The sequence below is a fragment of the Melanerpes formicivorus genome, unplaced genomic scaffold (genome assembly GCF_026170545.1).
Source record: "Melanerpes formicivorus ecotype bairdi unplaced genomic scaffold, bMelFor1.0.p_v2 SCAF_32, whole genome shotgun sequence".
NCBI classification, from domain to species: domain Eukaryota; kingdom Metazoa; phylum Chordata; class Aves; order Piciformes; family Picidae; genus Melanerpes; species Melanerpes formicivorus.
The window spans coordinates 3,868,136-4,012,314 of record NW_027142384.1 but is presented as its reverse complement, the minus strand read 5'-3'; the positions used below and the strand labels follow the sequence as shown (position 1 = coordinate 4,012,314).

At 38.0% G+C, this 144,179-nt stretch overlaps 1 protein-coding gene across 5 annotated transcripts; it reads left to right on the top strand.

Annotated features, from left to right (window-relative positions):
* Positions 1 to 41,776: 41,776 nt before the first annotated feature.
* KHDRBS3 (KH RNA binding domain containing, signal transduction associated 3) lies at positions 41,777 to 130,601 on the top strand. 5 transcript variants are annotated; one of them, XR_010989466.1, is made up of 12 exons: positions 41,777 to 42,268; positions 68,484 to 68,602; positions 77,880 to 77,996; positions 82,750 to 82,896; positions 86,700 to 86,839; positions 95,156 to 95,263; positions 96,613 to 96,805; positions 107,359 to 107,441; positions 122,207 to 122,265; positions 126,152 to 127,256; positions 127,660 to 127,716; positions 129,865 to 130,601. XR_010989466.1 is itself a non-coding variant. In XM_068155483.1 (10 exons), the coding sequence occupies exons 1-10, from the start codon at positions 42,181 to 42,183 to the stop codon at positions 126,241 to 126,243; spliced, it is 1,149 nt and encodes a 382-aa protein (XP_068011584.1). In that variant the 5' UTR covers positions 41,777 to 42,180; the 3' UTR covers positions 126,244 to 127,527. The 5 variants fall into 5 exon arrangements, 1 of the variants encoding a protein (XP_068011584.1); XR_010989465.1 differs by having other exon boundaries at positions 95,153 to 95,263; positions 126,152 to 126,301; XR_010989464.1 differs by having other exon boundaries at positions 95,153 to 95,263.
* Positions 130,602 to 144,179: the final 13,578 nt, after the last annotated feature.

Below are 144,179 nucleotides of genomic sequence, written 5' to 3'. Positions count from 1 at the left end.
TTTGTTCATGGATGAACATCATGTGTTGGATAAAAGTTAGAGTTTGTCTCAGAGGTAATCCTGGTACTGCTGTCACAGTTTTATGGGCATTTAGGAGGCATGTGGCTAAAGGAGATGCAGGCTACGTTATACCTATGAATTTTTAAAAAGGCTTTTGATAAGATTCCTTAGCATTGTTAGAGAAATCAACTTGCCAAGATACTGGTAATTCAAATTTTGGGGCTAAAGTTGGTCAAATTATAGGAAGTCAGAGATTTCAGGAGTCAGGCAGTAATTCTTTAAAACAGCAGAATATTTTAGGGGAAAATAGGACAGAACAACACAGTAAGTATACCCTCTAAACGTGGGAATGAATATAATATTCATACTCCAGCAATTTAGAAGATACTTTCCTGCTTCATTCCCAGGTATTGACATGACCCTTACAGCTGTGAAGAGCTTATGAGTTAACTGTCCACTGCTCCCTCTCATCTGCCTTCTCACAGCTGAGTGTTCAGGCTTGGAGACTGCATTTTGAACATACCTCTAAGTTTCTTTTCAGGAAATTGCAGTTCAAGTGCTCTCCTGTGTCTCTCATCTCTGGTCATAAACGGCCCCTACACTGGACTCCTTCAATTAGGCTGCTAGTGTTAACGTTCAAATAATCCAAGGTCCTTACTGCTGTACCAGCTAATATCATCCTCACTATCTCACCTTCCCAGAGAAAATCAATATTATAAAGAATCATATTGATGTTTTGGCCATAAATGAGTCCTTTGAGCAGAAAAATGCTTGTTTCTCACTATTGCAGAGAAGAGTCACTTATTCCAGCAGAACAAGCTGCCATGCAAGGTTACTCACCTCCTCTCTAGATCTGATGTGATTCTTTTACCATTTCTTTACTAGGCTGCAATAACAGCTTCTTTATTATTAAACACAAATATCTCAAAAATTGACACTTGTAACATGCAAACAGTGTCAAACTCGGTAAGTTCCTCTTGCCCCACAAATATTTCTTCCTACCTGGGTGATTGGTCTATCTGGATTTCTCATAAGCTTTTCTCATCATCTACCAATTATTCTTTCATTCTCTGAAGTTGTCCTCACACCTTCAAGTAAATTCTGAGGGAGAATACAGTAATAATAGCACAGCCAGAATGTGTAACTATTGTACACAAATATGAAATAGTCATACTTAAGTCAACAGAATATAAAACTCAAATGAAACTGTATTATGACAATCAGTAACACATTGAGATGAGAATTCACATGAAGTGCAATATCAAATATGGGTAACATAATAGCAGAAATATCTTTAGGTGTCACTCAGTTTGACAAGCAATAACATGTTATTCAGAGACCCAGATCCACAGCCTTCATCCATCCATCCCAACAGTGCAAGCACAGATTTCTTTTTAGTTCAGTGTCTCACTATACTTCATTTGCTGGTTGAATTTAGTCCTATAAGTTTTCTGTGATAGCTCTTTACTCTTCAAAGTGACTGTGCAGCTCCATAAACATTACATATCAGTGATTTTCATATTAAATATATGTTTGGTTTAAAATCTGAGGGTTTGTTTGTTTGTTTGTTTTCATTTCACTGCTTCCAGCTCTACGAAGTTCAGCCTTGTGCTCGCAGAGTGATGGTCAGATATGGGGTTTTGCACAGCAAGTGCCACATGGACATACTAAATAATGGCCTGGAACTTGTGTTTCAGAACCATATTTGCACTGGTGTGCACTTACATGCCAAGAGTTTCTGACTCCTGGAGTCATCTCCCCAAGAGACAGCTCTGGTACCTAGACACACTGTATACACATGACTCCGATGATTTGTTCCTTCTTCTGTATTGTTACTGACAATAAAGATGGCATCACATTTTTATCCATACTGTCTTCATGGTATGTTCCACTGTCTGCTCGTGATGCTAATTTCCATTCCTACAAGGACATTTTCTGCAGGGAAGTTTTCTCTTGGTGCAACTTCAGAGACAAGCAAATGGCAATAGGGTTATGGAGGTGTTATTGAATTGTTACTGCTGGCAGTAAAGTGCTAGCAGAGAAAAGCACAGTTTGACTGCTATATCCCAAACTGAGTTACCAGCTCTGACAGCTAAGGAAAAGAAAAGAGTACATATCTTTTTGCTGGTAAAGTGATCACATTTGACTCAAAGCCCCTGAAAACTGCATGTTTGGAATGATATGTTCCGGCTTTTATAGCCACTAATCAGAGGAGAACCGTGATTTGTTGTAACTTCTTTAATGCAGGCATTTGGATGATATAAGCTAACTGCATCCAGAATATCTTATAAAAACTGAAATTCCGATCTAAAGTTCTGCAATAACCATATATACCTACAATAATAGCTTGAGCTACCTAATCTTCATTGCACATGTAGTGCACCACTGTGGTACATTACAGTCATTTGTTTCTCAGCACAGCAAATTTAAATAATGCTAATATCTCTTTAGGTTTGACGTAAATTTAACTTGCTTATACCGAAAACTCCAATCTTTCCCTAGATAAATTCTATATTCCTCTTCTGTCTTGACCTTTGAAAATCTTCCCCATGACTACCAATCAAAATACTGTATACATCAGAAATTCTTTCAGATCTTGGTGGAAGATTAATCATTCTGTATTCCAAAATATTCAGTGGAGAGTCTTTTAGCTAGTTAATTTCCTCAAATCACATTTGAATACTGTTTAAGTAATAAAAACTGGCAGAAATTATTAGTGGCAGTATCCTACATTTGCCACTGAAAAGGACATGAATACTTCCACACCAAAGTTATTCATTCCCCGAAGTGTACTTTTTGCTTCCTAAGCTCTATCCAGTAAGAGACTCCTATGCCTGTAAGCTAATATGTGACATTTAGAGGTCTGATTTCCCTTAGGCAGAATCCAGAATTCTTTGCTTAGTGTCTGGACTCTGGGCATGAGACATAGAGAATAACCTACCACAAAACTAGTCTTGGGGCAGCTACTGTGCTGAGCAGAAAGCTGACAAAAGTATTTATGCTCAGAGTGCAGCCATCTAGGTGTTGTCAGTGAAAAAAAACATTGTTGGAATAACTCTGAACACAGCTTTAAAACAGTTTAAAACCACTTCTGCTGTGGCTCCTTACAAAGTGTAGTTTCTTTTTAGAAACACCAAATCCAAAGATAATCCAAATATAAAAGCAGACAGGTTTAAGAAAGGGCTGTCAAGCGGTATCTACTAACTCTCTCAAAACATGATGGCAATTATTAGTGCAGACACACTCTAAACAACTTCTCAATTCAAGCCTTAACATGACCAAGAATATGGGATAAAGGAGCATGTGTGTGTTTGCAGAGTGCACTCATGCTGATCTCAAGACCTTGTTCCTTCATCTGTTGTACAAAGGTAATTGCATGAGAAATAATCAAAAAGGAGCCTCTGGAACTTGTTGCTCTCATGTGACATATCTACTCACAGCACAGGTCACATGGTTCACATGGTTGCTGCTCCCACAAGTTTAGTTTCACCCTTCAATTGCGCTGGAAACATGTGTCCAAGGCTCTGAATTTAAGCCAACATGTCTGCAAAAGCAAGGTTGTGTAGGTGTTCATCCCTTAATCTCTGTACCTTCTCCCAGAAAATTCTTTTATTTTTAGTTTCCCTATAGATCAAAGGTTCAGCAAAATAATCATGTCTATAATAATTCCCCCTTGGTAAATACCATAGGATTGTTCAAGATTTACAGACATTTCAGAACAAAAATATTAACGAATCAGTTATCATTGTATAGTGGGATTTATCATTTGCAAACTGTATGAATAACAGCCTTAGTAGCTTTTCCTTACTTTATGTCTGTGCTCCCACTAATTTGTATCTCTCTTGAGATTCTTCACCACCAGCTGGGTGACCATATGGGTGACACTTGTTTGTAAACCCTGTTAATTATGCACATACAAGACTACCTGAGAAAAAATAAATTTCCCTTAGATTTTATTAGGGAGACAGATATCGAGGTATTATCATTCCATGGTGTTAGAAATTACATTTTTCTCATCCCTTTTAAATAGAAGCTTGGGAGAAAAAAAAAAAAAATAAAAAAAGCCGTTTGTTTTCATTTGTTCCAATAACTTCTTAAAGAAAGGGATTTAAAGCAATAGTAAAGTAAAAAGCTATTAACTGTGCAACTGTATCACTTTTTATTCTCCAAAGAAAGAGCACAGAACAGTAAAAGGGAAAACCCAAAATGTCTTGCAACAAGGCTCACTCAAATAAAGAAGTGTTTGACTTCTGTGGAGTGTACCAGAAATACCATCTGGAAAAACAGCAAATGAAACCTTCATTTTAAGTCCCATCAAGAAGGACAAGGAATCCAAATGATCATCTCTTACATTAGCAAACATTCAGAAAAAGTTTAGTAGCTCGAAGTCAACAGTTACCTGCATTCAGTGTAATTGAGATCAGACTGTGCTGGAAACTGTAATAAAACTAGTCATATTAGAATAACACTTTAGGCTAATGATAATTCACATTACTTAATTTGGCATTTACCTAAAACCATTTAATCCACCAGAAACATTAATTTGTTATTAAAAGACCTTTGATGTCCCATTGAATTCAATGGACATTGGATAAAACTTTGTGATTTCACAGCAATTTTCAAAAGGAAATGAAGATACACATTAGCTAATTTTAATATTGTTCAGTTGCAACAGTACGAGTAAGGAATACTATGAAACAATTATATAAAATATTTTTTTCATAATTCCTGTAAGAAGTTTTTCTAATATGAAGTTAATAATTGCATCACTAACATACACAACAAAATGTCATTGTGCAGAGCTTTACATCAAGAAGAAATGCAACCATTTTGCATGGTATGTGTGATATCAGTTCTGTACTGATACACAAGATGAGTAAAACCTACAAAACCAGCAACCTCTGCAAGAAAACATCTATTATTTTTCCTGTAAGTATTAATACTAGTCTTATGCCATTGTTGGACTGAAGGACTGGAAGATGTTCAAGCAATCTAAGCAGTGAAAGAAACATCTATGTGTTCCTAGCAGGGCTGTTGCATTCATCCTTAGGCATCACTGTCCAACGTCCATGTTTCTCCTAGCCCCTGATATTCCAGGCTAAGAATCTTCCTGGGCCCTAACGAGGACCTGTTCACCTTCCAAGTTAATGGACAAAGGGAAGAAAGAGAGGGTGTCTGGGTCTTCTGAAGTCAGATGTAAGCAGGACCTGAAAGCAAATACAGAAGCTGGAAAAACTACTCCTGTTAGACTTTTATTTGGTTGTATTTGGAGTTTTGGGGTTTTTTTGTGTTCAGATGTAACTCAAGATATGGCTTGGTTTGTGTTTAGCCTCTGCAGCCACATAAATGACAGGTTATAACAAAGCATAGCTTACTTTTTGGAACTGTTTGCTTCAGCAGCATAGCACTGCAGGGAGTTTTCACAAAGCAGCTCACCTTCAAAGCCCAGTGTGCAAGAATGTCGTATTTCCCTTTTGAAGCCCTGGAAGGGAAATAAAAAGATTTCATTAAATGGGAGAAGTATTCCTCTGCACTGCAATTCTCCACTTACTTTGTCTGAAACTCTGCCTTACTTTGATATCAATCGATGTAATTCAGCTGTGAGGTTAAATTTAGGTAGGTGTACACTGGCACTTCTCTCCCTTCTCTATAATCCCCCAGTGATACTCATAGCAAATGTAGCAGCAGGCTGGCTACCCCTGTACTGATTTCTCACATCCACCTAAAGGATACATACTTCAAGTGACAGAGTAGCAAAGAAAGAGATTCCTAAGGTCAAAGGTTTTGTTCTGTTTGCCCAATATCCACATGAACGTGGGTTTCACAACGAATTTATGGCTATGTCTATGCAGGGAATCAAACAGTGCCAAGCAACATTCCCAGGCACACGTGTTCAGTTCACTGTATGCACTGCTCAATCCCTGGTGCTGTTTTTTTTTTTTTTGTGGGTGTTTTTGATTGTTTGTTTGTGTTTTTTGTTTGTTTGTTTTGGGGCTTGTTTGTTTGGTTGTTATTTTCTTTTCTTTCAGAATCACAGAACATATCTGGTTAGAAATTACCTCCAAGGTCATTCAGTCCTTCGCTGCAGCACTGAAGGGTCAACATTAAACTATGTCCCTAAGCACTAGGTCCACGCACCACCTGAACACCTCCAGGGATAGTGACTCCACCACTGGCCTGGGCAGACAATTCCAATATTTGCTGACCCTTTCACTGAAGAAATATTTCAGAATAGAATAGAATAGAATAGAATAGAATAGAATAGAATAGAATAGAATAGAATAGAATAGAATAGAATAGAATAGACCAGGTTGGAAGAGACCTTCAAGATCATCACGTCCAACCTATCATCCAACACCACCTAATCAACTAACCCATGCAACCAAGCACCCTGTCAAGTCTCCTCCTGAACACCTCCAGCGATGGCTACTCCACCACCTCCCTGGGCAGCCCATTCCAATGGGCAATCACTCTCTCTGTGTAAAACTTCCTCCTGACCTCCAGCCTGAACCTCCCCTGGTGCAGCCTGAGACTGTGTCCTCTTGTTCTAGTGCTGGCTGCCTGGGAGAAGAGACCAACCTCTGCCTGTCTACAACCCCCCTTCAGGTAGTTGTAGAGAGCAATAAGGTCACCCCTGAGACTCCTCTTCTCCAGGCTAAGCAGGCCCAGCTCCCTCAGCCTCTCCTCATAGGGCTTGTGTTCTAAGCCCCTCACCAATTTCGTTGCCCTTCTCTGGACACGTTCCAGCAAGTCAACATCCTTCCTAAACTGAGGGGCCCAGAACTGGACACAGTACTCAAGGTGTGGCCTAACCAGTGCAGTGTACAGGGGCAGAATGACCTTCCTGCTCCTGCTGGCCACACTGTTCTTGATGCAGGCCAGGATGCCATTGGCCCTCCTGGCTGCCTGGGTACACTGCAGGCTCATGTTCAGCCTACCATCAACCAGTATCCCCAGGTCCCTCTCTGCCTGGCTGCTCTCCAGCCACTCTGACCCCAGCCTGTAGCACTGCATGGGGTTGTTGTGGCCGATGTGCAGAACCTGGCACTTGGATGTGTTAAATCTCATGCCCTTGGATTCTGCCTATCTGTCCAGCCTGTTGAGGTCTCTCTGCAGAGCCTCTCTACCCTCCAGCAGATCAATATTCATCCTGGTGCAGCTTGTAACCATTTCCGCTAGTCCTGTTGCAAGGGGAAGAGGCTGGCCCCCTCCTTGCTCCAACCTCCCTCTCTCCTGGAGCGTTCTGTAACAGAATTGACTGCCTTATTGTGACTGCTTTATTGTGACTGCATAAGGCTTAGGCAGCAAAGTGCTTGACCCATGAAAATACTTTGCTCTTGGATATGCCCCTATACAGGAAAGAGTGGAAGAAAGTGGTGAACAGGTGAGCCAAGAAAGTTGAATAAAGAAGAACAAACATCTTTGCCACCTTTCCTTTGTAGTGATAAAAGATCAAACCTTGGTACTGACTAACTGAAGCTGGAATGAATCTTAAAGCAAAATGTATTTCTCACAAGAGGTGATGCATTGTTCAGCCTCTGCATAGAAGAGGAAAAGCACAGGGAATGAAAAAAACATGTTGTTGTTATGAACTGACAAGTGTGTTACTATTTATTCTGCAAATATGCCCCCAGAAGAAGTAAGCTCTCATTCTGTCATCTCAAAGGACTGCAGAGGCCAAAAAGTCAGGTGGACATCTGACCACTAGAGACAGGGCTGAGATCACTGCACTCACTTTTGACCACAGGTTGAAGGATAAAAGGTTCCATACCCTACAGTTCGTCAGGCTTATCAAGTCACAAACATGGCTTTATTTGCTAAATATCCCTGAACACCAAAAAATAAAATTTTAGGTAAAATCTGCAAAGAAAAATTTTCAGATGTCTTTAATAGTTCACAGCTTGAAAAAGGTTATTGCCGCCTTGCATCTCACTTCTCAGAGGATTGAGAGTTTGAAAGGCACGTCTATATCACCTCCTTCTTGTATCAACTGCACCACATGTTACTTTCTAGGCAATTTACATTCTGATTTAGATTCACCAAACGTCTACTGATAATTAAATAAAAATATTTTGACCCTCTTAGTAAAATATATATTTCAGAATTTTAAAGAAATCTATATCCCTGCCCTTTTTAATAAAAGTGCCCTTGGACACTGGAGCAATTGATAGCACTAGGGAGAGCAACAGCTCTTACCACTGGAAATAAGGCATGGCTTCACAGAGTTCACTGCTGGTTAAATGACTGGTTAAGACAAAGCAGAGACAGACTGGGTGGGAGAGGGGAGAAAAGAGTTGCCAAGTAAACCAGAAGTGGAAGGAGTAAATGTGATGTGAGGTGAGTCTCAGCTTATACCTACCACTGAAACACCTCACACAAAGCAAGTTTCTCCTTCTGACCTTGAATTCACTGTACATGCTCAGAATTGCCTTCATTAATCAGATAGGTCTCTACCTCTTGCTTTCTACCTAGGCTGAGAAAGGGCAAAAAGAGTAAGCAAAGTAGGTCTGCAGTGCTTTGATGAGCTCATCTGTTCTGGTCAGGATCAAGTAATCTGCACACCAACAACTGTCTGGAAGCTTCAGGTTATATGTATATTTTAATCAATACCTGATGGCACTACCAACATTTTCTGTGCATCATATCACTTAGTACTTTCTTTCCAGGCAGAAGACTACACTAGTTAGAGAAGAGGATTTCTGTCCCTGTTGGTAGCTAGGATTATGTTTAAACAGATAGTTGTAGCATTTTTTGAAACCACCATGGCTGAGAAAAGTCTTGGACCAGGGTTTTTGTGGGTAAGAGCTTCTAACCATTTGTCTTGAAGGTAGAGCAGTAACACTGGCACTGCTTCTCCTTCCTCTTTAAAAAGACAAAAGTAAATCATCATCACATGACCTCTGTAAAAGAACAGTTGTAGGGGCTAATCTTAAAGACAACACTTTAAGCTCCAGCTTCTTAATAGCTAGGTAAATCTCTCTGTTGTGGCTTCTCATCTCTGGAAGATAGTCAAGATTGAACATGCATTCTCATGCTTAGCAGATTCAGCAGACTACATGGAGTCATCAAAGTGATCACAATAATCATAGAGCAGCCTAGTTATTGCATCTTACATCCACGAGAGAGCTTATTTAGTTAGTTGTTTGGTTTTGTGGTGTTGGGTGTGGGGTTTATGGTTGTTGTTTTTGTTTGTTTGTTGGTTGGTTTGTTGTGGGTTTTTTTATTGTTTTGTTTTGGATTGTTGTTTTTTTTTCCCTAGTGCAGGTTTCTTCTAGCATAAAGGAGAATGAAAACTACACCTCTGTCTAAGTTTAACCTTTTTGTATGAAACCTCACTCTTGGAACTTGCTCTTTCTGCTTAATTCTTCCTGTACATCAGACATAAAGTCAGACCTCTGAGATCTGCATGCAACTCTAAGCACCACTGAACTCTACTTGTAGGTATCTATATTGAATTAATTCAACAAGAGTCAATGGGCTACTGCTAAAAAAATCTTAAGGCCCAGTAACCATGGGTCAGACCACAGTCACCAGATCTGAGCTCTTTGGCACTTTTCTAATGACCCTCTGGATGAGTTAAATTCTCTTCTTCTTCACTGTTTTAACACAGTGAGCAATATGGCATACTCAAGAAATAGATAATTTGTTGTGTAAGTGAAAACTATTCACACCATAATTTTAAAAATAGGCCCTTGTGTAAATCTTCAATAAACAAATTGCTGTCTGACATATGGACATGTATTACAATAGATAGTTTAATACTTTAGTAACTCAGTTATTTACTGCTTTTATTATTATTAATAATATTTGCACCATTATTAATCCAGGATCTTATCTATTTCAGTGTTGTTAAGTCAGACTGGATTTCCATTTCATTTAATATATATTAAATGGTAGCTGTTGCTCTTGTGAAGGGAATTCCTAATGGATGAGCCAGAGGAGGTGAGTGTTTGGTCTGCGTCCTCACAAGTACACTGACCAGTATAAAAGAACGGAGACCTGAATGAGATAAATAAGCAGTAAAAAAGAGATTGGGAAGACAACATCTTATTTCAGAATTAGTCTTCAATATGCACAATTTAGAGTAAATCAATAGTGGCAATTAAAATTCCTTACTGACCTAACCATTATCAGATGGCAATATTACATAAATGTTCGTGTTACTGGAATGGATTACCATTATTATTAACACTATATTAATTTTTTGCAGTGACATAATGGTCAAAATCCTTTTCATCCATGGGTGGCATATTACGATTTCCATTTTGGTAGAAAGAAATCTGCTCTATCCACTCTAGCACAGTTCAGCTGATGATGAATTTTCTGTTTACTTAAACCTGAAAAAATATTCCTGCTATACTGCTGTTCTCACTCCTCTCATCACAATCTACATTTCAGAATAACAGGACACTGGGAGGTGTCAAGCATTTATAATTTGACTTCAGTGAAGGTTACAGATGCTCGATACTTTTCAAGTCATGAAACAACATCTGCTTCTCTAGCTCTTGAAACATTGATGCTGTCCACTGTAACTTGCATTCACTTTTAAATCATGGATGTGGTTGTCAGTTGTTGGAGTTAATGTAGTCTTGCCATTCATCCCACATGAGCCAAGAGAGCTACATGCAAAGATAACAGAGAATTATTTCTCATTATTGCATTGAATATTCTGGGAAGGAACAAAGTAAGAATAAAGCTATATTTATAGAACAGGTTTTATATACAAGTCATAAAAGTACTTTACAGGCCTATGCTTCATGTCCAACTTTCCTGGCAACTGAGATAAACTCTTGTGGTAAGTTTTGGTTTGCCTTTGCTCCAAGTCATAGGCTCCAGACAAAAAATGAAGCATTTGTTTATCAACAAAACAAAAGAAAACACTTCTGGAAATAATTATTTAGTTTATTTATCCAGTAAAATGAGCTATAAAAATAACCAGTTTCTTTTTTATGTAAGTTATTGAATTTCAGTAAGTACTGGTATACAAATGAGATGAAAATCTGAAAAAAGTTTTGTACATAAAGCAATTATTCCAGTGTTCACATATGCCCATATATTTCTGTACCTAGAGATTAGATGGTGTTACAGAGAGGACCACACACACTTCAAATGCTCACCTCTGAGGTCTGTAGTGTTTCAAATAAGTATTTCCTAGATAGAAGTGTAGAGCTGTACTGATATTTCAGCAAGGGTAAGACATGCTGCAGAGATGGTGTCCAGGTTATCTGTTTGCACAACAATTCTGAAATTTCCTGAATCATAGAATCAGTCAGGGTTGGAAGGGACCACAAGGATCATCTAGTTCCAATCCCCCTGCCATGGGCAAGGACACCCCACACTGGATCAGGCTGGCCAGAGCCTCATCCAGCCTGGTCTTAAATACCTCCAGGGATGGGGCCTCAACCACCTCCCTAGACAACCCATTCCAAGGCTTCAGCACTCTCACAGTGAAGAACTTCTTCCTCGCATCCAGCCTGAATCTCCCCACCTCCAGCTTCATTCCATTCCCCCTAGTCCTATCACTACCTGAGATCCTGAGAAGTCCCTCCCCAGCCTTCTTGTAGGCCCCCTTCAGATACTGGAAGGCCACAATAAAGGCACCTCAGAGCCTTCTTTTCTCCAGACTGAACAGCCCCAACTCTTTCAGTCTGTTCTCATAGGAGAGGTGCTTCAGCCCTCTGATCATCCTTGTGGCCCTAAGTACAAAGCACACTGGGCTGGCTATCCAAAGAGTGGAGACTGTGAGTCCTCCTAGAATCATAGAATCAACAAGATTGGAAAAAAAACTCAGAGATCATCAAGTCCAACCTATCACCCAACAACTCATGACTGACTAAACCATGGCTCCAAGTGCCACATCCAATCCTTTTTTGAACACCTCCAGGGACAGTGACTCCACCACCTTCCTAGGCAGCCCATTCCAATGGCCAGTCTCTCTTTCTCTGAAGAATTTCTTCTTAACATCCAGCCTAAACTTCCCCTGGTGCAGCTTGAGATGGTGTCCTCTTGTTCTGGTGCTGGTTGCCAGCCCCTCCTGGCTACAACCTTCTTTGAGGTAGTTGTAGACAGCAATAAGGTCTCTCCTGAGCCTCCTCTTCTCCAGGCTAAATAACCCCAGCTCCCTCAGCCTCTCCTCATAGGGCTTGTGCTTGAGACCTCTCAACAGCCTCGCTGCCCTTCTCTGAACACATTTAAGTGTCTCAATATCCTTCTTTAATTGAGGGGCCCAGAACTGGACACAGTACTCAAGATGTGGCCTAACCAGTGCTGGATACAGGGGCAGAATGACTTCCCTGCTCCTACTGGCCATACTATTTCTGATGCGGGCCAGGATGCCATTGGCTCCTGTGTCTGAAGGGACACTGAACACATTGCAGGTGCACAGAATTGTGCAAACTTTTCTTATTCAACAAAGTTTCAGGCATTAAAAAAATATGTGACTGAGAAAATCATTACATATGGTAGCCACAAAACCCACTGGGCTTTGCAAAGCAGAAATGAGAAGGAAGGTAAATTCAATGTGTTGTAAGATGTTGCAAATGAAAAATAATTCCATTAAAAGTTGAGCATGACAGGTGACAATGACAGTGCACCACTGCCAAGTTCTCCAAAAGTTCACAGCTCTCTATTTGTTGTATTTTTGAAGGACTTTGATCTTGAGAGATCTTCATCACTTATAAATGAACCAGTCATTAGCAGTCTTTTATGTATCTCCAGAGAGCTATCACAGCCCTCATTAACCACTATATCTAAACAACTGAAATCTCCTGTTCCAGCAGCATGTATTTTCAAGTCTGAATCCTTACCCATTACCATGTTCCATCTTACAGAAGTAGAATAAAGCCTGAAAAAACTAGGATAAAACACAAGTCTTTCAGCATTGCCTCAGTTAGCTTGGGATATATAGAAGAAATATTGAACTGCAATAGTTCAGTCTCAAAGAGTTCTTCAAGAAAATTAAGAGAAAGGGCAGTGACAAAATATTGCTTTTGAACTGATATAGAAGTAATTATTTTCCCCACCAATCGTTGGTGATCTAATTTATATAATTCATTTGCTAGTTACGATAATGATCATTTATGTCGGAAAAGGAACCTGGAATAAGGAGGTTTTTATGCAATACCAATATGGAAAATTATTGAAGCATACCAAGAAAAGCAGCTATATATTTGTTTGCTTGCTTGCTTTTGTTTTGTTTTGCTTTGTTTTGTTTTCAGAGAGGAAAAATAAATCCAGAAATGTATTGTCACCTAATTCACATCTTTCTACCTGTCCTTTGTACAGTTCTTTGCCTAAGACTGTTCAAAAACACTGTTATGTATTTAATGAAGTAATTTTGCTTCTCTGCCTTACTACTATCTCTCATTTTAGCTAGAAATGTAAAACATATCCATACCAGATTACAGAAAAGGTCCATCTTGCTGAGTCCTGTCTATGACAGTGGCCAGTAGCTGCTTTTGATAGAAAAGTATAAAATCAGACTGAGGATTCAGATGCTTTCTCTCATCCACCCTACCAGCTTCCAGCAAAAACATAATGGGTTGCTTTGTACTTATCTTTTCACCCAATTTTTTCCCTTCCTGGTAACTTGAAGGATTTTATGAAGCACTATAACTACACAATCACTGTCCTCTTTTATGGGCACAGACAACATTTCCCCCCACTCCCCTCTTTTATTACATTTATGGTCTTTGCCTGCCAAGATACTTTTATGGCAGTGGGAATGATTGCCTCACTCTTGATAAAGTCTGGAGTATCCCTTGGTGCTTCATATAACTTGTCACAATATTCTTAACAACAGCTCGTTGTGTATTCTTGAGCGACTGACGCTTGCTACCAACTCCCCTGATGTGCTTTCTGACACTGTTAAAAAATATTCTTCTTTGCAGTATCTCCCACACAAAGCAGTGCACCAGCTCTTTCCAAAGTCTCCTTTTGGTTTCTTCACTTTTAACTCCTAGGCTTTTTTTGGGAGAGTTGGGAGATTGGGGAGACAATGAAAATTTATACATTTGCTTTACACAATAACTACAGAAACAATTTGAAGGAAAACATTTCCTTTGCTGCATTTCTGCAGAGAGTGTTGTGTGTGTTCTTGCAAGGGGTGTGTCTTCCACACATTTGGGTTTTTTCTTTGTTTTTTTAAATGTAACTGGAAAGCAGGCATGCTTACTTGTAAGTATCATGTAGATAATAGCTGGCATTGTTATACATTCTTGGCTTTCCATTCAGCTCAGCCTTGCTGACTTGTTCATCTGCATTTCCAGCTCAAAGAAGATTACATATGTACTTTCTGTACTGAAATGTGTGACCTAAAGGGAATAAAAGTCCAAGCAATATTATGGATTTGGTTCTTCTTCAGAGATCTAAACAGGAAAGAATTATTGAAGATACTGTTAGGGCCCCTTGCTGAATCATCAAACTATTTTGCAGTGGTAATTGAGACAGCACACAAATACTACATAGATATCTCTTCAGGCCCTCTTCAAAGAGCAGTTATATTCCATTAAAGTGCTTTTCTTGTACAGGTTAATCTCTCGGTATAAAAGTGGAAAATACAACAACAAACCAAGATGATATTTTCACTGCTCAATAAACCTCTCTTCCCTTGCCTGTAAATAAATGATTCCTAGAGGCATCCCCTCCAGGGCTTCTAAAAATGCAAAAAGGTAAGCAAAGGAATTAAAAAAAGATCACATCCTGCTCCAACACACTCGTAGTATTTATTAAAAACAAACAAACAAACATACAAACCAAAGGCTGTCCTGCTTTATGCTGCATGGAGCCTCACATGCTATGCAAGTTAAATCAGATTTGGACTCAATCTGACTCTAGGAATACAATCCTTGTAGTCCTATTGATTGAGATAAAGGTGAAAACGACCTCACAGCTGATATGAAGCAGAAAAGCTTGAGGTTTTTTTAAAACGAGAACTGTAAATCGGGCTTGATGGTCAAGACAAATCCAAACCGTGAAAGAAGGAGTACTACAAGCTGCAATATCACCTCTTGTAATTTTTCATACATCATTCACCTTCCTTCTTGTCCTCTGATTTCTTTTCAATATCAGAAGCATATCTACAGCAACTAAACAGCACCCAATATATCTTGGATACTATGGCAGTGCGAAAACTACTGGTGACAAAAATACATTCTCACTGCAGCTGCACAGAGAAGAATATTTCAACACTTAGTGTTGGACTGATTTCACATTACAGGTTAAAAAAATACAAGTGTCTCCCCTAAGGGAAGTAAAGTCCTGTAGTCTAGTGGCTAGATTCCAGTACCAGTGGAACTTAGATAAAATGTATTAATTCATATTTTATTTGATTATGTACTATCTGCCATTCTGAACTGGCACTTTTGTTCTTGTCTTCATATACCAAAATGTTCTATTATGGTATCACATATTTTGCCAGACAGTTGCTTCTTGCACAAGCACTGGTCACATTTTCTTCCTTGGCCTTTTATCTCCTCTAAAAAAGCATGTTTAAAAGAGTTCATAAAATGCTTTGGGATCTTTGGGGGATGGAAGGCACTATATAAAACTGAGTTATTACTATTAAAAGAACACTAAGTGAGTTGTCTAGAGGCAACTCCAGTATATGGTTTGGCTCTTTATTGATAAATCATAGAAGCCTGCATTACAGGTCTGCTTTACTGTATATGAAACAAGTGTTGGATGACACTTTGTATTTCACCAGCTGCTTTCCTGCAATTTATCAAAGAAAGTAACACAATGTATGGCCTACCTGCTGTGAGACCATATGAAAAACCACAGACACTAAAAAGCCTTTGAGTAAAGTTCTTCTAGAGAGTCTTTTGTTGATATGCTCTTTAGCCTTTACTCAGTTTTTGGAAAGTACCTCTAGTCTTCCATGGAAAAGAACTTTGCTTATATCACTGCACATTTTTTTATGTGCTTGGTAATTCAATGAGAATATATTTTATTAAAATGTTCTCTTTTTTTTTTTTTTTTGCTTTTGTTTTAGGCATCTGTTTTGTTTTTTTTAAAATATTAATTGAGGTCTGCACAAAGGATCAGTCAGCTCATTATTACCTCATTGCTAGCAAGTACAAATTTAGCTCCTGCAAGAGTCTTAACAAAGGACTAATCTTGTATCCTTCACTTGTGTAAGTAAATTGTCAGATGTTTGCGGAACTAATTACGAGAGCATTGCTTTCTGCTTTCATCAGGACTTCAAGGCCTGATTGAAGCATGGTCAATATCCACTTCTGTCTTCCAATTACGTCTTTATTCCAGATGTTGATTTAAAAAGTAGTGTGGTCTTTGAAGAGTGTGAAAGAACTTTATAAGCATTAATTCCTGCAGTGACGTGGAAGGGAGCTACAGCCATCCTACAGGCATGTCAACCGAGTCACAGCAAGGTGAGGTGTTTCATTTGACATCAGCAGCAGTGATCAAGCCACGTTTTCCACAATCCACACAGTTCTCATTGTGAAATGTGATGAGTAAAAGGCTGAGGTACTTAATAACTTCTTTACCTCAGTCTTCACTGCAAGGGCCTCTAGCCACACTCCTGATGTTATGGAAGTCAAAGCCAGGGACGGGGAGGAAGAACTGCCCATTGTAAGTGCAGATCAGGTTCGTGATCATCTGAAGAACCTGAAAGTGTTCAAGTCCATGGGACCCGACGGGATACACCCACGGGTACTGAGAGAACTGGCAGATGAAGTTGCTAAACCCCTCTCTATTATATTTCAAAAGTCCTGGCAGTCTGGTGAAGTCCCCACGGACTGGAAAAGGGGAAACATTGCCCCCATCTTCAAAAAGGGCAAGAAGGAGGAACCAGGGAACTACAGGCCAGTCAGTCTCACCTCTGTGCCTGGAAAGATCATGGAACAGATCCTCCTGGAGTCACTACTCGCTCAAAAGAATAGTGAAGAGGTGATTGGGAACAGTCAGCATGGCTTTGCCAAGGGCAAATCCTGCCTGACCAACCTGGTGGCCTTCTATGAGCAGGTGACAAAATTAATAGACGAGGGGCGAGCAACTGATGTCGTTTACCTGGACCTGAGCAAAGCCTTCGACACTGTCCCACACCACATCCTGGTCTCCAAACTGGTGACACATGGGTTTGATTGGTGGACCACTAGATGGATAAGGAACTGGCTTGATGGCCGCACCCAAAGAGTGGCTGTCAATGGCTCCATGTCCCAGTGGAGGCCAGTGACAAGTGGAGTCCCTCAGGGATCAGTCCTGGGACCTGTCTTATTCAACATCTTTGTGGGGGACATGGACAGTGGCATTGAGTGCACCCTCAGCAAGTTTGCTGATGACACCAAGCTGTGTGGTGCAGCAGACACGCTGGAGGGAAGGGAGGCCATCCAGAGGGACCTTGACAGGCTGGAGAGGTGGGCACAGGCCAACCTCATGAAGTTCAATAAGAGCAAGTGCAGGGTCCTGCATCTGGGTCGAGGCAATCCCAGGCACAAATACAGGCTGAGCAGTGACTGGCTGGAGGGTAGCCCTGAGGAGAGAGACTTGGGGGTGCTGGTGGACAAAAAGCTCAACATGAGCTCTCAGTGTGCACTTGCAGCCCGCAAAGCCAATCAGATCCTGGGCTGCATCAGGAGAAGTGTGGCTAGCAGGTCGAGGGAGGTGATCCTCCCCCTCTACTCAGCCCTGGTGAGACCCCACCTGGAGTACTGTGTCCAGTTCTGGAGCCCCTATTACAAGAGGGATGTGGAGGTGCTGGAACGTGTCCAGAGAAGGGCCACGAGGATGATCAGAGGGCTGGAGCACCTCTCCTATGAGGACAGACTGAGGGAGTTGGGGCTGTTCAGTCTGCAGAAGAGAAGGCTCCGAGGAGACCTAATTGTCGCCTTCCAGTATCTGAAGGGGGCCTACAGGAAGGCTGGGGAAGGACTTCTCAGGATATCAGGTAGTGATAGGACTAGGGGGAATGGAATGAAGCTGGAGGTGGGGAGATTCAGGCTAGATGTGAGGAGGAGGTTCTTCACCATGAGAGTGGTGAAACCCTGGAATGGGTTGTCCAGGGAGGTGGTCGAGGCCCCGTCCCTGGGGGTGTTTAAGAGCAGGCTGGATGAGGCTCTGTCCAGCCTGATCTAGTGTGGGGTGTCCCTGCCCATGGCAGGGGGGTTGGAACTAGATGATCCTTGTGGTCCCTTCCAACCCTGAATGAAACTATGAAACTATGAAACTATGAAATTCTGCTCAATTCACTACAAGCACTCTGTGCCTTTGATTTATACCAAATTCCTTCAGACCTACAACGCAGCCACTAATTGTACTCTACATACACAGTGGGATGGGATCTTAAGGAAAAGCTTTTTAGTAACTCTGATGACACCTTTCTAGTTAGAGCAGTGTAGCAATATCCTATTTAAGATTGCTTTGTTTAATTATTTAAGAGCCATTATGGTAACTGGATATACTCCAACTGTAATTTATTAACTCATACACTTGAATTATCCAAGTCTCTACAAGCACTTCACAGAATTATAGAGGAACTAGAATAAGGTAATTGTATCAAAATGCTACAGAATATTCCCTCTGCTGAGAACTACAGAACTCTTTTATCTCTCATAGAAAAGGGGTTCATAACATTTTCCAAACTACGCACTAAGACCATGAGAACAGTTTTAAACAAGCAGCATTTCATATAGACAGTGTTAAGAATGCACATGTTTATGTGCATTTTATATCCAGATATATGTATAAATATTTACACACATATATGCATCCATAGATACATCTTCATTGTAACCATACAAATAATTTCCCTCTGTATGTAAAAAAATATTCTGTATCACTCTTTCTCTGCTCCTCTGAATATGCTGCTTCACACCCTGATTTTAGTCTTTTCCTGCTCTTGTACTCTCTTGTTCTCTACTTATCTTGTCTAAGCAAGGTTGCCATCTTAAATGATTCCTTTCTTACAGGAAATATTGCCCATTCCCCTGAATTCCTCTGACTATCATCCTTTGCACACATTGCCCATCTGCCTCCTGACAATATGCATGAGACATTCCTTCTTCTGGAAAATGACAGCTCTGGGAGCAGCACCTTGAGAGCAGTTCTTCCTTGCTCTGACATAGTGTCTGTTCTTGCCATCAGCAGCCAGATTCTCTTCTTGCCTTTCAGGCACTTTTACACATCTCAGAGCTGTCATTCAAAAAAAGAATAGAGAAACATGGAACAGAGATGAAGGAAAAAAGTCCAGACTAAATCATGTGAGCAACCAGCTTCCTGAAAGCCATAGCAAGCACTCAGACCCTTTCAGTGCCATATATTAATTTGGAACTGCTTGGAAAGGAAAACTTGTAGCACTCAAGATTCTTACTTACAGCAGTTTTTGGAACAGAATATTGCTCTAGTTACAGCATGTATCTTTCTTAACCTAAGATGCTCACCAGAATTCTGCTGCACTCCAGACAATATGCCATAAACATCTTGAACATCCAGAGGCATTATAAGTCCTGTATTCTGGCTGCAGCGTCCCTGCTGTTCAAATATACTAGCTAAGGACAGAAAAATGATAACAGTAATTCTACCAAGCTTTTGAGCCAGGAGGGGAAGAAGATTTTAACCAAATCCTGCCTTGGAGGCTTAGATGTTCTAAAGCCAAAAGGAAAACTAATAATTTACCTGAGTTGATCACTCTTTAAAAAAAAAAAAAAAAGAAAAAAGGCAGAATCAGAAATATTTCCTGCACAAATAGAATTGTGTAATCAGTGATGCACAACAGTCCTCTCACACTTAACCTTTATATGATATCAAAGTAGAGTCAAGATTGTCCTTTCAGCATATGTGTGTAACTGAAAGCTTTCAACATCCTCCTCCCATCTGCCCCAAAGCCATGTTATCAGGAACACAGGAAGATCTAACCACTTACTAAACAGCACTGTCTTGTCAGGCAATATGTTCTTTTCTGTGGGGCACTAACAGATTGAATGTGCAAGACAGACAAAATGTCTAACAAAGTTATTGCATGACAAGAATTTCTTCTTTCCCAAGAAACTCGACTAGCTAGCATGGAGTACAAAACAAAACAATCCTGTGGCAGCAACCATGGCAATAGGAAATCACACAAATGCAGATGTAGGAAGAGACCTGAGGACATGCAATTTGTAACTTCTTTTTTTGGGTAAATATTGTCCCTATATTAAACAAAAACTTGGCATCTAATTGCTTTGATTACCTGGCTCTTGATGAACCTGTCTCTTCCTTCCTCTTCCAGTGCAAGTGGAGTTGGAAAAAAAAAACCTCTTGCTGTCTTGTTTTACGCCACCATGGTGGTGGACAGAGATAGTAACTGACAATCAGGTCTTGTGGCAGGCACATATGAAATAAATACCATTATATAACTATGGGTATTTAACAGTGCAGGAAACTGTCATTGGTGATGACTTCAGTAAAAGAAAATGCACAAGGAGTTCTCCTCTGGCAATATTAGGACATCTTTATTGCACAGTGTAGGAGCATGCCTACATACTGACACAGAGAGCTCAGAATGAATGCGCATCCACCTTTACTACCTTATAGCTTCAGCATAGTGACACCTGCCCTGTTCATGTAGACAAAACAGTGCCAACAGTTCAGGGCACCTATATTTCTGTGCTGGTAGCCCTTATCTTCCACTGAGACTGCTGATGATTTAGATTCACACTAGCTCACATTCCATTTCTGCCTCTAATATGTAAATCCATGATTACCAGTCGATATGTAGTCATGAATCATATACGAAAAAGTCAGCAACCCTACTGGGCTATTCTATTTCTGAAACCCAACATGAGATACACTGACCAGCAGATTTAGGGAGGTTCTTCTCCCTGCTCTGCCCTTTTGAGACAACACCTGGAATACTGTGTCCAGTTTTGGGCTCCCTAGTTCAAGAGAGACAGGGACCTGTTGGAAAGAGTCCCACAAAGAGCCACCAGGATGATTAGGGGACTTGAGCACCTCCCCTGTGAAGAGAAACCGAGAAAACTGGGGCTGTTTAGTCTTGGGAAGAGAAGACTGAGAGGGGATCTGATCCATGTGTATAAATATCTGAGGGGTGGGTGTCAAGTGGAGGGGGGCAATAGATTTTCAGTGGTGTGCACTGATAAGTCACAGAACAACAGGTACACGTTTGAACATAGAAGATATCACTTCAGCATAAGGAGAAGCCCCTTTACAGTGAGGGTGACCCAGCGCTGGAACAGGCTGCCCAGAGAGGTTGTGGAGTCTCCTTCCCTGGACACATTCAAAACCCATCTGGAGGCATTCCTGTACGGACTACCCTACGTGATCCTGCTTTGCCAGGGGGACTGGACACAATGATCTCTGGAGGTCCCTTCCAACCTCGAAAGTAATATGATCGTTATACTGTGCTATTCAATCATTTAAGCTTCTTTCCTCTTCCTTTCTACATTTAGCATGAAGGGAAATGGCTAGCAGAGACTTCTGTATGACCCTTTGTATGTCGTTATGTTTCTCAACCAGTGTGTGCCAGGTAAAACTGACAACCTCTGAGACAAGCTTCTGGAAATTTTCTGAAATACCAGTTTTGGTTTTAAAGTTCAAGATTTTACTATCCACAAGTTACAAATACAATTCCCCTACATACTAACTATATCCTGTGCATATTCTTAGCTACATGTCATCCCATACACAGACGTATGGTACAATTTGACCACATTTTAAGATTTTCAGCTACTTACTAAGTAGCTGAGTGTTAAAAAAAGAAGGCATCTATAAATGTGACAGTGGAAGCTGCTGGCATGAGTGCCCAAAACTTTAGAAAAGATGACCCTTCTTTTAACAGCTTTTGAATAGCTAGTCATCACTCTGAGGTCTGAGTGATTCTGTAGTCTTTGTGAAGACAGGTCAAGTGGACCTGGGTGTTCTTGGAAGGTCACATCAGCACAAAAAAAGCTAATGCATGTAATTGAGTTGAAGGATACAGACTCATAATTTCTGCAAAATGCTGAGAAGTTGGTACCAATTAGATTGCTCAGTATGCTGAAAAAGAAATTGCTCTGGACACAAATCTAACTTAAGGAATATAATGTTTGGGTATATTCCTAAATAACCTTGCCAAGCCAGAGTAAGAAGAAAACAGTGAGAGCATGTTGGGGTTTTCAGTCTGAGTCTCAGTTACTGCAGCTGTAGCAGAATCATCATATGAAAAAGTGAGAAAAAACATCCTGCAAACACGCATGTGGATGAAGCTGCCCTATTGTATACAAAATAATGTACTTACTTGTGTGCCTTTAGCATTCAAAATACAAAAGAAACATCATGATTTATTTCAGAAAAAAAAAAATAATAAAAAAATACAGGTTTAAAGGCATCGAGAGTGAGTGAAGGAGGGAGCCACCGGGAGGCAGCATCGTCACTCAGCAAGTACCTCATCAAAGTCTGCCCTGCTGCCTCAAATCCTGGACCAGATCTCGGAAGCACAGCCTAACAGCGTCATGTGCAGGTCAACTCCAGGCAAGAGCTCCAACGTACAGCAAATACAGCACCTATAGATATTTAGAAGCTGATGTGTTTGTACCAACCTTGAATAGTATTGAAACTAATTGCAAGAAAGGTGACGTGCAAGTATTGCTAGTTATTTAAGACTAAAGTGATTTGGGTTTGGGGTTTTTAGGGTATATCATCATCTATCCTTGCCTGAACTACAGTGGTAGAATGAAAAAGAAGGCTATAATGGGCAGACCAAAAGTTTATGTGCTTACGAAAGAGCTTCTTTGTAAATTAGAAATTAAGGAATGTCTATAGAGCGAATATTCATCTTTCAAAACTGATTTGCTGTGCAAAAGAAGAAATTGGAAGTGGTGATTTAATGAGAGTCTCCTCACAGTTGATAAAAATCTTTAAATTTGTGTTTTCTTAACTTTCCACTGTATCATCTCCTTGATTATAATGTCCAAAGCAGAAACAAAAGGTATTTGTAGCACAGATTATTTCCCTCTGAATCCCCTCAAACAATGTATTTTTTTCATATGTTTAGATGTAACTGCTAGTGTTCTGGCTTGTGCCCATTGCCACTTGTCCTATCACTGTGCACCAGTGAAAAGAGTCTGGCCCCATCCCCTTGACACCCACCTTTTAGATATTTATAAGCACTGATAAGGTCCCAAACCAGATTCCAAGACTCTATAAAAAATTTTGACTATCATTTGTATCACAGTCAGAGGATTTACTTAATATTCTTGTGTTATGCATTTCTTATATATTTTTTTAAGCCCTATAAATCTGGAAAAACATGGCATTATTCAGAATTTTTGTTATTTTGTTATGAAAATAGCATATGAAAGATGCTATTTCAAATAATTTTCTCCATTGGCCCAATTTAATTCCTGAAGTTGATCATGCACATAACATTTTCCCTTTCTGCTGTTCCCCACAATATTTCATATGCAGGATGTTTGCCCTTTTTCACCTGAAGACAGAAGGACAGATACCTCTAATTCTTGATAAATGTGATATCATCTCCCTTGACTGCCCAAAGACAATTAATCCAGAAAAATCACAGAATCACCAAATTATCAGGGTTGGAAAGGACCTCAAAGATCATCCAGTTCAAATTCCCCCTGCCATGGGCAGGGAGACCTCACACCAGACCAGGTTGCTCAGAACCTTACCCAGCCTGGCTTAAAAAACTTCCATGGATGGGGCTTCCACCACCTCCCTGAGCAACCTGTTCCAGGGTCTCACCATCCTCACGGTGAAGAACTTTTTCCTAACATTTGAATCTACCCACTTCTAGTTTTGCTCCATTCCCCCTAGTCCTATCATTACCTGACATCCTATAAAGTCCCTCACCAGCTTTCTTGTAGGCCCCCTTAAGATGCTGGAAGGCCACAATAAGATCTCCTTGGAGCCTTCTCCAGACTGAATAACCTAAATTCTCTGTCTCCATAGGATAGGTGCTCCAGCCCTCTGACCATCCTTGTGGCCCTTCTCTGTTAGTAGCATGATGTGAAGAAACACTTAAAATATGAAGAATCCAAAGTAAACAATTTTAAGGCACACTATGCTTTGAATTATTTAGCTCACTACACAGAATACATCAATTGAAAACCCTCTTTTATGCAGGGGTTTTAATGTTCAAGTGACTCAAGCAGGTTAATCTGTGGGAATATCAGGTGTCACCTGGCATTTCTGTCTGCGCCAAGAGTGTGTGCTCAGGCAGATGGAAACACGTGGCTTAAATTTGTTTTCACTCAAAGCTAGCAAAATGCAAATCAGCTCCAGGTTTGATAGTTCTGCTCCTTGGAGAGGGTGTCACCTGAGATGACAGATACGAGCAGAAACCTGAGCCAATGACATTAAATAGTTCTGCTTTTACACCTGGCTTGCACTCTGCTGTGCTGCAGTGTAGTCAGACTTTGCCAGGTCAGATCATACAGACCAGGGCACCAGAAGAAGACAGTTTGGGGTATGGGGTGCTAGCTGAAATCTAATCCACTGCTCTATCTTAGCTTGCCTTTGGATAATTCTCTGTGCTTTGGATCTTCATCTATAAAAGATTAGCTCTGGAATTATCACAGTATTGTAGACATAAATCAATTTATGACTGTCATGCCCTTTGATACTGTTGTAATGAGGCTCACAAAATACTTCAGAGAGGTTCTTTGAGCTATCTTCTACAAAAATGCAGCAAGCTGGACAGGTGAAGTTTATATGCCTCAAGCATGTGACACCCAGCAGCTTCACAGCAATGACAAAAATCCGTTCATGTGATGTATTTATTTATCGTTTATTGCTGGACAAGGGGAACAAAGGGCAGTTATTCAGTTCTACTACAGAGAGAGAAAGAAAAAATGAAAAATTCAACTAATATTCTGGGTGCTTGCTTCTACTTTTGTCAAAAATAACTTGTGAAATTATGAAGTCAAGTTAAATGTGGGATTCAGACTGACTTGTGATTCACACAGTCAGTGGTTAAAGAGCAGCTCTTTCCCCCCCCACTGCTTACCGTCTAGAAGAGAAAAGCTGAGTCCCCAAGAGTCCACTCAGGAGCTTAGGATGACATGGGTGTGTGCTTTAATTCCTATTAATGACAGCTAATACTATTAGAGAAAGTTCATTTTTAAAGGTTGCCATTTCCAACCTTGATGTCAGATGTAATCTGTAGGTAAGAAACGGTTTCATTTATGTTATTAAACAACTTAGATGTTCACTTAGCCTCAGACTTCTGGGGTAATGGGCAATCAGAACAGGTTTCTTGAATCATTTGCAACCAGCAGCTCATCAGAGAACATACAGCAGATTATATTTCCAGTGTTGTTCCTACAAACTAAGCCATTTAGGGAAGAGATTTTCAGAGAAATCTGGAATTTGACCAGATGAAACTCTCCTGTCTTTATTACTAGGAACATAATTTTGTGCAGGGCTGCGAATTTTTAGTGGTTTGTTTTGTTTTTCTCCTTTTCTTTTTTTTCTTTATTTTTTTTCTTTTCTCTTTCTTTTCTTTTCTTTTCTTTTCTTTTCTTTTCTTTTCTTTTCTTTTCTTTTCTTTTCTTTTCTTTTCTTTTCTTTTCTTTTCTTTTCTTTTCTTTTCTTTTCTTTTCTTTGCTTTGCTTTTCTTTGCTTTTCTTTTCTTTTCTTTTCTTTGCTTTGCTTTTCTTTTCTTTTCCTTCTCTTAAAGAACAATATTGTTTCTGGAAGTTGCTGGGAGTGGAAGCATATAAACAATAGTTGGTTGAGAATTAAAATCCTTTTGCAGCTGCACAGAATAATAATAATCATCATCATAATTAATAACTTAGTAATATTGCATATGATGTCATGACCTGGTAGAAGGTCATTAATTAATAATTAATTATAATTCTCATTTCGGATGTATATATTTCTAGAAATAGTAATGACAGCATTTGTCCTGATCTGTTTAAGTGCTAACATTAGTCTAATTTCACTTACACAAAATCAGATGCATAATTCATAAAAATTAGCTTAAATCTCACTAAAGCTTTGCTTGATTTTCTACAAGGTACAGTAGAATTTTTTCCATATAAAAATAGGATGAGAAAATATGCACTTATCTTTACTGTCTGAAAGTTGCTGTCCATTTCTTCCATTCTGCAGTAGCTGTAGAGCTAGAAGGTAGGCCAGGAAGATATTTGTTTCAAAATGTGCTCTTTGGAGAGTTATTAGATTTATATGTTTTTTTATAGAAAAGGACAAAACAGAAACGATGGTGAAAACCCGAATGCATAAACAAACCATGTACCTAGTTATGTGCTATAAATCATGTAGATGAACATTTTTAACTGGAGAAAGGCAACACAACAAAGAAATGTAGCTGTTTCTAAACTCTGATGATATTCTGTTGTTCTAGAGACACTAGAAATGTACATATTCATAGATGCTTGCATAACTTTGCTTACTTCTCAAAGGGAATTGATAAATGGGTGAAGGCATCCCAAGGGGTTCCCTTCATTTATCAAAACCAGAGATACTTTTCAGCACACTGCTTTTTCCTGATGTCTTCCCTCAAATACAATGAATTATGCACACACAGATTGTTCATTGTCAGTTTGCTTGCTGTGGAATTTCTATTGTAATAAACTGTGCTCTGAGGATTTCTCTGTAAATACTTTTCCTGTTTGTTGATGTGGTTTTTATCAATACAAACACTTATCTCAACCCCAACATTTTATTCTGCCCCACTTCCTGAAAGAAAAAGGAAACATTATTAATTTGGAGATATTGAGATATGTTGTAAGTTGCTGTCTCTCTACGTCTTTCTATCTGCAGAACAAATGGAATAGGAAAGTTTACACTCCTGCAAGTTCAATTGTGAGATTTCTGGCATTCTTTATATTATTAAAAGATAGGCTTGCTAGGTGTTAAAGTTAATGTCAAAACTAAATTAGTCATGCACAATTAAAAAGTGTATACAAAAACCAACCTAAGGATATTTTAATATTATCTCCATTCTGTATACAAATATGTGGATGGTTTCTTGGTTTTGTTTTGTTACTGTAGTTTTGGGTTTTGTTCAAGCAGGTGCACTTCTGCCTTCTTTCCCTAAAAGATCAAAGCATGAGTTCTGTCAGCATCCATAAAACACACAAAGCAATGCCTAAGAGTCACTGCACTCAGTTTGGAAGATGTCTTCTGAGAGCACTGTGGGGACATACTTAAAAGGACAAATGCTGCCAGAATGCACTTGTAGCTTCTTTATCAAAACCCAGCTGCAGCAACATCTATCATTATAATAGCCCAGTAGTTGCAATACTGACCCAGAAACTGCTGAGAACTAATTTTCATGTCTTGGGAAGATTCTCTCATCTCAGAAAGCTTCTCTAGAATGTTAGGAGTTGATTCTTTCACATCCTTTCTCCTCCCTCTCTATGATTCTTTCCTCTTTTTTCCATGGAGGAGAACATTTCAAATGTACCTGCAGGCTACTGTGTTTTGCATTCAACCATCAATGGATTTTAAAAAGAAATAATCTTGTGGGCAAGTTGAGACTCTGGGACATCATACTCTTAAATAAAGGCATTAGGCACTTGTGTAAAAGCACTTTTAATTAAGTGTTAAAACCAGCAAGTTATTTTGTACAAGGAAAGCATCACAATATTTTTAACACAGGAGTTTTTCCATTCTTTCAGAGTGGGAGTCTACCCTCATGAATCAGTTCTGAGTCTGGACTCTGAGGAGTCCAGTGTAGTACTCCCTTTGCAGAACTGACTGTGGTGCCTAAATTGCAGAGGACAAAAACAATGGACTTCTCCCACGCTCAGAAATTTCCACTGGTAACTGCTGAGGTACTAGCAGTGAATCTGAGCGTCTTTAGCAGTTCTTTAGCCATCTGCCTTTAGTACTGGTGTGTCTAGTACTGAAGGAGTCCTACTTCATTCAAGTACTGCCATGGAAAATGGCTAAGCAGAGAAGCTATTCTTGTAGGATGTCGTTGCTCACAGAAGTGATTACTGAACTCTGCAGACTTACACAATCATGAAAAAGTGAGAAGCAGCAGAAGGTTCATTTTGGATACCATTTCTGTGGCTCCCTGTCCCCATTATAAATGGGCTCATTAGAGGCCATCATAAGAGGTCTGCACATATGCTTGAAGTTAAACACCTGCACAACCTTTGACACATGGGGTCATAGCTATTACCAGTTATGTTGGTACTCATTTTCATCTGCTCTCATGTTACCTTGTTTTCTATATTTTCAAGAGGTTACCAAAGCACCATAATGTCATGAAACATTGTCAGGACATAAAAAGCTTTGTGAAGAACTTCAATCCTTACAAAAAAAACCTCGAAACATGAACTAATAAAGACACAGAGGAGCAAGCATTTACAGTCTTAAAACATTTTTTACAATCATTAGCCTTACAGAGCAGACTTGGTCTGTGAAAACAAATCACCTCATGACAGATTTCAATGGGGTTAACATCAGTCAAACAAAATGTGGCCATTGGATACATCTCAGTCATTTACAAGAGAATAAACATGGTGTGAAGTCAATATTATTTTTTTTTTAACTGGGATGAGCAATCCCAAGCATTCCAACTATTTTTGTCTGTCAAAGAAGTGACTTTCTGTAAGCAAGATTATAATAAAAAAGTTCTAGAATGGGAAGGGCTCAAATCAGTTGCCTAAGCAAAAGTATCTAGTGCTACTTGAGATTCCCCAAGGAGCCATTTATATAGGGAGAGGTGGAACAGCACCAGGTCTGTAGGTTTACAACATGCACCTACAATTGCAGATGGAGTTCATGGAAAATCAAGTTTGGAAATCACCGTTTTTGTTTAAACATCCATTGGTAGTTCAGATTGATAGCAAAAATAATTCACTAAAAATTTTTTCAAATGTCACATAGTTCTGGTGACCCCGTTTCTAAAATGTAAGAGATAGGCATTTTTCACAAACTAAATAGTAAGTCTATTTTTTTTTTTACAAAATTATATGTCATTCAGATTTGAGGGACTAAATTCTCCAGCAGTACCATAACACCTACCTGCAGGATCATTACAACATCAGTTTGCAGGAAACTCTTGACTTCTACAGTGTATTAAAAAGATAACAGAGGGGTATAAGCAAAAGCTGTATCACCCCTTTGAATATTGAAGTAATGTAATAAAACTCAGGATCTCAACTACTACTAAAAAAAAACCCACCAAAATAACAAACCTATCTTAACAGATTTCAGCAGATGATTTATTGTATGTTGCTCACAGACTCTATTATGAAGCAAATAATGAAACCCAAACCAAACTGCCCTATGTTATGTTCATTAAAAAATCTGTTTTCTTTACAGAAAAAAACCAAAGCACAGGCTCTAAAATCACTAGATAACCTAGACTAAATGTAATACAAACAAGGTTATGGACCCTTATTATACCCTAACATTCTCTTGCTAGTGCCGTGTTGCCTTTAATGGTATGATAAGGTCTTATCAAACACCAACAGTTTTTCATCCCCTTTCCCCAGTGTGTTAATAAGGTTTAATTACCTAAATAACCACTTGCTGTAGAACTACATTTCCCAGATTATTTCACATAGCAGTTATTTTTCAATAGCTCTCAAGGCCTACACAACAGCAAACTTTCTTCTTGAATCTTTCCCAGGGACTGGATTTTAACATCCATCCTATATTCAAGCATGTGGCAATTTAACTAAAATCACTAAGCATTAACACTTAAATTGTGAAGATTTTATCAGAATTTATTCTTCAAAAGGCCATGCCTTTTATGTTAACCTTTCATAAGTGCCTTCCCCTGGCCTTTACATTTAGTAAGACATAGAGGATCATTAGTCTGCAGTAATTTTGTTGCAATAGATTTTAAATAAAAAATAGACTAGTCATTAACCTTTTCAGCTAAAAAGGGGTTAATTGGAAGACAGCATTGCTACTGCTATTTTCATAACTGTTGAAAATTGAAACATGTTGGAAGAATGGTGTAGAAAACATGTGAATTCTTTACCATGAGATCTTCTCATTCCACATGTAGATATGGTGATGTCAATTCAACATCTTCTAATATCTCTGAATTAATTTGTAAAGGAATTCATACCACAGAAAACAGTAAAGTGAGGGGTAAAGTTAGTTTTATATTATATATCTGATATAAGAAAGGGAAACTTGTATAACAAGTATAACAAGGGAAACTTGTAATACACTTGTATAAAGACTTAGATTCTAAAAGCATAACATCATCATGCACATTCTTTGGGGTGGATGAGTATTAACAAACAAGACGCAATATGCATTTAGAGCAACCCGTATAACCTGAACAAGTGGGATAAATGTTACATTGTCTTGCAGTTTCAGGGCAAAATCTCAAGGCCTACAGTAAGCCCTGTCCTGGTGCACTTGCATCTCAGTAATGCTTTACATCAAAGAAGATGTCTGTAGGTACAAGAAAAGGTCATTGTCAGGGGCATTGCATCCAATTTTCTGGCAGGGCAGTTCAGCAGATATTAGTGTCCCCTGGACTTTTTTTGTTGTTATTGTTGTTGGCAAACTGTTGGATTAGATGACCTTGTGGGGTCTGTTTCACTCTGTTTTTCTTCAGTTCTGTATCATGCAGCTCACTACAAGACTGTGTTATTGATTAAAGAAAAAATAAAATCATGAATCATGTTGATTTTTCCCCTGCATGTAGAGGATAGCAGCATCTGCCAAAACAATCTCTTCTGCAGCTTGTCTCAGTCTGGAGAGGGAAAAAGACTCAGTTCTTTTGAATGTTCCCGTGTTGTGAAGTCAGAAGCACAAACATAATATCAACAGGTAGACTATTTATTACATAAATAAAGTGCATGGATCAGAAGGGGAGAGAGAGAAAATAGAGAGGGAGAGAGAGAAGAGAGAAGAGGAAAGGAATTCTATTACCACACCCCTCACCCCCCAAGACAGTTTGAGTCTGTGGACGAAAGGTGCTGCAGGAGATGGTGGGTCTGTAGAGAAAGGGTGCTGAGGCTTTGGCTGTAGAAGAGAGGTGGTCCTCTGGGCAGCCTCTTCAGCTCCATGAGTTGCAGCAGGTGGAACTTAGGACACGGAGACAGGGCTCTGCTTCTTCCAGGCTCCATGATGATGTCTCTGTCATTTTTCCTCTCCTGGTATTCTCCCTGTTTTCCTCCTCAGCAGCATTGTCCTTCTCCTGTGTTTTTCTTCATCTGTGTTTTTGGTTCTGTTTTTTTCTTCTCTGTGTCTTGGTTGTCCTGAGCCAGTAGTTGCTCAAGTCCTTTATGCAGTTTTTAGTCCTTAGCTATGTGTCCAAGTGTTGTCCCTATGGAAATCATGGGCCAGATGGTGAATCCTTTGTCTCACCATCCTCTCTTTGATGGGCAGAGATTATCTTGTTTTATGCATATTCCCTAAGGTGGCCTCGGTAGTTCCAGTGGCTGTGCCCAACACCCATCAGCTAGTGTCCGGGCAAGCAGAAAAGGTGATTTTGTCTTTGTTAAGTCACATCAGGAGAGACAAGCTTCAGTCTCTCACATAGCTGTAGCTGACCACTGGGCTCATTGTCTTAAAGAAATCTGAATGTTTTCATTTCCTTCCCTATGAAAAAAACCAGGAAGGCTTTAACACTACTGTAGCTGAATACCATAAATCATGACATGACATATGTTTCTTTCACACATTCCTACTTTTATGCTTTAATTTGTCCCAGTCTACCTGAAGTGTTTTTACTCAAATTAGATCTGTTACTAGTACAAAATTATAGCTGTTCTATTTATGTGATATAAAAAAAATAAAATAGAAATGTATCTGGGTATACTTAGGATTGTATATTTTTAGAATTGTTTCCTAATCTTGCTGTGGCAATCTAATGCAATACAGAACATAAGAGAGCATGTTATTATCCTTAGAGCCATAATGTATGCTATCATGAATGAAAATAAAAAGGATACAAAAATGAATATTAAAAATCTAATTATTCGTGTCATTTGGAACACTGTATTTGTTTTACAATACAATCAAGGATATGGCGTATTTGTGCAGCACATTCTGTTTACTGAGAAACAAATACAAAATGAGATAATTTTAACTGCACACTGTTTCATGGGAGCAAAAGATCTGTGGTAAAACACCATAAAAAACAAAAATCACAGTAATGAATGAAAAAATCAGTAGCTGGAAAACTTACAGCTAGGGACCCATTTGTTCTTTAGGACTGTTACATTAATTTTCAGACTTGCTGCAGCAGCAAAGTTGCGATGTAGGATGAATGCATCAATTACTAACTACTAATGCTAGAAAGATATCCTTAGCTTCTCAAGGTAATTTAAAAGACCCATTCATATCGTATTTTTCAAGCACTGCACTTTTACTTGAACTGTATAAGAGGTTAAGTCTTCAGAAGTCAATAAAACTCAACAGTTTCCTTCAGAAAACAGAAGATTCCTTGGGAAGTATTATGTTGTAATTCTCCACTAATTAAAGAAAAAATATATGAACTCTATACAGAGGCCTATGAATAAGATCTAGAATTGAGGTATTAGCCCATTGATGTATTATTTTAAAGGAAATGTGTTTGGATACATTTTAAGCCTCACTAAGCATTTCTTACCCAAGCTTACACTCATGCCTGCTCACTGCCAAAATAAGACACTGCATCAATAAAATTCAAACTATTGATTTTTAGTAATTTGTTGTTGACAAAAAATATATTCCTCAATTTAAGTCACACAACTGCATTAAGTCAATATCACAAGTTATTGAGGAAAGTGATTGGATGAAAGAGGGAGACTACATTTAATTAAAATCTTTTAGCAGGAAAGCAAAGGCATATTTTTTGTCTTAACATTTCACTATATTAACTGATCTATAATGAAATAGTCCTGCTCTTTCCTACTTTTAAACACTTCTAAAACTGCATACAGTAAAGGAGGCTGCAAGACAGCTTACAAAATACCACATATAACTGTAAAACTAGTATGAGGGTTTGTGACAACTCTTGTAATAACTCTTCCCTTATCTCCATGTAATGCTACCTGATGCTATGACCACTCAGCATTTAAACAATGATATAAATATTGGTTTCTTCCTACAGTGTGATAATTAATTGGAGAATGAATCTTGATAAGAAATTTTAATGGATACTTCCATCCAGACTACTTTATCTCAAACACAGAAATAAATATATGGTTCTATATTTCATATAGTTATTATAGAACATATAATTATTACAAAGAACTCAAGACTGTTGTTCTGATGCAGTACCATCCTGCAGAGCAGGCACTTTAAATTTCAATTCATGCTTGACATAAAAGAAAACCTAAAACTGAAGTCAGACTGTTACTAAATGGAAATTGCCTAGTCTGTTTACTGTCTAAAGCAAGAAATGTTAAAGATCTAATACTTACTTTGTTTATCGCAAAGAAAAATAGACAAAGTTAAGTATGGAAACATTTTATTTCAAAACATAAGACCAAACCACAGAGATCTGAAATTCCATTAGAACTAAATTTAAACTTATGAAGTGATGGATTAAAAGAAATATTTTCTTGTGAGGCAAGATTCATAAATTCAGACACGGAACAACTCTGCCTTGCCATCACAGGCATCTCTTTTTCTATTACTAATAATTATTAATATGCACACAGCCTTAGAAGACAGAACTACTTTGTGCTGTAAATGCGAACGACATTATTTGGAACTACACATAAAAACACACTAGCCTTTTCAGCAGTTGCAAGTGAGCTGAGAAAATCTCTGATGGCAACTGTTTGATGATTCTGTTTCTGTCCCTTAACTCTCTGTGCCACAAAAGATACCAAGAGCATAGAATACTGAAAACATTTAGCACTGCTTGATCCTTCTGTTGCAGGACATACGCCTGGCAGAATGGGAGCACTTATAAAATCAATGTTTCACATACTGTAAACTTTGAGCAGGAGCTGAGTCTTTCTGTCTTTCATGGTGAGCTCATCCTCTTTCATCTGCTGCCTGTAGAAGGTGCAGCAGGAGCACGCTCCCATTCCTAAACAGAAGATGAATGAGTTAGAGTCCTTTAAGCTTTTTTTTATTTATTTTATTTTATTTTCCCCAGCAGTTCCTTTGGGGCTCTCCTACAGCTGCTGCTTTGCCTCATATTCTCAATTCAGATATGCAGACTCTTGAGCACTGACCTAAAAGCGTCATTATGTTTGTGTGTACTTTGGTCTTATCATAGTCTGAAAGGTTTTCATGAAGTACGTTCTGGCTCATTCTTACAGAAGTAGCTGGCCCAGGTGAGCCTCAGGACTAAAAAGCCCCATCTTTCAGCATTTTAAACAAGATATTTTTTTCCAAAAGAAAGATGGACATTTTACTGTTAACCCTTTTCCCCTTAAGATGAGCTTTAAAAATTCATTTTATAAGACTGCTTCATGATTACTGTCTGAGTTAACTCTGTTTAAAGGCAAATTCAATAAAACACCACTTTGGTTATTATCATTTACCTGAGGATCTGAGTAGTCTGAACATTTTCTGATATATTATCAGAACAAAAGAAACTATTTACAGTCTTTGTGCAGAATAATGAAAGAAACGGACCATGGCTAGATCAGAAAAGAAGTATTGCAGAAAGAGTTTTACATAGAAGATATTAATGCAGCAGATTTCTTTCAGGGTTGGAGTATATAATATTCTTTACTTTGAAGAGCTACTCATTTTACTAGGTAACAAAGAAAAAAGACGGGTATTTTCAAAGCATTACACTCATAGAAGCAGAAAAAAAACCACAGATTATCACTCTGAGTTGGGCTGTGTTTCTTTTTAAAGAAAATATCACAATCCAAAGATAAATGTGAGACACACTGAGGACTTACTGTGACAACTGGTAAATTATGGCTGATGAGGCCTTGGTAATTAAGAAAAACAGTCTGTGAAAGACAGGCTTTTAATGGGAATGATATCAGAGGAAAAAAAAACAGTAACAAACAATTTCATACTGGAAAAAAGCTGTCCTAACAACAAAAGAGAACATTCACTAGCACACAGCATAATGTGTTAAAAAGAGATGCAACCAGGAAGAAGACAGGTATAGCAAACCTAAGGGTGGACTGGATTTGGAAATCACCCACATCCAGAACAACAAAACAGGTATGTGGGAGGACCAGATGCATCAAAATTTGTAACACATGTTGAATGCTCAGCACTAGACAGTCAGGAAGTGCACAAAGCAAACAACATCTACAGGCAAATTACACAGGAAAATAGGAAAGTAAAGAACATACAATTTTGCAAAAGCAGAGGAATTCTAGCAAAGGAATTTAGCATGAGTGCAACATTCCTTTACAGCTACAGTACAGGATCAAGAAAGGAGTAGTAAAGAAGCTATCATATCCAAATCTGACATAAGAGAAAAGGAATATACCAAAAATGTCTTTTCACTATAATAATATCAATAACTTTTGCTTCATTAGAATTATATGGAGTATTAGCAAGCACATAAAGGAAAATGTTAAAATCTGGATTTTTAATAAATACAAAGCCAATGCTGGGGCAGAGAACTGAAAAACCATTACATATTATTTAAAATAAAATTAGAAAAGGCTCTTTAAATATCACAAAATACTTCAGAGCAGAGAAGATTTGTCACACTGTCTACAGGTAGCTCATATTATCAAGGTATATGCATGCAGCTTCAGGACTATGTCCATGCTAAAACTGCCAACAGCAAAATACCTAAAGGGAAAAAAAAAGCCCCTTGGATCACAGCATACACAAATATAATGAAAAAAGGTGGTGAACTTACTGCCATTTATTGCCTCAATTACCACACTAGAAACTGGAGAGGCTGTTTTGATACAGTGTGTTAGCTTTTAAGACCTTAAAAGAACGATATGGTGGCATGTTAAAATTTACCTGCTACAGATGATGCAGTATTTTTGCTCTGCAGATGTCATAGATTCCATCTACTATGTGTTCTACCAGTAGTTCTGGCTGGGCCAAGTATAGCCACCTACTTTTCACCTCTCTGGAAGATGACAGTTAAAGAAAATACTTTTTGTCATCTTGCACATGAGATATTTAAGGAATGTGCAATGGTATACTGGAAGGACTGCCTGAAATTAGCCATTATTGGCACTATACTAAAACAACACCAAAAGATTACAGCAAAATCCTAATGTTACAGGCAAAAGATACAAGGAAATGCAATAAGAAATTCAACCATACCTGATGGAAAGTTGGTGTTAATAGTTTTGGAAAAGAGATGTATTTAACTTTCCAAAGTTAGTGCTTACAGCAAGCAAAAATATTTTCTTCTCACAAGAGCTGGAAAACATAATGAATATGACTAAGACTGGCAGAAATCTAGAGCAACTGAGGGAAGGAAGGATAAAGATCGTATTGGGATCACAGTCTGAATGATTTCACAGATGATGTTTTCCTTAACATGAAAGATTTAGTCATCTACTTGTTCTACTGTGGTATGTTGGCTCATTCAAGGATACTATCCTGTTGGGTTTTTTTTTTTTCCCCAATCACATATATGGCTACACAGGAAAAATAAAAACAAAACAGTTCAGATTCAACAAAAGTCTTGATTAATCTTTGGCTCTTTCAGTGCAGATGCTGCAACACAATATATAAAAAAACCAAACAACCCAAAAGTACAAGTTATTAATACAGAATCTTCAAGATAGAGCAGGACTTCTGGAGGTCATCTGGTCCAACTCCTCTGCTCATGCAGGGCCACTTACAGCCAGCTGTCCAATGTCCAGATGGCTTTTGAGTATCTCCAGGAACTGGTGACTCCATACCTTCTTGGGCAATGTGTTAAAACCAGAAGAGCAACCTGTGCTGGCATTCAGCCACTCTTTCAGTGTAAAACTGTTTCCTGATCCTCAGAGGAATCCTCCTGCTTCAGTTTGTGTCCCATTGTCTCCTCTCCTGTCACTGAGCACCACCAAAACCAAGCTTGGCTCCATCTTCTTTACACCCTCCCTTAGTACCATAGTATCATAGTATCAGTCAGGGTTGGAAGGGACCACAAGGATCATCTAGTTCCAACCCCCCTGCCATGGGCAGGGACACCCCACACTATGTATTTATATACATTAATAAGCCTTCTCTTGTCCTGGCTGAACATTCCCAGCTCTCTCAGCCTTTCCTCATAGGACAGATGCATCAGATCCTTCATCATCTTCCTGACCCTTTGTTGAACTCCATCCATTAGGTCCATACCTGTCTTGCACTGGGGAATCCAGAACTGGGTCTCCTACTGCAGTCCAGGATATACTAGACACCTTGCTGCAAGGGTGTGTTGCAGACATGCTCAGCCTGGTGTCCATCAACACCATCAAGCCCTTTTTTGACAACCTGGGTGGCCCCCAGCATGCACCACAAACTGGGCTTATTCGTACCCAGGTATAGAACTTTCCACTTCCATTTACTGAATTTCATGAGGATCCTACCAGCCCATTTCTAATATTTAATACTACATAGCAAAGTATAAAACAGAATAATTGGGTGAACAGATGTATGTCACATTATGACATCTTCTGGTAACTACAAATATGGTGGCAAAGAACCTACACACCCAAAAGCCTTTTTTAGCCCAACACAAGATACTTTCACCCTGCAAGCCTTGTTTCTTTCAGAAAGGATATGAAAACAATATAACAAATCTTTCAAAAAACCCAAACCAAACCAAACCCCCAAAAACCCCCAAATCCCCACAACTTAATATAGCTGATAATGAAAAAAAAAAAAAATCAAATCATTAGGGATGAAAATAGACTGACCTTTGAACTATGGGGCAAAAGGTATAAAAGAGTGTCTCGGTCCAGAGAGGGAAAGAGACTCAGTTCTTTGAATATTCCCGTGTTGTGAAATCAGAGGCACAAATGAGGCCAAAATGTCAACAGCTAGACTATTTATTACATAAATAAAGTGCATGGATCAGACGGGGAGAGAGAGAAAATAGAGAGGGAGAGAGAGAAGAAGAAAGCAATTATATTACCCCTCACCCCCCCAAGACAGTTTGAGTCTATGGAGGAAAGGTGCTGCAGGAGTTGTTGAGTCTGTAGAGAAAGGGTGCTGAGGCTTTGGCTGTAGAAGAGAGGAGGTCCTCTGGGCAGCCTCTTCAGCTCCATGAGTTGCAGCAGGTGGAACTTAGGACACGGAGACAGGGCTCTGCTTCTTCCAGGCTCCACGATGATGTCTCTGTCATTTTTTCCTCTCCTGGTATTCTCCCTGTTTTCCTTCTCAGCAGCATTGTCCTTCTCCTGTGTTTTTCTTCATCTGTGTTTTTGGTTCCATGTTTTTCTTCTGCTGAGCCAGCAGTTGCTCAAGTCTTTTATACAGATTTTAGTCCTTAGCTATGTGTCCAAGTATTGTCCCTCAGGAAATCAGGGACCAGGTGGTGAATCCACTGTCTCACCATCCTCCCTTTCTGGGGTACTTGATGGGTGAAGATTATCTTGTCTTATGTATATTCCCGAAGGTAGCCTCGGTTGTTGATTTTATCTTTTTTGAGTCATATCAGGAGAGAGAAGCTTTTAGTCTCTCACAAAGAGAGAGGCATGAACTCTTAGAAGAAAGCATCCAAAGATTTTGAAAATGCTTCATGATGGATGTCTTGATATGACAGTATACTCTTATCTATTTTTTCATACTTTAACCCCTGTGCAACTTTAAAAAACAAGCAAAATAACTAAACAAAACAAAACCATCCACAGGAATTCTGGAGAAAAAAGTTCAATGGCAGTTTTTATGTGCTTAAGAGAAATTGGCAAGTGATATATTGGTATACTAAGGAAGCCAGCACCTACTTAGCAACATGCTAATCAGAAATGTGGTGAGTCACATCAAGGACATCTCTGCTAGATGTGGTATTTCTGACAATGTATTTCCCAAAATAGACCCTGCTTCTATATGTCTTCAGCTGTGCATGTTAATGAGCAAAGACTCAAATAAATAATGATTCCTTAACAGCATGTTGTGGTCTGAGCTTTCAATTAGGAATGCAGAGGTACAACAGAGGCAAATCTTTACACTATAGCTGTGTAAAGTCTACTATGGTCAGTGGTAGCTTAATGTTACCATTGAGTAAATGGAATATCACTAGTTATATAAAGAAGAACCAGTGGGCGGTGATATGGGTAAAATTACAAATGTTTAAGTTTACTTACAGTATCATGAACAAAGATTTAATGGTGAAAACACTGCTTGCTGTGTTGATCCAGCAAATAAGGAAAATGTAATTGCAGTAAGTTGTACAGAACCTACACACCACAAAGAGGAAGCATCTCAGTTTTAGCCTCTTCACACATAGACCCCAAACATGCCATTGGCAGCATCAAAAGGTACAAGTAAGAAAGTGAATCTTACTCCTGAGAGTGAAGGTACTAAGCTTGTCCTCATGTTACATGTGATTATTAATTTGGGTATGTACAATTTTTGTTAATAAACAGGCAGGAAAACAGTCAGGTCAGTCAGCTGGTGTTTTAAAAGTAATGGATGTTGGTCTGACATTGTTTCCTGCTTGATGTACACCTACCAAATCAATTTCCTCGGACTACCACCTGTATACTGACAGCAGAGCAGACATATGTAAAATCCCATTTAGTTCACTGTTCGAGAGTAGTGATAAACACATTTAAATTGTGGATTTAGAAGTTTGGACTAATAATATTTGTGAACACTAAAGCTAATAGTGGGCAGTTCCTTGATCAAGCTGCTTTTCAAGCAGTATAGATTTCAGACACAAGAAGGCAATCAATCCTTAAGGACTTGGTGTTTCCTGCCATTCCTGGACAGTTAAGAACTATGCTCAGCAGGCTTTTCCCAGTTAGACTGATTTCTACGGCCCAAGGCTAGTTACTTCCCATCTTTTCTGTCCTCCTCCTGAATTTTAACAGAGAAAACAATATACTGCACTTGTTCTGTGCAGGTTTGAGTTTGAACAATAAGGTAAAATATGGATAATTTTATAATTCATTAGTTTCTTGAAACAACAAATGTTTATTAAATCAGTTATCCAGGAGAATATGACTCCTTCCAAGCAAGGTATGTTATGATTTGTATAATTTGTAAAACTATTGCTACCTTTCTTTCTGAGATCTTGTATGCTGTATAGGGACTTAAATACATTTTTGGCAAAGCTGGGGATTATTTTGCTGCAGGTCACTGAATAAAGATTACACTCCTACATATTGTTCTGTGTCAGAATTGTATGTGTCTGCCTGTTTCACAACAGATGGCTGCATTTCAGTAGTTTTATATAAAAGATGTATATGGAAGATTGAAATAAAATATTCATTGTAAACCAGCTTCTTATACTTGTGTTTATATTTCAGTTATACCTGTCAAGCTTGGTGTCATGCAGGAGACTTTTTAAAATACAACTTTGCAAATTTGTTTCTGTTCATCCTGGGTCAAGATTTATTTGGAAGGGTTATAGAGAGAATGTAAATCAAGTTTATTTCATATTGTAATATATCAGACATTGTTTTATGAGGTAGTCCAGTCTGTAAAATGCAACAAGAAATGAGATATCTTAATGTACCTTCTGTTTTAAGGGTGAAAGAGTAAATGTAATTCTGAAAACACAGCCTTAACCCCTGCTTCCAAGCTCTGAGTGATTTCTTATGGTAGCTCTTTTGCTAGCTTTTTTTTCCTCCCCATCTGTATGAACACGACTGAGATACATTGCAGACCCTTTTCCTGAATACAAAAGTAACCATGTAATTATTTTATTCCCATAGATAGAATATTTCCAGTGCACTTTTAACTGTAGTTTAACACCTAAAAGTTTCTTATCAGCTTTTCCTGTAAATATTACTTTAAAATGTTGCTTTTGCAATTTTTTTTTTCTCCAGTAATTTAGTAATTTTCCTGTGTTTTGCCCTGGTACTCTGTAACAGGGAAAACTTGGTCTTGGTGCCTTCAGGCTTTTGTTACCAAAGACTCATTGATAAAAAACCTAAGGTCCAATAATGCAACTATGTAACGCCTCACAGCTACAGATCCAAGTGAATAATGATCTAATATACCAAATGTATTCACTGAAAAAAAGTAAGATAATAGGGTTGAGCAAGGTCTTTTAAACTTTGCTTCTCTTTTCTGAAGACTAGGCTGCTACTGAATCACAAACGCACTTACACTGGTCCAGTGGTGCAATTCCTCGCAAACAAGATTTCCTGGCGGGTATGTGCAAGTGCCTTGCATTACTAGAGACACAAGTACAAAAGGTGGGACAAATCGAGTACCTTGGCCCTTTAGAAACAAATTTTGCCTTTCCTAGTTCCCCCTGCCCCTGTGGTTTGACAAGGCGGGTCAGGACGGTGCCCCGGCTCCCCTGAGCCCCTCTCACACCTGCTGTGGCAGCATGTCTCTGCCCTCGTCTGGCACAGGTGCTGTTCAGGGAGCTCCCACAAGTCGAGCGCCCGGAGAACGGCCGGTGCGGCGATCGTGTCTGCGAGCTTCCAGAGAACAGTTTTCCTCCCAATAGAGGGCTTTAAAAGGGAGACGCTGCTTCTGGTAGCCACTCAACTGCGAAACGACTCCGAATTCACCGCCTACTCACCCGTCCCGTGCCAGCGCCACCTTGCACAGCGGCACCAGAGGACAGAGGAGCGGGGCAGGGCAAACAGAAAGCCAATCAGAGGCTGCAGCAGACCCCTGACTGACAAGCTACACCACCCAATAGAAGTCGTCACCCCAGTAGGCGGAACGACAGGGCCGAGGGCCGCTCTATCACCGCCCTTTGGGAGGAGCTGGGAGTGCGGCACCGCCCTGGGCGTGGCTCGGCGGGCCGGGGCGTGGCTTGGGGCTCTTGTGGGCACGGCCACAGCAGCGCTATTTAAACCTGGCGCGGAGGGTGTCCTGTTCAGTCTGTGCGGCGCTGCTGGAGGCGCGGGTTTGCGTCTGCCCCAGCCGCCTCGTTGTTCCCTTTTCTTTTACGCGCGTGTGCGCGGGAGGCCGAGGTGGTCCGTCCCGTCTGGGTCAGCGCCTCTCGGGGCGCATCTTTTTGTCTTTCTCGCCCCCACCCCCGCTCCGAGCGCTTCCACAGAGGGATTTTTCAGCGTTTCCCCGGTCCGCGCCCCTTCTCTCCCCCTTCCCGGCCGGGGGCTTGCGGCGCTTCCCTCTGGATGCGTCCCCGCAGCCCCGGGCGGGAGGCGGCCAGGGGGAAGCGCTGCCTCTGGGGATTTACCGCTGTCTGGTACTCGGACTCGTGCCACCGCCCCCTTCCCCAAGAGGCCACCCGGCACTCCGGCTCCGCTGCCGCTTCGGGCCGCGGCCATGGACGACAAGTACCTGCCCGAGCTGATGGCGGAGAAGGACTCGTTGGACCCGTCCTTCACCCACGCCCTGCGGCTGGTCAACCAAGGTGAGGGCCAGTGGGGCACGGCCGAGGCGGAGCGGGACCGCTTCGTCTTGCCGCAGGGGCGAGCGGTGGGATCGAGTCAGAGTTAGTGGCGGCCGCCGAGGATGCTCAGTCAGGGGCTTTCTCTTTATTGTGCTGCGGTCGGTGGGCTTTTGTTGTGTTTAGGCTACTGATGTCTACCGGCTCCTGCCCTCTTCCCTTTGTGCGGAGGGGTCCAGGGCTCAGCCCCAGCACCAGCGGGTGCTGAAGAGACAAGTCTCAGCTTGCGCCCCCGGCGATGCCCGAGGTCAGCGAGTCTTCCAGGGTGCCCCTCCAGCAGGCAGAGCATCTCCCCAGATAAACAGAAGCAAATGCTGGGCTGCCTCCCCTCATTCCTCCTCTTTCTTAAGTGTTGTTTACAATAGCGTGGACATGATCGCTCGCTGCTTGAATTCTGCATTATTCCAAGTTAAATTACTGTGTAGAACATCTTGGGTCTTCTGCGCTCGCCTTGGGCTTCAAGTTCGTTTAAAAAAAAAAAAATAAACAAAACACCCCCCAAAAAAAACCTCGAAAGATTTTCCTTTTCTACTCCTCTACTGTGTTTTTGAGGAAGAAATAGGTTATTGTCATGTGTGGTGTGAGCCTCTTAAAAAGGAGCCTACAGCCGGTGTCCTTGGAACTTTTGGCTCTGTAACTAAAAAAATTAAAGAGTCAACAGTACATTTAGTGAATCTGTTGGAGAAACAAAAGCATGTTTTCTTCTGCAATTATGTAACTCCAAGTAATAAGTGATTCCTACCTCTTCTACATCTGACTTGTCAGATATGCTTTGAAGTGCTACCTCTTTGTTTCAATGATACGATACTGAAGAGAGAACGGATTCTGTGTTACTTACAATGTTTTGATGTAATTTGGAAAGATTATGTAATTGGCAGGTGACTTTCAAGTGTAGCTCTGTAGAGGCAAACAGTGCTTGGGATGGCCAAACGAAATCAGCTATGATATTCTAATATAACTTAATGGCAGATGGAATGATTTTGGCTTTAGTTGAAGTGATTACAAAACTATGCTAGTGTAATTTCTATAACAGGAATAGATCTAAATCTATATGGCTTCTATTAATGCATTGTTGTGGTTTTTTGTGTGTAATGGAGGACAAATGCCCATCTTGAAATCAGAAGAATCGTTAATTATTACCTGTAGTATTCTGGAGTTAGGAGAAGCTGTCACTGTTTTAGCTGTGGAATGCATATGCCATGTGATTTGTAGCTTCATGTCCTTGGGTGGTTGGTATTTTTCATGTGTTTCCAAACTTTGATTTTGGAAAAAATGCCATTGTTGATAGTGGAAGAAGGAATAAATATGTTAATAAAGAGGTATTTGTATTGTTTGGTGTAAATAAAACCAGAAAACTTCATGAAATTTAGCTTGAGGACTGAGAATTTAAGACTGTAAATTAGTGGCACTCCAAACAGTGAAGGAAGAATCTTATCTGTGTATGTTGACTATTTTAGGAAGTTACAGAAATATGTGCTTTATTTTACAAATAGTGTTTATGGAAGTAAGTATGGCTGCGTGTCTGGTACTGTGATATTTTTTCAAGGTTCTGGCTGGAATGAAAAATTAGAGGACAGACAAACTCCTGCCTCCTTTTATCATGTGAGGCTTTGTATCTGCATGTGCATGTTTGACTCCAAAAATCAAGTTAGTAAAAAATGAATGCAGATGGGCATTGATTTCAGCATCTTTGTTCTAGTATATCTATAGATATTTTTTGCTTTCACTGAAAATGAAGCCTTGCAATAAATCTGAAGTATTTCACTTGTTAGAGACAAGTAAAAAAAATTAAGCAAGGTGACTTCAAACTGATTAACTGTAGTTTAAAATGCAAATGTGTATAATATCTATGTAAAATACACATTTTTTGGCAGCTGTTAAGTTTCCAAAGGAACAAATAAGGTGAAGTGACTATAATCTAAGTGGGAAATGTAAGAGATGTTCTGCAGACCTATGGTGTCATGACACTAACTTTATCAGAGACTGTTCTTTTCCTTCTCAATTTTAACCATTCTGTGCAGTTCAATGAGCACAAATATTCGTGGAAATGTACTGGGTTGTACCTCATATGTGAGGTCCACTGAGGTCTTTTGATGGCATTTGGTGAGCAATGAGCTTGTCCAATATTTTAAAACTGGGTTTGTTTAGCTTTTCATCTCAGAATGAAGCATGTTTCTAAGTTTGGCTGCTTTTAGGTATGTATGAGAATGTCTTAGAGAAGGTTTTAAGTGCTTAAAATAACCAGCTTAATTATGTAATAGCATTTTGATGTCTTAATATTATTACAGTTGCTATCTGTATTTATTTAAATTGAAATACTGTAGATCAGCCAACTTCAGAAACTCAAGATTGCTTTAAGAATTGTATGGTTAAATTAGTAAATCCTTCTGAGGTGCTGAAGGAAATGAAATGTGTCAAAAGAGCCAAATCTTGAAGAAATTTCTAACAGTGTTGAAATCTGGTTTCTATGGAAGTCCTGTGTCTAGACTTTGAAAATCTGTTAATTATAGTTCTCGAATGGAAGTGGGCACATTTGCATATTATACTTACAATTACTAATTATGATTTGGATGCACAAATGACATAATTTTAAATTATATATGGGGGTGGGGGGGGGAGAGAAGCATGGCTTGAGATGCTTTTAGAGTTCCAGGGCAGCCTTTTGATTGAAAAAAGAATCATGTGGAGATAACTAGGGTGCTACAAGAATTATTATACAGTATTAGTAATCTGTATTACAGACCTAAGAGACAGAATCTTCTTTTTCCCTAGTAAAACCTTGGTTTAAGCATTTTAAAAGCACTAAAATTAGAGCAATATCCATAATTGTTCCTACATAGCACCTGAAGTGCTGACTTTTCTTGTTGAAAACTCTGCTCAAGTATTTGACCCGTGTCTTTCAGACAAATGTAAGACAAATTGCAAATTTTGCTTTAAATCTTCACTGAAACATTCAGCTGCTGCTTAAAATTTAGAACAGCAAGAAACTTCTGTGGGAGACAGGACTATCATTTCCTCTAATTAAGATGATTTACTTGTAAGCTGTCCTAAGAGTAAAGCATATTCTTACCTGTAAACGTCTAAAAGTTACAGAGTGGAAGTGGATATACTTTGTATGTGAAGTAAGGTGATGATGCCAATAGGGTTAATTTGCAGCTGGTATCAGACAATGGGAACATTGTGTCCAATTACTATTATAAATTCTGTCAGTGAAGTACCTTGGAAAAGATGAGATTCTGTGAAGAAGCAAGAATTCAGTACATGTATTTTTCCTATTTCTGGCAAAATTTGAAAAATACTTTTATATATGAAAGTGATATTTGTTCTGAAATGAGGTTAGTTTTTTGTCTATCATTGCAAGACACTGAGCAGCTCAACTTTTTAATGCTTTTTGAGGCCTTTATTTTGAAGACTGACTTCACACTTGGGGTTGTATGCAAATGTTGGTAAATATGCAAGTGTAATGTTCATGGTTGTGACATAGTTCAGGAGGAGTGATGCTGTAAAAGACACTGAAAGATCTGTAAGAGAAGAATTAATCTTCATTGTCTTCACATCCATCCCTAGTCCTGATTCATGATAAGTATTTTGTGATTTTGAGTAAAGTATGTGAAATTGCAGATTGAAGGTAACTGTAAATAAAACATGTTCATGCCAGACATATTTTGTTACAGTGGAGACATTAATGAAGATGCCTGTACCTTGTTTGATTTGTGTAGTGTTAAATGTGTAGGTGGGGAAGACTGCAGTCAATTAGGGCAGCTGAAATCCTTATGTGTCCCACTGCCACTGCTGGACAACTACGTCTGCGGACAGTCAAATGCTCCCTTACAAGCTCATTTTAGCTACTTTGAGATTTGAGGTGGTATCTTAAATTGGTGAAGCTTTGTTTAAATTGTCAAGATGTACAGGAATAACAAGCCTTCCTATCAGTAGATGGCTGTATGTGCTAGCCTTTATATCAAATGACTTTACTGAGCCATGTGTCTAGTAGTGATCAGCAGAGATGCTTGCTGTTTCTTAGTTTTTGAGTAGAAATTCAATAACCAAATATGCTAGTAATAGTAGCTCCCTAAATACCAGAAAGGATGGAGTATGTTTCTGCATTGTACAAGATACTAACCATCTGGTTTTGTAGTTTGTTTTTTTTTGTTTTTTTTTAACAGGTAACCATTGTAAAAATAGTAGAGTAGGAACTTAATTTATTAAGGTTCCATTGGTGTTATTGATTTTGAATAAATCTTTCATGGAATGCAAGGGCTCCTGGGTGCTTAGCAAGGACTTTCTTTCATTATCCAAGAATAAAATTCTCATTTTTCACAGTTCTAAAAGATGTTCTTGATTATGTTGTAAAGTTACATGCAGATGTGATATAAATGTTTGCTACTGTGTCATCCATTTCCTCTGAGCACAGATGTTTCATGGCATGGAACAGACGTGATGCTGCTTGTTCCTGTCCCTAATGGTGTTACAAATACTCTTGCTGTGGAACTGCAAACTCTCATACAGTAGTCCCAGTTATGTGAACATTGCTTTCAAGCATCCTGTTCTTGGAGTCTGCTTTTTATGAACCTTTATGAAGGTTGAAGGTGTTATGTAAAGCACATACAATAAGATTATTCAGAGCATTTTTTTAAATTGAATAAAATAGTTTTGTAATTTACCCTTCAGAAAAAAATTTGATCAGCAAGTCACTAAGCTCTTTTCTTAGAGGTTAACTAGAAATAATAAACTCTTCTGTTGTATTCTAGTAAGCAGGCTCAAAGCAGTCTATAAAAATGTGCAGGGAGAATTGTTTGACAGGCTCAGTGTGATGAGAAATTTAGTGACAGTAAAAGGAATGGATATGGTGTGATGGTGGCACTGTAAAACCAGGGAAGGCTGACCTAGGTTCTTTACTGTATTCTTAAAACAGCATGAAAAATAGTAAGATTTAGAGTGAAGAAAGGATGTTTCAGACCTTGACCTCTCAGCCTTCCCTTTTCAGTAACACTTCAGAAGTTCATGTTCTTGTGGTTGCTCTTTGCTTTTACTGTGGTAAAATTGTATTGGGAAAGTCATAGAACTTATTAACGGTTGTATTCCAGTCTTTATTTCTTAAAAGGCTGGGGAACTGATTTATCAGGTATTCCAGTCATGTTAACAGGGCTGCTGTGAAATGCAGCAGAAGATAATCATACATACTTCACCTGAGGCTCATCTGCTCCGAAGCGTGACTCCAGTCTGTAGCCACTCACCGATGATCACATGTAGTCTAAAGCAGACTTCTAATTCACTTGCACACTTACTTTGGCAGGCAATGAGAGAGATCGAATTTAAAGGTTTCAAATTTAGACTGACATGGTTTGTCACTTTCAATCCTTTTCGACACCAGCCATGCAAATTAAAACTTTAACCTTCTGAGTACTTACTGGAGAATTCCTAACGAAGGTCATAGCACTGAATAGCTGCTCTTCTGGCCCGTGGCTTGTTTGACTTAACTTGCATGTTTTTAAAATCTATGTATGTGGCCTTTCTGCCCTCTGAGTTTTGTTCCACCTCTACTTTCAAGTATAATTAAGAAAAAAATGAATCTAAATTTGGGTTGAAATAATTTGGTATCAAAGTTCAGATTTGAGTAGCCTCTATAAAGTATTCAGTCTAGTACTCATGACTTTTTAATTAGTATTTAGCACTTTCAGTAAAAAAAACTGTTTAAATGGATTAACTGGTAATTGACACACCTAATATTTTATAGTGAATTAACTGACTCTTCTTAGCTGAGCTATGCAGGAATCTTGCAAGCTCAGTGTTTACATTATTAATACAGTTTCTCAAATGGAAAATGATAAAGGATAGGATGACTGTATTGGGCAAATGGAGTATCTTGAGAAAAATGTGATTATCTACCCCAGAGACCTGGGGAGGCATGTCTCAGCTGTGCAATGGAAGCTGCAAGGTAGGTGTGGTGGTAGTTCTGGGCGTTACTTTAGAGCTACATACTGAGTGTGCCTTCCAAGTGCAACCCTTTCTGTGGCTTTAAGTTAAAGCCATAAGGGCATATGGACTAGGCAATTTGACTTTCTTCTGACATTCTACCTACAGAAGTCCACATCTTATGTTTTGAGAAGATGATGGAAAAACAGTGCTTTGTAAGCTTGAGAAGGTCTGTGGGCCTCCTGATAGTCTGGTTTGTGAAAATTATCATAAACCTGTGGTTTGAGTGCCATATTACCTTCACAGGGGTAAATAAAGGTGCTAAGAGGCCCTTTAAAGCGATGAAATGTCTGGCTAGAAAACTGCAAATGAAAAAAATAAAGCTCGGTGCTTTGGCAGTGGGTGATTAACTCAAATATAAGAACTGGGTAGATTTTTCCATCTCTTGATACCTCTGATTAAAAAATAAGAAGCAATTCTGGACATATAATCTCAAGTAAAGTATGCTCTTTGCTGAACTGTCAATAGCTTGGAATATACAGTATATATGGGCTGTCTGTTTATGACAAAGCAAACAAAAGTATCAACTGGAGAGGTCAAATGCTGAACCATTTTTAAGCTGAGAAAGCTATATTTTTGAGTGTCTCAGCTGAGTAGTGGATGTGTTATTCTTTGTGTTTATCCTATCTTAAAATATTCCTTTGCTTGAATTCAGTGTCATATTTATCACTTGTTCTTTTGTGTTGTCATTTTCCATCATTTTACCTTATTGTCAAGGTAAAATTAATATGAAACCGGAAAGTTAAATGAATTTCGTTCCTATTCTCCATTCCCAGTTTCTGTTTTGCTGGCTGCCTTCCATTTCTTATTTTGATGTGTTTATCAGATTTTTGGCTTCAGCTACCAGCTCAACAGGAACAAAGTTGCAAGGCAGCAAACAAATGTCAGTTTAATTCTTGTAGTTGGTAAATCTTGGCCTATATAGGTGGTTTTTATAGGCCTCTATTTTCTAGGAAGAATTTCTTGACAAAATAATTGGAAACCTAAAAGATTAGAAATCATTTCAGTAAAACCTATTGTTTTTGCACTTAATCCAAAAGAAAATTTGTTGTAACAACTGCTGCTGTAGTGATCGTGGTATAATGTAATGACAGTGAAAATCTAAAGTTGGAAATCCTTTGAGGATTTACTGATTTTCTTGAACTTTATTAATCTGTTTGTACAAAATGAATACAGCAGTGGAAGATGCTTTTCTGTGGACAGCACAAAATTTAGGAAGAAGTGAAAATTGCTACTGATGCTCAGATATTGAATGCTGCTGCATTTGCTGAGTGCTTGGAGTGTAAATGCATCTGTGGTCTCTTACCGCCTCTGATCATCTAGTGCCAGTATTCTGGAAAGCAGACGTTTGAAAGTGAAAGGTTTTAGATATTTACAGGCAGGATATTTTCCTGCTGCTTTGGGATAATGATGTTTCTGAAAGATGTAGAAATGGAAGGACAGCTTTTAATGCAGTCATCTTTCCTTTCATGTGTCTCCTTTTGTGTTAACTGATAATGGACTAAAGTTTTTGTTACTGATTCCTTTTAATCTGTGTCCTAATTAACGAGAAGTGGAAGTGAAGCTCCATTCCTCTTATGTATCTGGTCAGCAGGCCATATTCTGCTTCCTGACCTCCTTAACCCTCTGATACTGAGGATCTGATCTTTTTCACGTTGTCTTTTCCTGCTAATAAGCAGAAATGGTGAGCTATATTGTATGTAGTCTTGATTGATAATCTATGGGATAAACCAGTCAAGTAAAATCACCTTTTCCTCTTCTGCCCACCTTCAAACTAATGTTACATGATACAATTAAAGTAGTAAGATCTACCATGTCTGATTCATTTGTGCTTGACTACACCCCATACCTCTCCCTGAATTTGAATGAAACTGATTTTAGTATTCTAGACTTGCCTTCAGACAGTTTCAGTGCAATGTTCTTTGTCCATCTGTACAGCCAGGGGGTTTCAGAACCTGGAGTGTTTTTTCACTTCAGCTGTTTCATGACCACTTCTAGTCTGTGTTTTGTAGGAACAAGGAGTCCTAATTTCAAAGAATAGAGGTGTGTAGCAAATGAGCTTTCTCCCTTCCTTAGAGGTGTTCCCCAAAACGTTTGTGAAGGTGGAGGTGTTTCTCGAAGTGAAACAGTTTCATGTTAATTTGGCTTGGGTTTTCCTGCTTGAATCATCATGCGTGTGGAGGAACTAATCCACTTCATGTTCAGTTTCACAGCAGATAAGAAACAATGACACCTTTAGCTTTAGTTAACACTTGCTGCTTTTCTAGGAATATCCTAATGATATCCTAGGTTGTCTAGTCTGCAAGGTGAAATGTGGCACCTTAGTACTAGACCTTAAGACTGTAAGGGCTACTGTGGTCCAATTTGTCTTGTGTAACAAATTGGTCTTAAAGATTCCTTTCACTTATCATATACCCTTGACCTTTTTATTACACCATGCATCCATGGTCTGGAAAAATGATTAGGTTTTTATTGGCCTACTGTATAAAAGCATACAACAGAAGATTTATCATGTCTTTAAAGCTTACTGTATCTGTTCTTCAGCCATTTTTTCTGCAGACACTTGAAGCTTTCTCTGAAGCCTGTTAATACCATGTGAAGTGCATCAGGAGTGACCTAAGTGTAGCTGTATAAAATGCTTGTGAGGGAATGAATGACTAGGATTTCTTTAAGCTATATTTTTTTTTTTTAAATGCAAATGTTGATATCTTAATGCATTATGAAGTATTAATACGACCACACTTTGGAAAGAGCAGAAGTGTGGCATGATGAGTTTCTTGTGGAATACCTACATAGCATTGTAGATACAGTGATGGTAAAGTTTTGAAGATACAGCATATCTGGGAAGGTTTTTGAATGTTGTCTCTGTGTTAGAAAACCATTGGTTTAGCAGTAGCTTGCTAATTAGAGATCATTGCACAGTTTTTAATTTTTGTGCAGTTTTTTTGAGGGGCTTTGTAGACCAATTTTTAAATTGTTTAAAATGCAATGCAACCCCCCACATTCAGCCTCATAGCGCTGTCATGGTGTCTTCTGGGGCTCTTGGAAAGGGGTGTCAGCTCTGGAAGGACAGCCACTGTTGGGTGCCACTGATGTTCACTTGTAACAGTAGCTCTTGCAGCTGAATGTTCTGTTTGCATCTTAAAACATAGGCCTCTTCTAAAGCCAATATTTGGTTAACTGAGACTCCAGAAAAAGTTGATGCTCAAGAAACAAAAGGTTTAATTGATAAATGGCCTATTTAAAATTCACATTTGTTGTATCTTTCAGCTTGTCCATCTCATTGGTGTGCTTTTCCTGCTCATACCTGGAATATGAGGCCTGGAATATTGTATCCAGTTTTGGGCTCCCCAGTTCAAGGGACAGGGATCTACTTGAGAAAGTCCAACAGAGAGCTACCAGGATGATTGAGGGACTGGAGTATGTGCCCCATGAGGAAAGGCTGAGAGCCCTAGGGCTTTTTAGTCTGGAGAAGAGAAGACTGAGAGGGGATTTAATAAGTGTTTGAGTATGAGGGCTGGGTGGAGAGGGGAGGGGATGGCTCTTCTTCTGTAATAGGACAAGGGATATAAACTACAGCACAGGAGATTTCATCTCAACATGAGGAGGAACTTCTTCACTGTGAGGGTCACAGAGCACTGGAACAGGCTCCCCAGAGAGGTTGTGGAGTTTCCGTCTCTGGAGACTTTGAAGACCCATCTGGATGTGTTCCTGTGTGACCTGTGCTAGATGCTATGGTCCTGCACTGGCAGCGGGGTTGGACTCTATCTCTGGCAATCCCTTCCAATGCCTAATATCCTGTGACCTCAGTCACAAGCTTAAGCTCAAATACAAACTGAATGATGTAGCTGTAATGGAACTGCCTTATCTTCAGACACAGGGTTCCCAAATACAATTTAAATACGGATGGGACCTGACATAGCTTTGGCTTGTGCTATCCTTTTGATGTGTACTTTTAACTTGCAAGACTGCTGTCAATCACTCCAAGTTGTGCTGAATGAAGCTTTACTGAAATACCTTTCCAGACTTTTCAACATTTAAACTTTCAGATGATCACATCATTATCAGCTGATTAAATAGGGAGTGCAGGTAAGCTACCGTAATGCAATTTATAAATAACCTGTTCATAGATGCACTTACAGAATTTAGACCAGACCTTGTTTAGAACACTAAGAAATAGTTCAGAGTTCAATACAAGGTTAATTAAAAATGCTGATGTATATTTCATTATCACATAAGTGGCAAGTAGCGGCCTGTGAGATCAGCTTTATGAAGAACTCTAGGCAAATTATCCCTTTTAAATTAATGCCCCAGTAGAGAAAAATAAATGTGATTTGGGTTTTTAACTGGCAGATCATGTTTTTTTTTTAAACTTCAACAGTATGCTGAGCATTATGCTAGCATAATGTATTTTCTGCCTCTGAGTAGCTTGTAGGTCCTAAAGGTACTAATCCCTTATTTTTGTTAATGAGCTTGGAACGATGACCAAGGCTTTCAGTTACTGGTTGTCTAGGCTAGAAGGCTACCTGCTGTGGTGGCTTGCATGAAGATGATGCTGAAAAGTTAGTTGTGCTGGTTTAACCCAAGTTGCTTTCACAAGCCCTCTTCCTCCCACACAGATGGAAGGGAAATTGATAAAAAAAACCCTCTGGGTTGAGATGAAGAGTTTACTGGAAATGACATGCTATTTGCAGAAAAAGCACAGCAAAAAGCAGAAGTCAGTGATTTCCCTCCCTCTGCACCCCTCCCCCCCAACCTGCAGCCTGTCTAGTGCAAAAGACCGAGCCCCAGAGACTGGAAGTAGCAACCAGAACAAGAAGCCTTTCATGTTACAATCCAAACTTCAAGCCCCATGATACTTTGCTTCAGCCAGCGCTTTCATTTTGGAGGTGGCATAAAGGTCAGCATGGTATTTAGTATCATAAGCAGATTCAACTCAACTCATGATATTCTCCACCCCTTATTCTTTACCAGCTGCATATCAAGCCCAGCAGCAGTTACCATCAAGCAACACACATCATTTCACTCCCTGTTCTCACTCAAAATGAGATCACTGTGCAGTACACAGAAGTATTCTCCCTGCAGATGCTCTGGAGCTCCACCCTGTTCCAGGATGACCTTCCAGGACAGTTCCTTCACAACTGGAACACAGGCCTGTACAGAGGAAGAGACTTCTCTTGCATGGCTAGAGCCTGCTAGTTGTTTCATTTACTGTTTCTCCTTGTCTTTCTTCCAAAGGTAAAGACCAAGTGACCACCCCTGGGTCTTCCTCTTACTCTTTTGATGACCTTGATTCATCCTCTTCTTTATGCCAGAGGAGCTTCTTTCCTTGTATGTTTCTTTTTCTGTAGAGGGACAGCAGATGCTGACACAGGCTGGTTCTCTGGTGCAGCTGCTATGCCTGGTGACCTGTATGTAGGCCTGAGACCTTCTCTTGTCCCTAAGCACTCCCAACAGTGATGAGAAGGGCTCGACACACAGGGCAGGCCCCAGCATATTGCCATGACTTCTGTCTTGGGAGCTTCTGGGCTGACAAACTTTTCCCAAATATTTCACCAGCTTGTCAGCATTGTGCACTTTCTAGGGGTGAAATTCCAAAACAGTGGAGGTGACCACTGACTTAGGCACTTGCCCATACTTTCCCACACACCCTGCCATTCATAATTATCTAGCCTTGGGCCACATCTCCAGGTGATTTTTTGGAGAGACCTGTGTTGGGGTGGACAAAACCTGGCCCATTAATTATGTAGAATTACATCTAAGCCAAGTGGCTAGTAGAATGACCATATCATAATATGCCAGTAACCAGCACAACAGGGTAGCTTTAAGCCATTTGAGATCATGAGCACCACAACACAGAGGATGTCAATTACAAGTTCACATTGGCTGCAGCCACCCCTGAAAAGCAAACACATCCACATAGTGATTACACCACAGGAAAAAAAAAAAAAGAAAGTATATAAAACTCTCTTAACAAGCCTCAAGCCTTGATTGAATCTTTTAATTATCTCACCTATTCTTATCTCAACTATTTTGTGTCCTGCCAAAAATGACTCTTGGTTAAGGCAGCTGCTTTTGAGCCCTGCATTGGGTGCCAAATATGGACTGTACTGGTTTAACACAGCTGGCTTTCATAAGTCTCCTCCCTCCCCTCACACAGGCGCAAGACAAAGTAATGCAAAAATACTCTGGGTTGAGAGAGATTTTACTGCAAGTGGTAAACTCTGCAGTTACCTTCCCTTATTTGCAGAAAAATGTGGCAAAAAAAGCAAAAGCGGCAGAAACCAGCAATAAAGCTGTTCTTCCCCCTTTTCCCCCAAGCATGAAGCAGCCAGCCCCGTGGAAAAGATAACACCCCAAATGCTGGAGACCAGAAGCAGCAACCAGAACAGGAAGCCTCTTATATTGCAACCTAAACTTACAGCCCCATGGTACTTTGTTCCAGCCAGCACTTTGATTTTGAAGCAGGCAGGATGGCAATGTGGTATTGAGTATCAGCAGCAGATTGAACTCAAGCCATGACGCTAGTCTATCCACTGGCTGCAGTACTCTGCTTGGTCTTTTTGTGGGGGAAAACTGTGAAATGCATAGAAAAAGGAAGTAAGTGCCTTTTCATTTTTTCTCACTTAGATGAAATAGGATGTAAAACCATAGATTTCATTCTGTACAGTCTTTTCAGAATCCTTTTCTTCATGTTATTATATTGGTGTAATACCTGGCTAGAGCTCAAACAAGTAGCTTATAGTGAGTATTTTTTTTTTCCCTTTGGAAGTAATTGCTCATTATTTGTAAGTCGGTGCAAGTTATGCTAATCGTGTAGGTATGTCTTGACAGAAATTGTATGGATTTTTGGGTACCTCATTTTGGAAGGTTTTGGTGCTGTTATCAAAGCTGAGCTTTGAAGCTTTTCTGCGGAGTCGGCTGAAGATATGAGTGCACAGCATACAAAAAGCAAACATAGTCCTTATGTTCAGATGTGGTGCCTTTGCATGGCTGTGCATACTTGTCAGTAATGGATGTCAAGCTGTGTTATAATAAAGCAAATGTTAAAGCATTATTTCTCCTTCCTTTATTGATGACTAATTAGCTCATCAAGCTATATCAATTATAGTCAATCAGATTTTGGTAGTAAACACTTTTTCCACTTCACCTTACTGTATTTCATCCTCAAGACACCTATTTTGACATGGGAGGAATTTGTACATATAACTAATTGAATGCAGTTTCACACTAGGACATAAAATGAAGAAATAAGAGCAGATGGCCCCTTCAGAAAAATACATTAAAGAGAATAGATGATCCTGGCTGGCAACATAGTTAATCCCTTACTTCTTGCCAAGAGGTATTGATAATAGATATTATGCAGGGGTAAAATAAAAGCTGTATGAGTTTAGTGGAGGAAAAGCTTTCCTTCATTCCAATTTTCTGATAGTCTAGTCTGATGCTTGTATTTCTGAGGCACAGCTATAGTGCTCTAAAATCAGTGAAGCAAGAGGGGAAAGTGAGATTTGACACTAATATACACATGAACCATTCTTTATTCATGGGATCATGAGTACTCATAATGTCTGTTTGGTGCTTTGTTCTTCCAAAATATGCTTTGTTGGTTTGCTTCTCTCAAATAGCAAGATGTGATGGAACAATCTACCATATTAAGTGGTTACTGCCATTATAGCTGTCCTTTATCCACTGAGCACCTAGATTCTGAATTTCTTAGGCACCTGCATATTTTTTTTTTCTTCAATGCATTCCCTTTGTCCTCTGTCACATCTTGTAACTTGTCCCTGTACCTTCCAAAAGTGGAGTATCAAAATTTCCATTTGTGTACAGAAGCAATTCAAACATCACTGAATGAAAAAATAATGGTATCTCTGGTTCTTGGGTTTGGCACTTACTCTTTCTTAATAGACATGATGAAGGAGCAGAAACTTGAGTATAGGGAATTCATAGAATCAATAAGGTTAGAAAAGACCTCAGACATCATCAAGTCCGATCTGTCACGCAAGACCTCATGGCTACTAGACCATGACACCAAGTGCCACGTCCAGTCCCCTCTTGAACACCTCCAGGGATGATGACTCCACCATCTCCCTGGGCAGCACATTCCAACGGCTAACAACTCTCTCTGTGAAAAACTTTCTCCTCGCCTTGTGCCTAAACTTCCCTGGCACAGTTTGATACTGTGTCCTCTTGTTCTGGTGCTGATTGCCTGGGAGAAGAGACCAAAAGTATGAAGGCAAGTGGGGGACAGACTGGGCAAGTGTCTGTGGTTAGTAGCAGCTAACAACACTGATGGTATCAGTGTAACCACTTCAATTTTGGTTTTGCTGTCTTACCTTGAAAGTAGATGTATCTCCCGGGCTGGAATTTTTTGCATTGTGCCTAAAGATGTCAGCTGCCCTGTGCATGTGGCTGATTATTCTTGGTAAAAATCTGAAAAGAGGTACAGAAGCATTAAATACAGGAATTACTCCAATAAGAAAATTCCTAACATGCACACACACAGTCATCACTGGGAATAAGTTGTAGTGTTCAGTGAAAGCTGGGACTTTGAAATTAGCTGGACTAAAACTAAACCAGTAATATTTCTGAAATGAATTCATCACGTAACTACACAAGATAATGTGACTTACAGAGGCATTCTATTTTCCATCTCCATATAAGCACTCGATTTTAGGCTGTCTTCAAAACAAATTAAAAGATAAATGAATTTGCTGTATCTTGACTGCTGAGTAGTTGCACAGAACGTCATGCAGGTATTCTGTTTCTACAGCTATAAAATAACCATGTCTGTTGGAAATAAACATGACCTTGGGCTTTCAAAAGCGTTTTCTACTGAAAGATCCTTTCTTATAAACAAATTTACTGATCTGAAATAGATGACTTACTCTGAAGGAACTGTTTCATTACATTCAAACTGACTATGAAGACATTTTCTTTCAATAAAAAAGATTATGATTCAGAGCTCTTTCCTATGGCAAATAAAAATCATACCATTAATGCTACTAAATCTGTAGTATATTTTAAACTCTATCCACAAGGTGTTTTTCAGAAAAGTTTACTGTCATAAGTTGGTTGTTACTTCAGATATTTATGCAGGTATAAAAAATAAATGAAGATTTTTTTTTCTTTTTACTTGAATATGGAAAAATGAGTAATAGTCTCTTAGGTGAATGCTAGAAATCCTACTTTAAGAAAACCCCTTGACCTTTTCTTTAACAGATGCCATAAAAGTTCGAAGATTGCTTTCCTTGGTGAAGGTGCTACATGGCTAATAAGCACATGACCCTACAGAGACCAGGCTTACTACAGATTTAGATCTCACTTCTGTCCTGGAGAAACTGGTCTGTTTGCAGAGATGATAGTTCTTCCCTTGAGAGTTACAGCTGGAATGAGTCCATAAATTGGACTTCCAAGGGAGAAGTGTGGTCTTGGTCTAAAATTCCAAGATGTGATTCATGAGAAAATTGAACAGAATAATATTTGGAGACATTTGAATGTGGTAGCAGCTTGCTTTGTGGATCTTCATACACAGAGAAGATCATGGATTCATCTGCTATTGAGCATGAGGAAGGGATAGTAATTTGTTATCCCCCTGCTAGTTAAAAATTAACTTGGATGCTGAGAGTTTTTAACATGAATTTGTTGAAGCTCGTACATAAGATTTCCACATGAATTTTTAAGCTGCACTTTCCCATAGGACAGTAGATGTACAAGCTGCCTTTGTATGTTTTTCCTGCCAAGCTATGTTACTGCAGCCAAGGGCTGTAATGGATGACAAATAATAAAAGTACTGCTTACAATAATTGTATCAAAAGTAGCTTTTATCTGCTGGCAGCAGGAGTAGCGGCCTTCTGAAGGATTAGGGATGTGTGGATGTAATCCAGAATGGTGTGCTGGAATTAATCCCCTTCCTCTATCATCCACCAACTGACCTCCATAGATTTGTTTCATATTTGTGTGGACTGGAATATACAAATGCTTTAGGCTTTTTGGGTTGTCTCATTTTCCATAAGTATTCTGAAAGTATTTTTCAAATTCTTGACATGTATGTTTGGTTTGTGGATTAAAACAACCCACCCACAATATTATGTTCCTTCATTCACCTGTGGTTTCATGTTCTTTCTGTGTAAGTTTACCTTCTCACACAGCTTACTTGCACATTGATTTTGTGTTTTAGTAAAAGTTGCAGACATGAAGTCTTGGCAATCTGAGCAATTTAAATGTGGAATATGCAAATTAAGAGCTGCAGGTCGTATCCTTTTTTTTTCAAGTGAGATTTGAATTATGCTTTTCTTTGTCAAAGGAATCACAGAAAATTTGAGTAGTGCTATGTACATGGTAAGGAAGAAAGGATATAGACCCTCCTTGATGGCTCAACAAGATGACAAGATAAGTCTAGTGTAAGGGCCACTTGATCATGTTCATACATATAAATGAAAAAGATGGAACAGCTTTTTGTAAGGGCTCTTGATACAAAATATTAACTTCATTTCATTTAAGCTCTATGCCTCAAGTAGTATAAGGCAATCTATATGTGGGATCCCTTTCTGAAGTACTCATGCCTTTATGTTTGAAATCTGTATCCAAAGCAGCTTTATACTGCCAAAACCTTGCTTGCACATGTTGCTCTTCTAAGGGAATTATTGTAGGCTCATGTTTAAAACTGCGTAAGCAGTGTCTTCTAAACATAAAGATCACTTAATACTAACTGTTCCATTTGTTCCTAACATACCATCTTAATAGTTTAGAGGTCTTCCAGAGCTTTGCCTTTGGGGCTTATGAGCTGCTTGTGCTGTCATATGGAAACAGAAAATAGTACTTGTGGAAAGGGAATCATATTATTTATAGGCTATTGTGCAGTAGATGCAATGGGTAAAAACAAACCAGTGGTTGCCTTTTCACGCACCTACTTATAGGAAGGATCAAAAGGTTCCTGAGGCTATAACAAACCTCTGATAGTCTGGTCTTCTGCTCAAAGCGGAGCAAAAGCCAGTAGTCTTGCCAATAATCAGGCAACAAGTTTAGGTCTTCCTGAAGCAGGTTGGAATGTGGCAGTCAAGCATTTTTGTCGTGATAGGATACAGCATCCAAGTTTGAAGTACTTGAGTGTAGGACACTGGGTACTGTTCTTCTACAAGTATGTTTAAGCTGCCCTTGGATTTTTTATTTTTAAGCTGTGGAACAAATGAAGTGACGTTTTTGCAGTTGCTGGATTCCTGACCTTGCGAATGTGGAAACATTCATGTTTAAAGAAAGCAGTCAACAGCAGGTAAATCATATAGGAAATGTTAGCACTTTGTTGTAAGTTCACAAACTGTTTTGAAGAGATAAACAGTAATTTTCAGTGAAGTAGGGTGGGTATGTGGAACTGGAGCCTATAGTTACATCTTTTATTTGTTCTGATCAAGAGTGACTGAACATCTGCTCATATCTTATGCGACTTCTGACAATTTACTGTGGTACTTCCTACTATATTGCTAATATTAATCAGCTGAAACAGATTTCAGTGGAGTCATTTTTGATGTGGAGGTAATAGGTGCTCAATTAGTTTTGAATTGCTTAAATAAAAAGGCCTATTCAAAATATTTGTCGTATTGGTAACTGAAATGTATTTTCAGATCAGTGCAGACAGTAGTACTTAGACTGTAAAATAGAACTTACAATGCCTGTGAATGCAATTTAAATAAAGATTGGTTTGAGTCCTTCAACAGGGATATTATTAATTTGAGTATGCTGAATGCTGTAGGCATCATTCTAGCATGAACCACTCATTTTATTGTAAATTCAAATAAGATTCATTGTCAGCAGCTTCTGCAAAATTAAGGTGGCATGTGAGAGACAGTTATTCTGAATTCAGCTATTGCAAAACTGTGGATTCATTGAAACAAGTTTTTGTTTCTTATGAACAGTTCATGTATTAATGTACAGTTAATGTATTGCTTTTTATACCACTTCAGAACTGGGACCTACCGTGGAGGCTAAATCTGATTTACAAGGGCTTTTTCTTAAACTATCAAATTGAGGGCTGATGAGGGTAGGTGGAGTTTTCTGAAGTTCATAGAGCAGCAGGGATAGGTGCAATATAGCAGCTGCATTAAACTGAAAAAATTGTTGCATTTTTGGTTCAGGTCTTTTAGACCCGTTCAAGATGGATCTCACAGTCATTCCGCATATGTTTAACTCCTTTACTTTACATTTTTTTCAGGCTATTTTTGTTTGTTTTGATTACTTTAGTTCTCTAATTTGCCTTCTTTCATGGAGATGCACTAATGAGTATTTGTTTTTGAAATATCCTGTGGGTGGAAGAAGGGATATTTGTCCAAGCATTTACTACATCAGAAAATCAGTTGCTCCTCTTAATTGTGGTGGGCTTTTTTCAGAGAGCTGGGATGCTATGTACAATTCAAGCTGAAGAATTGTGCAGTTTTTTTGTGAATATGTATATGGATAAACTGTTTAAACTAGACAATGCAAAACATCTCTCAAGATACTTAAAAACGAATCTAAGTTTGTCTTGTGTTCAGTGCAAAAACTGGGGAGTCATCCATCTTCTTATTAATCAAGAAGCCTGGCATAGTGATTAGTAGGTCTCATATAGGCTGTTTTCAGGAGATCTATGGTATTTTTTTAAGAAAGCTTTTTGAAATTCATTAAAGCCTTAGTGTGGGGATTCTAGTTCAAATTCATGCTGTGCAGTACTATATTCAGCTGAAAAGACAAGAAATATTTGCTGGAGAGGTACAATCCCAGATAACTTTTAATCACCCTGCTAGTAGGGCAGGGAATAAAGGCGTCCAGTATAAGAGATGCATCATCTGAAGCACAGCTGGGAATTTTACTATGGCAATAATGAAATTAAGCTCTTCAATGTCATCAAAATGAGAACTATTGTTGGATTTGTCATCCTGTGCTATTGCACTTTTTATTTACCACAAGAAATCATGGAATGGCTGTGTATCACCATCCAGCAGAGCAGACTTTTTATGACTTGGCTTCACAGTGAAAGTTCTGACTGCCAGTATTTTTGGAATATGTGTGTTTGAGAAAACAGAACCAAGATTGTCCATGATTTTATCCTCATTAAGGAAAAGTATTTATGTTCTGAAATTCTGCTCTGACTGACTTGGAGTCTTTCTCTTTCTCTGGATATTTGGCTTTTATCAAGCTTGGAGTGTGTTCCTTAAAAGAAATATTTGTTGAAGGCAAACTAATATGCCAAAGTCTGTTCATGTTTGGTGGTGATTTTGGTGTGTGGTAGTGTTGTTTTGGTATTTTTGGTGGGGTGGTTTGGTTTTTGGTTGGGTGGTGGTTGTTTTTTTTTGTTTTGGTTGCTGTTTTTTGTGGTGTGTTTTGTTTGTTTGTTTTTAGTAGAAGCATTTTTATTTTCTCTAATGTGCAACCATATGGAATTATATGTAGCTCAATGCTGTATGTTCAGCAATGGTCAGTACTATTGATTTGATTGGTTTTTAATTATTTTTTTCTCCAAGAAATAAAAGGATAGGGAAGGCATATAAAGATACTTCCACAGCCTTCACTTTGACTTAAGAGCCTGAAGATGGTGTTTTCTTTCAAAAGTCTGCTGAAGTCTTGAGAATTTACTGAAGTGCTTCTGTTATCAGGCATACTTCAGTAGTTGCATAATAAACCTGTTTGTAACAACTTTGTTTGGTTGGCTTGATCACAATTTTGATGCATTAGCTATGAGCTAATATAACAGGAATTGTCCAAATAAAGCAAAATACACAGCTGCTGCTGCTGCGTAGTCTTAGTAATTTCCAAAACTACTTCAGTGTATTTCAGTCAGGTGTTAAGGGTATTTAGAAAAGGTAATGTTGTTCTTACAATATTTCCACTTTAAAAATTAATGTGGAAACTATTTCTAGTGAAATTGCAGTTCAGCTCTGTCAGACTGCTGTTTTCTGATCATTTGTATACCCTAGCATTTGAGTCTTGAATTCCTCACTTGTTTTTCCATCTGAAGTAGAAAAACATTGCATGAGATTATTTGGATCTGGTGGAGTGTCTGATAAGACTTCTCAATGTAAGGAGAAATAGTAGAATATTTCTTAAGGATTTGTGGACAAATTTACCTGGTTCCTGTTTTCTCCTGATCTTGTGTTTTGGAAACATTGTACTAAGGACAAATGTGATACGTATTTACCTACTTTGGGTTTGGCATTTGATCTTAACGTTGATTGTATTGATTTACTACAGCTGAATATACAAGAACACTGTTCTATGTGAAACACAAGTTTTTCTTTTCAATTGGCTTAGCAGAGTCCTGGATTGTAGTTCTGCAACAGGAAGATTAATTCTACCTAAAGATTAAAGTGAAACAATTCTCCTTTGTCATTATCTGATGTATCTAGAAACATGATTCATTGAATTAACTGAGGAGCAATCATTGCTTAGATCTCTCTGCTATGATTAAATGTAAAGAAAAAAAAAATCCTTGCAGTTATTACTTCAGTTAAATTCCTGGACTGTTGCATTAGCTGCATCCTTAGTCTGAGAACATGGGATTTTAATCTCTAGCATTATGGGAAGCTTTAATCACATGTTTATTTACTATTTCTGATCTAGGAAATGTCATTGCTTCATATAGCTAAGCAGTACAGATGTAATCTAAGGATTAGGAAAAGGCAAATCTTCCTATCCATTTGACCTTGAAAATCTGATTGGATTTTCTGTGTGATCTGGCATGATTTTCCCTAATTATCTAAAGCTTGATGTACATGAGTGGTAGATATTGAGAGAGCTGTACAAATATGGATAAAATTCAAATGCTTTTTTTTTTTTTTTTTTGGTATTAATTTTAGATTTGAGTGCAATTAAATTCAAAGGAAAAAAAAAAAATCAACCGACAAAAGAACACCAGAAAAATTAGATAAAATGTGGTCTCCAAGATGAATGTTTAGTAATTCAGTGGCCTTCACTGTTTATTCAAAATGAAATCTTATGGCAGTGAATAGATATAAGGTCTTAAGTCAGTAAAAAATCTTTTGCTTTGAACTGCTGGAGCAATGGGCTATGGCTGTTTATTACAATCAAAACAAATAATTTGCCTTGAAAACAAATGGGGAAAATGGCGATCCATTGGAGTAGGAAAAATCTTCAGAGTAATGAATGGATTTTTTTTTTCCAACATTTCACAGTATCACAGTATCGCTTAGGTTGGAAAGGACCTCGAGGATCATCGAGTCCAACCCATCAACACAGACCCCATGCCTAGACCATGGCACCAAGTGCCACGTCCAATCTCCCCTTGAATGCCTCCAGGGTTGATGACTCCACCACCTCCCTGGGCAACCCGTTCCAATGACGAATGACTCGCTCGGTGAAGAACTTCCTCCTCACCTCGAGTCTAAACCTCCCCTGGCGCAGCTTGAGACTGTGTCCCCTTGTTCTGTTGCTGCTTGCCTGGGAGAAGAGGCCAACCCCTTCCTGGCTACAACCACCTTTCAGGTAGTTGTAGAGGGCAATGAGGTCACCCCTGAGCCTCCTCTTCTCCAGGCTAAACAATCCCAGCTCCCTCAGCCTCTCCTCATAGGGCTTGTGTTCAAGGCCTCTCACCAGCCTTGTTGCCCTTCTCTGGACACGCTCAAGTGTTTCAATGTCTTTTTTAAACTGAGGGGCCCAGAACTGGACACAGTACTCAAGGTGCAGCCTAACCAAAGCAGAGTACAGGGGCACTATGACCTCCCTGCTCCTGCTGGCCACACTCTTCCTAATGCAGGCCAGGATGCCATTGGCCCTCCTGGCCACCTGGGCACACTGCTGGCTCATATTCAGGTGGCTGTCGATCAGCACACCCAGGTCCCTCTCTGTTTGGGAGCTCTCCAGCCACTCCGACCCCAGCCTATAGCTCTGCATGGGATTGCCGTAGCCAAAGTGCAGCACTCGGCACTTGGACTTGTTGAATGCCATCCCATTGGACTCTGCCCATCTGACCAGTCAGTCGAGGTCCCTCTGCAGAGCCTTTCTACCCTCTAACTGACTAACATCTGCCCCTAACTTTGTGTCATCTGCAAACTTGCTGATGACTGACTCTACCCCTTCATCCAGATCATCGATGAAGATGTTGAAGAGGACAGGGCCCAGCACTGATCCCTGGGGGACACCACTGGTGACTGGCCGCCAGCTGGATGTGGCACCATTCACTACCACTCTCTGGGCCCGGCCCTCCAGCCAGTTCCTAACCCAGCACAGAGTGTAATGGTCCAAGCCACGGGCTGACAGCTTAGCCAGTAGTTTGCTGTGGGGGACGGTGTCAAAGGCCTTGCTGAAGTCCAGGTAGACCACATCCACAGGCCTGCCCACATCCACCAGGCGGGTCACCTGATCATAGAAAGAGATCAGGTTGGAGAGGCAGGATCTGCCCTTCCTGAATCCATGTTGGCTGGACCTGAGCCCTTGGCCATCCTTCAGGTGCGCAATTATTGCCGCCAGGATAATCTGCTCCATCACTTTCCCTGGCACTGAGGTCAGGCTGACCGGCCTGGAGTTTCCAGGTTCCTCCATCCGACCCTTCTTGTGGATGGGGACCACGTTGGCCAGTTTCCAGTCATCTGGGACCTCACCGGTGAGCCAGGACTGGAGGAAAATGATGGAGAGTGGCCTAGCTAGCACATCTGCCAGCTCTCTCAGCACCCTAGGATGGATCCCATCCGGTCCCATGGACTTGTGAATATCCAAGTGGCTCAGCAGGTCCCGAACTAATTCCTCATGGATTTCCGGGGCATTACACTGCTCCCCGACCCCATCGCCCAGCTCCGGAGGCCACTCGTCCTGAACTCCTCCTGCCTTGTTGTTAAAAATTGAGGCAAAGAAGGTGTTCAGGACCTCAGCCTTCTCCTCGTCTTCAGTCACCGTGTTCCCCTCCAGGTCCACTAGGGAGTGCAGGCTCTTCCTGCCCTTCTTCTTATTGTTAATATATTTATAAAAATGCTTTTTATTGTCTTTGACTGAGGTGGCCAGCTTCAGTTCCAGCTGGGCCTTTGCCTCCCTAATTTTATTCCTACATAATCTAACAGCTTCCTTGAACATACCTTGAGAAGCCTTCCCCTCCTTCCAAAGGTGATACAGCCTCTTCTTCCCCCTTAAATCCTCCAGGAACTGCTTGCTCATCCAGGCCGGTCGCCTTCCCCGCCGGCTTGCCTTACGGCACGTGGGAACCGCCAATTCCTGTGCCTTCAAGAGCTCCTGTTTGAAGTAGGTCCATCCCTCCTGAACCCCTTCATCTGCTTCAAGTTGAGTGATTAGTACAGCAAGAATGTACTTTCTATGACTTTTTGGTTGGTTTTTTTTTTACTAAATCCAAATACTATAGAATTAGAGTGCATCTAGCATTAATGAAGTTGTTGCAATCAGCTTCATCAAATACTGGATTCAAGTAACTTACATAAGCTAGAATAATTAGGAAATTCAAATAACAGTGTGATCATCTCTCAAGGAATTTCTGCAGCTGGCTTGTATGGAGAATGTTACTGAGATTGTTAGAATTCCTCTCTCAGATCTACAAATACATTTTAGCCTTGACAAGTCCATTTGGGACATCTGAATGTTTCTGAAACAAACTTGACTTTTAAATGTAGTATTTCCTGGCAATTTCTAAGAAGGTCCTTAAACCACTCTTCATCCTTTCACTTGGAGGGGGGCTTTAATTTAGAATTTCTAACTCTTTCTGGAAATAAAATTTTTATTAAATCAAATTTGTAGATGAGTGAAAAGATTGCAGTTGTGTACAATAGTATATGACTCAAAAGGAGAAAGCACATTTTTAGCTTTACTAGTTCATGAAAACATGGGGGGCTTTAGTGTTAAAGGCACTTTTATTCTGTAAGTTTAGATAAGATTACTTCAGGAAGAAGACCTTCACTGTGACAGTGAAGGTCTGAAAGTAATTATTGATGCTGAAAACTTATAAAGGTCTTGGGTCGGTCTACCAGGACTCTTGTGTGTACTGATTGGTTCCAAAATACTGCAGCACTCTGCTAATTTAATGTTTAATTTTGAGTGGAGTTGAACCGTGCTGTTCTGACTTTCCTCAACAAATTCAACTCCTAATTGTTGAAGTCAGTTCCAAATGAAGTCAGATTTTGATGTAACTATGTTTGCTTTATTACACAAAGGGTTTTAATAGTTGGACTCGATCTTGGAGGTTTTCATTAGTTGTAATATTTGGTGTTTCTCTGTGCAAAATGTTGTTAAAAAACAGTATACATTGATCAGTTTTGAGCTTTGAGTATTTATACTGTCAATACTATATGCCAACAACAGCATTAAAAATCAGTGTTATATTAATTTTTCACTTGTCAAGCATGCAACCTGAAGTATCTAGGCTTGTTATCCAGGAGAAGTCAAAGAGCTTTATCACAGCTGTCCTTCTATTGGTAAGCAGTGCTACTATTAAAAGCAGATTGTACTCAAGAGATATAATAGGGCTGCACTCATATCTGAATGTAACATTCAGAAACTTTGGCTTCTAGAAAATACCAGTCATCTGCTTTCTGAGTGGGTGCCTCATGGCCCTGTAAATTTTCAGTCTTAAGAATTTCAGTGTAACTTCACATCTATTAAATTGCTTGTAATTCTCTACTCCATAAAGTAGTATCTGCAAAAAGCATGCGAATCCATTTTTACCTGGATTCAGCTCTGAAGATGTTCCTCTGTAGTTGCCAGCCTGTGTGCTGAGTTCTTTCTGAGTGTGTGCTAAGGAAGGTTGTTCTGAAGGGGCTTCTCCAGAGTGCTTTCATTACTAAGATCTATATGATTAAATAAAAAATAAATTCTTAGAAACTTAGACAAGAAGAAGAGAAAGGATAGCTGAGGAGGCTATTTTTTCAAGAGATATTCAGGTAATCTGAGGCTAGTTTGGCTTTCTTTGGTCACTGAAGACTAACTTGAAAACATGCAGTTGTATTTATTTGCTGTTCACTGCTAGTGAGGTGAAAACTTGCATGGAAGTTTGGAGTGTCCATTATTGGGAAAGATGTTAACATCTTCATTTCTGTGCTAAATGGGAACAGACGGGGACTCATTAAAGCTGCTAATGATGCATGGCTTTTTTTTTAGTGGTAAGAAATATGTTGGTTTACTACTTACTCTATTTGGAAGTAATTTCAAATTAAACTGTCTTTTAAAGTGTACCTCAAGGATGCTTTCTGTATTTTTTGATTGCTTTCCTTGCACTCAAAAGTTTTTCTCAATGTCTCTTGTTGGCATAAGATCACATTCCCACTAATACTGCGAAGTCTTGATAAATGTCATTCACTCTTACTGGATGAGTAGAAGGGTGTTTCTTCTTGTATATAGCTAACAGGACACTTGAAGATGATTGTGGAGAACAAGTGCTAGTTGTCCATAGAAGAACTTCTGTTGTACTTCTGAAATTGATTGGATTTTGGTATGTTCTGTGCCAACACGTTTATCACTGCAACCCACAGCATGCTGGACCCAATCCAGCTGTGGTTTCAAGCAGTGCTTCATTTCAGTTGTCTTGTATGCTCTTCATATTTCCCCACCAATGAAATGAAATCTGCAGTTTTTCATTTGTGTACTGTAGAGACAATCCTTGGATTTGTAATCAAGAATCAATTCAGTATGTATCTCTAGAATGAGTAGTCATACAGCCTCAATTTCAATTTCGAAATCTCATTCCTGGTTATCATTGGTATAACACTAATCTCACACTTTTGGGTGTGATCTGTTTCAAGTACATTCCTGAAATTTTGAAAGATTGATTTGATGTTTGCTTTTAAGTGCATTTGTAGACAACCACCATTAAAGCTGTGTACTTTGTTTATAGTGTAGGGAACGAAATAGTCAAGCATTAAACTATGCTGTAAGGGTGTTTTTTTTTAATTTGAAAATGAAAAAAGTGTATCTTAAGAATTGTTATTACTACTTGAGCCAACTCAAATGTGTCCTAAGTGTTGCTTAAGTTAGAAACTGGCATTTAAAATACTTTGTATTGGGTTTGGCTAAGCCGATATGAACAAGAATATTAAAAAAGCCCGCAAAGGCAAAACGTTGTTTTCTTCTTTGACCTGTGCAACCAAATAAATGCATTAGTTACACAAATACACCATACAATATTAGTTCTAAAGTTTTTAATTTATACTGACTTTGAAGAGTCTCAGAATTTAGATTGTGTTAAACCGAGGAACTAATGAACTTCTTTTTTTCTCTTTAACAGAAATTGAAAAATTCCAAAAAGGGGAAGGGAAGGAAGAAGAAAAGTATATTGATGTAGTCATCAATAAAAATATGAAACTGGGGCAAAAAGTATTGATTCCAGTAAAACAGTTCCCCAAGGTAAGTCCAATTTTCATACTTGATAAACCTTAATGACTTACAAAAATTCTGCTAATAACTAGATGGTTTTTAGCAGCTATCTTTAAAACTATTCACAGTCTCAACTGTTGCTGTTCTGCAGTCTGGTCTGTAGAAGTTCCAAGGCAGGAATGATTTGTACTGGAATAAATGTTAAGAAAGTGCTGGCTGCAAAATATGCTGAGAAGAAATGATGAGTCATATTTTCAGGATAGTGGGATCCTCTTTGTAGTGTCAAAAGGAATGAAATATACTGAAGAGCACCTCTCCTATGAGGACTGGTTGAGAGTTGGGGCTGTTTAATGTAGAGAAGAGGGACCTCTGAGGAGACCTTATAGTGCATTCTAGGACCTAAAGGCAACCTACAGAATTAGTGGGTAGTGACACTCTATCAGGGATGTGACAGGATAAGAGGTAATGGTTTTAAACACAAAGAGGCTTGATTGAGCTGTTAGGAAGAAATTCTTCACTGTGAGGGTGATGGGACTCTGAAACAGGTTGCCCAGAGGCTGTGGATGCCCCATGCCTGGAAGTGGTCAAGACCATACTGCATGGGGTTTGGAGCAACCTGGTCTAGTGGAAGGTGTCCCTGCCCATGAAACGTGGGTGGGAACTAGATGCCCTTTGAAGTCCCTTCCAACCCAAACCATTCTGTCATTCTAAACCACAGGCAGTCATGGCAGTTTAGTATCATTTGTTTACTGGAATCAGGCTTGTGGGTTTATTTTTGGGATGAAATAAGCTTAAATACGTTGTATGAAGTAACATAGCTTCAATGTGGCAAACTGAGCCTTATTCTGATATGTACTGTAGTCTGCACTTGAGTGATGTGAGTTTTGAATGCATGTACACAGGATAACTGTTTGCATCCTAATGGTTGCTCTAAAGGACATTCCTCTTGTTAGATGTGTTCAGAGGAGGGATCAAATTAGGGATGCTTTGTCAAGTCTTTTGGAGTATATGCTACAGTCACCTTGGTTTCACTGATCTGTATTCAGAGCACCTGCATTGTATGTTTAGATTATGTAGAATTTAAGCTGAAAGTATTGTGTGGTGCTTGTAAGACCTGCAGTGATGCTTCATGTAAATGCTTTATGCCTTTGTGTTCTCCTCTGTGCATGTGTGTTAGTATTAAAGCAAATGTGTCATTTGTAGAAGGTGTCAAGTTCCTCAGAAAATGGTTAAAAGATTTGGTTCCAATTTATGAGCAATTATCTCCTCCCTACTGATCAGGATTGGTAAAAACTGTTTCAAAAGAGTGAAACTTAAGACTTAAATATAGCTGAAATCTGCAAATCTCTTCTGCATGCAAATGTTGAATTTGGAACAGTTCTTATAGCAAGATGGCATCTTTCTGCCTGCCTGTGCCTGCAGTTCACACTCATACTGTTAGCTATTGTGCAAGAACCTGAGTAAAAGGATATGTCTGGTCTTTGGGGAGATCTAGTCCTTTTGGTGTTAGTGTACTGAGAATCTGATTTTTGAAGATGACCCAGTCACTACAGTAACTTATTTCTCAAACTAGCATTAGAGTACCACTTTGGGTTGCATCTGGCAAACCTATGTATCCACCAAGTGATCAGAAAAAAACTGTTTCTTTAAACTTCATGAATAAAGTAGTGCTTCCCTAAATAAATGAGATATATGAACTAGCCCACCACTATACTACCCCCATTCACAGTTTACTAGACCTGACATGAGATTTACTAAATTTCCTTTAAGCATTTAATAGCCCTTTCCCTGTTTAAAACTTGTAACTCTGACTCCTTGAATAAATCATAATATTCTCAACACAGGTCAGGCAGTCCTAGCTCTGATCTGATCAGCCTAGCATTGTACTGCCTAGTCATATTACCTGTTCTGTCAGATATATTCTCATGGGCTCACATAAGTCCTGTGCAAATTTAGCCTCGTTGCTTTTGACAGCCCTGGAAGGTGACAGGTTAACTGCAGCAGAAAGCTATTCAACTGAAGGTCAGAGCAGTTGGATTTCTGTTGGAAAAGAATCTGGTAGACCTCAGATTCAAAAGTAGATTTTTCTCTTTTTATAACAACTTTCCTCTGTGTGGGAAAAAAAAACCTTACAAGTTTCTGATCTTGTGCTTGGTGTGGAAACAGTTGAATCTCTGTGGTGATGTGCTTAACTTGCTGTGGTGGGTTGAAATTTCCCCCCAGCATTAACTTTGCCAGACCAACTCAGAAGCAAAATGGAATCTGTGTTTACAAGCCAAAGCTACACTCTACAATGGAATACAATGAATATGTACAAAATATACAGTATTTACAATATTATACAGGTATTTACAATTAGCAAACAACACAAAAAACCCTTGTCGGAGATCAGAGAAGCCATTCCACTGGCCCCCTTCCCCCTGTCCCACAAGAGAGAAATAGGATGAGAGAGGAAGCAGTGGGTTAGACTTAAAACAATTCAGCCAAGGTCAGCTGACAAGGAGGTTAATCTCTCCTGTGCAAAGCAAAGCAGAGAAATCAGAAAAGTAGAAAGAATTGTTTAGGTACAGTATGTTTTATGGCAGATATTTATCCAATTTGCTTAGAATAATCTTTAGTTTTCCTTTTTACACCCAATAGTGATTTATTAATATTTTTCTACTTTTCTGTAACTAAATTTTAAAGGCATAGCCTAAAACCACCACACTTGCCTCCTGCTTAACAGCTCTTGGTTGCTTTTGCTTTACTCAGACCTTGGCAGTATTAATAGTCCTAATCTCACACTAAAGCTAGCTGGCCATGTTTGGACCTTTCTGGAAAGTGATAGAATAATGAAGGCATCTTGAGTCTTGTCTGCTTTATGACAATTTGGGATAGTTTCAAGATTCTTCCTGAGGCGGGTTATGTGTTTGAATTCATTGTTTTATTTCTTACAGACTCCTGTATGCATTAAAATAAAGCCCGAGTCAATGTCCTGATATGGTAACAGATAGCCTTACTTGGTAAAACACAATTTTGTGGAAACTCTCTTCCATAGATTGCAGGTGCAGTCAAGTCTCTTCAAAATCTAATTGTCAGTTTGGGCAATGGGATTCAGGGTAATGTAATGTACCTCACTATTTGATCAGCTGAATGCCTCAAATGACTCTAGGTGAAGTGTGAGAATGTGACCCTTAAACCTGTACTTCTGTTCCATTTCATGCTTGAAAACAATCTTCAAGCTTGCACAGACTTGAGGCAGAAAAAGTGAGCTGGCCACAGAAGGTCACAGTGTGGTTGTCTTGGTGAAGGGTCTCTTCATTGCTGTGAAATGCCAGTGTGTGCAAAATGTGTTTCATAGCTTAGATGCATTTCATGAATATTCATCATGAGGAAATTTAGTTTAAATCTCATTTTGCTTTGACAGTTAATGCACTTAAGTGTTCTGAGTTCAGAGAGGAAATTACTTCTATGGAAGGTAAACAGAATGGTCATTTTCCATGAGGTGGATCAAAACTATGGGAACTATTTTTTGTATTACAACAAGCTAATGGGATGGAGATTGGAGTCAATACAGCTGACCAATATGATCAAGTATTGTTCCTTTATTGTTCCAGTATTGCAGGCCTATGGTGCGAGTATAGCACAGTAAAGTAAAACAAAGAAGAAGAAGGGAAAGGAAGGGCAGAAGTGCACATCAAGGGAACTTCTACAACTTGTATAAACTCGGAGTGCCTTGTTGGCATAGCTTCATTGGTTCCCTATGAGTGACCACACATCGCACTACTATAGATTATTGGTCCAACTACTAACCACACACGAGGTTTGTTGATGCAGGTGCATGTCCTGTTGTTCCAAGATAACTTTCTGTGTTTATAACTACCAGTGTCCTGTTTTAGTTACATGGGGCAGGCACAGCACTGTTTTGCTACACTGCTAGCTGGCTGTGCACTTATGCTGAGCGTGGTCTGCCACCGTGTCAGGCTCTAGGCCTGCACTGCCAGATTGCTCACACTGCTTGTTGCTGGCAATGCCACAACAGGCTACCGTTTTAAAAGTTGCTCCTAGGTCTACACTTAAATAAATCTCAGGAGTCAATAAGGAGCTGTCTGTGGTTACTGAGTTTTGGAACTGGTATCCACTTAAACCTTTTAGCTTAGCATTTAAAATGAAAATTTCTATTTTAAATGCCATTGTCATATACAGTAATCTGCAGTTGTTACAAAGTCAGGGAGAGATTAGAATTTTAATCACATAACTAGGTAGAAAACATTTTTTTTGTTAATAGGTTAGCTCTAAGGATTTCTCAGCATGGAAATGTGAAAAAGTGGTTGTATAACCTTAAGTGACATGGAAGAACAAGCATCAAATGTAGTACCTGGGTTAACTTTTGAGAAACTTTATAGGAGTTGTCCAAGTTTTCTGTTGTAAATGTTTAAAGACCTAGGACTGTGTTGTGTGAAGGAGTCTGTGCTACCTTTCTATAGAAATCTTATGCTCTCAAAATGAGGAGAAAAATCTTGAAGATTTCTTGGTTTCAGGTCACTGTAAGGGAATGTAATCTTAATGTAACTGATTTTTCTAATGACCCTATCACAGAGGAACCATTTCAGAAAACTGATATTCCAAGACAGCTTTCTGTGATTTTAATGACAATGGCTTGCTTAGAGCTTTACAGGAATGCATTTGGTCAAGCATTTATGTTTTCACTAAATATTTTAAGCTGGATGAAGCATTTTCAGCAGCCTTGTCTCGGTGGGGATGAATAAGGATTACTTTTTCTATTATATCCCCCTTTCTGTAATATATGCATTTTTAGATGCTATAGTATTTGCATTAATTCCTTTTTTGCTCAAGTTAATATATGAAAAGTGTCTCACTTGTATACTCTTTGTGGCTGTTTTCTCCAGAACTGTTTTCAGGGAAGAATTTCAAGTGGTGATCTGGTAAGGAGATATATCTCTAGGTAACTGGTAGTCTTATTTTAATGTGGAGATTCTGAAGAAATAGGTTTTAAGGAGTGATGTCCACATCAGCCTTGTACTATGTATGCAAAAATGCTTCTTGAATGGATTTCTGAGTATCTAGAGGAGGAAAAATTTTCAAGCAAAACTCATTAATCAGAGTTTGTTTGTTGTTGTTGTGATGGATTTTTTTAAATAATTAAAAAAAAGGAGTTTTTTAGTAATACAGCACTTCAAGGTAATCCTTAAAAGGGGAATGTACATACTTTCAATATAAGCTGATATTTGTAGGCTAGTGAACACTGTGGCCAAGGGATAGAATCTTGTATCTGAGGAATTTCAGAAGCCATTGCCCTTCATGGTGCATTTTACCCACAAAGTAAACTAGAAATGTGGATAGAGGAGGATGCTCTTTCAGCAGTCAGAGGAAATAAGAATCCCCCATAAATCTTGCATCCTTTTGCTCAAATGATGTAAGACTACAAAGGGTACCATTTGTCACTACCAGAGTTTTACTTGGCTTGAACTGTAGCTGAGGTAAGAATTTTTTCCCATCTCTGATTGTTTTCTCACAGGTCTGTTAATCTGAATCTTGATACTGTTTTTGCAAAGATGCCTTAAATGTTTTGCTGTAACTTGTTTTGAGATATTTGGCATATGTTTCACAGGTGGTCTAGAAGCAACTTGGAATTGTGAACTTTATTTTCTCTTTTTCATATCTTCATAATATCCTGATTCTTGCCTAAGATGACAGAAGCAATTAATGATTTCATGTAGGCAATTCATTCAGTGTAGAATAACATTCATGACTGACTCTTGAGCTCTCCTGTAGAGCTGTAAATATTGCTGTAGCTTCTAGACCAACTTCTGCTGGAAAGCAGTATGTTTTTTTTAATACATTTCAATCTGAAGCTAGTGAACTTCTGGAAGACAATTTTGAATATGTACACCAGTTTGAATTTGATTCTGCTATACTAGGAAGATGGGTGAGAGAAAAGGGAAGTCTGAAATGTTTAGATCTGGGCCAGAGCTAGTCAATGTGACTATCTGACTGTTACGGAGCTCCTCAGATGTCTTTTTGATACTATCCAATGCCTCTAATTCAGAGAGCTTTAGTGCAATGATAGACCTGAGTTTGTTTTGTACTTGTGCTATCTTCTCTAAGGGCTAAATTGGGTCTGCCAGGTTTACTTCTGTTAAATCAGCAGATAGTCTGGGTTTGTCAATTTTGTAATGAAAACTTGCTTATTGTGTAGCGGTTTTAATACCTTTAGTTGAGTCATCCTACTCCTTGATTGCCAAAGAACTGTATAAATAGTGTTAGTAACATAGTGGCTGATATATTTTTGACTGCTTCTATGAAATACTTAAAAAAAACCCCCTTATATCAGATGTTTCTGATTTGAAGTAAAAGGAAGGTAAACCAGTGGTTTGAACAGGTACTGGATTTTGTTTGAAGTAAACAATTGTTTTCTATGGAAAGGATTCATTCAATATCATAAATAGTTTTTATTTATGGAATGGTTAACTGAAAACTTCCAAAGCTTTTTAGACTCTTATATGGGAGCAAAAAGGCTTTGAGACTGCATTGTAAGCCATTTTAAAGTAATGCTTAATATCAAGAGGTACTATGCTTTCAAATCAGCAGAATTGCAGACTTGCAACACAGGTTTCTCATGCTTCAGACTTGTCAAATCTAATATTTGGAGCCTCAGTGCACAGGAAGAATAGTTCAATGGATCTCAAGATACAGCTAAAGCATTTTTGTGTTATTTTTAAACGTGTTGTCTTAAACATGTCATCTGTGCAGCTATTTGTATAGCTGGGTAGCTTCCACACTTGTTTTTCTGAAGGTGACAAGTTTTGGTGGTATTAAAGTTTTGTAGATCAAGTTTTAGGTCTACATAATATACTAAACTATTTGACTTTAAACAATACTGCTGAAGTAAATGTGTGCTGGAGCTCTTTGCCACAAGCACCAGGACCGAGATGGTCCAGACATTAAGAACATTTTGTACATGGCTGCCAGGTGACAATGGTCCAACCTGGTGCTTGTGGCAAAGAGCTCCAGGTGAGACATGTGAACGACCTCTTGGTTTCTGGAGTCAAGGTTACAGAGGTTCAGAGGCAAATTATACTCCAACAGAGAAAGAAATTCTAGCTGCCTATGAAGGAGTGAAAGCAGCTTCTGAAGTAATTGGAATTGAATCTTAGCTCCCAGACTATGAGTTTTGAATTGGATGTTCAAAGGCAAAGGTTCCACACCACATCAGTAACGCTCAAATCTTTCTGAGCATGAAATCTTTGTAGTTACTTTGCATACAAAGTGGATTTTGCTTTTGTTGGAGGCATGTACTTCTATTTGTTATGATTTGTAGTTTGTATTTTAATTGTCAGGTAGCTGTTTGTTCCAGTTAGGAAGCGATACTCAGAGCTGTGCATTGCATAGTTAAATACATGCCTGCCTAGTGCTAAATTGTGGTTGAAAAATGAGTAAAACTTCACCTGAAAATTTCAACTAAGATTGCTGCTTCAGATTTAGACTGTACCAGACCACAGGCACTCAACATTCTGGAATAATGTCAGCGTACCTTACTGTAAATGGAAAATATCTCATTTTAAATGAGTATGCAGTATTTATTTTTGTTCCTAATAACTTACAAGGCTATTTTAAAGTAAACATAAGTAATCCTAAGTAATGCTTGAAAAATTTATGTAGTATTCCACTAAGTGAAAGCTTTCATTTGAGCTGAACTATGAACTCCCCGCTCACAAGTAACAATCCTTCACTTAAGGAAACTGTTGACAAGGAGTTATTAACTTCTGGAAGTTCAAACTTGTTATGAGCTGTTTCAGTGTTTGTGTTCCTTGCAGTTGTATCTCTAAAAATAATAAAAGTCCAAGTTGGAAGGGACATCTGCAGAACATCTGGGACAACCTTCTGTTGAAGTCATGACTGTAGGTTGCACAGTGGCCCTGAGTCTTGAATATTCAGCGCAAGGAAGTTATCCATAATTTTGCTGGGCAACCTATTTCTGATGAATCTATCTTAGGGTTTACAATGGGGGAAAATTAAATATACTTAATAAGGGTTTACAATGGGGGAAAATTAAATATACCTAATAAAGAATTTGCCTGAGGAAGTCTAGCTCATGCAAGGCCTTAAATTTAATACCTTCTGTGGACTGTAGTCATCCATAAGCAATTTGTTGACTTAAATCTTCTTTCTAACTGAGGTCTGCATTGGGAACTGAATTTGAAAGTACTAAGGGGAATAAAATGAAGGTTTTGTATTTATTGGGCTTTTTTATCCTAACATGCATGATAGTGGATATCTGCTCCACTGTGATCCTTCATGAGCTGCCAGGTGACAGCCTACCTCAGTCATGGTTTCTCCATGGGTTATGAAGGAAGCGCTCCAGCAGATTTCCTTCTCATCTTCACTGACCTTGGTATCTACATGGCAGTTTTTCTTGATTTCTCACTTGTCTCAGCATTGTGTGTTTGTAATTTCTTAGATGTGTTATCACAGGTCATATGTTTCTAATGTGCCAAGCTTTGGGTAGCGACGGGTCTGCCTTGGTGCTGGTTCTTTCCAACCTCTGCATCCTCCTACTATTAAATTCTTAACCATGTAAATCCAATACAGGAGTAAATTATTTTCAGGAAGTGTTTACAGCATTCCCTACCAAGTTTTTCCCTTTTTTTTGTGGCTTCACTTTCTTCTCCCTAGTTATCTTAATGATGCAATGCCATGGTAATGAATCACAACTGGCTTTGGTAAGCTGATAATGAGAGTTGAGTGGTAGTTGTGTAGATTTTCATGTGTTGATTCTGATTTGAGACTCAATTTATATGCTTATGTTCTTTGGATTTAATTCATTGCTTGTTTCTGTGTTTTAGTGTAGCTATATTGTCTGGGTTACTTCATTAATCTTCAGGGGAGGATATGGCAATTAAAATAGTTTTCTTTAGAGCTTTTGTTGGTATTTTGCCTGAGAATGCTGCCAGCTTTTTTTTTATGGTTATGTACCTGGTAACAATTGTTGGAAAAACTGAATTGCAATTTGAGCACATCTGTTCTTAGAGTCAAATGGATTAAACACAAACTTCTCTGCATACTATTTGATTTCTTTGAATTCAGGTACTTCTGTTTCTCTTGACATGTGGTGGAACAAATGACATGCTGTTAACCGTCCTACTCAGTTGTACTTGGAGATTGTGTAGTTTATGATCTGATACTTGTTTCCATCTAGAACAAAAAATTGATTCAGCAAAATACTCCATTTTACTTCCTAATTTATGCTTAAAGATCCAATGAGCTGTGTTTTTGTTTGTTTGTTTGTTTGTTTTTGTTCTTGCAGTTCAACTTTGTGGGAAAACTTTTGGGTCCACGTGGCAATTCCCTAAAGCGTTTGCAGGAAGAAACCCTAACAAAAATGTCCATTTTGGGAAAAGGTTCCATGAGGGACAAGACAAAGGTAAGTCCACAGTATGTTAGTGAAGTGTTTGAATTTTGTAACTTGCCTAAAATTACTGGAGGTGAAGAAATTGTGGCCAAAAAATATTGGAGCAACTAAAAAGCATTGAATTAGTTAGCTTCAGATGAAATCTGTTTTCTCTAAGGATTCTGTTCTTACTGTATGTTTTGAGGCTACTGTGAGCGGTATGTAGTGCCCTCATCCTTTCCTTGTAAACTATGGTTGCTGGGGATGTAAATGTGGCATTACCAGAGGTGAGTTCTAGACTGGCATTGAGCGGTTTATAGTCACTGATGCCCAGCTGACCATGGCAGTGTTTTCACATTTGAAGGAACCTAAATTTTGGATAAATCTGAACATTTTCACTTAACAATAACATTTATGGACAAAAATGGAGATAAAGAAGATTAAATACAAACTAGAAAAGCCCTCACATCTCTGAGGATGACATATGTAGCTGAAGCAGTTGACATGTTAAAGTTGTTTTCATGGGAATTATTTGGTTATAGTGGATGTGTCCATTACAAGAGCCAAAGCAGACCGCAGAAGAGAAACCTTTAGCTTGATAGGAGTTTGTACCAATCAGTTTCACTCTCTCCTGAAATTAATATTTGCTTAAATCTGTAGCAGATAAGTGTACATCAAGAGCTGTCACCTGTCTGGTGAGCTGCATTTTTTAATTGGAGCCTTCCTAATGATACAAATTAAAACACTGAACATATTTGTTGCCTGTAGCATACCATGTTTTATAGGCCTCCAGTGAAATCTTTCAGTGGTTCTGTAAGATGAAACTTAAAAACACTGTGTGCTATAAAGGCAGATAATGACATGCATATGGAAGAGTAATTTAGATGGCTGGCTCCTGAAATTCCTAAAACTGCCTTTTTCCTAGTGCATTTCTCCATCAGCAAAATAAAAATGTTAGGTGATTTATAGTGTTTATCAAGAACTCGATCAGAGCCCATAAATTACTTTGTTCTGTGCTACTAAAGAGCTAATTTCCTCTTAAGAAAGAGTAAAAAACTAAACTTGTTCTAAGCGAGGATGACAAAGTAAATCTCCAAATTCTGCTTTGAATAATGCTTGGCTAATTTTTGCAGTTCTTGCAGAATGTGTCAAACTGACATGCTTCTATTGCTGCAATACATGTTTCTGTATCAAAATAGGATGTGTCATGGAGTAAGAAGGCCCCTGAGTTTTTCTAATGACTCTGCAGTGTAAAAAAAATTGTTTTATTAAAAGCAGAAGCTCCTGATGAAAAGCTTAGATCCTAACATGAGTCTTAGAATCCTTAGAAAGAGTCTTAAAGGTTTCTATATAAAAACCATTTGAATTTTTGTTGTTTCCTTTAATGAAGTAATTGTTTGACTTTTTATTTGACTTTTCCTTGGGATCCTATACAAAGCTGTTTAAATAATTTTGAAGTGGCTAATAAGGTTGTTAGCTTGAGTTGTTGTTTGCAGAAAATGCAACATCTAAATGCAATAATTCTCCAATTAATGGTTTTTTTTTTCCAAGCTGTACAGTTATTTCATCACTGACTTCCTACTAGCAAGTGCCAAGATGGCTTCTGCTAGGCTACTGAGGCTTTCATTTGTTTATAGGAGTGTCGAAAAGTAAAAGGATCCATTTCAGTATTTATTTCATGACAAGGTTACTTTACATTGTTTCCTCAGATTGACAATATAAAAACCTTCCACTCCAATGGGTTATCCACGTGTTACCAATGATACAAACCTTTCCACAACTTGAACATTCTGAATAGTTTACAAAATCTGACAGAAGCCAAGCTTAAGATAACATTAAAAGTAGATATCAGGTAGTACGTAAAACACTTCAAACCTAAATCAAAAGTGATGTAGTAAAGATGAAAATGAATACTGCTATTAGCATATTTTAATAAATACTGCTAGTCAACTTGGGATTTAAAGCAGTAGATTTCTAGGGCTAATATCTTTTTCTTGATACCTTGACGAGTAGGATGAAGAACATAGACCTCTATAGATAAAAAAGAATACAGGGCAAAGTATACTAACTTCAGTGGACATGGCCTCATGTGTTATGGTGCTATACATCATAAACTGTGCTAGTTCTCTGCTTTGCTGTTGACCATGAAGGGAATAAAATACAAGAGCACAAGGTACAAAGCAAATTGAGAACCTTATGAGAGAGCTTGCCCTGAGTGCAGTTTTGCAAGGCTGTGTCTGTATTGGAAATATGAAGTTGAATCAGATTGTCCAAACCATGAGCCATTTGGTGTGATAAATTTTGTGCAATAAGATAGATGTTTGAAGAAGTTTTGTTTTTTTTTTAAAGGAAGTTGTGACCTTTCTGTCTTGTAGCTCCCTTGTTCTGCATTGGTTTGATTTCATCCTTTCACCATCTATTGAATCTTCATTGTACTAGAGGTGAAAAAAATAATAATTCTGTTTTGGTCAACCAAGCAGCATCCAGATGCACTGGGCAAGCCTAGCCTAGCTTGTACTGTCAAATAATGGAGGGCAGAGGGTTTCCTGGGTGCTAAAAAAACCATCAGGGATTCTGGAATGAGAACAAGCTGTGGCTTTTGTTGAGCATCACAGGAAATAAATAGCCCCCTGAAAATAATATATGCCCAAGGCTGGGAGATGTAGGCCAGTGAGTGTCATTTGTGTGCTGTTAAGGGTTATGGAGGGGAGTGTGTGGCCAAATTAGATTACAGAATTGAAAATGAGGAAGTTTTAATCAAAGTGAACTTCACAAGTAAAGCAAGAAGGATAAAGTTATTTTAAAAACTTGCTGATGGGAATGGTTTTAGAACAATCTGCACTGAAATTCCTTATGCTTTGTTAAAATTACTGATTGAAATCCTTTTTTACCAGGCACATGAAATTGTGATTTTTCTGTTGCTTATTGCATTTACTAGGCAAGTTGATTGTAACTATAGAAGCGAATTTTCTTGATTCTCCATTCTCTGTGCATCAAACTGCACAGTGACTTTTTCCCTTAAAAAAGGGACAAGGAGGGCTTATTAGTGTGTATATACTGATGAAAAATATCAGCTTCCAGAGCTAAGTATTTCTTCATGTATCTTGAATAACTATGCTTAAAGAGAGGATTTAGAGTCTATCACTCATTTAGTGGCTGGCCCAGCCCTAATCCTTGCTGAAGTAAGAAACAATTCCTGTTAAGAATAGAATAGAATAGACCAGACCAGGTTGGAAGAGACCTTCAAGATCATCGTGTCCAACCCATCAACCAATCCAACCCACCTAATCAACTAAACCATGGCACCAAGCACCCCATCAAGTCTCCGCCTGAACACCTCCAATGATGGTGACTCCACCACCTCCCTGGGCAGCCCATTCCAATGGGCAATCACTCTCTCTGTATAGAACATCTTCCTAACATCCAACCTAAACCTCCCCTGGTGCAGCCTGAGACTGTGTCCTCTTGTTCTGGTGCTGGCTGCCTGGGAGAAGAGACCAACATCCTCCTGTCTACAACCTCCCTTCAGGTAGAGAGCAATAAGGTCACCCCTGAGTCTCCTCTTCTCCAGGCTCAGCAGCCCCAGCTCTCAGTCTCTCCTCATAGGGCTTGTGTTCCAAACCCCTCACCGACTTTGTTGCCCTTCTCTGGACGTAAGAGCTGTAATGTTTATATTAGTTTATTTCCAGTGTCTAAGATCTGTTACTTGTATCAACAAGATAGTGGTTTTATTGATAAAGTCTAATCCTGCTGACTCTGGCCTCTTAGTGTTCTTCTAGGGGTTCTAACAGCTAACTGGATTCTGCTGATTTTTTTTTAAGCATTCCAATCAAACCTGAGATATGATGATGGCTATTGCACTTATGAGAAGCAGAAACAGATTGTCGTTATAAATTTGAATCCATAATTAAGGAGCATGTACATGGGAATATTTCAACTATCATTGAAACTGTAGGTTTAGTAATCTAAAGTATGAAGTGTTTACCTGGTGTTTGCTAAATACAATAAACAGCAGGGGAGAATTCTTAGGGCTTTGTTTTCCAAATAACAGAACTGCTAAGAATTTGTTACAACATCTGGTAATGCAATGAGATTGTTTTTAATGGTTATTTAATTTCTTGGAATGTACCTGTCAAATACACATTGTGGGGGAACCTACCTGAAACGAACATATAATGTCCTTTAGGTCTGTGAGTATTTCGCATGCAAATAGAGTTAATTGAAAAATGAACGAGTTCTGCTGCACTCCATTGAAATCATAGATTATCAATCATATTGAAGTGGTCTGGGTGAAGTAGAATAAAAGAAATAAACTCTCTTCTGAAATAGCTACTGAACTTTTTTCTTTAATGTCCTCCTTCTATGTACTCATAGTTTCATGTCTGAGCAGCACAGTTCTATGAAGGATGTACTCCTGTGGTCAAAGAAAATGGGAAGTATCTGAGCAGTGCAGTAATATTACAATTGAAATGATATTGGTAAAAGAACCTTGCATTTTTGGAATATTAGCTCAAACCTTTTTCTAAAGACTTTTGAGAAGAGGATGCAGCTTTTACTTTTCTCAGTGTCTCCTACACGAAACTAGTGCACCTGGAAAAACTAGGAATATTCTCCCTTGTGCTAGTTCCTGTACGTGAGCAGAAGCTGATGGGTCCTATTTTGTGTTAAATCACTCACTGATACTGTTCTGATACTGTAGCATCCATATGGATTTGAAGTGTATCAGAACAGTATGTAATTTTATACTTCAGCATTTTATAACCCCAACATTTTCCTTATCTTCTAGGAGGAAGAGTTGAGAAAAAGTGGAGAGGCAAAGTACTTTCACTTAAACGATGACCTGCATGTTTTAATTGAAGTATTTGCTCCACCAGCAGAAGCATATGCCAGAATGGGACATGCACTGGAAGAAATCAAGAAATTCCTCATCCCTGTTAGTATTTTAACTTTTTCATAAGAACTCTGGTGCTCTAGTGAGAAAATGTCTCTAAAACTAACTTACCCTATGATATTGGTCAAGTCATGTTGCATAATTTACTTCACCTGCAAAAGAATTGATGTTGCTTACAAATACTTCTCATTTCGATATGGGTGATTATTGAGTGAATTGTGTGGATGTCCATATACAATGTTTATCTCATTATATGACCTATCATAAAAGAGCATCTTATTCTTGCTTAACTGCTCATGTCCAAAGTAGTTAAAAATTGTAAAAAATAATGGAAAAAACCTTTCTTTGCTTAAAGTGTTCTTGGTACAACTGAAGCATAAGCATAGGGTTCTATTTCACTAAGAATAGAGAAGTTTTGATGTTGTACTACTCTCACCCATAATCCTAGATTAGTGTTCAATGCTGATAATCAATACCATGTTATCTTCTATCCTTATTTTATTTTCAGAGCTAGTGATAAATGGGTAATACTTCTGTACTGGTATATACTTTGGCTTGCAGTGTATGAATATATAAAATGAGTTGTGATATCTGGTATAAGTTTGTACTTGAGTTCTGAGATACACATATAGACAATGGTGTTGCAGGATTTCCAGTGTTTTTACAGAAGATTCCTGCATTTGTTTCTCATATGGATCAACCTTTATTGCTTTGCTATATTAAATTGCTTGTAACAGTCCAAGTCTTCTGAAGAAGCTGGGGCATTTGAAGTGATGTTGCTGTGTGAAGTTCCTAACTCTTCAGTGAATCTCCTATTTTTATTGGTTACAGGATAAATGTAGAAAGCAAAGAATTGTCAGGGTACATTGACTTCTGGGATTTTTTAGTGCTGAAAATATTAACTAAGCATTAGTCTTGATTCATTTCAGAAATTGGAAACATGGGGAACCTAGCTAAGGAAACTTTAAGGTGCGTATCTTGAGTGACAGTAGCCCATAAATGCTTGACAGCACAGTCAATGTAGCTGTATTCAGGCCCACTTGGGATGCTTGTTGTATGACCACTACCACCTGCTGAGGTTGGAATTGCCAGCTGTATTACAGGATGAAGCACTTGCTGCTAGTGGCCTGGCAGTGGTACTGTATTCATTTTGGGGATTTCAGCTTGTACTAAATCTATTCAGTCCATGAAACTGTCCCCAAGTGTCTGGAGTGTATTGTGCTCCATGAGTGTTTCTTCTGGCATGTTTTGGCTAAATTGCAGTTAGTTCATATGCCTCAATACTAATCCATGACTTGAACCAAGTTATAAGTGATGGTCATCAGGAGGTTTGTTTAGGAATACATCCTGATGTGAAATGGCACACTAATGTAGATGCACCTTAAGACAGTTAAAAAAAAAAGACATGTTTTGAGCATCATCTTAAGTCATAAAAAAGCAAGCACCACATTGTAACATTGTCTGCAGGTTTCAAAAAGTTTTTATGTTGGTGTATATAAAGAGAGGTAAATATACTACTGTTCAAACATACTAATTGATTAGGTACAGGATACTCAATACTTGTAGTACCAAAGATTATGTATATGATTTATGATTTCTTTCTATGAAGAAGTAAGGGAGAATGAAATTTTTTGCTATTTGAGTAAGCAAACAGCTGTTTTCTTTTTGGATGGAAATATGCTCAATTTGATAAGGGCTTTTTGCATTCATCAGAGGACAAGATACATCTAATCCTTGCGCCCTTCAGAGATGGTGATTTTCTTTATTGAGCTAATCTTATCAAAATGTAGCCATTGCTCTACTGCTAAACCACTAGAATTAGACTGATAATGAGCAATTCCATTTGTTGGTTGTACACTTCCATCTCAGTTTTTGATCATTGGATCTTTATGTAGCATCAGTTCAGCTCAGTACAATCTCCTCTGAGCTATGAAATCAAGCCAACACTGTCTTAATTTCCCTTTGGCTTTTCAAATGTGATCTTATCAGGTTGGTCCTAAGTGTCTTAATCTCTTCTGTGCCCTCTTTCAATGTAGCAGCCATTCCAGTAAGCAATAAGGAGCAGCTTTGTCTTCTAGACACTACCATTTGGTGAACTGCTGCCAAATGTGGCTTGATTGCTTTTTCATCCTTATTACATTTTGTACTGTAAGGTCTGTTTTGGCCTTCTTAGCAATTATCAGTTTTATTTCAAGAAGTCCTGTTATCAGCATATATGATTATAATCTTAATTTGTGTTCTTTCTTGGCTTTTTTTTCCTTTCAAGAAATTCAGACACTGTACTTCATAGAGATTTAGTTTGCAGATCAAGCCTTAATATGCAATCACAACTGGTGCTAGAATATCACAGAAACATTTGGGTTGGAAAAGACCCTCAGGATCCCTGAATTCAACCAATAACCCTACTCTCTCTACAGAGTTCACCCCTAAACCATATTCCCAAGCACCACGTCTAAATGACCTTTAAACACATCCAGGGTTGGTGACTCAACCACCTCTCTGGGCAGCACATTCCAATGCCTGACCACTTTTTCTGTGCAAAACTTTTTCCTAATGTCCAGTCTAATATAGGATACAAAATAGCCTTGTAGTAGCTGCTTATAACAAAAACACCTTAGCTTCTCTTCTCCGGTCTTTTTAGATCCATGAACAAGCACCTTTGCATTGACATGGTGTACTTGAGATCTTTGAGTTCATAGGTGTTTTAATCTCCTTTCAATCTGGAATTGTTTCAGTGTCTTTTTTGCTGCAAGGCTGTCTGACAGTCTTTTGGTACCTGCCTAGTGCATAAATTTAATAAAGTCAGATTTCCAATAAGAGATGCAGATCCCTGTTTTGTAATTGAAATCTGAAAATAAGACAGCATTTGGACAAACCTGCCTCCTTTTGAAATAGGAGGATTTGCCGAAGATAAAAGCTATTATATCAGAAGTAACACTTTATTCTTATTAGAGGACCTCTTAATACTTTCATACTGTGCATGTATAAACATAAAGTAAAATATTTCTTTTTCTAATTCACCTTTACAGATGCATTCTTTGACTCACTTTAAGTGGAAGAAAAATAGAAAAATGGCAGAAAAATACATACAGCTCAAGAGTTCATTGCTTTATCTATTTTATTCCTGTATGATGTGTTTAGTTTTGGAGGTTGGCTCAAGGTCCCTGAAAAGAGTCTTGTGTATTTGAGAAGTACCATATTAATTCTATGTAAATAGCTTCAGCTTTCTTTTCGATAGACCTTGAGAGAGGATTTGTGCAGAATGAGAAGCAAGCCCTGTGTCTTTAAATTGTTTATCCTTGCATGTTCTAGAATTGAAAGTCTTGGAGCTCCTATTATTAGATAAGCATATTTCTGTTGAATACATTTCATTGTTATTCTTTCTTTAACTCCTGATTTTAAGTGTAGATGACTAATCTATTCCGTAGTTGTCAGAGGCTGTTTTTCTATAGTGTACTCTGTATTGCTTTGCAACACCAGGCAATGCAATTTTTCATGCTTTCAGCACAGTATCATTCTCCAACTGGAACTACAAAACTAGATCTCAGCTCAGAAATGGGACCTTGATTTTTGTTGTTTTGTTTGTCTTTATGTAGAGCATTTTAACATTGGCATTTTAACTGATGAAAATTCTATGCAGTGGGAAAGAAACATGCCTGAGCAAAACGATGCAGTTAATATGTAGAAATTTGAGAACTTTTTGACTGAATAGTATGCCTATTATATTCTGCAGATTAAGCAGATTAAGATTTTTAAGAGGAAACTTCCAGGAACAATGTTTGCTGAGACCAGCTTGGTATGGTGGTTGAACAATTTTATTTTTTTCTCATTTCCCCCTGTTTCAGGACTACAATGATGAAATCAGACAGGCACAGCTTCAAGAATTAACATATTTAAATGGTGGTTCAGAAAATGCAGAAGTTCCAGTAGTTCGTGGAAAACCATCTATTCGAGCAAGAGGAGTACCAGTTCCTGCTTTGTCCAGGTAAGTATCTCAGCTGCAGTGGAATTGAACTTGAATGTGTATATTTTTAGCTGCTCTTGTCAAACACCAAAAGAACCCAGAATACAGTAGTGAAATGTGAAGGACTCCCAAAATAAGAGTAACAGAGGGAAACAAATCTTGATTTGTTGAATGTAGTCTAGCTTAGACTGAATTAACTTGGAATACTAATATTGAATATTAATGAACAGTGTACACCATAAAGATGTGCAATCTTGCCGTGAGCAGCACAGTAAGATTAGTTCTGTGCCACTTGGCTTCTTTCAGTTGCACCATAGATGCATGTAAGGTCTGTGCATTGGCCCTGTGGAGATCACAACTTTGAAAAGCTGATAAATCTTGCTTTGACATGGTTTCAGATTAATTTATCTAATTTATGGAATATACATTCTGTGTTACAAAATTTGTATAGTCCTGATAAAATAATGTTATGGAAGTGTCTCAGAGGTAGAATTTGGATTTAGTCTCATCTGTGCTATGCTTATTTCTTAAAAAGGGTTTTTTGATTCAGGAATAGACAAGTCTGAAGCTTCTCTTGCTTTATTTTTGTTTGACACAGGAGATGCTTTATTTTTCACTCTAGCATCCCCTTTCTTCCTTGCAGTACTAAGATGACAGCTTCAAGTCCTTTGAGTCTCAAAGTGTGAAAACAAACTAAATAAAGCACATAACTGTTTCTGTTACAGTGTGGAGAGGTTGTGACTGCAGCAGCTAAGTGTAACAGTTTTCTACAGTCAACTGTTTGCCTTCAGTTGTGGCCATGGCACTTATGAATACAAACTTGAAACTTACATTTCAGCTTTTAAAATTTCAAAACAATATTCTGAAGTGTTTTTAACTCAGATTAAACACGTTAGAAGAAAAAGCACTGAGGAATTATTCCATGTACAGATCCCTTTACAATTATGTGTATCTTGCAATAACGATTGCAAATGCAATGCAGAATGAATCTTAATTGAGGGAATTTACACTTACCCTTACTTTTACCCTGTAAAAATAATTGTCTTTAAATTTTTGTTCTTATTCTTATGTAACATTATGTACCATATCTATTCAGCTTTTTTATTTTAGTGTTGTTCAGAGTAGTAATAATTATATAAAAGGTTTCACTTCTTCAGCTCTATATTCAACCATACAGAAGTGCTTGCCAATTAGAGATCTCTTGATTTTGGAGATAGCTTTTTTGCAAATTTTGCTTCTGTTCTTAAATATCTATTTTTAACTTTCCCATAGATGCCCAGAACAGCTCTGCTGCAGATGTTCAGTACGGATATACTCACTGTTCTGTTTAATATTTTCTTCATTTTTCATGTTGTTATCCTAGTTTGATACAGAAGTTATTGTTTGGTCTGATCTTATCACTAAAGTTCTATACCTACTTTCAACTCCTAGTATCTAGCACATGCATGCATAATGAGCTTTTTATTCAAGTTCTCATGTCACTATTCCATTCTCTGGATTTTGGTGAATTTTATCAAACTTGCATTTCATGTATGACATACATACTTTCAGGTAGCTCACAATCCTTCATAGTTCATCCTACTGGCTTATAATTGAAGTGTCTTCAGAGGAAATTTAAACGTGGTTTGGAAATGACAGCTTGAAATTGTATTTGTCATCTCCTTTTTGTGTATGTTCCAAAGAAACTGGAAGTCAGACAAGCAGCTTTGTTCTTACTTTTAAGTCTTGTCTTAAACTCCAAGATTATTTTCCCCTCAAATTGAAGCTCTGTTAACATAAAAGATTTTTTTAATTGAAATTTAATGCAATTGCTTCTAAGATACTAGAGCCATTGAGTTTTTAAGATCTTAAACTAACTTGTAATGCTATGCTTCTTTTGTAGCACAAATTGATTTCAGTCACTAATACTTTTGTTGAAGGCAGGCTTTGTTAAAGGCTTTGTCCTGGTATTAAATAAAACAGTTCTATTAGCAAGTATCCTGGAGATATACAGGAAAGGTTGAAGCAAAGCTTAAGCACATTCATAAAATGAAGTCTAAAACCTCAAGTCCAAACCTCACTTTATAATCCATAGAATTTTTAAGATATCAGCCTTGATACATGGAACATCCTGTTGAGGATGCAATTACTGAGTGCTTAAGTTCCTGATTTAAGCCTTTATTATTCCTGAATAGTTCAACCAAAAAGAACTGAAGTACTAATTTATGCCTTTTTTTACTCCTTATCAGACATGTTGAAACTGGAGATAATGCATCTTATCAAGTGCCTTCTTTTAAGAAGACTTGTTACGTGTATGTTTAGCTCCATACCAAAATTTTACTTTGTAGGAAACAGTACATTTGTTCTTGCATACAAAATTCTAGCTTGTGCAGGTATTCCTTTATATGGTAAGTAAATTCTTAATGGTTGTGGGGATTTTGTGGTTTTGTTTTTGGTTGTTTGGGGTTTTTTATTATTTTTTTTAATGTAGTTTATATTATTGCTTTTAATTCTGCTATTTCTGACTTGTTCCCAATTTTATTGACTGAATTTTTTTTATGTCAGGGCCCAGTAATATATGGGGGGTGATTGGATGGAATTTGTTGTAGCAGGGATATGTGTGTTTTGAGCTTTACCTTTAGAAATATGCTTTTCCTTCTCATCATTAATATTGGGCATATACCTCCTTTGTTCTGCCCTCTTGCCTCCATTTTTTTTTTTGTTCCTAATGCTGTTAAAGATGACATTTAGATGTTTTTACAGCACTTCTGTGATCTCTCTTCATGCTAAGCATTTAACCACTTCAGGTAGTAACTGCCTCTTCCGTGCAAAATGAGAAGGACCGCTAAAATCTTCTCCCTGGTGATAGTCTAGATTTTGTTCCTTTTGTGTTTATCATCAACTGACATGACTTTTAATCTTTTATTTTTTTTTTGAGGTGACTGTATAAAATGAAGGAACATACCAGTTACTTTATTGTGCTAGCAAGCTTAGAGGATCCATGATGATTAATGTGATACTGTCATAGAGAGTAGCTAGATGTACCTCTATCAGAATCATTGTTTCTTTAATGCATTTGAATTCCCACCTTGAATCAGTGCAATATAAATGATAATACTGAAATGTGAATTCAAGACTTCTGATTAACTAAAGGCTGCAAATAAATTAACTTACAAGTTAATGTATACCTTGAAAGACAATTGGCAAGTAAAGTAGCATTTCCTCTCAAACTTCATATTCCTGTTTTAAGATAAAATAAAAAAGATTTAAGGATCACTCAATTCTGACTCTAAGATACATTGTAAAATTGAAATTCTAGATGATAATAAGTGTATGAACAAGGGTAAATCTTCTTTGCTATCTTGATGTTGAGGAGAACCAATTCATATCACTTAGAGCTAGAAATCACTGTTAGAATCTTAGAATCATTTGAGTTGGAAGGAATTGTTAATGATCATCTACTCCAATCCCCCTGCCATAGGAAGTGACTAAGGTTTCTCAGAGACCTATCCAAACTGACCTTGAATACATCTAATGATGGAACATCCATAACTTCTCTGGTCAGCCTGTTCCACTATAACAGTAGCCTCATTATAAAAAATTTCTTCCATATGTTGAATCTAAAACTGTGCTCTCTCGATTCAAAAACGTTATGCCATGTCCTGTGACTACAGGCACTAACAAAAAGTCTCTCTCCACCTTTCTTATAGGCAGTGCCCTCTTTAATTATAGAAGGGCTGGTTGGGTTTGCTCCCCAGATCAGGAGTATTTGAAAGCATATTTTAGTTTCACTGAGGGGAAGAAAAAATAATTTCTCATAGAGGTAACTTGTAGGGAATACACAAAGAAACAGAAGAATTCTGGTTTATGTTTGCATGAGATCGTGGTTATTTTTCTTTCCCTTCTATTCATATTTCAGTGTATGCGTGGGTGAGATCTTAATGGTTGAATGACTACCACTCTATCTGGGGACTGATAATACTGTTACAGAAGATGTAGAATTTGCTGTCTTATGTCAGAAGTAATATGAGGTGATGTGGATCAATGCTGCATTGTGTTCACAACTTCCAATTGTTCTCAGGACACGTGTCTGGAATAAACTGGTTTCTTTTTCGAAGAATAAATTTTTATGGAGGATATGTAGGTAGTGTACTACAAAAGATTGTGTAGCACAAAAAAAACCCAAAAAACAACAAAACCTGTTCTGAGTCCAGGACAAAGACAAATACTATGTTCAATTTATTTTCTTTAGTATTATGTTGCCTTCCATTTTTAACCAAACTGAAACATGACACATTACTGTTTTCAAATATGGAATGACAAATACTAAAATTAAAGAATTAGAAGTGTTTCCTCATTGAATAATACAGTGTTATGGAACCGGTCTTAAATTTCACATGTACTTTTGTTTTAAAGCTCCTTCTGTTTGCTTGCCCTTCTGGAGGGGAGATCTCAAAAAGGAGCCTCATGTCATATAAACTCTTCACTAAAAGTGAAAGAAAGCCTGTGAACTGCCTCTATTCTGATTGTGAAATCACAACTAAGTTTACTCAGTCACCCAGTGAAAGGTGAAGCATGAAACAAAAATAAGCACAGTAGTAGAGAGAAGAAAGTCATAAATGAAAGCTGAAAGTAGAGCTACTGCTGAGGAAAGCTGGAAGAGAGTATCAGCTAGATGCTCTGTGATGGTTAAGGGTGATAAACTAGGTTGCTGGAAACAAATTCTAGAAACACTATGGGACTACTATAAAGTAGAAATGTAAAAAATATAAATCTTGCTAAAAAGAGGTCAAAGAGGAAGCATTTAAGTAGTTTTTATGGATGCATTGTATAAGTTGATAAAATACTGTTCTAGTGGCAATAAATGATATTGCCTGTGAATTATTTAAATATTCATGTTTGGAGTCTGCTGTAGTATAATGTGCTTCTAAATGGTATTAGATATTCTTTAGAATGTTTTCCCACACGCTAAACTCTTTATTCAAACAGTGGGAGGCTAATCAATTACAAAAATCCAAAGCTTAAGTAATATTTTAACTGTACACAGTAAAGTATACTTTTCAGGGTTTTATACATTGAAACTATCTTCTATAATTACTGTATTTACAAATCACACTAGCACATTCCTGCACTTCAGTGAAAGGCATAGTCTCACATTTTCTAATGTATATATCATAGCTTTTTAGAAATTATGTGCTTCACATACTATTCTTTTTTCTCTCGTACTAAATTGCAGGTATAAGTAATGAAATGTTATGGGAAGGGGAAGAGTTTGGTTTCAACAAAAAAAATACCTTTAATGACATTATCCTTTGAGGGATGCTGTGACATATGAATTCAATTAGAATTTTTTTGTTCCCTCACTGTTCTGGTGCACTCTTCAGTGTAGTGAAACAAAAGATTAAATTGGTTACTGGGATTTGCTTCTAGTCCATGGAGCCCAGACTGATAAAGAATTATTTTTGCAGTGCACACCCTGCAAGTTAGTTACACAGATTTGAGAGTAAGATTAGTCTTAACTTAGATACCCGAATTACCCGTGGATTTAACAGGGAAGGGTTTACATCCTCCACTGGATTCACCACTGCCAGATTTATAAATTAAGGAAAATTTAAAAAAAATAGAAGTATTTCAAACTTTCTTATAGCCATAATAACCTAGTTCAGGGCAGTAAAATGTTTCTTCAAGAGTAGCACTTAATGGTCTTAAGTACATAGATGATAGCTTTGCTACAGCGTGTGTAAAGGTGACAGTAAGAGCACCTGGCTAGGATTTACTGAGTATGTTTAAGTACTGTGTATTTACTACAGTGTTTTCAGTAGAAAATACTACTTACTACAGTCTGTTTAGTAGAAAATACTGTTAATAGGTGCTTAAAGAGTAGAATTTCCCTCATCCAAAGAAATTAGACAATTCTGGATAGCATACTGACATAAGATTGCAAAGAGCTGATTTTTTTTTTTTAAATGAAGTAAAAAGAGATGTGGAAGGGCTAGCTAAAGCATAGACAGATGAGAGTTCTAGGAGGTGTGTTGGGTTTTAAACACTGTTAGGGTTATCAGTTTGTCCCCCAAAGGATGGAGATATCTGTAACATAGACAGGAGAAGAGAACTTGCAGGAATCATCAGCAATGTAATGAGGGATGTCAAAATCAACAAGAAGTGCTTCTGTGAATATCTGAGCACCAACAGAAAGACAAAGGAAATAATGCTAAGGTGTTGGACTCTGTCTTTACTACTGGGAGTGGCTTTCTGAAATCCAGGAACCCAAAGATAAGAGGGAAGGTGTATCCTTGGTGGAAGAGGATTGGGTTAGAGAAAAGGTAAACAAACTGGTTGCAAGGCTGTGGGCTCCAATGGGACATATCTATGAGAGCTGAAGGAGCTGGCAGGTGTCATTGTGAAGCCACTGTAAATCTGTGAACAATTGTGGAGATTAGGAGAGATGCCTGAGAGGTGCCTGACTTTACTGGAAAGTAAATGTCATTCCTACATTCAGAATTGGCAAGAGAGACCTGTAGGATTGGTCAACCTCAACTCAATCCCTGGGAAGCTGATGGAGCAACTAATCCTGGAAAAGCACTTCAGGCACAGAAAAAGGTCATTGAGAGTAGTAAGCATAGATTCACAAAGGGAAAGTAATGCTTGATAAACAAGATAGCATTCTATGAAGTGTGGCCTGGTAGGTAAGGGAGAGCATTGGATATTGTCTGCTGTGACTTCATGAAGGCTGTTTCCCCATAAGATCCTCATAAAGAAACTGTGAATTTGGGTGCTCATGTGTTCATAAACCCCTAAATGTTCCCTTCTTGGGGGTTGGTTTGAGCAAGAGGGGACATGGGTCCCAGGAACACCTGTGCAATTCAGGCCTTGAAGGATTTTCTGTTATTAATATAACAATGGAGTAGGAGCTGTGGGAAAGTGCTGATTGCTTGGTATGCTGAAGTTAAGCTGCCCCTGAGAAGGGAGGCAAACAAGATAAGGAGGAGGCGAGATCTGGGAAAAAGAGCAATTAGACTGAGTAGAAAAATTCCACAGAGTTGTGAAAACAATGATGTAACCTTTTAGAGAGAAACCAATAGTATGTGTTAAATTAGAGTAGAATTAACTATGCATAAGATAAGACTATAAATAATGACATGTGGAACAATAAAGTTGGATGATTACTATCACTCATATTGAGTGCTGTTGTCCCTGTCTCCGTTCTTGTCATTCCCTCTTACTATAGTTTGCTGCTTTGAACTTTTTTTTTGGGGGGGCTTATTTCCTGTCTTTAGCCATGTTGGGATTCAACTACAGGTTAAAGAACTACATGACTGAACTCCTGTTGTAGTTTATAGGAAGATAATGCAATTACTTTTATTTACCAGTTCTGTTCTGTAATTTGGCAACACCACCCAATGCATTCCCCATAAGGAAAGACTCTAGCATGAGAACCTTGTCTGGTCTTTCTTGATTGTATACATTTAGATTGTTGGTATATGTACATATACATCTCTTATTGTTCTGCACTGGTGATTTGGCCTCAGACTCTGGCAGGCTTTCAAATTTCAAGATGTTGGAATGGCTTCTGTTGTTTTAGGCTTTTTATAAATTCTTTACATTCTCTGACCTGTTTTTCTGAGTATTTTATATTTGTTCTATTAGCATTTGTCCTTCGTTAGACATGGGTTCAGCTTTTTAAGTGATAACCTCTTTTTAATACCTCTACCTAAGTGAGCTCTTTTTGCTCAAGCTTTTTGACAATTTCGTGGTTGCTCTGACTTCCCATGAGATTTCTCTAAATGTCTTCCCATAGTATGTATATACATTTTCACTATTAAATCTTTTTAAACATAATTTATATGGCAAACCTTGTCCAAATTAAGGAATACCAGAACTCATGTATTGTTTTTGGAAAGGTATGTGAAGGTTCCTATTCAAAGTGGTTCCTCATAAAACAACGTGTGAATGGTCTCCTAATACAGAATTATGGTTTCCCACCCATCACCACTCCAATTCCATTAACTGTTTTTGAAATGCAGAAAAGACCTTCTCATCACATGTATCTGATGTTCTAATTACTCTTTAAGAATAAGTCTGTGCTGACAACAAAGTGTACTTTTTTTTCTTCCACTCCCTCCAATGTTTTTCCATGTTTTTCAGCATGTCCCATTTCCTGCTGCTTTCGCTTACACCTTGTATGAAGGATGCCATGAAGATTATGGCTAGTGATTCTTGAGTCTTTTTACTGCCTTTTTTTTTTTTTTCCCCCCCCACTTGGTGTTGACTATTGTCTATGCCAATAGGTTCATTTCCCTTTCTTTGGCTTCACTTGGAAAGTATCACATTTGCTATTTCTTTATATTACTTCAGCAGGCTGTGTCTGGGAACTTCACTGCTCACCCCTGCCCCCACTACAATGAAGTCAAATAAGCAGCTGGTACCCTGTCCTGAGGAGGCATTCTACAGATTAGCCAAAACCAAGTAATAAGCACAGTTTTAAATCACTTACTCTCTAGGCTTGTTTAAAGTACTTTGACTGTGTTTTAATCAGTGCTGAAAATAGATAAAATCTATCCTGATTGTATCAAGTGTTTACATTTGCATTCTTCATATAGTGATGCAGTTTTTCAAATACTAATTGTTAAAACAATCATAATTTTTTTCTGATAAGCTTACCAATGAAAAATTATAACTTACTTGAAATGGGATATTAAATCTTAAAGCTAAATCTGGGTCTTTAGAGCAAGTTGGAAATTTCTACTGAAATCAGGGCAGTGTTTTCATTCAGTTACTACTCTACAGATTAATTAGATGATGACTTGACAGGTAGAAAAGTAGTGTAGAGCTTGCGCTTGTTTGTTTTCTTTCCTGTATCTGTTACAGCTTACAATAAGGCCGGGACTTCCTTGGAGCAAGTCTGTATGCCTACAGAGCAGTCATTTAAGCTCAGTTGTAGTCCATAGGGTGAAGTAATCTCCTTTAAAAAGGAGATGTCTATTAACAATGTTTTAGTTACCATGTTTAAAAGAGAATAAATGATACAAATTTTTTACAGACTATACCTCTAATCTCTCCCTTTACTATAGGGAGTCATGGGGGATGCCACTTCTAAATGGATCAAATAGTTCTTGAAAACTATTTCAGTTTAGGGCTCAGATTTTTCATCCATATGTGGTATCTAATGAAATACAAGTTAATGCTTATCATTCTTTAGAATTTGAAAACCAAACATACTGTTATTTCTTGTTCTTAAATATGTCCAGCAGATTGAGTTTTATATCCTGTAATCACCCTGCATGTTCATTACATGTCTGAATGTTTCCTGCAACAGCTGGAAATCTCTTTAGAACCACAAGAAAATGGATATTTTCTGACCCACTCATACATGCAGAGTGATCTTTGGATTACATTTAGAAGCTTACACAGGACCAGAAGGTAGTTGCAACTGACTCCTCTGTGCAGGATTTGAGTATGATGTAGCCTAACAGCTTCAAATTACTTCAAGTTACTCTATGATTATGATTTCACATACTACAAGTTAAATTCTAGTGAAGTTCTCTGATTCCAGCAAATTGGTTTGGGTTTCTCTGTGTGCAAGAATGGCTCAAGGTAGTGAGAAGTTCATCACTGAATTATGTCTAATTTATATTGTTCAGATTTTTTTGCATACTCTGTGTAATTGGATTAAAGTGTACAGAAAAATGACACTATAAACATTTTTACACTTTATGACTGTGGCAAAGTGAAATTGTTATGATGTGGGGGAGGGAGTTGTTGAAAGGTGGTCCGTGGGTGTAATATTTAATGGTAAGTGATTCATATATCCACAGGGGCCGTGGAGGAGTGCCTCCACCACCTGCAGGTGTACCAAGAGGGGCACCAGCACCCAGAGGAGTGCCTCCCAGTAGAGGACCAGTCAGTCGCAGTCGTGGACTTCTAGCACCCAGAGCACGAGGAGTACCTCCACCTGCAGGCTACCGACCCCTTCCACCACCTCCGGCACAGGAGACTTATGGCGAATATGTAAGTCAGGCTGTTGGCATAGCGTGCGTAAAGTGTTTCATTTTGGAGGAATGATCCTAACTGTCTCTTTAGAACTCAGTAGAATCTCTTGATTAGGTACTAAGTAAAGTCTTGAGCTCAGAACCTATGGCACATGTGGTCATCTCTTGTCAAATTTTGAAGCTTTGTAGAATCATAGAATAATTTGGATTGGGAGGTATCTTAAAGATCATCTAGGTCCAACCTTCCTGCCATGACAGGGATATGTTCCACTAGACCAGGTTGCACAACATCTGGCCTTAAACACTTCAAATGATGTGGCATCCACAACTTCTCTGGGCAACCTGTTCCAGTGTCTTGCTACCCTCACTGTAAAGGATTTCTTCCATATGACCAAGGTAAATCTACCCTCTTTCAGTTTAATACTGGTACCCCTTATCACCATCCTCCCTGATAGAGTCGTTCTCCATCTTTCCTGTAGGCCCACTTTAAACCATAAGGTCACCCCCGAGGCTTTGCTTTGCCAGGCTAAGCAACCCAACTCTCTTAGCCTGCTCTCACAGGGAAGGTGCTCCAGCCCCTTAAACTGTTTCATGTTAAAACCTCAGGTTATATGTACTACCATCAAGACATTTACAGTGCATTTGGCAAAACAGTTATGTACTACTGAAATGCACAACATTGGGCTTCTGCTTTACACAAAATCTGAAAAAAAACCCACATTGTCAGCAGTTTTTTAATTCCCAGCTAAAACTGAGAATAATACTTTATTCTTCTCCTTAAACCTTTGTGGTTATATAGCTGTTCAATTATTAGAAAATTAAAATATTTTTATTCAAGCTTTGGAATCGATCCTAAATGAATGAACAGTGTAGCTCAATAAGCCATACATATTTACCTTGGTTTTATTGTATTAAAAATTAAAAGCCATATCAAAATATTTTATATATTTATATTTATAAATATATAAAATTTATATATATATATTTATATATATATATTTATAAAATATAATTTTCAGTCATATCAAAATATTTTATTTTGATATGACTGAAAATTATAAACAGTTATGGCTATTTGACTTAAATTTAATTTAAATTGAACACAGAGAGCAGTGAGATAAAGAAAAAAGCTAATTAAATCAAAACTATCATCATAAAAATGGATTTAGTCATATAGAAAAATGACATTTTCAAGGGTAGACCTTTTACTGGTTTATGTCTTAAAGCTTTTAATGTGCCCCCTTTACAATACCAGGTCTGCCTCGACTATATCTCTGTTATTCAGGCTAGTGGAAAAGGAGTTTCTGAGTTCCAGAAAATGGTTTTGCTATGCAGACATTTCTTGTTACTCTCACAATCTTTTTTCCACTCATCTTCTCCCTCTTCTTTCACTTCTTGCTTCAAAAGTCTGTAAATCAAATCTCACATTGTATCCTTTCTATCAGAAAACTAATTTTCTATATAACACTTACAGCTTTCTGCAGGAAGTTTAATGTCATAAGTACAAATATTAGTACATGAACAGTATAGAAGAAATTAATGTCATTTATTAATGTTATGAGAACTAGTACTTGAGCAATTATTTAAATGCCCCCTGGCTATATCTGACTTGTCCAGTCAAGGTGGTACACTAAATGAGTGGTCATTTCACAATACTGTCAAAGGAATTAGTCCTTATTAAACACCCTATTTCCCATTCTAGCATGTAGAATGCATGCTAATGTGGTAGAAAATAAACATCTCTGAGTAACCTTGCATTTATGTATCTACTGTTTATAAAATGTATGTACGGAAGTGGCAGCTCTTTGAATCAATACTGTGAAATATGATTTACTTTTGAGAGAGGATAAGAAATTGACACTATGAAGTAAAATAGCGCTCTGCTAAGTAACTTCTGAAAAGAATGATCTCTAGAAATGGATCACTTTTCTGCCAAGCAAAATATCTTAACTGGAATAGGTGTATTTAAAGCTGTAATTGACAATGTAATGCTAGCTGGTCCATTTCTAAATTACCATGTTTTCTGTGTCTGACTTGTTGAAATGGAGACTCACTAAAAGTTTTGCTTGTGTATTGGATGTTAAAAGGTTTTACACAGTAATTTTTTACCTGCTTGTTTGTAGTACATTATCAAAGTGCCCAAACTATTATTTGCAGGCTAAGGTAACATAGTAGGAGGTGTAGTGGTATTTTAGTCCTTTCTTTAATTGCTGTTCAGCCATGTCTAGTATTAGGCACTGGTTTGCCAGCCTGAATATCTGAGTGGGGTAAGGTGTCATGGTTTGCTGAGAAATGTCTGTAGAATAAAAACATCAGTGTGATTGCTGGTTTGTGTGGAAAGGTTTTGGTATTGAGGGGGGAACTACAGAGGTGGCTTCTGTGAGAGGATACCAGAAAGCCTCTCCTATGTTCAATAGAATCAGCTTCAATGTGGGCCCAGCGCTGGCCAAGGCTGTGTCAATTTGCAACAGTGGCAGCACCTCTGGTGCTGGTGGGGAGGAGGCAGAGAATTTTGGAGTAAAATTGAGCCCAATACAAAGGGGAGGGGTGGTTGGTAGGTGTTACAGATTTTTTTTTTTTTTCTTTTTTCTTCTTCTCATTATTCTACTCTGGTATGGTTGTAAATTATTTTCATTTCCCCATGTTGAGTGTGGTTGGCTTGTGACAGTAGTTGATGAAAGATATCTCTCTGTATTTATCTTGACCCATGAGCTTTTAATTATTTCTTTTCCCTGTCCCACTGAGGAGGGGAAGCGATAGAGTGGCTTTGATGGGTTCCTGGCATCCAGTCAGGAGCAGCCCACCACAGGAAGACTTTCCACTGGGAATTGGAAAGTCTGCAAGGATTCATGAAGCTTCTCATTCCCTTTTGGCTTGCAAGCCCATGTTTGAAACTATGCAAGTTCAGAAAATAGCAGACTATGTTGTGCATGCAAGTCTTCAACCACTTGTTTCTATAACTCTCTAAATATCTCAAAGATGATGCAGGACTTTGAGTACATGAAGTCCTTGCCCATTTTCTCTGAAGTACTATGAAGTATACCTGGACAGGCTGGAGAACTGGACAAAGAGGAACCACATGAAGTTTCACAATGGCAAGTGCAGAGTCCTGCACCTGGGGATGAAATACCCTCATGCATCAATACAGCTGAAAAGCAGCTTTGCAGGGAAGGATGTGGGAGTGCTGGTAGACAAATTCGCCACGAGCCAGCAACGCACCTTCCTGGCCACTAAGGAATTCTGGGATGCATTAAGAAGAGTGTGGCCAATACGTCACAGAGGGAGGTTCTCTCTTCTTTGGCCTGATGAGGTTCCTAGTTCAAGAAGGACTGGGAATTACTGCAGGGAGTCCAGTGCAGGGCCATGAGGATGATTAGGGGACTGGATCATGTGTCTTACAAGGACAGGCTGAGACACCTGAGAGTCTTTGGCCTGATGAAGTTTTAGAAGCTGCTTGTTGACAGTTTATTTTCTGTAAGCATTCTCTTTAATAGTTGTAGCATCAGCATGGATGATAGGAAAGATTTAGGCCTTTATGACCAGGCAGCTTTTATAATCACTGTTCTAACCTCACTACTTTGGTGTGATAAACTTTCTCTGAAAGCTTAACATACCTCCCATTTTTATGTCCTCACTTGGTTACATCAAAAGAAAGTCCACTATGATGTATGAAGCATGTCCAGGACTATTTTTATAATACTTGGCTAAGGGAAATCGTATTAGGTGGTGGCCAGATCTGTTGAAGCACTTGCAGCTAGTTTCAGGGACATAGTACTCTTACAAGAATCTTTTTCTCTACTCAGTGAACTAAATTGTATAATAGTAAAAATATTGCTGTGGATTTTTATTCAAGTTGGCAGTTTATTCTGTTAAGAAATAGAAATGGTATTTAACTACTGGATTTTCCATAATGTTCAATAAAGCAGGAAATCAGCAACTATATACTGGCAATTCCCTACTCTTCAGCAATGTCAATTCCCTGAAGAAAGTTCAATCACAGCTAAGTTAGAGAAGGACTATTTAGTATCAATTACTTTCTAGTAACAGTTGCTGGTTTCTACCTCTTCCTGTTGTCCTCTTATCAGTTTCAAACCCTTGAGGCTTTTATCAAAATTAGAAACAGCAGGGCTTTTGGCTGAAGTGCTTTTAAGGTTAGGGTTTTTATTTTATTTGCTGCTATTTTCACTTCACGAAGGAAAGTATTTTGCAAAAAAAAATCTGTAAATATTTCTTTAGAGGAATAAATTTGTGATGAAAGCATATCATTTTGGCTGACTGTGTTAAAGGCAAGGTGATTTGAGTTCAGAATCAGATTTTCAGACATTGAGAACTGGACTTTAAACATGGATGTAAACCCATGGCCGCAGCAGTGTGGAATGCCTGTAGTGAAAATTAAAACTCATCAATCTAGCAAGTTATGGCCAAAGCTTCAACACTACTTCAGCAAATAATCACATCTAAATGTTCCTCCCTAGTCTGTGTGTGGGAAAGCTGTTGCAGAGCTTTAGCTCTGTTTCAGGCAATTTTATTGATGTTTTCTTCTGTTCAGACAAGGGTTGCCTCAGTGGCAGATTTTTCTAATGCAGTGGCCACATGTATAATTTCTGGCAGTTAGGGCTTCAGTTAGAATGCTTCAATGAGATTGCTTCTGTAACAAAACTGAATTAAAGTGGTATGTCTATCAGTAGGACTGTAGGAGCCTTTCTGATGTTAAATAAATTATAACTTGAAAAGTATTATGAAATACTTCCACTTCCATGCCAAGTTTTTTGTTTGTTTGCTTTTTTAACTTGGATACAGATGTAGACTACTTAGAAGGATGTACAGGACACTTGGATGCAGCAAAGACATTGACAAGAACCTTTAAAATTGACTTCTTGAAATAGATGTTTAGTTATTCCCTGATTCTGAAAGATCTTAAAAGTTGGGAATAGCTGAGTTTTTAAGCTTTATAGTTCTTGAAGCATACATTTCTGGATGGTTCCAGAAATACATTGTTTTTACTGATGAATGAAACATTGCTTCAGACTGAATTCAGACTTAAGCTTGTAATTCTCATACTAGGCACATACTGTAAGACTAGTTACATTGCAAAGTACACATATATTATTACAGTTATTACAATACTATATGACTGTGTTCCTTGAGAGAAGGGAGGAAGATCCAAAAGACGTTACCATAATGTTGTCTAATGCGTTCTTACCCAAAACAATAATCAGATACTGTGGTGCTGTCTCTCATAAGTGGAAGTCAGTATTTCACCAGTGGTGGAATTGCTTCAAATTACTGTCACAGGTTTCCTTTTGGTTTTGTAAGAAATCTTCACAAGTTTCTGGGGAGACTTAAGAGAGGTTTATTTACAAATAGCATTTGGCTATATGGCTAACAACAAAATCCATTTAATGATCCAGTGATCATAAAACATGCACGTAAATTCCCATTAATGAAAAGAAGGAATGCAAAGTCTTAGTATTTACAGGTGAGACCCCATTCAGCTGAATAACCTATAGTCTAGTACTTAGTGTACCCTCCTTGAAAACTAGTGCAAATTATGGGTTTATCTCCAGCATTGCATTTGAATTCCCTATCTCCTCATTGAGTTCATATTTAGTTTAGATTTTGAAAAACAAAATTGGAGAGATGTGGAAGCAATTTCCTGGAGCTATTAATACAATGCTGATTTTGCATTGTGAACTGGTTTTTAAGTAGACTTTTTTCTCATTGACATTCATTTGCTCACTTGGTGTTCATGTTTGAGAAAGGAAATACCAGTTGGGAAAAAAAAAAAAAAAAAGAAGAGCAAAAACTTCATAAAACCCTCCAGTTGTTTGTTTTGGGTTTTTTTTTGTGGGTTTTTTTGGGGTGTAGGGTGTTGGTTTTTTTTGGTTGTTGTTACAAATAATTGCTTTTGGAGTTAAGGTAGCAAAATATTAGGCAAACTAAAGGCTGGTTATAATGATGTGAGACTTTGAAAGTAATTTAAATTCCTCATGAATAAAGTTCAAGTATAATTTTAATGCTGCTTTGTAAGAATTACACCATGTTTTAATTTACTTTAGTCTTGTGGATGTTGATGGTTTCCTAATAACTTGCCACATTCAGTTCAAATGTTTTTATTTGCTTAGCTGTTTTGAAAGCAAAGCTTCTTTTTGTTTGAATTCCTGGAAAAGGGCTTGAGGTAGCTTCATTCTCCAAGAAACAGCCAAATCTTTTGTTCATTCTGTCTGTTCCCCTCTGTGTTTTGGTTTCCACTTAGGCATTAAGAATTTAATATGTGAAAGTGTTGTATTTAATGAATTCTGGCTTTTCAGGAGTGTTAATAATAGATTGTTAGAGTCAAGATGTAGTTTATAACATCACTCCATAATTTCTTTACTTTTTTGATTTTTTTTTACATTTATTTTTTTCTTTATTGTCCATGAAAAAAAAATATATTAAGTCCCTCAAGTAGTTGTTTTATTTTGAATCTTTTCTATTTTGCTTCTCTGGGGTTTTCAGGATGAGGTGGAGAGAGAATGGAAAAATCTCTATTTTTTTTCAGGAAATCCACTCACTTTGGCTGTGGAAACAAGAAGTTCTGAAAAGATATTCCACCTATCTATCTTGAAACTGAAAGTTAACCTATCATATGCTTATAAAATTTTCTCTTCAAAGTAGCTTAAGTTATCCACTTTCGGACTTCGTATCATTGATTGAGAGTGAGTTATTCTCCTGATTCTGACACTGCTCCCTGGAAAGACAGAGTTGCTTTGCCTGATAATAGCTTGGTTAAGTGTTACTGCGTATATTCATTAGCAACTCTTCTCTTTTTTTGGAGATGCATAAAAGACGATCCACTGCTACATCTCTCATGCCAGGAATACCTTATTTTTCCTGCTTGAATAAGCACTAAGCTCTTTCTAGATGAAAACAGATTAAAATCTACAAAATAAGATCTCTCAATCTGTGCACGTTTGCAGCTAATGTCTTTAATGTCATCTATTAGACTTTAGACAGTGGTAGCTTCCTATACTTGTTTTGATTGCCCCATATTCCCTGTTGATGAAATGATAGGGGGTGTTATTTCCACATACCAAAATGGCTATTATTTCCTTTTATAATTCTAATTTGCAAACCCCAAAATCTTCATTGCACGGTGCTGCTATTGTCTCATGTTCTTTCTCTTTTGACTTAATGTCTACGTAAACAAGTTTTTAGAATGTGATAGGTTTTATCCAAAAGGAAGACATTCCTCCAGTATTCTGTGATAAAGTACTGGTGTAAGTATTAATTTTGGAGAATGATGAGGAGAAAAAAAAGCAACCTCTGAGTTGTAGTGATAACAGCCTTATTTTTTCCCTTGGATGGATTTTTTTAGTTGGAGGGAGATGGAAAATTGATTTCTTATTGATTTCATGATATTTTTTTTCCCCAGCACTGCAAATAGCCTTTTTGTTAATAGGAACTTTTTACCCTCTTCTTACTGTTTCTCTTGTCTTGTTCTTTTTGAAACACTGTTAATTTCCCCTAAAGAGGGCCCAAACACTAGTCTGTCATTGTCACTGCCAGCAGATTATAATTTAAAGCCACCATTTGCTATTGCTGATGAACAAGAGTATGTGTAGAGTGCTTAATTATTAGAAAGAAACACTGATGAGCAAGGCTTAGCATGATTTATAATGTTTTGTGTAGGCAGAGGCTTTTTGCAAAGATTGCTTTCATTACTTTTACCATCCTTTGACCTGTGCTAATAAGTTAAAACTTAATGTATTTGAAGGGTACATATTTACAAATTGCTTTCAGTTTTGTTCATGAAAAATTTCTGCACTTTGCACTGAGCAATTACTGTTACCAGTGCTTCTCTTTGGATATTTATCAACTATGGGCTGCTGTCATTAGGGCACCTGCATGCAGATTCTCTAAGAGGAAATATAAGGACATTCTGGCTGATAGGCTGGTTTAAAAGTTTACAGAATAACTTCACATCCTTTTCAGACTATCTGTCTTGTAATTCTAGCTGTTCTTCGTGGAAAGATTCTTAAGAACAAAAGGAACAGATGTCAGGAGAAATGCTCTTTATACCTTTATAGTTGGTATTTCAAATATTGTATGGCAAATACCTGTAGTTTAAGAGGCCTTTAGCATTTTCAGCTCTTTTTTTCTACGTTTTTGTTTTAAGCATAAAGTGTACAGCACTATGTTATCCTGAAAAGCAGAATAACAGAACCAAACTGCTCCTATTCACGAGAGGAAATTATGATCTTGTTTGGGTTGTTTGTGGGTTGGTTTGGTTTGGTGGTGGGGTTTCTTTTGTTACCGTGGGAGAGGAAATACAGCTTTGATTGCTGAGTATCTTTGATTACTTTGATTACTGAGTATCTTTAGGAAGAGCTATTTGTAGACTTACGTAATTGAAGTAGAAAGGGAAGTCCATTGTATTGCATTTGGTAGGTAGCTGGAATGCAAATGCTATCATCCACATGAACAATAATTATTTTAAATACAAAAATGAATGCTTATAAAAACGCCCTAAACCACCAAAATCAGCGGGAAAAAAATGTAATTAAAATCTTCTGAAGATGTAATTCTTCCTGTATAATACAGACTGAAATCTGTATACCAAAGGCTGTCAGTGAAGCTATGATGTACTTTGGTACAGAGTACCTGTACATATTCAAGTTTCATCCTGTTCATTTTCATTATAAATGTGCAAAAATGATAGTTATTTTCATTTAAGTTAACATCCTATTTTGTGGTACTGAAACGTGCTATATGGCCAAGGATATTCCACCTAGATACTGTAGAAAGTTAAGATTTATTGAAGCCACAAGAGGTCTGTGTTTGAGAAAGAAAGTACTCAACTAGTGTGGATTTAATCTAAAATATAAAACATTCTGCCTTGGCCAACCTTATTTGTAACCTCCTGAAAGAGAAGACTTTCAAATACTGTACGACTAAGAGAAAAAACTGTGTCAGACCTAATTCAGGGAAAGCTCTGAAACGTACTTCAGCTGCCTCCGCTTAATTGCTTCTTCAAGGGAATAGTGCACAGTAAACAAATGTTTTGAAATTTGAATCTTTTATCTCTTAACAGAACAAGCTATTGAGAGCAGCTCTCTAAACCTATTCTATTTTTGCAGCATGTTGCACATGAAGTTTACCTTGGTTTTAATGTAAATTTTTGGTTGTATAAATGTAAATGCAGCAATAAAAAGAAAGAATTGATCTATTTAGGCAGATTATAGTAGTAGCAACAGAACAGGTTGATCTCTTTAATGCTGAGTGACAAGAGTCCCACTTGCAAACTACTTTTATATTCAAAGCTTATAAGAGACCCCTTTCAATATAGTAAGGCAAGGCTTAATATTTGCAGTAGTCCATTTATTAATACACAAAATGGTGAACAGTAATGAGTTCTGTGCAAAATTTCTGAGGAAGAGAAAAGCTAATACTAGAAACACTTAAGTCTGCTATGCTATGGACCTCCCCAAAATTGTCTCTTTGATCTGCTGGGCACCTTGACAAGGGACTGTCTTCCTATTTCAAAATTATTTTGGCTTTTGTCTTCAGCAAGTCATAGATACACCATAACTTCAGAGCAGTACGATTTTTTCCATCTTTTATCATATTTTTTTTTTTTATTCCAGTATTTGTGACTAATATAAATTGTTGCTTAAGAAACCTCCAATGATTGCCCAGTGACAAAGCTTCCATAGGATGTTAAAAGGTGGAGTTCAGTCCTTCACTGTCACTTGTTGTCACTTCTGCATCGCACAGTTTGAAGTTTGGGAATGTCTGTTAGGGATGGCTGGTTCACAGTGTGGAGATTCTGAAAGGAGACAAAATATCACATAAAAGTTCTGGAACAGAGCAAATAAGTTGGCTCAGACAGCTTCTGCTGTTAATCAATATCTGTATTGTTAACAGATGTCTGTGTATTGCATCAATAAGTAATAAAGTGCTTGTTCAGAATAACTGCCAGGAGGCAATGGTTTTGTGGGTTTAGTATGTGGCTTATCAAGAGATCCATATCAGATGGGCAAAGAAAATGCTAAGACTCTAATCTTTAGTTTCAGGACAGTAAATTACTGAAAGAGGAAATAATGCATTTCCTTTTCAAGTGGGTCTTTTCACAGTGGGCAATTGGAAGAATCCTCATTTCTTCTCTGAGTCCTATGAATAGGCTGTTACTCATGATGGAATATATTCATATACACTTCTAATTGCTGCTGGGAAACAATAATGTTCACTAATCTTTCAGGAGCAAAGCAGTATTGGTGGGCAGGTTGCTCACTTTTCCACATAAGCAGTTTCAAATTATTTGAAAAAAATGCTAGACTCATGTAGTAAATTCAGTTTCCTTTCAATTCTTTTGAGGATGTCCTTGGCTTCTGCTATAGAATGCTGTCCTTAATGGCTACAAAGCTGTCAGATTCATAGTTTCATAGTTTCATTCAGGGTTGCTAGAGATGTTTTCTACTAGAAGAATCCATTTTTTGTCATCCACACCTAATTGCTAGTTGGTTTAATTTTCTGACAGAAAGATTCTTAAAGGAAAATAGTTAATATTACTTTTCTTTTATATAATTTCAGGAGTATGATGATGGTTATGGAACTGCTTATGATGAGCAAAGCTATGACTCGTATGATAACAGCTATAGCACTCAAGCACAAAGGTAAGTCTCCAAGTCTGCTGTAACTACATTTGAAATATTGTGAAGTGTAAAGTTAGTTGTAAAGGTAGTTTTACTTAAAGATTCCTTCAATTTCATCTTAAAGAGCAAAAATATTTTAAGGGGCTTGTTACTGCCAGTGTTATTTGTCTCTAGTATCACATAAGTATAAAAGTCAAGTTACTGAGTAGTTGAAAAGATCCAGAAAAGAGAACTTGAAATAGAGTTTTAGTATTGTCAAATCACAAATCAGAAAGACTTCAAATGTTCAGGAAATTCAGGCATATTTTATTCAGATTCATTCTGCAAGGGATGGGGAGCAGGGAGGAAAGAGGAGTGGAAAGAAAACCAAACCTTTTATAATAAAAGATATTCAATCAACTGGAACAGAATTGCATTTAGTTACTACTTAAACAGGGTTATATACCAGTATTTTATTTGATTGTAAAAAAAGTATATAATTTAATTTTACTCCTTTGTGGAACTGTCTTGGTGACAAATTTAAATCTCTTACCACTTATATTCCTTCCCCTGCTTCATTCACAACAGTATTTCTAAGGACTTATGATTTATTTTCTTAAATTTGTACTTTCTTCGAAGGAGTTGCTCTTTGGAAACTCCATGAATAACAAGGAATACTAAAGTGCCCCAGTTAGGGGGAAATGCTATGAAATACAAACTACTTGTATTAGGTAGTAATTTGAACTTAATGGCAAATACCACATGACACTATTTATCAGCTTGGCTGATTGTTCCCACTATTAGGTACTTCTAATGTGTATGTCTGGGAAGAGAACTTCTGTGCACCTTCTACTGAGCTGTAATTTATTCTCACTGTTTTACTCCTAGACCAAACATTCATAGATTGATCATTAGTACATTTTGTGAGAATTTCTTTTATGGCAATAAACTTCAAACAGTTGAAATTGGAGCAGGTTGCACAGAGAGGGCATGAAGTCTCCATCACTGGAGTCATTCAGAAACTGCCTGGATGCTGTCCTGTGCAACCTGCTCTAGCTGGACCTGCTCTGACAGTGGGGGTTGGACAAATGATCTCCAAAGTTCTCTTCCAAATCTTATCATTCTGTGATTCTGTGAAACAGCATTGACAAAATGGTAAAATAAAGTGCTATAGTTCTTCATTACTCCTTTGCCTCACTGGGATGATTAGGCCTTCAAACCTTGCCCACTGGGAATACAACAGTAGGAAAGGGAGATAGTGGTAGATGTGGTGATGGTGATGAATAGATACTGCTTTGGCTGGTTTTTACCTTATACTAAATGAATAAGAATTATTTTTTACAATGTTGCCTTATCTGAAATAGTCCAGAACTGTTCACTGAGAAGCTGAGAACAAATCTGTTTACAGTAGAACATCTGCTTTTCTGTAGTGTTGATACATGCAACTTAAATTTTGTTGTATAAATTATTTTCTTGTGCCCAACAACTTAGTGAAAAAGTTTAGTGGAAAGTTCAAGTGTCATTATGATTGAGAACTAACAGAATGGAAATGGGTGAGGAATGGCCTGAGACAAGCCTTGAGAAGGACTTGATTGATAGCTGATGGAAAAACTCAACATGAGCCAGCAATGTGCGCTTGCAGCCCAGGTGGTCAACTGTATCCTGGGCTGCATTAAGAGAATTGTCACCAGCGGGACAAATTAGATGATTTCCCCCTCTACTCCACTCATGAGACACTACCTAGAGTACTACATTCCTCTTCTGGTGCCCCCAGCATAAGAAGGACATCAAACTGCTGGAGTGGATCCAGAGGAGGGCCACAAAGATGATCAGAGACCTGGAGCACCTTCCTTATGGGGAGAGCCGTGAGAGTTGCGGCTGTTCAGCCCAGAGAAAAGAAGGCTCTGTGGAGATCTTATAGTGGCATTCCAGTACCTGAAAGGGGACTACCAGAAAGCCTGGAAGGGACTTTTTACAAGGGCTTTTAGTGATAGGATGAGAGGGAATGCATTGAAGCGTGAGGGGGGTATATTTAGACTGGGTATTAGAAAGAAATTCTTTATAGTGAGATGGTGAGACTGGGACAGGTTGCCCAGGAAGGTCATGGATGCCCCCTCCCTGCAGGTGTTCAGGGCCAGGTTGGATGAGGCCTTGAGCAACTTGGGCTAGTGGAGGATGTCCCTGACCATGGCAGGGGGTTGGAACTAGGCGATCTTTAAGGTCCTTCCAAACAAAACCATTCTATGAATTTATGAAATACCTTTGTCTGATACTTGGTTCCTACAGAGTATTGTAAACAACTTTTATGTTGGTAATTCTGTTTTACTGCTTCTAGTGTTGGTATATGAGTTTATTACATGCAAACATTTCTACTTCATTACAAAGTCATTTTCCTGACCCAAAACTAAAAATCACTTGGATTTTGCATTTGTTTTCCATGTTAGGAAGATTTTCATTAAGGCTTTTTTTTCCCTTTCAACTGTAATTAGCAAAAAGCAAATCTCCCAAGAAATGAAATAATTTTTTTGAAGGACAAAGACATTATGTATAATTTTCTTATTTTCTTACTTTGTGCACGTTTAGCCCTGTCTTGAAGGAGGTACTTCATAAAGTTATTGCTCTGCTTTGTATTTACCTGTAATTTCACACAACACCTACTATTAGATTTTGTTGAATCCATTATCTCCTGAATGATTACTTCATTCCTCCTCCTTCCCCCCCGCTGCCTAATTTTATGAAGTGCTGCATACTAAAAGAAAACAAGAAATGATTCACTTTTATGTTTCTCATTTGACACTCATTTTCTGGAATGTTTCCTGGCTTGGCAAAAAGATTCTTAGAATTGTATTGGCAGGCCAAAAGTAATAACTATAAAGCCATCTGAGCTACCTAGAACAGTATTCCTATCTTTAATCTGAATATCAAATAGTAGCCCATATTGCAAAATGTCATTGTGTAACCACTGAGATATTTATTTAGGTGCATTCCAATGGTCTTATTATGATGGAAATTAGGGAAAAGTATCATTTCCATAGTTTTGCCTTACATCATTCTTGATACATTTCCTTCATAAGGCATGGAAGGAAAATTCATGTGCACCTAAGGGCATTCACATGTTTAAAATGCATCATTTAGTGCCTAGCACGTGTAAATAACTTTTCCTCCTTCCTTATGTAAATTTGAAGTAGTTATCTTAAAATATTCATATTTCTAGTACATCTTCTGAAATTAGCTTCCCTAGAAGACCATGATATTAATGATTTTGTGTATTAAAGAGGAAAATTGAGAAATAGTAAACCGAAAAGATATGTTTGCACATCAAATTATTTGCAGTAATTTTTTAGTATATGAAACCCCTTCCTGCATGTCATCAAATCTCATTAATGTTCACAAGTGTGCGTGTGTGATACAGCAGAGACAGATTAAATACTTGTATTTGTTGTGATGTGTTTATTTTAGTATATCCTCTACTAGAGATGGAAATTCTCCAAATCTGACCCTTTGGTACAACACAGCGTGACTCTCATTTACTGTTTTTTAATTTTAACATTTCTAGTGTTTTTCCCAGAAGTGGCCAAATCTGGGATGGACTAGGACATGAAGAATAGCATACAGCATATTTGTATGCATTAAGGTAGTTGAAACTTTGCATACCTCTGCAAAAAAATATAGAATGGAATAGAATGGAATAGAATAGATGAGGTTGGAAGAGACCTTCAAGATCATTGTGGCCAGCCCATCATCCAATACCATCTAATCAACTAAACCATGGCACGAAGCACTCCATCAAGTCTCCTCCTAAACACCTCCAGTGATGGTGACTCTACCATCTCCCCTGACAGCCCATTCCAATGGGCAATCACTCTCTCTATGAAGAATTTCTTCCTTTATCCCTGCTTGTGCTTGGCCATCTGAAGCTTTAAGTTACAATCTCTCACAGCACTAAGAGGGAGAGAAGCAAGAGTGTTCTCCAAGTTCCCATCTTAATGCCCTGTAATCATATATAAATATCGTTTTCCTTTAAAACATTTTCCTATCTGTGGTTGTTTGTTCATGCAGCAAAGCCCTAAGTAATGCTTCAGGGTACCTTTCAACAGAATTATTTTTTTTATAGTCAAAAAGGCTTAAAACCTTCCTTGGAGCTGTACTGAGCTTGACTAGAGAACTGATTTTTTAGAAGAGATGCAGCTAAATTGTATGTATAGTTTTCTGCAGAATATTGTTCAATGATATTTTTACCAGATTTAACTGGAATGGTTAACTGACAGAAGTATTGTTGTTAAAAAAAACTCCAAACCAACATAAAATTTATTTAACAAAAAAGAAAATAAATAAACCTGTCAAAAACTCTGATCACTTAATGCCTAGCTGCCTGGTCTGTACCTAATGCCTAGGTAAGGAGAGCAGTGAGCTAGGCTGAATTACTATGTCATGCAGGGCAGATCTTGTGTTAGGCAGTCAGTAATTCCTTCATAAAATTTCATACCTTTGTAGTACATTAAAATGTACAGTTGTATGCCAAAACCATTTTTTAAATCTTATGGTGGAGGGTGATGTATGGAAAACCATACTTGTGACTCCCAGTGCTGGTATTTGCCTGAGTCAGGTGCATGTGGGTTTGTCAGATTCCCTCACCAGTATGGATGCATCCTTACACAGCCTAGCTGACTCTTAAAGGACTCCCCCAAATGTCCCTTTGTCTGTAATTCTTTAATTGGATTCACTATGGAAAGTAGTGAGGGTTTCTATGGCCATATACTAATAGGCCATTTTTATTGTGGCTGGGCCAGTTTTATTATGAAAACTCAGACTACTGTGGAGGAAGTAGGAACATTTAATTTGGTCTTCATTTAAATGTGTAGACCAGTTAAAACATTTTCAAAATGGAGAAATTTCCATGTATTTTAAATCTCTGAAAGATGTTTCAAATTGAGCAGAAGTGTTTTTGTCCCTTAGTGGCCCCATACATGATCTGCACAAGTGTTTACGAAGACAATAATAGGGCAAAGGGAAAGGGATGCTAATAAATCAATTGGCACTGTCAGTTCGCTGTTTAATGTTCTCTAGAATACATAAGATTTATCACTGAGGAATTGTGGAATAATGGTAGTGTATGGAAACAAAGTCCACCAGGGAGATGTACTACATCATTCAGATTTAGCGCTGCCATCTGCTTAATAGCATTGAGATGACTACAGAGGTACTTATGATCAACCATTCATAGCAGTGACAGATGCTGCAGAGAGTTAACATGCCAGAGAATGAGGTTTGTTACTAAAATTCAGATTATGTGACAAGGTTGTTGAGAAAGGGGGCTGGGTTTGTTACTTCTCCATCAGCATTGAAGGTTTACTGTGTGGTTTTAACTTTACTATCAAGAGCAAATGACTAACGCAGTTACTGTAGTTCAAAAAAAGTGGAGAACCCCATCTGCCTGCTTCACAGCACTCAGAAGTTTCAAATGAGTTCTTCAGACTTATCTGCTGGCATTTAAAACTGGGTACTTCTTTTCCTAGTTTTAAAAAAAAAGCTTTTGTCTAGCTTCATGTTATTTACCTCGGAGATCAGCCTCAACTATAAAAGGAATAGTTTGTGTAATTGGATGTCTGTGTTTGTTTATGGACAAGAATAAATAACTCTTGAACTCTTGTAGTAATTTTGTAATTTTGTGTTTAATTAGAGCTTTGCTCTAGAACTCTTTCAGATCTCCAGTCAAGGTGATCTGACCTTCACTGTTGCAGAATTTAAACATTGATATGAAAGGGGAAAGGTTACAACTTAGGGTAATTGCTTGCTTTGTCTACAGTTTTCTGCAATATTTTCTGGTTTCCACATTTGGCTATTAATGCTGTAGAATTCTCTCAGCAACAACTGCTAGGCCATTGGCTTTAACATAGTGTTTCTCAGTTGTTCTCCTCACATGTCTAACAATAATTGCTACCAGTTCAAATCACACCAAAATGTGATTCTGTGAAATAACCTATAAATTGCCCGCAAAACTTAGTCATCATCAAGCTAAGCTGAATTGAGGGAAATCACAAGTTCTCTTTAGTATAGCTATCTATATTCAGTTCCCCTTGTGCACTCTCTTTATTGATTAATGTGTTAGGAAGTGAGAAGTACGTGCTACATCTCTATTTTAAACTATCTATCTAAAAGTATAAAAATATAACTGTCCATGTGGTGATTCCTAAGCATGTGAAAAGCTCAATGTTATGAAATGCCATGTGGTGAGGCTTTATTTTCTACTGTTCTTTTCAACAGTGTCTAATTCAGGATATAGTTCCTTTAAAGCAGGGTACTGTGTATAATAACCCTGTGGCTTAAAAGATGTGAGGAAGTTTGGTTTTCACAGCTTGTGGTACTTAAGGAAAATATAACTGGATGTCAGGTTGCAAAGTGAACTTAAACCCCCACCTTGAAATCAGGCAATGGCCATTGGTCAACAGATACCTAAAGAACGCAACTAAACTTACAGTTTTGAGTCCTTCAAACCTCTAAATGCCCAATTTTGTCCCACTCCAGTTTTTGGAAAAGCGTATTTCTAGCAAGTAGTTCTCGCCAAGATCCAGAGATGATGTAGTCCTCATTTTCCACGAGGAACTCTTTTTGCGTTGTTGTCTAAAATATCGCTTAGTAGTCATGCAAAAGATGACATTACTGTTTAGAAGAGGAGGATTTTCATAAAGAGCTGAGTGTATGGATTTGAAATTAGCTTATGGAAGTGTTGCTATTGGTATCTGAAATTTAATTGCTCACATTTTGTTTGTGATGCTCAGTGTTTTAAATTTACATTAAGTTTGTCAGCAATTATGCATTTCCAGGTTGTATAAATATGCAGCATATGCAAAACAGTGTCTGTTGCTGTGGCTTTTCAAGATGTAATTCTTTGGATTTTTATGCTAGTAGATGTTTCTATTCCATGCACTAATTTATAAAACAAATCAATCCACAGCAGTTTGATTTCTGGAGACATTGCAAATGGCTAGTATTTTGCAGTTGTTGCTTATGAACACCTGGTGTGTATGAAGTTATTGGAGGTTATAATTTTACACATATGAGGCCTCAAAAGCATTAGCATAAACAAGCTAATGTATCTCTTAACTGAAAATCCTTGCCATTTGGTTTCCTGTTAATTTGTACACTTGTATTATTGGAAGAGTTTTCAGATTTAGATAGATGTTTTCCTTTACTTGTTGCCCATTAATGTGACAAGATAAAATATTCAGAAGTACCTCAGTAGAACAGATGCCTTTCATTGTGAATCTAGCATACATGCTTGCATATTTTTTTTTGATGGTTTAATCAGGTCTGAAATCAGGTCTCAGACATCAGTAAATAGGAATTATCCAATTATGACAATAGAAGAAACTTGACTTTAAAGGAAAAATTAATCTTAACATAAGCATATTTCATGCTGCACTCAGACTTGGAAAATGCTTGTTGACAGTAAATCACTGTATTAAAAATAAGAATTGCTTTTAATTTGTAGCAGTTATACTTCAAGTCTTCTTAAATACAAATAAAAGGTCATTTTCTACATGGTTTTGCTATTAACCTTGTGACTACTCCTCAATGTTTAGAAAACAAGTAAAATTGCATTTGAAAGTTGAGATCTATTGGAGAAAATTTACATAAAGGTGTTACAGTGACACAAAAAACTGTACAAAAAAAAAGGTAAATCATAAAATTAGGTTATTCAGTTTTGCATGATTGGTTTAATTTTATTGGGTGGTTGTACATCTTTAACTTAGTGGTTGAATAACCACAATATAATTAGAGTCCATGATGGATTAAGCAGGTGAAAATATGAGAAAAGGATAGGTTAAATGGGATCTTTTAAGAAGTTCTTAATAGGAAGAAAAACTCATTAAGAGTGAATATTTTTGAAATATTAAATGCTATGTTGTAGTTATTAATGGTAGCATGTGGAATTAGTCATGATTTTAAAATATCTTAATTGAGTGCTTCAATTTATTTACAGTGCATTGGTTTCTTTTTAAAAAAAAAGCCTACTGTAAGCTTGGATCAAGGAGGTAACAGAGGAAGGAGAGTATCCAGTTGCTAGGTCTCAGCAGGATGCTGCAGCAATGCCACTAGATACATGGTGTTTGGAGACAGAACTTGGATAATGAGGCCTATAAATTAAAGCTGTTATTCATTTAGAAATAACTTTTCAAATGTCTTACATAATAAACTTTCTACCAGTTTCATTAAGAGATACCAAGAAAAGGAAGAGAAACTAGTCTGTCTGAGGAGGGAAAGGACAGCATCATAAATTCACATCTGCAGTGCATAGTTTAGACTAGATGTAGGGGAGATTTATTTTCCCCTGTGGAGCAGAGAGGGAACTTTACTGGAAACTCACACTTGGAAGCCAATGTCTATTGAACGAGAGAGGCATGAGAAACCAGGTCTCATTAGTTCAGAATGTACTCTTATCACAGAACACCTTTATTTAAGGTGACTTGACGCTATTTTGCTGGTTGGTAGTCAACATAGTATGTCTACTTACTAATAGTAATTGAAAACTGCATTTTTTTTCTCTTGGACTATCCTGTTACATTTGGTTTGCTTTCAAGGAAAGAAAAATGTTGCATCTTTTCACTGGTAAGGAAATATCTATTTAACTTTAGAAAAGGGAGGTGGTTGCAGGAAACCTTTAAATTGGTTTTATTTAAATGTTTCTCCTACCTGTATTCTATTTTAAAAGAAAACACTGGGAACAATTTTGGTATTATTCAGCTGATAGGCAATGAAGAAGGCTGTTCAGTAACCATCAGAATTTGAGATTTTTCATGGTATAATTATCAGGTGCAATGTGCTTGTAACATATATGTTGATATACTTGGTGGAGCCCACATGAGCCCAGCAAACAAGTCTTAATAGATTGAATTATCTTCAGCACAGAGGAAGAGGTTTGCCTTATGGTACTTGAGGAAAGGTTGAAACCCTACCTTGTAAAGGGCATCAGAGAGCACTGGAGAGATCCAAAACATAGTATAGTAATACATTGCTTTTAAGGTCTGTCAGATGCTTGTGCTAATCAGTCATGAAAACAGTTCTATCATCTCTAACCAAATACATTTGTTGATGGCACTCATTATTTTTGAGTTATAATTATATAAAACTGGGATAGAATTACTTTTTTTTTTTTTTTTCTCTCTCAAATGCTCTTGAATGTCATCCAGTGAATAAAGATATAAAATTTATAGGAAACTGATGAAAGTTGTACTGGTCCTTCTGTAAAACTCAAGAAGGTATGAGTAGTATTTCTGATGACAGAATGGTGACACACCGTCTGTGCAGCTTTTGTGGATAATGTATTAGAGGCGATGTTGTTTTGTTCTCCAGTCTGTGACAAGTAATACCATCTCAGATTTGTAACAACATCTTATGCAACACTCAAGAGGGATAACCAAGACTTAGATGAAATAATGCCCACAGCCCTTTCCAGTACTGCAATGGATAATCTAAAGATTTTTGATTATCTGCTGCTTCCACTGTCCCTAAGTAGTTTTGTGTGTTTGGAGGGAAAGGGGAAAAAACATATCCTTTGCCAATGCTAATGTTCATATTGGTACATGTGTTCTCCTTTTAGTAGTTAGGATATATTTGTACACACCTGGATAGTTTAAGACTTGCAGCATAGTTTCCTCTGGTAGCAGTCTGGTTCAGTTCCCATGAACTGCTTTGAAAACCAGACAAATGTGACGTGAGATAGCTGAGGTTTGGTTCTAATTCACAGACCAAATGAAAATGTTGATGGTTACACAGTTTTCTGCTGGTTTTCTGCTGGTGCTTTCTTGTTTGATGTAATGAATTTTTGACATTTTATTTAGCATTTTTCATGGTTAGGAAGGGTTGCTGCTGTATTCTATTTGTAGCCTTAAGGTAAAGCTGCAGCTCCTTACTGCTGCTTTTGGTGAGAAGCCTTATGTATAATGTGTGCTTCAGCCGCTTCTGCTACTTGCCGTTTGCCTTTTCTGTTTTGAGAGATGAAAAAAGAGTGGAAGGGGCAGGAGGGAAGGAAGAACAAGTTCACAGACAACAATAACTGAACATGTCAGGTGGTAAAACTCTCAGCTTTAGGGAATCTGTATAGGTATCTGCTAGAAAGGTGCAGATAGGCAGTTCTATGCCTGGTAGTTATATCACCAGAATACAGATGCCCAAGATCTTTTCACTATTCAGAAGAGAAATATATTGCAATTTGTGCCATAAAAAGTAATCTCTAAATATTGATAGCTAGGGGAATCCTTGAGTGGGCACTCTGGTCATCTTTTAGGATTATAAGTAGTAGATTTGCTATTTGTATTATCCATGAGAGTACAATGGGTTGTAATTTAAGGAAAATTGCATTACTTTTCTGTATTTTATAGAGCTTTGACATAGGTATCAGCTGCTTTCTCAGATTGTTATCTTTTACAGACAAACTTTGAGATGCTGGGATGAGAGTTTGTACTAAAGAAACTTCTAAGAGGTGGCAGAACTGGACCTTAAATAAAAATCTGTGAGATACAGGGGAAGGTGTGAATTGCTTCTTGATATCCTGTTTTTATCTTATTCTGCTATAAGGTGGTTTACAGAATGTGGTGTTCTAGTGAGCTGCAGAATCATAAAGAAGAGATAGTCAGCTCCATGTTCAACACAATTATGGAGTTATGAGAAGCTTCACTGCAGTAACTGTCTTGACAATAACATGTGGGACACTTCTTCCTGTTTACTGCTGGCAGATGCTTTTTGATATTGGAAGCAGCTGAGCATGAAGATCTGATAGGAATGGTAGAAAGACTTGTCCTTGTGAAGGGTTTGGTTCAGATGTGATTGTATCAGTCAGGGTATATCATACTGAACCTCTTACAAGAGAGATCATCATTTGTTCTTTCTGCTTTGTTCTCTGCAGCCTCTGTGTAGAAGGACAAAGGTGATGCTAGTGGAGCTACTCTCAGTGCAAAAGGAAACTTCAGTGTTTGGAAGCTGGTTTTGTTTCATTTTCTGAAATTGTCCTGACTTCTATCTGAACAAATAATTTTCAGAGTTATTTTGGTGTGTGAAACAAAAAGCAGGCTTTTCCCCCCCTATTTTTCTCTAGCAAGGATTACAAGGAGCTGAACGTTCCTCAAAGGCATTTTTTCATCACTGAAAACAAGGATTCAGTTCACTCAGTGCTTAAACCTGGTAACCAGTAAACTAGAAGCTCTCAATTAGACCTTTTACTCTCCCCTTAGGTGTCAAGCTTCCTGCCATGCTAGTTTGGTTTTAAACACAGAAATGGTGTATTTCTAAAACATGCCTGTATGAAAGAGCCATAACAATTGCATTCATTAGTCACAACGTATTTTGACTCTGCATTTTTTTAAATGCTACCAAGTATTTACACAGTGGTTGGCATGTCTGTTCTACGATTGTCTCAAAAATAGCCTAATGACCTATTGTGATACATCATCATAAGTGTTAGGTTGGAACTCTTACCATTCTGTTGGCACCTGTCCGAAGAGAATATTCCAACATTTATAATAAGAATAACAGTTAATATAGTAAGAGTTGCTTAACCATTGTCAGAGCAGTTACTGCTCTTTGGTTTGTTCTATGTTTTTTAATTATGATTTTTCTTCTGTTATGGGTCATCAAGATATTTTCAGAAACAATCAGCTTAGCAGAAAAGCCTGAGAAATTCAGGTCATATTCCACGAGACCTTTGATGGCTTATGTTGAATAACTGAAAATTTAAGTATTTTAAGAGTCTCACAGCAGTTCTCAAAAATGGCAGGAAGCTTCTCAGTCCACTGCTTCACTAGATAAAACAGCTTCTCTAAGGCTTTACTTCATCAGTGAGGCAGTGCTAAAATCTAAGCTTGGTCACTTCCCAGGCACTTTACCCCTGGCTTTATTTAAACTAATTAAGCCTCACTTTGCACCTCCTTTAAGCATTGCAGGATTAATGACCGTCCCTCAGCAATTAGAGGTGACTGACTTAAATTTTTTGTTTGCTAATCCTTCTACAATATTAGGTGGTTCCAATTTTTTTGTTGACATGGAAAATCAAAGCATTTTCTTCTTTGCCGTCTCTGGCTTTTCTCTTGTTAGCTGGAATAGGATTAGGGGAAAAAATACAAGCAAGAACTCTTAACTGTACAAAAGATCGGAATAATAGATGATACTCTAGTGTTGCTTGCAGTTCTACTGCTTGCTTGATGGTTATGAAGATACTTAAACTCAGCTGACTGTATATGTAATGCAATTATCCATCTACAAAATAGACACACAGAGAAGTAAGGAGAAAATTAGAAAACTGAAGAAAACCTTCTCAATATGATTTCACATATGAAAACAGGAACACAAAGCAGACTCCAGGTTTAGTCTTGCTAAATTAAAAAGAATCCATAGCATGTATTTTTCCCCTTGTTCTGAAAAGAGGGATACACAGGAGTTAAAGAACTTGTTCTGTGGTTTTGTTCTCATTCTATGAGATAAAATGAAGGAAAAGAAAAGGGCTTCCCTTGCAGAATAAATCCATTAAAGGGAAATGCAGAGTTTAAAGAGTCCTAAGTCAGAATACTAAGATGCCCGAGAACATATATAAGAAAGTGTAAATGTCAAGGGTGCTTTTAAAACAAAAATTGACATTATATCTTCTGTCCAGAGGGAAAAATTATTTAATACAGCTACTTAATTGCTCACAACCTCTACTGTCTCAGTTAATAAGCTGAAATGTACAACTTTAAGAAATTTGGTACTTAAGGTTCCTTTGGCTAGATTTGCTTTTAGCAGGTGATTGTTTTGAAAAAAAACCCTAACAGTTCTGTAAGCTGTAACTTCATACACAGCACTAGGTTTTTCAGTAATTCCTCTAAAACCCCTTTATCTTTAGTCTTTGCCCCATGGGCTATTCAGACTGTTATAAATGAGACAAAAAGCCAATATTTTTATTTTTTCCCTTTTATTTTTCAGTCCAGAATTTTTTACAACCATTTATGTGTCCACCATTTTCTTCTGGTCGTACTCTTGCAGATGAGACAACTTAAGTTTTGCAGTTGTTTAGCATAAAGCCGAGTTGAGAGTGTGCTGGCATTGTTGTAGAGCACAAATGAAAGCAGTCAGTAGAAAGTATTGAATTGCACTGGGCAACTTCACTTCCCATTATAACTTTTGAAACATTAATTTTGAAGGGTTTGTCTTCTAATTAAAATGGGTTTCAGTATAAGTAAAAAAATTTTCTCTTTATAATGTTTATTCATTTTGCAGTTTACATTATGGAGAATGAGTCACTTTTTTAATAGCTATTTTAGGTCTATGAAATGAAACTCTGCAAAAGTCATTCTGACAGGATTGACAGATATGGGGATAGGGCTCAGCTGCTACAGGCTTCTAAACTTGATGACAGCCTTAAAATAATCAATTATGGGGTGGAAGGATAGTGCACATCAGTTTTAAGTTGGTTGTCAGAAAAAAAGACTGTTTTATCACTGGCTACTGCTGAGGAAAATTGTTATTTCATATGCTTCAGACTTTGCCCTGGTTATTCTGAGATCCTCATCACATGGACTGACAAACTATTGATTAAGTTTAGTTTGTGTACAAGTACTTTTTTGTGGGTTGCCTTAGTGCACTGTGTTAAAAGTTTTTGTTAGGAAGCCTTATGCTAGCAATAACAAGTACTTATTTACACTTTCTAGATGTTGGTACACACCAGAACTGCAGTATTATTTGGCCTGGATTATTTTGTGGGATTTAAAACTTTTTAGTTAGAAAAAACAAAACCCAACAAACTAAAACACAGACAACCCAAACACAAGAAATGGTCTTTGTCTTGTGTCAGCTTAAAAGTGATTCTGATATTATTTATGTGAATGGTTTACCTATTCATTTGGTTTAAGGCCATAAAATACTTTTTCTCTGTTTTTTATTTTGTTAGCAATTAATCTAATGTTAGAAACATTTTGTCAATATTAGTAATTACTTGCTAATGATAATATATTCATGATTTCCTTCTCACTCAGAAGATAATGACTTGGTAGCATTAGTTTATGGAGTATTTAACAAATAACAGCAGCCCTGGATCTGGCTGTGGTAGGAAGGAAACAAAATACTTACTTTTGACGTCTACAAACACATCTAATAGACTTTTTCTGTTTCCATGAAATATGAAACTATAGTTTGTAGTAAGGCTTGTTCTTTAGTCTTCATTCTTTGGGCCATGGTTATGGTATTCATACATCTGAATCTTAATGAATGCAGATTTCTTTGTTTAACTGGGCTCTTATTGTCATTTCTTGTCTGCCTCCTAAAAGGATAGCATTTACATACATACACAGTTGTTTTGAAAATACTTGTGCATGTGTGGCAACTGTGTAACTCTGACCAGCAAGGTTCTTGTCCTTTATTGCATTTTTATCAGTGAATTCAAAGATGCAAAGTCGAAATAACTAGGCAAAAGTAGCTAATGAGTTTATGACAAATGAATTGGTTCAGTACCTACACTACCTACTCTTCTTTCATTTGGCCTCTCAGATATTCCACCTTTCCAATTATAATTTGTGTGTAAAATTCCTACATCCGTATTTACACTATGGACTCAGTGATGTAAAGAATCTCTAAACGGGAAATAAACATGGTTTCTTTTCTAATTAATAAACAGGTCTTAAGCTGTCATTATTACATGCTTACCTTTCTTATCTTAGGGCACATCCATATCCTTCAAACTTTCTTTTTTCTCAAATGTAGAATGTGTATACAATAATAGTTGCCTCTCAAAACATAACTGCTTTATTTCTTGTTCTTCCTACTTCCTTCCTCCTGTGCAGTGGAGCAGATTATTATGACTACGGCCATGGACTAAGTGAAGAAACATATGACTCTTATGGTAAGTAGATACATGAGCTTAATGGCTGCCATCATAGCAGACTCTTGAAAAAATATAATCAAAGAAGGATTTCAGTAGGCAAGCTCCAGTTCTGCAGTGGGTAACAGCTGTTTGGGGATCCCTGCACTGTCACAGAGCTCATAATGTGGTTATTGAGAAAAATACTGAAGGGGGTTCCTGTATTTCTGTTAGCTAACATAGTTATGTGAAACTAAAATCAAAGAAATAAAAAACTAAAATCTGAATTGTGCTGTAAGTACCCAATTCGTGTCACATTCAATGAGGTTTGAGGGGGAAAAAAAAAAAAAACAGGGAGTATAGGACAGTTTTTCAGGACCTGAAAGGAAATGCCTCCTCGCAATACAACTGGCACTGAAACTTGGTACAAGGTAAAAATGTGCTGAAATTCTCAACTGAACCGGGGCCGAATTGAGTGCAGTTTAGACTTGTGTGATCTTTGTATTGGTTCATTTTCATGCATCAGTCTTGTGAGATCAAGCAGGGAGTCGTTATGTAAAGGTTATGAAAGTACTTTAGGTAGCTAATGGACATGGGGGCAGTGGGTTACTCGTATGGAGACAAAACAATGTGTAATGAAGCAAAAAACATATGGCAGTGGTAAAGGTCACATTTTTTTGTAACAAATTATGATCGTTGACGGGTTTAATTAAAAGAATTCATTATAGATTAGAAGCACAAAGCATAATAAATAAAAGACACCTTTGGTTAAGAGCTAAATGTTAAATCTCTGGGTAGAGATTAGAGAAATATGATCTAGATCACTCGAGTCTCAAAACAGTTGGGGATTGGTAGTAACTAGTGTAAGAGAGTTGTGATTCTGGGTAATGGATACTTCAGTGAGTTCAGAGCTGTGCTTAAATTTTTGCATGGTGCCTTTCCTGAACTCTATTTAGAAGTGCATCCTGCTGAAAATTAACATTACCTCAAGTTGTTTTGATAAATGCACCTAATAAAGAAGTTTGCTCAATGTTGTCTCTTAAACTAATTATTTTGCTTAAGGGGAAAGTCAGCTCATCAAGGGGAGGTCCCTTTAAATGGTTCTGTCCCCCAGCACTTTCAGTTGCTGTTGATATATAGCCTAAATCTTTATTTCAGCATTAAAATAATGCAGCATTTACCATTATAAGCCTGACATTTCTAAGACTATTACATGAATTGAAAATTTATGGGGAGAAAAAAAATGTCTGAAACTGCTTAATGCAGATAGAGTTGACTGATGGGGAAAAATGTAGATTGAGTATTTAGGGTTGAAAATACGGATTTCTCATTGCTTTTGCATTTAAAACTCGTGTTCTATTTATCAAATCACACAGCCACTCAGAATATTAAGTGATGTATTTGCTCAAGTTGAGAGGAAGACTATAAATACCTTGAAGAATGATTATATGTTACACCCACTGAAATTTTTGCACATATAAATAAATGCCCATACTCTTCATTTCTTAACTAGCTGATTCTCAAATGCAGAATTACATACCATTAATCATCCGCAGAGCATGTAAGAACATTAGGTGCATCAAACCAAAATTCATTAGACTCCATAGTGAGCAAATTTCCTAGTACCTTCCAGGAGGAAACAGATTCCCAGGAAGTACCTGAAGTGTTTCTCCTGTGAAGCTCAGATGTCAGTCCAGAGGCTGTAGGAAGAAAATCAGAGGTTTTAGGATTCAGAACCCTGAATGGCACCAAAATTAAAACTGATAAAAATTAAGGTGACTCTTTATTTGCCTTCTGATTTGACCAATTGATTGAAAAGTACTCCCCTTAAACTGTAACCAAGACTTTTACTGTTGAGGAATGGCTTGAATTGCAGGGACATGGTTCTATGGAACAGCTGTTTGATCAGAGTGTATAGGCCAGACTCCATCTTGCTGTTTACTGCTCACAGATCTGCTAGTATGCTGATGCAGCAAGGTCACCACAGCCCTGTGATTGTGTTTGCAGTTTCTCATAAGATAGCACCATGTGAAATAGTTACTTACAAGATAGTAGTATGTGAAACAAAGTATATGTGTGAAACAAAGACCTACTGAGAAAGGAGGTTGTGGAGTTGCACGTAGGCCTAACCACAAGTAGGCTGGATAATATGATGTAACCCTGGACTAATAGCTAATAGAATAATGACACGTGTGCATATTTAGCTGAAGATACTATATAAGCTGTGCTTTCAAACAATAAAGTTGGAGCCTGATTACCAATCATATTGATGTCTGCTCGACGCTTCCCACCGCAACATTTTACCATTCAAACTTGGAATGGTGCTTAAAAAGCTAGGGGTTTTTGAATTCCTGCCTCTCAGCCAATTGCCTTCACTTTTAGGCAAGGATTCTTTCCCTTCATTGCTATATGCCTTGCTTTCTGTATGATAAAGCAGCACAAAAGGTTGCTTGTTTATGCTATTCTGTTACCAGATTCTGGTGGAACTTGCCTGAGGTACATTTTTAATTTTTTCAGGTTGCACCAAATTTGAACTTGTTCCTTTTACCTCCTAGGCAAATGTTCTGACTGTCTAGGTATGATATATAACCTGGGCTCTGTAAGCTACAACTTACATTTTTTTTAAGATGTGTATCTAGGGTGAGGCTTCTTTGGTGAGATTGTTAAAATGAACCCTTGATTTGTGGGATTCTTGTCACCTAATTTCAGATGTCTACTGTCTGAGCAAGTTACCATTCAAAGTACAGGGATGCTTTGACTATTGACCCCCTTTTTGGTTTTTGAGTCTCTCCCCCCCCCTTTTTTTTTTTATAATGGACTATAAAGACAAATTAAGGCCTACATTTGGGGTTATGAAGCATTTGGTTTCCACCCTTAATTTCTGAATTGGGTTGGATTCACTTAGACTCCTGTCTGCTTAGGGCAGGGCAATTCTGACAAAATAAATATGGAAGCACACACACTGTTGTCAGAGGTTTGCCTTTTGTTTATTTTTTCACTTTTTTTTCCTTACTGTTTTTATTACTTGTTTTGGTGGTTTTTTTTTTTGTTTTGGGTTTGGTTTTTTTTTGTTCTCTGGTTGTTGTTTTTTGTTGGTTTTTTTCTCTCTCATGTACTACTGACTTGAATTTACTTGTTAAAAGTCTGCCTGTTAAAAAGTTTACTGTCTTGAGATACTCTGCACTTAGCCATGTGTTTCCTCTCTTCTTGTAAATGCCTGGCAGAGCAGTTCCAACTCATTTAAGATGACACTTTGCTACTTTTTGTTAATATTTATTACCACTAAAATGTGGTATGTTTAGGACGTATTAAATATAGCTTAAGTTTTTTGCAAACTGCATTTTCAAAATTCAAGCAAGGAACCTCTTTTGCCCTTTTAGCTTTTTATCCTCTGCTTTCCCATTTCTTGTATTTTAGAGGAAGTGGATGTTTACAGTGACATCGAATGTCTCCCCCAGATTGTTAAAAGCCACAACCATTTGTAGTGGTAGTCAAGGCTTTTCACTATTGGATTGCATATTTTAATTAAACCTAAATTGGTACTGATGCAAAGAAACTTTTCTGAGGGTAGCTTATTTGCCCATATATACTTCATGTCATCTATTCATCCTCATTATATGTAGATTTGCTACTATAGCTAACATTTTCTATACTTGCAGAGCCCTAAAGATTTTTACCGTTAGCCTGTTGCACTCTCTGCTGTTACATGCAGGAAAAGCATCGTGGGATAGCTCATGGGAACATGTTGTACCCAGGGTGCTTTTTTTTGATTGGTTAGTTGTTTTTTTTGGTTCAAGTGTCAGATTTCACTTTGTGCACCTTGGTTTCTGTAAATAATTTCATTATGCAATTCACAATTCTATAAGAAAAAATGTTTAACATCTGAGAACACTGGAAGGAACCTTAAGTATTTTTTCCCTTCTTGCAGGGCAAGAAGAATGGAGCAACTCACGACACAAGGCACCTTCTGCAAGGACAACAAAAGGAGTCTACAGAGACCAGCCATATGCCAGATACTGATTGTACTGTCTGATGTTGTGAAATATCCAATCTCCACCAGTCCTGTATACTGTTCAAAGTAATTTTTTTCTATGAACAATCCCTTTTTATTAAATCAAAGTGCATAAAAATCTGAATGGATGGACTGAACTTAAAATACTTTGTTGAAGGAACAACCTGGACAGAAGGATGTGTAAAGCAAGGAACTTTGTTATTTCCAAACTGTATTTGAAAAAATAGGTGATCAAAAAAATAACCTTTGATTAACTAGTGTTAAACAACAACAAAAAAATAGGTTTACTAAATATGTTAGTCCATTCTTTTAACATAAGCGTAACCTTTTATTTTAAAGGTTTTCAACAACTTAGTTTTTAGCTTTTATTTTCAGCCATTTGCTAGATTATCTCTTTGCAAACATGCGTAAAAAGGGAAGCAAATTACAAATGCAAATAATGTGGTATTTTGTAACTCAAGTCTTGAAATGTTCTGTAGTGTTAAGCAAAGTTTTACCCTTGCTTGATACTAAATAAACTTTTGAAAGAAAATCAGTGTGTGTGAGATTAATTTTATGCTTTATCTTATAATAAAACTTCATAAATAGTAGTAAACAGGGAGAAATGCTTAACAGTTACAAGCATAAAAGGCTCACATTAAACATTGCACAACTTCTTCTAAACAAAAATGGTATAAACCTAAATGTCTATCGGTCTACTCACAATAGATATAAATGCTGTTTAAAGTATCCAGATGGTATGGATCTGCGTGAGTGCCACATTAAATCAAAATACTTTTTGTTAAAAATGGTTTAAAATAGCTAATGAATTTTCTGAAAAAGATGTGACTAGTTTTCATCTTGTTGAGCATTTTTTCACTAGTGCAACTTTATGAGAATTTTGGTACGTTAATGACCACCTCGCTCCGTGCTGGAAGCAATAAACACAAAGCTTTTAAAGACTTTCTGACTTGACTAATTGAGGTCGCTTTCGTCAGAGGCAGAGGATGTGTAACCCTTAAAACGGTCTTCATTTGCAAAGGTAAATAAATCAAATAAGATTTTAATCTCACTTAATTTATAACCAATAAAAACAGGGAGGGTACAACTTAGAAAGTTTCATTCTAGAATGTAGGAAAGGCTTTGAGGACACATAAATTCTCATTTTAAAACGTTTAGTTTGTATCAGTAATCTAAAAAGCCTCAGCTTAGCTAGTTAAATTTGGACAAACTATTCCCTATTAAACAACTGTAAAACCTCATAACCAATAGTTTGTAATATATTATTTTTCCATAAATTCTAGTAATTTAAACGTTACAAATGCTATCTAAAGCTTTTTCTTAATCATTGAGTTGCTATTAATCAGTTTGACTTGCATTGTTTTCTTTAGTTTTTATTTGAAAGTCTTTGAAATATAGTAAAGATCTTTATTTTCTCTTGTCAGGAGATCCACCTCCTTGGACAGCCAAGAGAACAAAAACCTTAGTCTTCTGATGCTTTGGTAGGTGCCTTTACTGATCTGTGAAATTATCAAATAAATAGTGGAGCTTCTGATCAGATCCTTAATTCTTAATATACAAGGATTGAATTTTCATGGAATTTGCATGTACTGGAAGCCAGCAAAAATCACGGGCTGTGTTCAGTCTTGTGAGAAAACTCACAGTTCTAAACTATCACTGAATAGAAGATTAAACTGTTTTCCAGTGTGTGGACACTGTCCTCTGGCTGTTAGTTTATTGAAGGATATACATAGCTTTAAGAGTATTCCAACCACTTAATATTTCACTGGACAAAGGAAGGTGTAAGTAAATGCATTTAAGTTATACTAACAGAGTTCAAATGGGAATTTGAGACTCTAATCTGATCAGCAAGCATGTCTAAAACAGTGTTCCAAAGGTGAAGAAAGCATTCTGTATAATGGTTTGGTTTTCCAAGTCAAGCATCTCTGAACCAGAAGCAAGCTGACTCTGACACAAATGAAGGAGAAAAAATGCATTAAGAAACATCAACTGAAGAATAAACACAGCTGAAGAATAGCTAGCTCTACTGTTTCTGGTGAATTCAACATATAAATTCAACTGTATTCATGCTGAGATTTTAAGCAGGTTTTTTTTTTTTTTTATTATTTCCTACTTGGAATGGTAATTCTTCCAGCTAACATTATGATCTCAGTGCCGGTGGTTGACATGACTTAGATAAATAGAGCTCTGTGCTTTGAAGTATTGCATACATTGCACTGCCTCTGCATACCACAGTAAATTTAAGAGACTGTTGTCACAGGCTAAAGGAATGTTTTTTACATACTAAATGGCTTTAGAACAATTTTGAGAGTATTCTGAAGATTTAAAGCAAAGACCTCTTTTAAGGTTAACAGATCTTGGAGAAGGTTTCTACACTGTAAGGCTCAAAGGGCAAATATTTGATACCGGCTGCTAAAATTGCTATGGCAAAACTGAGTGGTAGATTTTTATTTTTTTTTTAATATATTATGTCATTGTCCAAATCTCTGTTTTCTTCTTAAATTGCATAATATGATGAGTTACATAACTTTTCATTTGTAAATATGAAATTTTATACTGTCTATGATGAGACTTGATGGATTGCAACTAAATAGTAGCGAGGATGGCTACTAGACAAATAAGTGTAACAGAAGTGAATTCAACCTTCTGTGATATTTATCCAGCTCATTCCTTAGCGCCTCCTATGGAGAATGTATGTGTCAATATGCTTTTGTTCCACTCTCTGCTACTCTGCCCTGAAGGTTCTACAAGCCTTTAAATTGTTTCAGTTTCCATTTGTGGGAAAGAGTGTCTCCTTGACGAATCATGCAGAAGCTGTTAAGGTGCACTGCTGGGGGACAGGGTGTTGTATGTCTGCATGGTTTAGGTCACATGAGTAAATTAAAAGAAAATTCTCCTCCTTGCTAAAAGCAAACCTATCCTGTGGTCAGAAATTACTGCTTTGGTCGTGTGCCAGATGTGCATCTGACAATGTGGGGTAGTCAGTGGTCATAGGGCTGGTGTTAGATATTCTTAAACTACATATTTGTAGTACAGAACTTCTCTTGACAGTTCCTGAAAGAAACATTGTCTGCTGTTGCATTTCTGTGGTGTTTTTCTTATTTTTTCCTTTGGAGTAATCTCTGAAATTAAATCCATTAAACTTTTAAGAGGCAAGAAACATCTGGAAAGGTCTCTAAATTTTACAAATAAAAATTGATGTAGAATGCAGTCTTTCTTTTACCATGAAGTAACCTTAGAAGCTTTTATCCATCCTGATAGGGTTTGTATTCTAGTGCTGGTCAATTGCTGTATGGTACAGGAAGTTACCAAGTCAAGTTAATATCAATTATTATAATCAATCATAATCAAGCAAGTAATGTTAATGATTATAATTAATCATATTATTAGCTTGCCTTTATTGAACATTTTTGTTGCATTTGTACTGCATTAGTTTGCCTTTATTGAACCTTTTTGTTGATTTGTACTGAATTTAAATGATGGTAGTTGCTGCAGTGGTTTCCATAAATCTCCATACATTGTATGCATAATTGCCTCATCCCATTGCTTATAATCTGACAGTCTTCAGAGAATTCAAAGTCATTAATCTCAAGATGTATACCAATAAATAATATTTTGCTCTTTTCCAGGAACTTCTGCTGTGTTCATTATGGACTGCTTAGAGCATTGTTCTTACCCGTGTGCCTAGACGAGAAGGCAGGCTACGGAGTATGAAAATCCTGTTCAGTATTTCTTGTATTAAAGCCTTAAAGTGTACAACAGTATACACTTTTTAAAGTAGTTGTATATTTAAACTCTTAATTGTATAGTAATGTGACAATGTTTTATTTCAAGCTTAATAAAGAATTTTCATCTAAGATCCTGTTACAAAGCAATAATGCAACTTCATGTTCCTTTAGTTCCTTTTTAGCCTAATGCGGCAAGGGGAAGAGAGTGTGTGGAATCTCACGACTAGAACTTAAATGCTTTTGGAAATAGCTTGTCTAATGTATGAACAACATGGAGAAGTGAAAATGAAGATTGGTGGTTTATGCTGAAGCTTTTCATGACAGCTAATTGTAAACAGGCCTACCCAAAAGAAAACTTGGGTAGAAATGTTACTTCAACTTCTGTTCGCTTCAGAAACTTGTATAACTGAAGGTGGTTTAATCCCTGTCAATTATAATATGCTGCTTATTCTCTTCACTTGATGTTTGATGCATAGAAATGCTTAACAAACAGCACAGTTTTTCTAGTAGTAGAGTCTTGGATGAGGCTTTTACACCTCAAATCTTGTATCTAACAGTCACATTTCCTCAGTGCTTTCTGTTTTATATTGATTGTGATTGTGATAATTTGTAACATAAATAAAATTCTGATAATTTCACCTTTTGTGTTCTTTTTTTCCTAAATGCTACTTCCAAAATATGTGGCCAATTCCTCACTATGCTTCTATCAGACGCATTTTTCCTTCACTAAATCTCAAATTTATCCCAAGGAAGCATAATTTGGGTCTGTCTTGTCTATTTTTAAAATAAGCAATATCACTTAATACTTTCACACCACACGCCTTCTCTTCAGCATTCATAACTTCTAATACCATATACTGACTACTGAAGGGTAGCTTTGAAATGTATGAGCATGTGGAGAAAATTAACCATGGCATGGATCAAAATGTCTTGAGTAAAATATATTTCTTAATAGATTAATAAATTTTTGACAGTGTTAAAATAAAAAAATGGCTATCTTTTTAACCTTCAAATATTTACAGTTAATCAGTTATTCTCACAATCTGAAAAGTTCTTCCTTGCCATTATCTCTCACTGTACTATAACTGCATTTCTGCAATATTTTCCACAGCAAGCAATAGTAATTATTCAAATAAGTAAAAGCAAAATGCAAAAACCTTTGAATAAGCATAAAAGATGTGTAATCATTCCCTTCAGAGTGATGGGCAGGAACCTCTGGTGTGGAACAGCACCAAACATTGCAAATGCTAGCCAAGTATAAAAATTGTATATGGATGCTATAGGGGAGAATATAGATAAAGAGAATGCAATTTCACTTGCTATAATTTGGACTGGAGACCAGGATTACCAACACAATTTCATTTGAGGAGTGCTATGCACTATTTAAGGGGTGATGTAGCAAGCCTTCCACTCTGAAGTCATGACACTACTAAAATATTTTGCTAGTATAACTTATTTTAATATGTGACTATCAGAGCTATCTAGAAAATCTGTCAGTTTCTCTGAGATCTTGTCCTAAGTATCCTACCACAGGAACTGTTAAGGGTCCAGTCAAAGGTGGTTGACTGCAGACTATTCAGCTGTTTATCTTGCAAGTACTTTGCTTCATTTCACTAAGAACTTTAAAGACTGACTCTGTATTTTGAAGCCTGCTGATTATTATCACAAGGTAGAGATTTACATATTTAGAGTGGAATCTTGGTCTCATTGAAATAGCTTTGTCATTCACTTCAAGAGACCATTGGCATTGTCAGTGCTGTCTCTGATGACTTTAACCTACACTGGGACAGTCCTGGTGCTCTGTTCTGTGACACCAGCTCTACATGTTGCTGCCTTTCTTAGAGGCTTTGAGCAAGGACATGAGCCTGCTGCTTCCAAAGAGTTGTCCAGTCTGCATCACAGTCTTTGCAAAATGTTTATGCTGATTTCACCCCATTTGAGGTACATAATAAGTATATGAAATATTCTATGACTGTATGCATTAGAACAGATCTTGAGATCATACATATTTCTCAATTACATTGCAGAACATGCTTTTCAAGTTGGAACTTTGCAGTTCTGTGCAAATAACCAAAAACTTAATAGATCAAAATTAAAAGGTAAACTTCACTACCTATCATTATATTCATATATTTATTTTTTTTATAGGATCAAATCTGCCCTTGAATGGTTCTGCTTCCTTTTTTATCCCATAACCTTGCAGGTTTGTTTTTTTTTAACTTTTTTTTTTGTATTATAATTAGATTTTTGTGGCAGTTTTGCAATTGTGTGCCAAAAACTCCAACTTAGTAGAGTTTCCAGGTTACCTATGTCCAAGAACCTTAACACTGTTACTGCAGAGTAAACGTGCAGCAAGAATTGGAATATCTTTAAGTTTATGAAAAAGATTAATTGGATGAAGAGGTTGAGAGTTGTTTTCACAAGCTCAGCAATTTTGTTCAAGACAGCTGCATTTGTTTAATGGGAAGAAAAAACCCTTTGGTAATGGAAATTATTTACGGTATTTAGTGTTAAAGCATATATTTCTAAGATGATAAATGTTTGTGCGGCCTCAGATACTTCAATGAGTTTGCAGTGCATTGACCCCTGTCTTCAGGCAGGCTTTCTCTACAACTGCAAGGCAAGAGACTATCTCTGGTACACTCGGATTTTCAAAACTGCTTAGAAACCATAGCTGATGGCAGAAATAAAGTTGCTTTGCTGTGTAGTTCTTTTTAAGGTTCTTCATTTGGAAACTATTAAAAATGTATGAAATGTCATTCCTTAAAATAGCCAATTAGGGAACAGACTTCATGGAAAGTTTTCAGTCAAAGATGTACATGAAAATTATGAAATTAAAACAATTTAGATTTAATAAAAGTTTATGACAAAATTTATCTGGAATCTTCATAGCCAGTAATCAAAATAGCTCCTCTTTCAAGACAGAAAGCTACTGAGCTAAAATGCCTGACTAATGAAGGTTCTGCTCTTATCCTGAGAGTAAGCAAATGTAAATCATTGGAGTTGTGTTTCTACATTTGCAAAGATAAACATTTAACCAGTTCTTTAGGACTAGAACTATTTGGTATAACTGATGCTATCTTTATATTTGTACTGAAATTTAGAATCAAGAACAAGTTTTCATCTAAATTGAAATGCCAGCCCCTTTGTAAAAGTAAAGGGAAGCTATTTTTTTTTACCAACCTCTATAGACTATTTCCATTGCCCTCTTACGCAGAACAGTGAACTGTTCCAAATGCTTACCAGAGCAGCAACCTATGAACTTGTCACTTGTCTTCTACAGCAACAGAACAAGTGGTAACTTAACTGGTTGATCTGTTTGTCGGAGAACCTGATGCCTTAAAGATCTCATGAAGATGAAACACTTTTTATGAATTGGGTAAATTGCCTTGCTTTTGGCCTGGTTTGTTTGTTTTTCATTCTTCTGTTGACAGGGTTTCTTAATGTGGAGGTAGCTGCTGCTTGTGGGTTTCTTACTGAGAGGAAAATACGCAGATTATATCTCACAAAACTCATTTGTTTAGGAATATTTTAAAAAGAAGGAAAATGCATTTGTCTGCAAGTTCATTATTCTAATAGTGCAATTACCAGCTCAAAAATCCATCGATGAAGATGCTCTTGCTTCATATAAGTCAGACTAATACAGAATTACACTGCTAAACATATTCACAGGCTTTGGGCTTTATTAAATCATTTTTCAGTGTTCGTATCACAATATAAATACTTAATTGTCTTTAAAATGCAGCAGACCTTTTGAAACAGTTAATTGCAGACTTGAAAGCAAATAAGAAGATTAAGTATAAACTATGGTGACTGCTGCCTACATGCATTTTTGAAATAATCTGACTAATGATGATGCTGATCAGAATTATCCACATGTGAAAATTATTCTGTTTAGTCTTAAGTTTCACTTTTTTTACAGCACTTGAGGCTCTGACTTGAAATGTTTTGAATAGAAAATTCCTTTAGATATTTAAAATATTCTAGTGATGGTTTCTCATCCAGAATATTAACAAGGAAAGACTGTGTGGTTTTTTGGGTCTTTTTTTTTTTTTTTTCATTATTCACTTGAAGATTGTACATCAGAATAAAGTCCCTCTAAGACAAACAGAATTAAGGAAGAGTAAGTCAAGAAAGCAGATGATCCTCAGGCAGTTACCTCTTGAAAAAAATGCATGAGGGATTATGGTGAATTTTGGTGGTATGTTCTACAGGGGTGATCATGAGATGCATTTGCTTTAATACAGTCAGTAAGATCAGAGGAAATTAAAATTAAAAAAAAAATGAAAAAAAGCATATTACACAACAGGAAACTGGACTGGAGGGGTGAGGAAGATATCTTGATCAAAAGCAATGTAAATACTAAAAGCACCTTTGGTTTTCAAATTCTGGAATAGAAGGGGAAAGCCTCCATATTCCAGAGCTGAACTGTTCCATTCTCTGAAGTACCTGGGGAGACATACAATAGCTCCTAATCTGTAAAATGTCTTCCATTTTTTTTTATTTCCTGGAATTCTCTCTTGCTTTAGACATAGATGATGTTAGAAAATTGAAGTGATGCTTTCTAGGTCAGAGAAACATAGATCACAGGCATGGTCTGTGGTAACTACCTTTTGTTTGTTTGTTTGTTTGTTTGTTTGTGTGGGGAGGTTATACCTGTATCTAGATAGTCTGGTATTGGAATCCCTCATGTAGTAGGAATAATTTAATTAATCTTTTTTTGGTATCCTTCAAAGTTATAAGCAGATAATTTTTGTAAATGACTTAATCAGTACCCCTTTAAAAGGACACTGTGTACTTCTGAATATCATTTATATGCACGTGTACATAATTTAACATATTTGGTAAGGGCTCTTGAGAAGAAAAATTCAGATGACAGAAGATATCTTACTGTGAGAGACTTCAAAAGCTTGATTATGTTCTATAATTGCTCACACAGGGAGAAAATAACAAGTACTAAATGACTCTAATAGTGGGGGGGGGAGGGGGGAGAGGGGGAGAAGTAAGAACTAATGTTGAGTGTAAAAACCCTGCAGTTTTAAATGAGAAATTTGGCTTACCAATGAGTGATTAACCACAGCAGCAGGCGACAAAGAGAAAAATGGGCTTCTCTTGGTTTTCCTCATAGAAGACTAGATTGAAAGATCTAATAACCATGTCTATACTTGAAAGTCATGGATCTGTGATTGCTGTATAAGAATTCTAACCACCATAAGAAAGCACTTTTTTGTTTTTCCCCTTTTTGTCCTGATTTGCAGGCTAATAGAATAATATGTGAGGACTAAGATGGTCAAAATACCTTTCATTAACAAAGATAAATTCTCCATATATGTGTTTATTGTATACATACTCTGCATGTCTTACTGCCTTTATGAGCAGTGAAAGTAACGCCAAGTTGATCCAGATACTAATATAACAACAGAGCTTTTGTTCCTCATGCAGACAACATCAAGAACTATTTTATATTGCTGTGACTAACTTGCAAATTATACTTCTTGGTAACAGGAATATCTAAATTTTGTTAAAAAAACAGGATGGACTTTTCAATTCTGATTTATGTATCTACAACTTGAATGGCAAACTCTTGGCTGGCTGCCCAGGTTTGCCTTGTAGTTGACTAAGAGAAACAAGCTCAAAGGATAACACGTGATTTTGAGACACAAGTGCATCGAGATCAAGTGACTCACCTAAAAGGGCCTGTCTCTTCCTCCTTGACTCATGAACTGTTAAACTAATTTGGATATTTAAACCTTAGATGTCTGAAGCAAAGCATTATTCCTACTTATATTTCTGTTTGGAGAAAAATCACTGAAGATAGCTCTCACAGTGAAGTGGTTTGCTACACACACGGTATATAGGGGACTATTCTAAATAGGTAGGAGCAGTCGAGAGGATGTGTAACTGTGTTTGTTACCTGCCATCTATCCTTTTCTCCTTCCTTCAGCAAAAGTTTTGCACTCTGCTTGTAAGTACTAAACACAGGCAAACTTTCTTTTCATGGCTTCTGCTCCAAGTGATTCTCTGACATGGCCTTCTACAGTACATATTTATCAGGGCATTTTCATACTCGGTGTTTGTTTCCAGAGCCTTCTGTTGAACATGGCTGCATGGTTTTATTTATTTGTAAGCATCTTAAATCTGAGGATTAGCTAGAATATTGCCTGAGAGGACTTGTGCAAGAGGGAATTTATGGTTGTGCTATAAATGTTAGGCACTGCTTAAAGGAAAATTTTAAATGGCATTGGCTGAAGGAAAATCTTGACACTAGAAAAAGCAGTTTAATTTCTATGCATAAATAATTAGAACAATAGGAAGTAAAAGATTTCCTATTTCAGTCCAGTGGCTAAAATACTAGTACCCAGCCCCTACTAATAACCAATGGATGCCACAAAGAAGAAAAATAAAAGCCTCCATTGTACTTACACAGTTATCTGAAGCTGTATAAATGTTCCAATCTCCTTTGAAATATCTTTTAATTGGGAAACAGAAAAAATGTAGTGCTTCTGCTAATGGAAATCCAAAACTTGTTACTTCTGTGGTTCTTAACATTTAAGGAATTCACTAACTTTCAAATGCTGTTGTGATAAGGAAGAGGGGATGTAGGCTACCTGAAAGGAGGCTGTAGCCAGGTGGGGGTTGGTCTCTTCTCTCAGGCAACCAGCAACAGCACAAGAGGACACAGTCTCAAGCTGTGCCAGGGGAGGTTTAGGCTGGATGGTAGGAAGAAGTTCTTCACAGAAAGAGTGATTGGCCATTGGAATGGGCTGCCCAGGGAGGTGGTGGAGTCACCATCACTAGAAGTGTTTAAAAAGAGACTGGATGAGGCATTTGTTGCCATGGTTTAGTTGGTTAGATGGTGTTGGGTGATAGGTTGGACTTGGTGATCTCAAAGGTCTTTTCCAACCTGGTTAATTCTTTCTATTCTATTCTATTCTATTCTATTCTATTCTATTCTATTCTATTCTATTCTATTCTATTCTATTCTATTCTATTCTATTCTATTCTATTCTATTCTTTCTTCAGATGATTTTGCACTGCACAGAGGACCTAAAATAAGCTTAAAAGGTATCATTGGTGCAATATTGCTTAGAAACTCACATTTTCCCAGAAAAATAGTGGTTTGCAGGGAACCATGTATTGAGAGCAGAGTTACTATTTAATTTTGGAATAAATTCTGCAGGTGTATGCAGGGTGCAGTTTGTCCTGTTGTTGGATTTATTAGTAAGCATTAACTCAACTGGGAGGAACCTAAACCTATAAAGGTCCTTTCTGCTTTTTCTTCTGTAAAAATGCATGAAAAGGAGGTACAAAAAAATACTATATGCCTTCCTCTTGTTACTTTTCCTTCTCCAGTCAGTTGTGGTAATAGAAAGATGTTTACACATCTTTCCCCCCCCCCCCATCCACAGGCCTTGGGACTGTTACAAGAGTTCTGTTCAGTGTAGTTTTGAAGGATGCTGTAAGAATCTGTGTGTTTTTCAGAGGTACTTCGAGTGTCAGGGACTGTCAGTCTCTGCAATATATATCAAAGCTTACATATTTCAGGGATATGAACCCCACATAACATGATCCTAACTCTGGGCTGTAGTTGTTCTAATTTGCTTTAGAGACAGCTGTGATAGAACGAAGATTGAAGAAGGGGAGAGACAGGTATGATTTGGCTAGCCTGAGGAACATGAGAGCACTCTTTCCCTGTGCTAGAAGCCTCATTTGGTTGCCTGATGTTAGCTGACACCTCCTTACTGACCCATATGAACAGCTTTTGAAATAATTGCAGTTTTTAATACAGTAATAGAATTAATTTAGTAAAGAATAAACACGCTAAAGATGAAGTCTGTGCTCCCTCCTCTGTCTTGTCTCTTGTGCAAACACAGACTGTGAGCGAGCTGATTATAAATTAGTTCCTGATGATTACAAAATTATAACAGGGAAGAGCTAACTTCCTTATGTTACCCCATTTCCAGACCCATTTTTGTCACTGATGATACCCTGTTCTGGTAATTCAAGTGGAGAATTGTGTAAATGGGAATGCTGTTAATCAGATAGTGCTTGGGAAACAGTGCTACATGTTAATCATCCCTGCAGATCTTTTGTTCTACTGTAGGTACATCTAGAGAGCAGGCAGCATTTCCAATTATGCAGGCATTTATTTTTCAAAGAGCTTCTTAGAATCAAAAGAACACCAAACCACAAAAATGGTGAATCATAATTTAGTGTTTACTTTCTATTGAGCACCTCTATCATTTCACATCTAGTGGGCTGAACAGAATTCTGCATTAGTTCGTGTATCTGCGAAGGTTCTTATTAGCTCCATGGAAGAGGCTTTAAAAATTAAAAAGCCCCAGCTTTAATTTTGGATAGGCCTCCTGATCCATCTATATCTTTCAAAAGAACAGTAGTCAGAATTTTAAATAGCTGGACATAATGTATTACGGTTTGATTAGGATTGAGCAAGCCCTAACAGATTTACAGCTGTGTTTCAGAATATGATTTGCCCGAGCACAAGTTGCCAGTCTGAAGCAAATGGACGCCAGTCACTAGTGGTGTCCCCCAGGGATCAGTGCTGGGCCCTGTCCTCTTCAACATATTCATTGATGATCTGGATGAAGGGGTAGAGTCAGTCATCAGCAAGTTTGCAGATGACACAAAGTTGGGGGCAGATGTTAGTCAGTTAGAGGGTAGAAAGACTCTGCAGAGGGACCTCAACCGACTGGACAGATGGGCAGAGTCCAATGGGATGTCATTCAACAAGTCCAAGTGCCGAGTGCTGCACTTTGGTTACGGCAATCCCATGCAGAGCTATAGGCTGGGGTCGGAGTGGCTGGAGAGCTCCCAAACAGAGAGGGACATGGGGGTGCTAATCGACAGCCACCTGAATATGAGCCAGCAGTGTGCCCAGGTGGCCAGGAGGGCCAGTAACATCCTGGCCTGCATTAGGAATAGTGTGGCCAGCAGGAGCAGGGAGGTCATAGTGCCCCTGGACTCTGCTTTGGTTAGGCCGCACCTTGAGTCCTGTGTCCAGTTCTGGGCCCCTCAGTTTAAGAAGGACATTGAAACACTTGAGCGTGTCCAGAGAAGGGCAACAAGGCTGGGGAGAGGCCTTGGACACAAGCCCTGAGGAGAGGCTGAGGGAGCTGGGATTGTTTAGCCTGGAGAAGAGAAGGCTCAGGGGTGACCTCATTGCCCTCTACAACTACCTGTAGCCAGGAAGGGGTTGGCCTCTTCTCCCAGGCAACCAGCACCAGAACAAGGGGACACAGTCTCAAGCTGTGCCAGGGGAGGTTTAAACTCGAGGTGAGGAGGAAGTTCTTCACCGAGCGAGTCATTCGTCATTGGAACCGGTTGCCCAGGGAGGTGGTTGAGTCATCGACCCTGGAGGCGTTCAAGAGGAGACTGGACGTGGCACTTGGTGCCATGGTCTAGGCATGGGGTCTGTGTTGATAGGTTGGACTCGATGATCCTCGAGGTCCTTTCCAACCTAAGCGATACTGTGATACTGTGTGACTTCCAAATTTGGTCTGTAGGGTCAGACTTGCAAATCACAGCTGCTTGTATTTATACTAAAAAATAAAAATAATTAAAATGAAGTGCAGATCTCTTAAGCTCATGGACCAAAATAAAGACAGAGAAATTACTTTGGTGGGTTGACCTTGGCGGGCCACCAGGTACCCATGAAGCTGCTCTGTAGTCACGGAGAGGATATATACTCTTCAGCTAGACAGGGGGAGAAAATACAATGAAAGACTCATGGGTTGAGATGACAACAGAGAGACCATCCAGTAATGATTTTCATTTTATATCCAAGAGTAGCTGAAATCTGTCCATTTCCAACATGGCAGAAAGAATCAGGAGTGTAAGTCCCAGTGCCTTTGGTGTAACTATCTCCTGCTGACACAATGAGTGCTCTGCCTTAGGGGCCATATATTATTTCTCAGTTCTCCGCAATAACTCCCTGAAATTATTGAATATCACAAATTCTTTTAACCTATTGGCATTCTGTGCTGCAAGATCCATGCTCTATTGTTCTACTACTGCTATGGTAATGCATAACACTGTGCTTCAATAATAGCTTGCAGATTAAAAAAACAAAGAAAAGAAAAAGAAAAGAAAAGAAAAAAATGTAAATGCAATTGACTTCTAGATGAGGTTTGGATAAGGCCCCCATGCCTATCTCATGTACTGATTTCTGGTTAAGATGCTGAGCATTACATAGCATGCAAAGCTCAGGCTGGCTACTTCAAAAGCTCAGTGTGTAGGGCTGCCAGACATTTAGTCCCTGTACACAGATGAGAGCAGGTCTGAGTCCTGCATTGTCAAAGATCATAGAATCATAGAATCAATAAGGTTAGAAAAGACCTCAAAGATCATTAAGTCCAACTTGTCACCCAACACCTCATGCCTACTAAACCATGGCACAAAGTGCCACATCCAATCCCCTCTTGAACACCTCCAGGGACGGTGACTCCACCACCTCCCTGGGCAGCACATTCCAATGGCTAAAAACTCTGTCTATGAAGGACTTTTTCCCCCACCTTGAGCCTAAACTTCCCTTGGCACAGCATGAGACTGTATCCTCTTGTTCTGGTGCTGGTTGCCTGGGAGAAGAGATCACCCTTCAGGTAGTTGTAGACAGCAATAAGGTCTCCCCTGAGCCTCCTCTTCTCCAGGCTAAACAATCCCAGATCCCTCATCCTCTCCTCATAGGGCTTGTGCTCAAGGCCTCTCCCCAGCCTCGTTGCCTTTCTCTGGACACATTCAAGAGTCTCAATGTCCTTCTTAAATTGAGGGGCCCAGAACTGGACACAGTACTCAAGGTGTGGCCTAACCAGTGCTGAGTGACCGTTTTGTTCGTATAGACCAGACCTCCAGTGATACTCAAAACCATCTCATTACCTATGCATAAATCCCTCAAATTTTGCATGTAAAGGCCACCTCTTAATCTCCTGGAGAGGCTCATATGCTAGTGGCAGCATGGTGTACTCCTACTATCCAAGCAGGTCATGCAGAACTAGCTGTGCGAAACAGGCATCTCTTTGATGACTTAAAGCCTGTGGAAAGTAGTAACAGATCACCAGCATTCTGTTTATAGCACCAATTTGTGAGCCTCACAAGAACTACTTCAGTGTTCTTTCTTTGGATGCTTTTTACATTTGCCAGTGCAAAATTCCCTTCTGGTCAAACCCATCACCACCTTCTAGGCCTCTGGTGAAGCTGGTTATTTGTCTCTTAGTTTTCCAGCTATTCCACTGACTTTTATTTATGTTTTTTTTACCCTGCACTTCCCACTTTGAGAAGCAAGTAAACTATATTACTAAGTCTTTTAACTTTCATCCAGAGACACATAATTATTATCTGAGTTCACATCCCCACTGACTTCATGGGTTGCACAGGTTTTGATTCATACTTGAGTTGCTGCTCTCCCTGTTTTATTTATTTTGTTTTATTTTTGTTTCTTCTTTTATTTCCGCCTTTTTGGGAGCAGCCCAAGCTATTAGTACCAGCAAATAGTCTGTAACCAAATGGTGCTCCTGAATGAAAATGTATCTGCTGTTATGACACCAGAATAGCACTCACAGCAGCAGTATAAGAGCAAAGGGCCCTATCAGGTGGTGGTTGCCAGGCTTCAAATAAGATATCAAACTCCAAGCTTTGCCACATAGGGGTGTTTAAAGGCCCTATGGTACAGGAAGGCCAATTCCCACCTCTGTCTCAATAATCTGAAAGGGTAATGATTGCACAGCTCGTCTAGCAAAGTTCCTGATGCTACTGTGCTTTCACGTGTGATTTCTCCTTTTCTGTCAAGTTCCTGTGTGGCATTACTCTGTGGTGTTACACAGCTGCTTCTCTTTACCCCAGAGATAGCTGCATTTCAGCAGAAGACAAAGAAATTGCTGTTCTTCAAGCATGTGAAATACCCTGGGAGTAAAAAGCTCCTAATCTTATGCCTTATTTGACTTGAAAATATTTTTCAGATATCTGCAGATTTAAGAGTCATGGTTTTGATATTTTTTGGGATGCACCACTAAATTACTGCTGAGACCTAGTCCTTTTCAGTGCCCCCCAACCAGAAAAATAATTTAGGGATCTCTTCCAGAAGAGGGAGATTTTCAGGCTTACTAAATCAGACTAAAGGTTTTCAATTAAATTTCAGTGTACCAGAGGACATATATATTTGAAATGGAAAAAAACCCCAAACAAACAGCAAAAACCCACCTTAAAATTCTACCATATGTGCTCTTTTTGCCTGCTCTTGGGATGACTTCTTTTTAATTTGTGTTTGGGTTTATTCCTACTGTAATTTTTCAGCTGACTTCCACAGTGTATACCAGCAACATAAGTGGATAATGGATAACAGGCAAAAAATCTAGGATGCAAATGCAATGTTGAAAACCTCCACCACAAAACACAACCATACACCATCACAAACATCTGTTGGGTTTTTTTTTCAAGAAAGAATGTGCACTGTCTTGGAAATTTCTTGACACAGAACGAGGACAATGGAATGACCTTGATGCAGATAGCTCATTCTGGATTACCTATGTGTGCCATACAAGGCTGTTTCTTGCTGTCACAGAGAGAAATCCAGACATAAACCATTTCTGGTTTTTCAGTATTAGCCAAGCCAACTTAGAAAATTCTTCTCCACACTTTAAGTATACTAATCTTCCAGACCTTCAGGATTGGTCTTTGCGTGCATGCTGCTCACCTGAAAAAATTCTTTCCTGTTCTGTAATCTTCCTAGTCCACTTTCTCTTGGCTGGTAAAGTAAACACTACTTCCTTTAAAAAGTAAAGGATTTTTAAAGTAAGGACTGCTGCAAGCAGGTGTTGGCAATTTCCACAATGTGGAATACTTATATAGCATGAGAGGAGGGTTGTATCCCATGAGCTTGGAGGATGAGGTGGAATAATTCCCAAAAACTTTCAAAGAGTTTGATTAGAAGTCATTATTTTTGATAGGAGATCCTCTGATTCGGAGTCAAACAGGCCATATAGTGTTGAAAGGAGGCAGAAATTTCTTATGCAGATGTCTAGCAATCTTCCTTTTCATTCTGGTTTGCAATGGTTGATTCCACAAACCTCAGATGGCTACTAAAATTAAGTACTAAAACCGAATGAGCTCAATGGTGGCTGGATTGGACATTGAGCTGAACTGGGATGAGATTTTATCTAGGAATAGAATAAACTTTAGAATAAACCAAACCAGGTTGGAAGAGACCTTCAAGATCATCGTGTCCAACCCATCAACCAATCCAACCCACCCAAACAGCTAACCCATGGCACCAAGTACCCCATCAAGTCTCTTTCTGAACACCTTCAATGACAGCGACTCCACCACCTCCCCGGGCAGCCCATTCCATAGCGCAATCACTCTTTCTGTGTAGAACTTCTTCCTAACATCCAACCTGAACCTCCCCTGGCGCAGCCTGAGACTGTGTCCTCTTGTTCTGGTACTGGGTGCCTGGGAGAAGAGACCATCATCCGCCTGTCTACAACCTCCCTTCAGGTAGTTGTAGAGAGTGATAAGGTCACCCCTGAGTCTCCTCTTCTCCAGGCTGAATACTTACAAGGTCTTCTGACAACAACCAAAGCAAATGACTTTTAATCCTCAGCATACTTCTATTCTGTTTCCCACCTGTCATGTAAAATTTGTTGTTATGGGACTTGCTATTTAATACATATTTTTGCAATGTATTCACCTGTGTGTAGAGAGGCATGTCCTGAGTTTATTTTCTCTTTTCTGAAAAGTTGAAATAATCATTTTATCGCTCATTTGAACAAACTCTAATTGCAGTTTGCTCATTACTAACCGTAAAAGCAAACACTGGAGGCAAGGGTCACACCAAGTGGAGTGTTTCTGTGGACACAAACCAGTGGAGCACAGTCAAAAATCTGTATCTGATTCTTTTTTTCTTCATTTTTTTATTTGTGCAGTTGAATCCTTCTGACCTTCATAGGCAATAATCTGTCATGTTGTTACATTCTGTTGCAAAAGATTAAGACTTTAGCTAAATTAATGTGTTACAAATATATTAAGGCAGTGTAAGAAATCCCATTCCTGTTACTACTGCCCATAGCCTTTCAGCAGAAGAAGCTTGTATGTTGCGTCCTCCTCAAAAAATGCAAATCCAACAATTCTTTCCAAAGCTGGATAAATGGATCTCAAACTTTGCTTAAAAGGCCACAGGAGACAGTGTCTGTCTTTCCTTTCCTTCT

Bases quoted from the DNA above. Each gene is read 5' to 3' on its own strand.
- KHDRBS3 (XM_068155483.1), top strand. From the start codon at position 42,181: ATGGACGACAAGTACCTGCCCGAGCTGATGGCGGAGAAGGACTCGTTG. The intron at 42,269-68,483 runs GTGAGGGCCAGT...TCTCTTTAACAG, and splicing joins CCTGCGGCTGGTCAACCAAG to AAATTGAAAAATTCCAAAAA. The intron at 86,840-95,152 runs GTAAGTATCTCA...ATATTACTTCAG, and splicing joins CCAGTTCCTGCTTTGTCCAG to CAGGCTGTGTCTGGGAACTT.